Source organism: Tachypleus tridentatus, chromosome 5, assembly GCF_004210375.1.
Source record: "Tachypleus tridentatus isolate NWPU-2018 chromosome 5, ASM421037v1, whole genome shotgun sequence".
NCBI lineage: Eukaryota > Metazoa > Arthropoda > Merostomata > Xiphosura > Limulidae > Tachypleus > Tachypleus tridentatus.
Genome location: NC_134829.1, coordinates 45,229,860 through 45,355,740, shown reverse-complemented (window position 1 = coordinate 45,355,740; position 125,881 = coordinate 45,229,860). Strand labels below are relative to the sequence as shown.

The window sequence follows — 125,881 nt, the reverse complement described above, 5'->3', positions numbered from 1 at the left end:
GAACAAAAACTTTCAATACATCTCAGCTGTGTGTGAATTTCTTGTTCTTGCTGTATGTATTATTTGAAAAAAAAAATTATACGATCCTAGTTTTACATTTTGTATGTCATTAGGATGGTTCTTGTTACTGTTTTTAGTAATTCCTGGCCCGGCATGGCCAGGTGGGTTAAGGCGTTCGACTCGTAATTTGATGATCGCGGGTTCGAATCTCCGTCGCACCAAACATGCTTGCTCTTTCAGCGTTATAATGTGACGATCAATCCCACTATTCGTTGGTAAAAGAGTAGCTCAAGAGTTGGCGTTGGGTGGAGATGACTAGTTGCCTTCCCTCTAGTCTTACACTAAATTAGGGACGGCTACCATAGATAGCCCTCGAGAAGCTTTGTGGGAAATTAAAACAAACAAATTATTATCAATAAGTGTTAATACCCATACCAGCCGTTTTGAGATACATTTTTATTTCAAGTGGGTTTCTCGTCATCAAAAATTGATTCTAAACTTGAATTTTAATAATTATAGCCACAAACAGCAGTGTGTTGGACTTGTATTCGTATATGTAAATTCCTGATAAGAATTTATATATGCAACTTCAATAATATTGAACATAACGAGAGAGAGCGAAACGTCAGTATGGTTGTCAAAGTGATTTTTACCAATAAATGTAATCGAATATTGAAGACTGATAATATTAGAAATCGTCTTCGGTAAGTGGGCTAACATCTGTCAAATATTTAGTCAAGATTAAGTGTTTGAATTAATCCAAGTTTATGTTGATTATTTTGTTATAAGTAGGGAAAAAAACTGTGTTTCAGTATCGTGTTTCAGAAATTAACTGGGAAAAATCAGGCTAAGAAACTCGTCTGTTTGTCACAGAAGTTCCTAAGAATGACAACTAGATTGCAGGACTGAAGGCCTATGGTTACACAAGTGATGAGAGGCTGTTAGCTGCAATTGTAGATTATGTTAGGTTGCACGTGACATGGATCGTAAATTGGTATCGATCAACTTGACCGGTGGAATGGTCAGTTCGTATGTGTGTAATACGACCATCAAAGAGAGTCGTAAAAGAGCAAAACACAAGACAGAAACCTAAGTTAGACGGGAGACAAAGTTAGAAAAAAGTGGAATAAAAACATTATGAATGTGGAGAAATTTGAACAGTAAGAATATAGTGACGTCTTTATCAAGTGAATGGAAGATTTACAGAGACAAATGGATAAAGGACAAAAAGTCAGGAATAATACAGGGTGGCCCGTAACTCCCTACCCATCCATATGTTGTGTCTAAACAACGCTATAATACTAATCATAAATATATAAATGCACGCTAAGCAACTTTACAAAAAGTTCTTCGAAAGTTTCAGTTTTACATAAGTATTCACTGAAAGTATGTTAAAGTTATGAATGATAAATTATTTGAGGATCCATACTGAAATCCACACTCGTTAATTACCAACTTAGATATTTTAAAGTTACCTGTACTGTCCAGTTGTAAGACACTAACCGATTAGTTTTGCGGGTCAGTGAATGAAAGCAGCTCGTAGCTGAATATCCACGGTTGTAACGCCGGCATATCTTGTGTTTAGGATGTATAAACATTCAAGCCGAGGATCATCGAATTGCATCCTGTTTCCGCAAGAACACGCTCCCCAGCTTGGAATCGTGGGTGCTCTATACAAATGTCGGGTAAATCCCACTGTTCCATCAGACCAGAGTTGGGCAGTGGGTGTTCCTGACTACCCACCCTATCTTTAGTCTTATTTCAAAATTAGAGATGATCCTGGGCAGACAGTCCGTTGTATATCGTCCTCGGTAAGACAGCGGTAAGTCTTCAGACTTACAACGATCAAATTAGGAATTCTTTTCGTTTCGGAGAACACAATAGATAGTCCAATGTGCCGTAAGTGTGTGCGTGTGTTTTCAACATTATCGAACGCCTGATTTTAGCGTTGTAAATCCGTATACTTTACCATTGCACCAGCGTGGGACGGTATTATAAGAAAACACGCTTGCTATATCTTCGCGCCATTCGGTGTGGATTCTTGTACGTGGTGAGGGGAACTGATCGCCACGCACGGCAAACACGTGTGTGGATGTTTAGATCCCATAGAAGGTAACCAGACAGAACAGAACCTTCCCTGGGATCTAAACATCCATCCACGTGTTTGCCGTGCGTGGCGATCCGTGAAGGGGAGGAGAGAATCCTGGTGGTTGAAGGATCCAACCCTAACACACCACTTTGGCCTTGAATTTCTGTAGACGGGCGTCCTTTGGATGGCCCCCTTGGGTCAATCGGCTGGTCCACTTGGGCTAGAGTCAACCAAGTACCAGTGTTGGAAGTTCTCAACGGGTGTTGTGGACATTGTGCCTGATGCTGGTGTTTGGGTATAGTGCTCACGAAACCCTGGCGTTGCTACATTGTCCTTGCATGACATTGTAGTGCGTCCCCTTGTAGGGCTCCATGGTGGGTTGGGTCAGTGGGTACCGAAATTTTTCATTTTTCCTATGGATCCTCCAAAAAAATTAAATAAAATTGTGAAAAAACAGTCAATGGGTAAGCGACCACGTCTTGAATACTCAGAACAGCAATCTTCAACATCTGTAACACACGTACCTCATTTTCTTATATTACATTCTCTTTCAGAAAAACCTTTAGGGCAAATGTCCACCTTTTTTTATTCAGAAGGGACTAGAGAGTCTTGCTGGCTCTCCAAAGTCAGTAAAGAAACTTCGATCTGGAGACATATTAGTTGAAACATCCACAACCCAATACAGTGAACTCCTCTTGAATTCAACGTCAATTGGGGAAATACCTATTGAAGTTACACCTCATGCTACCTTGAATTCATCACGAGGAGTTATTGTTGAGAGGGATTTGAAGAACGTCCCCGAGTCAGAGATTCTCGCTGGTCTCTCCACTCAAGGAGTTTCTGCAGTGAGGCGCATCTCCGCTCGCAAAGATGGAGTTACACTGCCAACAAATACCCTCGTTTTGACATTTACATCATGTGCACCTGCCACCATCAAGGCAAATTATCTAATTTGCAGGGTACGGCCACACATTCTAAACCCTCTCCGATGTTTCCAATGTCAGAGGTTCGGCCACTCAAAGATATCATATCGTGGTTCCCTGACATGTGCTCGTTGTGGTGGCAAGCACCACGATGCCTATGAATGTGACATGGACTCGCATTGCGTCAATTGCAATGGTTCACACCCTTCCTACTTTCGTTCTTGCCCAAAATGGTTGGAGTAAAAAGAGTTGCAGCGTTTGAAAATGACTCATAACATAGTTATCCTGAGGCTCGGAAATTGCTGCCCGCTACTCCATCTCGGACAGTGGGAGTGCAGACAGATCTCTCTGTGCCTCCAAGAGAATCATTTTCAAAACAAATGAAAATCCTTTTGACTTCCATGGTTAAAAAGGTTGATGAATTGACTTCCACACCCATCTCTGTTCCTCCCATACATTCCAACAAACCTCAAGATCCACATCCTTCAGTTTCAAATACAGGCATTTCTTCTGATACATCTTTTTCTCCCACCCCAAGAGGCAAAACAATCATTCGTTTGCGTCCTCAGTCACTGGAATTCTCTTCCAATAACAAAGACCTGCCCAATCGACCCAGGGCAGGATCCATGGAGGTTGATAGACCTCCTCCGACTAAGGACAGTAAGTAAAAAAGACATGGTCGTAAACAGAAGGGTTCTCCAGCCACTTCACCTTCCCATCATTAAAAATGGCCACCTTGATACAATGAAACTGTCGAGGTTTGCGTTCTAATCTGGATGGTATCAAAACACTAATTGCTTCCTACCATCCTGTATGCCTTTCATTACAAGAAACAGTTCTAAAACATGGTGATACAGTCACGTTTCGGCAATTTTATTTTACAAAAATGAAAGGCTGTGGGGTGGACGAGTACATGGAGGAGTGGCACTATTGGTTGATCAGCATGTGCCCACTCTGTCTTTGTCACTCAACACACCCTTGGAGGCCGTAGCCATACGTGTTTCCTTGGGTCATACCATCACTGTTTGTTCTCTCTACCTGTCCCCTGGTGAGACATATGATCAATCAGACCTTGATGCTCTCGTTGAACAGTTTCTGTCTCCCTTTTTAATCCTGGGGAACTTTAATGGACATCATCTCCTCTGGGGAAGTGCTGTTATTGATGGGAGGGGTCGCTCTGTAGAGCGTATACTCTCTGATCACAGCTTTACTCTTTTCAATACTGGTTCTTCCACTTATTTTTATGTACCTAGTCAGTCCTTTACCGCTATTGATCTCTCAGTTTGCTCCCATTCATTATTCTCCCATTTTGCATGGAGGGTTGACAATAATCCACTAGGCAATGATCATTTTCCTATACTTGAGGGACTGGCCGTGATCAGTGCCACCCTACCCGTGTGTCCTGGTGGAAGCTGGATCAGGCAGACTGGTCCACTTTCACTGCTCTCGCAGAACTTGATCCTGCCATCGTGAATCAGCCATCATTAGACGACTGTGGGGCAGCTGTAACTGGTTGTATTATACAAGCAGCTGCTCAGTGTATTCCTAAAACCTCGACACGATATCCTCGTCCGTAGTGTAATCCTGCTTGTCACTCAGCACGGAAGGCTCAAAAGCGAGCCTGGGATACTTTTCGTAGATATCCCACACTTTCGAACCTCGTCGCTTTCCAACGGGCCTGAGCACATGCTAGTCGGGTAAGACGTCAAAGCCAGAAGGAATCTTGGATTAAGTTTACAACTAGCATATCTTCTACCACCAGTTCCAAGGTCATATGGGACAGGATTCGAAAGGTCAGTGGGCACTACAATTCTGTCCCCCTCTCGATCTTACTCTCTGATGGTCAGGATGTGGCTGATGTCTGGAGCATCGCTGACACTCTAGGTGAAAGCTTTTGCCGGGTATCTACAACTTCTGCTTGTTCCTCCACCTTCTTGGCCATTAAGACTCGGGCAGAGCATTCACCTCTTTCCTTTCGAACTGACTGTCTCTTTAACTATAATTGACCCTTTACCCTGGTGGAACTGAAAATGGCCCTTCATCGGTCTGCCAGTACGTCTGTTGGACCTGATGATATTCATTATGACATGCTGCACCATCTATCTCCTGCTTCTTTTGATGTCCTTCTGATTATTTTCAACCGGATCTGGCAGGAGAATGTTTTTCCTGATGCCTGATGCCAGGCTATTATTTTTACCTTTCTCTAAGCCAGGGAAAGATCCCAAGATTTCTTCAAACTACCGTCCAATTGCTTTGACGAGCTGTCTCTGTAAGACCTTAGAAAGGATGGTTAATGCTCGTCTTGTTTGGTTCCTTGAATCAAACAACCTCCTCTTGCCCACCCAGTGTGGGTTTCGTCGACAGCACTCCACCACAGACCACCTAATTCGTCTTGAAACATCTATCAGAGAAGCCTTTCTCAATCGCCAACATCTTGTATCAATATTCTTTGACATAGAGAAGGCTTACGACACAACATGGAGGTATGGCGTTTTGCGAGACCTCCATACATATGGTTTACGTGGCCATCTACCCATGTTTATTAAAAATATTTAATGGACAGGAGATTCCAAGTTCGTGTGGGTTCGACACTCTCCCGTTCTTTTGTACAGGAACTTGGAGTCCCTCAAGGCTGTGTATTGAGTGTCACACTTTTCAGTATAAAGATAAATGCCATCATTGAACAACTCCCTCTCACTATTGCGAATGGGCTGTATGTCGACGACTTTCACATCTCATGTCAGTCGTCAAACATGAGATATATTGAGCGGCAACTACAAACTGCCCTCAATCGTGTACGGAAGTGGACTCTGTCGAACAGCTTTAATTTCTCTCTCTCTAAAACCGTATGCATGCACTTTTGCCGTCGACGGGGTATTCACCCTGATCCTGAACTTCATATCCGTGAAGTTTTGCTGCCAGTGGTCCCGGAGACTAAGTTCTTGGGGCTTATCTTTGATCGTAAACTGACCTTTATACCACACTTAAAGCAACTTCGGGTCAAATGCACAAGAGCACTGAACATCCTCCGTGTCCTCTCTTCTACCAGTTTGGGGGCAGATCGCCGTTCAATGTTAAAGGTATATCGTGCTCTTATTCGATCGAAACTCGACTATGGATCAATGGTCTATGGCTCTGCCAGACCCTCGGCCTTAAAGATGCTGGACCCCATTCATCACCAAGGACTTCGACTCTGCACTGGGGCTTTCCGTACCTCTCCAGTTCAAAGTATATACATTGAATCTCATGAACCTTCTCTACACCTTCGCCGTTTGCAACTATCTTTACAATATACTTCGAAACTTCATTCCTTACCAAAGCATACCACCTGGAAATGTGTTTTCCTTCCTCGGTGGGCAGTACTTTTTCAGAACAGACGATCTGTCATTGCTCCGTTTGGCCTTCGCATCCGGGCGCAATTGGATGAATTGGGTCTGTCCTTGGATAACATTGCAGATTCCACAGGTCGGCCCATCCCACCATGGCTTATTACAGCCCCCAAATGTGACTTTTTTTTCAGTCACCTAAAAAAAAGGCAGATACTCCAGATTGGAAGTACCGTATTTTATTCAATGAATATCTTTCAAACAATCATTTTGTTCCCATTTGTACAGATGGTTCAAAATCGGGTAATTCAGTGGGCTATGGTTTGCTGTAGTTCAGTAGTTGCGCGCAGAATCCCTTCTACAGCTTCTGTGTTCACTGTTGAACTGTATGCCATATCTCTTGCCCTGGATCATATTGCAGCTGAGCAGTACTCCAACTGCACTATTTATACTGATTCGCTTAGTTCTATACTGGTCCTGGAATCGCTTCACGTTGGTTCACATCCTATTCTCGCTGATATTCAAAACCGACTGGCTCATTTCTCATTAATAGCTACTTCTATCCAGTTTTTTCTGGATACCAGGCCATGTTGGTATTCGTGGGAACGAGCTTGCAGACATTGCAGCTAAATCTGTCTGCTCCAGCACCATCACCCCTATGCCTATTCCGTACATGGACTATGGTCCTGTATTCAAGGCTTGTCTCCGTGCCAGCTGGCAGTCCACTTGGAGTGAGCAACGCGACAACAAACTTTTTCAAATAAAACCCTATATTGGACTTTGGCCATCTAGCTTCCGTAAAGTTTGGAAGGAGGGAGTCGTTCTAACTAGACTACACATTGGTCACAGTTTTTTAACTCATCGTTTTCTTTTATCTGTAACTGATGCACCAGTGTGTAGTCTGTGTGACACTCAGATCACAATAAGCCACATTTTACTTTCTTGTCATCGTTATGATTCACAATGACGGCACTATTTTAAACATATTCTGTCCTAAGGTTTGTCTGTCACATTGGACAGTGTTATTGGTGATGGTAACACTGCCAATCTTGATAAAGTTTTTAGTTTTTTAATGGCCATTCATCTTTTTAATCTCATGTTAGTGTTGGTTATTTATTCATTACACCTTTTTAATTGTGGTTCCCTTTTCAACATATCAATTTCTCCAGTTCAATTTTAAATTGGAAAATGGCCAGAACATTAAATAACTCTACACCAGGACTGGAAAGGCCAAATGTAGGTGACTAACGCTACTGTTTGAACTACCCGTTAGTCGTCCTGGCGAGTTGTTATTCCAATTTTGCTGCATGTCTTTTAAACTTTTATTTCTTTACCCTTTGGTACTGGCTAAAATGACACACAACCCGGAACCAGGACTGTAAAGACCAACTTCAGGTGACTGACGGTGGTTCTAGTACTTGCCTGTTAGCCTTCCTGGTAGGTTATGATCATTACCATTCTGTTACAGGAAGTCCTTTACAACTTTATAGACTGGATGTCAACATCGGTTTTATGCAATCTTATGTTTTTAATTGCTGTTTTGTTTTTATCTTCGTTTACTTTTACAAATTTTACTACATTTACTTTACTTTTACCTTTTTTACTGGACATTTGGCTACTCATTATGATTTTGCTATATGTCTTTTAAAACTTCTATTATTTTACATTTTGATGATGGCTGCTATGACACATAACCCGGAACCAGGACTGGAAAGGCCAACTTCAGGTGACTGACAGTGGTTCTTGTACTTACCTGTTAGACTTCCTGGTGGGTTATGATCATTACCATTATGCTAGAGAAAGTCCTCTACAACTTCTCTTACTCTGCTTTCTCTCTTAAGATTATAGACTAGGTGTCAACATTGGTTTTATGATTTTTCTGTTTTTCAATGATGTTTTGTTTTATCTTCATTTCCTTTTCTGTATTTTACTACATTTAATTTGCTTTTACCTTTTCACTGGACGTTTGGCCCAGATAGCCTAGCTGCTTTGTGCCATTAAACACTAAATCAATCAATCAATCAATATCTTCGCGTAAAAATTTGTGAAACAAGCAACTGTTATAAACTAATTTTATCCATGCGTTTATATTTTTTTTACGTAAACGGTAAAAAGGGATTTTGTCTCTCCTGTTGTCAAATATTATGTATCTTTTACCTTAATTAAACATTGAAAATAAAGACCTGTAATAAAACAATGCTAGAGAGACAAAGGTAATAAAAAGGAAATGACCCTGGAGGTAAATATTATTTTTCATTAAACAACTGTTTAATCTTTAATCGGAATTTTCTAGATGTCACGTACATACATTGGTTTGAAATGTTTATTCTGCAGGAAAGATGGTTAAATTTGTTTATATTTGTGAATCGTTCTTCGTACTTGTGTGGTTGTTCCTGGCATTCGTGGTCACAAATGTTTACATATTTTTTGCTCTTCATTCCCTAATAAAATAATTTCAAATTCGAAAGCCTCGCACCTTAGAATGATATGTAAATAGTAATTCAAGAACAAACAAGTTGTCAGAAACATAATAATAATAATATTTTATTTTTTAATAAACTGTTGAAATATTTGTGATGAAGAAGCTTTTTCACGATTTACTTTTTGTAAAACGGATCGAAGTAAATTAATGAAGACTAGCAGATATCTCCAACGTTGGTTGGGTTATATTAAGTTGATGAAGACTATCAGATATCTCTAACGTTGGTTGGGTTATGTTAAGTTGATGAAGACTATCAGATATCTCCAACGTTGTTTGGGTTATGTTAAGTTGATGAAGACTATCAGATATCTCCAACGTTGGTTGGGTTATATTAAGTTGATGAAGACTATCAGATATCTCCAACGTTGGTTGGGTTATATTAAGTTGATGAAGACTTTCAGATATCTCCAACGTTGGTTGGGTTATGTTAAGTTGATGAAGACTATCAGATATCTCCAACGTTGGTTGGGTTATGTTAAGTTGATAAAGACTATCAGATATCTCCAACGCTGGTTGGGTTATGTTAAGTTGATGAAGACTATCAGATATCTCCAACGTTGGTTGGTTTATATTAAGTTGATGAAGACTATCAGATATCTCCAACGTTGGTTGGGTTATATTAAGTTGATGAAGACTTTCAGATATCTCCAGCGTTGGCTGGGTTATATTCAGTGAATTTATGATTTCAGGTTTGAGCTTGAAACCATCATGATTTACCACCGTTCGCAGTTAGACCTTGTTCTTCAAAGTTTTGAAACAATTGAGTGACTACTCCTATAATTATATTAATGTATACTTATCTTTTGATCTGAACTTCATATGCGCATTTCTATACTGGTCTGAACTTTTTAATAACTATCTCTACTTTACGAGCATTGTATACACATCTGTACGTTAACATAAGTTTCGTATATACATTTATCCTTAGGTTTAAATCTCATATTATTATGTTTTTATTAGTCTGAGCATAGTACACTGGTCTCAGCTCTAAGCTCCTTAGTACATGTTGTTTTTTATACATGAACGCCATATTTAGGTTAAACTTGTTTCTTGAATATTATCTAACTGTATGTATTCTTATTCTATTTCACATTATTTGTTTGAGAACGCTTTAGTTTATTTTTAGCCGCGGCATAGCGGCTGATAGAGTGGCTCTCACTTTTTCAAGTCCCACCTTTCAGCTCATACCTACGTCATCTCTTGACCGTTTGAGATCTAATCACAGGTTTACACTCAAGAAGTCAAATCCTTTCGATGATGTATTTGACCATGCTCAAGGTCTCGTAGATTAACTTACCCTATTCCTGGCAAAGATAATTTCAATTTGAGGGTAGGCTAGAAGAGATGCTAATGTATAATAAAATCATATCAGGTATACGCGTGCCCCACGCTTAGCTATTATAAATAACTAAATGACTTGCTCAAACAAACAAAGAAAAAAGTATATACCATCAACTGGCCTGATGCATTTAACCAGATATTTGTTATCTGACAATCGTTAGGCCTAATGTCGAAATGACCAATGGTTGCATTGCAAAACGGTCTAATAACCCAATAGGGATGATAGTCTAAAATTACTTTCCAACCCGTCCCAGCTCCATAAAAAAAAAAATAACTGTAGCGCACATCCGTACAGTGCCTTAATATGGTGCACATAAAATAACTTTCCTCACATTGATAGAACAAATTAGGAGAACATTAGTCATAGATTAATTTTCTCCAAGCCTAAAAGAATTTCAAGTGCTGTTGGTATTAAAAATTTCCTCTTGTTTTATTTCAACTGAGGTCACGTGCACGTTACAGTTCAAGTATGACGTAGGATGATTTTGTTCTTCTTTCAATGTCACGTGTTTAAATTCTTTTATTTTCTTGTCTGAGACAGACAGACAGACAGGTAATGTTTTAGTTGATATTATTAGTTGTTTTGTTTTTTGGTTACACATTAACAAAATTTTGTAAGATACAACAAGTTGCCTTCATTTCCATCCACGACAGATTTGTTATTTGTTATAATTTTTACAGATTTTAAATATCGTTCTGAAAGTTAATGACGCTATTTGGAAAACATAATATGATGTTAGGTGCGTTCTGACATTCGATATATGTTTAAGTATTTTTTTTAGACAGTGTAATTGGAATGTTTAAAAACAGAATTGAGTTAAAGCTTTTAATGTAACGTGGTTGGTTGTTTTGATAATATTCATTGAGGCCAACGAAACGCAGCTGGACGTTTTGGTAACGGTATTCACTGACGCCAACGAAACGCAGCTGGACGTTTTGGTAACGGTATTCACTGACGCCAACGAAACGCAAGTGGACGTTTTGGTAACGGTATTCACTGACGCCAACGAAACGCAGCTGGACGTTTTGGTAACGGTATTCACTGACGCCAACGAAACGCAACTGGACGTTTTGGTAACGGTATTCACTGACGCCAACGAAACGCAAGTGGACGTTTTGGTAACGGTATTCACTGACGCCAACGAAACGCAGCTGGACGTTTTGGTAACGGTATTCACTGAGGCCAACGAAACGCAGCTGGACGTTTTGGTAACGGTATTCACTGAGGCCAACGAAACGCAGCTGGACGTTTTGGTAACGGTATTCACTGAGGCCAACGAAACGCAACTGGACGTTTTGGTAACGGTATTCATTGACGCCAACGAAACGCAACTGGACGTTTTGGTAACGGTATTCACTGACACCAACGAAACGCAGCTGGCCGTTTTGGTAACGGTATTCACTGACGTCAACGAAACGCAGCTGGCCGTTTTGGTAACGGTGTTTACTGAGGCTAACATTATATGTGCTGTATCTGAAGAACCATTCAGGAGGATTTTCATGTATTAGCAGATTTGGTTATACGCATGAGATCAGTGCTTTTCGAACTATGGTACACACAGCCCCTGAGGTAACATGGTAGTTACCCCCAGGGTATTTTCGAAGGAAAGGGGGAATAAAGGAAATCGAAGTAAGAAAAAAAATCAGAAGGGAAGTGAAAACACCTTCCTTATTATCTGTCAAAAAATAATTATTCAGATGAGAAACAAACAAACAAACATGGTGTACGTAAAGCTTGAAAAGGGACAAAAGTTGAAGCTAGTACATTAAATCATCTGTGAAATGAAATCGCGTATTTGTATGATGATTGCTTCAAGTTCTATATGAAATCCTTAAGGTAAACTTCATATGTTTTCATGTAGAAGGATAGCAGTTATCGATTTTGCCTTCATCATTGATCTACTGCTAGAAAAGAGTATTTAGTCCGAGTTGATATAAAGTATATATAATAACTGAGAGGAACCGCAGACTTCATGTGTTGTAATTAATCACGTTTTCTACTTCGGTTTCATGGAAACAGCTGAAGATAGTTCGGCGCATGAGTGAACCATCTGTATAATAGTGTTCACTTTTCTTCTTCATGGCACTTTTGTTGTTTTCAGGGGCGCGGACTTCATAATAAGGTATCGCTTTCTTTAGAAAAGGTCATCAGATGTTTGTGCAATAGTTATAGTTAATTCCCCATAAATGTGAAAAAATAAAGAAACAAAAGAGAATATAAAGGACATCAAATACACGTTTTGGAATTGAAGGTTTAAAGCACTGTAGAAAAAGTGTAAGAAACGTTTGAAACGTGATAAGCAAAACAATAAAACTTTTAAGAGTCAGTTCGAGTTGCAATAAAAGTAGAAAGAAACTCGGAGAGCAATAGAGTAAAGATAAACTATTTTATTAAAGATGATAAAAGTACATCGTGATAGGAAAATGAATGCATTGTGAGGACATTAATGTAAAGACGCGGAGACATGAGTACCCATTGAAATATTTTCAGGAAGGTGACTAAGATATTTTTTGTGCGGGGTCAATGAAGTAAAAGAATGTGTGGTTTGCTTGAACACAAATTTACAGTTGTAACAAAAATTACTAAAAATATTTAGTTTAACTGCGATGTTAAGTTTACATTATAATGCGTGTAACTGTTTGTGAAATGTGAGGGGTGAATGAGCTCCCTCTTTTCCCTTTCTGTGGGCTCCCATGCTCGGAGGAGAACACTGAAACCTCATCGATACACGTGTACGTATAAGATGAAAAACTGTAATGGCACCACTAACACAAATCTAGATAGATAAGGCATACACGATATGAACAATTAAACCGAATTAACTCGAATATAGGAGTGACAAAGTTCAACAGAGTAAGTGAGGGTAAAAATCATGCAGGACACTTTGGACGTGAGAAGAAAAGAACCAAAAAATTTCAGGGGACCATTACTCTAATCCTTATTAATGCGTTACTTCTATTGGTGAAACTAAATTTTCTACAAAACCGTTCGAGGCCTTGGTCAGTGCACTTGACTCCGAGTCTGCGGTTTGCGGATTCGAGTCCCCATCGTCAAACACGCTTGCCTTTTCAACCTTGGGAATGTTATAATGTGACGATCCATTCCACTCTTTTTGATAAACCTTAGTTCAATGGTTGACTTGTTTCCTTCCTTTAATTTATCTCTTCAAAATTAGAGACGGCTAGCGCATATAGCCTTCAAGTAGCTTTGCATAAAATTCAACAAGCAATTAAAACCATTCAAGTTAATTTATTATAATATGGTAAAATCAAAACATTTAGCAAAAAAGAAATAACAGCTTATTAGAAATCAGGGATAGTTTGAAACCCTTGTAAACTTGTATATAAGACGTTTTGAAGACATTCAAATACATAGGTGACAGAAAATTCTGTAATCCAATATATATATACAAGGAGTGTTTTAATAACTAACATTAAGTATCACAGACAACATTTGGTTGGTATAGTGGGTGGAAACGCAGTAAACAACAGAAGTTCTCCATTAAGGTGTATTAGTGCGTGTTCTGAAGTATAGAAATGCATCACAAAAGCTCCACTTAAGGTGTATTAGTGCATGTTGTGGAGTGTAGAAATGCATCAGGAAAGTTCCCCTTAAGGTGTATTAGTGCATGTTGTGAAGTGTAGAAATGCATCAGGAAAGTTCCCCTTAAGGTGTATTAGTGCGTGTTGTGAAGTGTAGAAATACATCAGAAAAGTTCCAATAAAACACGAGTTTTGGATGCAATCTTACCTTTCTCTCTATTTAGATATGGTACTTAAACTGCAACACTCAATTATTAATGCTCTATTTGCTTACTATCGATAATAACGTTTGCATTGTTATCACTTTCATAAGTATTACACGCGAGCAAAGTATCGTCATCTTGGAAATCAAACATGTTTAAATTTATCAGTTGACAAAAAATCAGTGTGAAACTGATGCTATATTCGTACGTGTCTTATAAACAAACACCGTAGTGTATCAACAACATGCCATTGTCTTGCATGTTTTGCTTTCTGTTCTGCTTTATATATCTACTCACTTAAGAAGAAAACCCTGAATTTATTCAACAACTAAACACATTTCAGTTTTATACCCACAGGCATCAAGAAATATGAGAACATGTTCTAAAAGTACATAATACGGATGAAATATGATTGTACGTTCTGGTTAACAAAGGGAATTATTTTAAAATTGTTGTAAATATAAAATCAGTTTCATATACTCAGTTCAACCTGTATTTCGGTACATAGAAGCAGGGTAAACATATCTTCTACTCATGAATTATCAAGAAAAATGTAGTGTTTGGCTTTAATAAGAAATAGTAGTTTTAGTCTTATTATAGAGGCTCAGTTCGTCACATTAAAATGATTTTAAATTTCACTGCTTATTACAGCATGTTACTCACTCAGCTGTCTGTTGGCCCTGGAATCATTCCATGATAGTCAACATCCTCTTCTCATCAATATCGAAAACAAACTGGCCCATCTGTCTCTCATCTGTCTCTGTCCAATTCTTTTGGATACCAGGTCATGTTGGTATTTGTGGGAATGAGCTGGCTGACAGAGCAGCGAAGTCTGTCTGTTCTGGATCTATCATCCCAGTACCCATTCCATACATGGACTATGGTCCAGTTATCAAATCCAGACTGTGCACCAGATGGTAGACAACCTGGAATGAGCAACACAGTAACAAGCTTTTTCAAATCAAACCTTCTCTAGGTCTTTGGTCCTCTTGCTTCTGTAAGGATAAAACAGAGGAGGTTATTTTGGCAAGGCTGCGCATTGGTTACAGTTTTTTTAATCCACCACTTCCTTTTATCTGGAACTGCTGCACCAATGTGTGGTTCATGTGGCACTCAGATCACAATCACCCACATTTTATTATCATGCCGTGGCTATAACCGAGAACGACGACACCATTTTAAAGATATTTGTAAGGGGGTTGGCCCTTGACTTTGACCTATGTTGTAGGTGATACTGCCCATCTTACTCACGTTTTTACATTTTTAAGAGCCATTGGTCTTTTACACTTAATTTAAGGTTTTTATCAGATTATATAGTGTTTTAGCATGATTTACACATTTTAATGTTTTAACACGATTTCTGTTACACATTTCAATTTTTATTTTGACTTGAACCCAGGACTGGAAAGGCCAACCTCAGGTGACTGACTGCAAATTCGATCTTGATGCTTCAGTCTTCCTGGCAAGTCTTAATTTTACACATTTTAGTTTTTATATTTATTTTGAACTAAACCTAGGACTGGAAAGGTAAACTTCAGGTTACTGACAGTAATGGTTTACTTCCTGCTTCAGTCTTCCTGGCAGTTCCTAATTTTACATATTTTACTTTTTACTTTAATTGCCCTATACCTATACTGTACCACATTTTGTCGGGCACATGTAGCCTTGTAGCTTTGTGCCAATAAACATTGAATACCTACCTACAGCATTTCATATTTCAGTCGTGCTCTATCTGACGACCGTGCATCTTAACAATAACCCTTAACGTAGTTTCTATTACAGTAAGCTTTGTGGTAAGGTTGTTATGTTCAAAACATATTATACCTTTCTGTTATTTTCTATAATCGTTCTAGCATACGATGACGATATCCCAGCACCCGTTTCAACAGTCTATTCACACAGAACTTCTTAGGCATTGCGTTAGACAACTTGACTGGTATGTCTTCGTATGTAAAAGCATTAATATCTGTTTTATTCTCCAACTATCTAAAGCATGCAATGGTTTAACAGGAGGTATGGACTGGAACCTTCAAATCGGTAAACCCATAATATGTTATCCAATTCATTACGCTGCGTATTGTTGTCTGGGGTACGTTTCCAGCTGTAGCCACTGACCTTGGTGTTAACAAGTTCTCAGTTTTTCACGGCAGCGCTTTGCTTTCCAAAGCTAGAGGTGTGACTTGTTGCAAGTTGGATGGTCCTGACCGTAGTTGATACATGTTACTTTGTTTTCAGCGACATTAAGCACAAGTGATATCTCCATATTGGAAATTCTAAAAATATATATCTTAACAGGTTTCCGGTTTGAATGTATGAATATTTTGCGTCTGAAATAGCTGTTATAATATACCCTTGCCAAAAGCGGTCTGCTTTGATGGCATCAAACTACCCTCAAAAAGTCAATGTCAAAATGTATTTGTAGGCGTTCTGTTTCATCGCAATTTTATATCAGCTAGAGTTGTTTTGATTTTAATAAAGTTTCCAAATCTGATGTGAGATAACGTTAATTTGTTTTGATTTTCTTTTGACAGCGTTAAACGTATATTTTCCCATCTTCTATAAACAGAAAACATTTCGTGGCTTGACCCTCCTGATGCGGACACAGTGCAGTTAGTCCAATGTATAGCTTTGTGTTTGAACAAACAACAAAATACACACTTAGAAATGATTGAAACTGATCGCATCGCAAATTATTAACAAAGCTGAAACATTTCCACGAAGTGAGTTAATGTGCGAAAGTATGCGTGTCGTTTATCAGGATGTTAGAATGCAGTATTTATTGAGTTTCAATAATATATTTCCATACAGGATCACCTTATCTCAAAGTCCTTCTCAGCACAGTGGCGCCGACTATTTTTCAACTCGTACAGAAGATAGAAAGCGGAGTCAAGTGCCCATAAGTGTGTGTGTCTAGAGGTTACAAGGCAGCCTCTGCAAAAGTTTCTGTAGCACCATTTCAACGTTCAGTAAAATTATTTGTTTATTTGGTTACGTATTCCCCTAATGAACCACAGCTCACTGACCAGGGTTTAATGGTTAGAAACTACTGATCTTTCTTTTACTGTTAGACTGTATTGTTGTTTTTAAACCCAAACGAAATTAAAATACCTTCTATTTATTATTGTTGGTTTTAACATGTTTCTAAACTTTGCGTAAGAATGTTCTAGTTCGTATCGTACATCTTGTATGGCGTCCTTAATTTTTTTAAATACTCGATCTCGTAAAATGACTCATTTACCTCTTAACTGTGTCTGGATACTGTTGGTCAATGTGCAGTGTTACGGTTATTAGGAAATTACATAACACCGTATATGCTGTCAGTTTCGAGGATCTTATATAAATTATCAGGTTTACTTAATGCTCGAGATTTTCGACGTACAGATAATAATATTGTTAACGTGTGTATTGTTAGTTGCTGAGTCTTGTGTCTAGGGGTGTACAGTGTCTTAAATGTGGTAGCACATCACTGAGTCTTGTATCTAGGGGTGTACAGTGTCTTAAATGTGGTAGCACATCACTGAGTCTTGTATCTAGGGATGTACAGTGTCTTAAATGTGGTAGCACATCATTGAGTCTTTTATCTAGGGATGTACAGAGTCTTAAATGTGGTAGCACATCACTGAGTCTTGTATCTAGGGTTGAATAGTGTCTTAAATGTGGTAGCACATCACTGAGTCTTGTATCTAGGGTTGTACAGTGTCTTAAATGTGGTAGCACATCACCGAGTCTTGTATCTAGGGTTGTATAGTGTTTCAATGTGGTAACACGTTATTGTATTTTGCCTAAAAGAGAAAACAGTTGAGCCTTGAGCTGTAAAATAAATAGTTAGTCATTAACTAAAATGTTGAAAATAAGTTGAAACCCAGAACTGGAATGGGGGGCTTTGTCATGATGAAATGTTTATTTTACATTGAAATATAAAGTTTTTATTACGATATCTATTATAAACATACATTGGTTTTATTGGATAATAGCAATTACCAGTTTAGATGAAACGGTTAAAACGAAGAAAAGTGATAAAAGTTGAAGATATACCCGACAGTATGGAAGTTAATATTATAAGATTTAACTATTACCGTCTCGCCCTTTCAGCTATGGTGGCGCTACAGTGTTTCGGTCAATCCCACTATTCGTTGGTAAAAGAGCAGTCCAATAGTAGACGGTCCCACTGCTAAATTAGGGACGGCTATCGTAGATGTACTTCGAGTACTTTTGTGCATAGTTCTAAAGAAACGAAACTATTTAACGAAGTGTTCATGACGTTTATATTCCATGCCAAAACCTGCGAAGTTAGTTTTATAAAACGGACTTCATACATTTAACATGACGTTCAGGAACTATATACTCTATAACTACACAGAAAGTAGCGACTAGTTTATTTGTGAAGATTAATATACAAAAATAATATTCCGGTAATTAAACACACACACATTAATCAGTGTTCAACACGATATTTGTGTTATTGAAGTACTGTAGACTAGTGTAGCATCTTAATATCCTGTAATAATTAACGTCCCTACAAATTTGAATTAAAAACTCTGCTGGAACAAGAGACAATCGTAATGATGGCTCTTAATTTGATGTAATGTAACAACAGTCCAGAAATTAATCACAATTTTTACCTTAATAGACCCTAAAACTCAATCTTCTGGTTTTATTCTTGTGGAAGATAAGGACATAGTTTGATGCCTGGGAGGATGGAGAGGAGATTGCTTCCCATTAAGAAATCCTTAATCGATTTTTGATTATATGTAGCGAGTAAATTTCTTGCTTGCTTGTTATTTCAACTGTTCGTTTGAATACATGTACCTCATTTTATGTTCATACTACCATTGTTCCAGAGCTCCATGAAGCTATTACGTTTCCAATTTATATCTAAAATTTAGAAGTATCGTGATATCTGAATATTCCACTATCTTTAGAGTGTTGTATGGATGTAATATATCAGTGTATAATGGGTAGCTAAACAATTTATAAGACAACAACTGCATTTACTGATAGTAAATTGTTACAAACATTAGCTAAAGAATGGCAGTAATCTTAATGTGAAGTTTCGAAATACGCTGAACGTTACATGATTCCAAGCCTAGGTTTTGTTACTTTCTTTAATTTAGCGACGCAATGATAATAAACTATGTATTGACGTTAAGCCTACTTTTTTTTTTTTTTTTATCAAGGTACCAGTAATTTATTTTCACCATTATGAAAAGTAATATATAAATACAGAGCCATCGGTATAAGCGGCTTACTTCGTCTGTCACCCGACATGGACAAGTGGTTAAAGCACTCGACTCGTCACCTGAGGGTCGCGGGTTCGAATCCTCGTCCAACTATACATGTTCGTCCTTTCAGCCGAGAAGCGTTATAATATTACGGTCAATCCTACTATTCGTTGGTAAGAGTAGCCCAATAGTTGGCGGTGGGTGTACTGATGACTAGCTGCCTTCCCTCTAGTCTTACACTGCTAAATTAGGGACGGCTAGCGAAGATAGCCCTCGTGTAGCTTTGCGAAAAATTCAAATCAAACCATACTTCATCTGTACAAATAATTCCGTCTTCTGGAGATATCTTCGGAACCCTTAGTGATTCTTATAAGTAATTATATAATCAACTATCAAGTGGGTTTGAATGCGTTCTACAGATATAGAGAAAGCAAAAAATAGTTATCCTAGAAAACTAATTCTTATTTCTAAATGTATTCACTTAACGCAAGTCTAGTGGTAAAATGTTCCCACTTTTGTTTTATATACGAAATGAAGTTTTGTTGATAAGGGCACGAGGTACTTGCTGTTTTAGAACGGAAATGCTTACATAATCGGTAAGTACATGTACTTACTTGTTACGCATTTCCAAAAATGTATAGAAAGACGGTCTCTCACATAGATGGAGACTCGTTTCACAAAAACATCGACTAACAAACCCTGTAACAGAAATTTCAGGTTATCTCTGCCCCCCTCGACTACTCGGAAGTAACTGTAAGATATTATAATGCTTAAATAGATGGTTCGATTCCTGCAATGGGCAAGAAACAGACAGGACATTGTCGAGGTTCATTTTTAATAAGGAACAAACGAATAACAACCGTGCGTACAGAGAAGGCGACGTTCGTTAAAGATCTGTAACTAAAACAATGGAACACGAGCTTAAAATATCCCCACAACCCACACGCGCGTCTGATTTTTGTGACGTAGAAATTACTTACAAAACAAATTGGTAAGACTGACAATGAAAGTTTATAACCCTAATGAACGTACTGAGGTAACTGAAACACGACCTGAACGGTGTGTGATGAAGGAAATATGATACGTTCACCACGAAGTTAGTTTTGTTTTAAAACAAATAACTACAGTTATCGAGCAATAAGAAACTATAGAAAACTGGGTGGGAAGGAAACTGGATAAAATGTGACATGATTTCTCAGAAGTGCTCGGTTTTTCCTGTAACACATTCCATTATTTCGTGTGATAATGTCTCTCCGTGTAATACTGTTATTTTCTTTTAAATTACACACCTCTGATTATACTTTGTAAATTTCTGTAGAGGGTTATATGTAAAACATTTTTTGAAAAAATGTGTATATGAAAACTGTGTATATGAAGCTAGGGATGTGACCGGGTGATTATCGAACCCGGCTGCGGATCAGAAAGCCCAATGGTTTCACTATGTTGCTACAGAACGACTTTCGCGCCTTTAGTTTTTCTTCGAGGTGGATCCCTGTACGTGGGGAATGGATCTCCAAGAGAAAGTTCTGCATTACCAGTTTACCTCCTCTGGGATCTAAACTACCACCCACGTGTTTGTCGTGCGTGACCACCACCCGTGGTGAGGAGAAAATGATCCTGGTGGTTGAGGGCTCTAACATACCACTTTAGTTTTGAATTCGTGAAGACGGGTGGCTTTGAGGTGCCCATCCGGGTAATTCGACTGGTCCACTTGAATTCGGGTCAACCCAGTACCAATGTTGGACGTTCTCAACGGATATTGTGGACATTGCTGCATTGTCCTTGTTTGGCATTGTAGTGTGTCCTCTCGTAGGGATCTATAGTGGGTTGGGTCATTGTGCACTGAAATGTATTGTCTTTATTATGGATACCTCCATTCATGAAAAATAAATAAAAACGAAAAAAATTGAAAAAAGAAATATCATCAGAAAACGACCATGCATGGTCGACTCTATTGTACAGTCACCATCAAAGTCAGAATATGTACCTCGATTTCTGATTGTGCATCCCTTATCCGAGAAATCCTTAGGGTAGATATCTCCTTTTTTATTTAAAAAGGATTCGAGGGGCTTGCTGGTTCCCCAAGTTAGTGAAGAAGTTATGCTCCATAGACATTTTGGTGGAAACATCTTAACCACAACTTACCGAACTCCTTTTGAAATCGAAGGACATTGGGATCTACCCTTCAAGGTTACTCCCTATGGAACTTTGAATTCTTCTTGAGAAGTTACAGTTAAGAGGAATTTAAAGAACATTCCCAAGTCGGAGATTCTCGTTGGTGTTTTGAGTCAAGGCGTTTCTGTTGTGCGCCGAATCTCCACATACAAAGACGGGATTATGGACTCGACTAATGTTCTGATATTGACGTTTATATCACCACGCCCTCCTGTCACAGTCAAAGCAGTTTATCTGAACTGTAAAGTACAGCCATACATTCCCAACCCTCTCGGATGTTTCCAGTGTCAGCAATTCAGTCATTCGAAAACATCATGTCATGGTCCTTTAATATGTGCTCATTATGGTGGTAAAGCCCACGACGCCTACAAGTGCAAACTGGAACCACACTGTGTTAACTGTAACGGTTCACACCCTCTTACCGTAAATGGATACAGGAGAAAGAGGTGCAACACTTGAAGACTATAAATATCTCCTATGCAGAGGCTTGGAATTTACCTTGGACATATGCTGCTTCACTCTATTCCACTGCCACAGTGAAAGTGTGGACGGATCTCTCCATGCCTCCAGCAGAGTTTCTTTCCCTTCATGTTTAAAAGAGTTGACCAGTCTTTTTCTTCTTCCGCCTGTGTTCCCGCCACTCCTTCTAATGACTTCCCAGGTCCACTTCCTTTGCCGTCGTGTTCAGGTGTTTCCTCGGGTCCATCCGCTTCTACAGCCCTAAGTTGGAAAACAATTACTCGGTCACGCCCCAGTCGCTAGAATCTTTGTCTACAGACAGAGACCTGCCTTCTCGACCCAGGATAGGATCCATGGAGGCCGATAGACCACCGTACAATAAAGAAAAGACATGGTCTAAAACAAAAGCGTTCCACGCCCTATTCTTCTTTACATAAATAGGAATGGACACTTTGATACAGTGGAGGTGTCAGGGTTTTCATTCGAATATAGATGGCATTAAGGATTTAAGTGATTCTTACCGTCCTTAAGCAGTTTTCTTTGTACAGAAAGAGTGCATGGAGTGGTGGCACTGCTGGTCGATCAGCATGCGCCCACCCTGTCTTTGCCACTCGATACACTCTTGGAGGCTGCAGCCTTCCGTGTTTCCTTGGGTCGTACCATCGCTTTTTGTTCTCTCTTCCTGGCTCCTGAAGAGACCTATGTTCAAGTTAAACCTTGGTACTCTCATTGAGCAGTTACCGTCTGCCTTTTTAATGCTGGTGGATTTTAATGGACGTAATTCCCTCTGGGATAGTGCTGATATTGATGGGAGGGGGCGTTCCATAAAGCATATATCATAACCTTTCTCTCCTAATACTGGTTCTCATACTTATTTTCATACACCTAGTCACTTTTTTACTGCTATTGATCTCTATCTGCTCCCATTAATTTTTCTCTTACTTTTCTTGGAGGGTTGATAGTAACCCACAGGGCAATGATAATTTTTTATAATTTTGAGAGAAATTGGCCGTGGTCGATGCCGCGTGCTCGATGGAACTTGGACCAGGCCAACCGGCCCTCTTTCATTGGTTTCTCGGAACATGATTCTTCCATTGTATGTAAGTCATGGATAGACGACTACGTGACAACGGTGACTGTATTGTCCAAGCAGCTGCTCAATGTATTCATGAAACCTCGATACGTTATACACGTTATCCTCGTTAGTGGTGGAATTCTGCCTGCCACGTGGCACGGAAGGCTTGAAAACGGGTCTGGTATACCTGTAGTATGTATCCTACACTTTTAAGGAACATTGATTTTCAGCGAGCCCGTGCACATGCTTGGCAGATAAGACGTCAAAGCCAAAAGGAATCTTGGATTAAATACACATCCAGTATCTCTTCTACTACCAGTTTCAAAGCAATATTCTAAAGGTCAGTGGACAATATTCTTCTGCCCACTTTAGATCTTGCTCTCCAATGGTCAGGAAGTTGGTTATCCCCAGAGCATCGCCGATATTCTCGGCGAAAGCTCTTCACGTGCATCTAGCACTTTTGCTTCATCCCCCACCTTTTTAGCCATCAAGACACTGGCAGAGCGATCCTTTCAGGCTGATGGTCTGTATGACCATAATTGACCCTTTATGCTGGTGTGACTCAAGCTTGTTCTTCATTGGTTTAGCAGTACATAAGTTGGACCTGAGGATGTTCATTACGAGATACTGTGCCATCCCTCTCTTGCTATTCTTTTGAATAGCAAATAGTGGGATTGAATATCACTTTATAACGCCTCTGCGGCTGAAAGGACGAGCATATTTGGTGTGACGGGGATTCGAACATGCGACCCTAAGATTACGAGTCGAGTACCTTAACCATTTGGGCATGCTGGGCCCCTTCTATTGGATTTTGACCATCTTGCTTCTGTAAGGATCGGAAGGAGGAAGTTGTCCTGGTTAGGCTTAGCAATGGTCACAATTTTTTAATTCATCGCTTTTTTTATGTGGGACTGATGCGTCAATGTGTCGTCTGTGTGACGCTCAAATCACAATAGCCCACATTTTACTGTCATGCAATCCTTACGACCGTGAGCGACGACACAATTTTAGACGTATTTTTACCATAGGTTCACCCTTGACCTTAGGCAGTCGCTGGCAATGGTGACTCTGCTCACCTCAATTGTGTTTTCTAACGGCCATTGACCTTTTTAACTCTAAATTCTTAATTCGAAAATTAGACTTTGTTTTGTTTTAACATAATTCCATTGTACCTATTTTAAAATTTTGACTTTTTACCGGTTGTTTGGCGCAGATGACCTAGTTGCTTTGCGCCAATAAAAACAAACCAACCAATCTTTGGTTTGGCGTGCATAATAAGAGTGCCAGTCAGTTCCACTATATTGCTCAAAGTTTTGTTGAGGTGTGAATTTCTGATGACTGCCTGTTTTCTATCTGGTCAGTGTTTTCAAATCTGATCACTTACATATGAATTTTAGGTGACCCTGACCTGGGCGTTTAGCCCATGTGTGCGTAAAGTGTTTTTCACGTTGCAAACGCCAATTCCATACCAACGAAATGTTGATTCATGTGTAAACTATTTATATTAAAATTTCACACCAAGTCGAGACAGACAACCTGAGCTTGAGAATTGGAGTCAACAGAAAACACATGCATGACCTTTTAGGGCCAGTGGGTGGTTTTACACGTGCGAAAGATGTCTTGTGCGGCATAAATGTATTGTAATTGATACTGTGGACGTATAAAGTTAACGTTTATGTATCGATAAACTGCATGAAATGTAACTTTTAGTCAGCTGTTAGTCATATTACACAAAGAACAAACACGCATAACAACAGCATGTAATGGAATCAAGTTTGAAACGTCGATCAATATTTCTTTCGTTCCAGCACTAGATATATTTTCTGACGAAATAACAAGTGATGAGGTGTGAGAATAAATAATAACAACTGGGTGGCTTACTAAAATAAACACGTGATGATGACGATTAATTTATTAAGGCAAATAACAGTTGGTGACGACTTACCAAAATAACACTAATATTGACGACAGTGGCTTACCAAAGAAAACAATACAACTGATTATTAGTGAGTGACGAAACAATGCAACTGAGTATAACTGAGTGGCTTACCAAAAGGTTTGTACAAGAAATAAATACAGTTTCTCATATAATAAGTTAATGACAGGTTTGTTTCAAATGTGATATTGTTTACACAAATTCACGGGTTACTGTTATGTCACTGTTGGATGTTTATATTTACGGGTTACTGTTACGTCAATGTTGGATGTTTATATTCACGGGTTACTGTCACGTCACTGTTGGATGTTTATATTCACGGGTTACTGTCACGTCACTGTTGGATGTTTATATTCACGGGTTACTGTCACGTCACTGTTGGATGTTTATATTCACGGGTTACTGTCACGTCACTGTTGGATGTTTATATTCACGGGTTACTGTCACGTCACTGTTGGATGTTTATATTCACGGGTTACTGTCACGTCACTGTTGGATGTTTATATTCACGGGTTACTGTCACGTCACTGTTGGATGTTTATATTCACGGGTTACTGTCACGTCACTGTTGGATGTTTATATTCACGGGTTACTGTTACGTCACTGTTGGATGTTTGTATTTACGGGTTACTGTTACGTCACTGTTGGATGTTTGTATTTACGGGTTACTGTTACGTCACTGTTGGATGTTTGTATTTACGGGTTACTGTTACGTCACTGTTGGATGTTTGTATTTACGGGTTACTGTTACGTCACTGTTATATGTTTATATTCACGGGTTACTGTTACGTCACTACCTGGACGTAACTTTTGTAACTACTGATAACTATGTATTATTTATCAAATTACTGTTTCGAGAGAATATTATTGTATGTGTTATAACGATTATGATGCAGTGTTTTACTTAGTCATGTTTACTACCTAAAAATAAATGTAATATTTTGTAAGTTTTGTTATTGTGTGAAACATGCATCAAATTTTAAAGTTAACTGGTTTAAGGATGAGTTAAATGTTTTCGTTTCTTTAGATTACTTTCTAATTTCTGAATATAATTTCTGTTCATGCGACTGATAAAGTAATCCGAAGCCACGTAGAATGCGATTCTTTGCGAGAATGGAATTTTGGAAATTAATCATTACACATAACTATATTTAGTAGTTTCTCTGGTGACTGAGAAAGTATGATACACTAGAAACACTCCGAAACAATAGTTTACATTTAATTAATATGAAAACAACCTATATTTTAAGATGCCTTTGTATTTTATGTTTAAATAAGAAACACTTAACTAAGCACCTCGACAATTTAACGTCGCAGTTGATGGAGTATATAGATTGTTTTGTGTTCGTGAAACTTCCATAAGTAAGTATCTCTGTTTTTCAATGTATTAATACTGTAAAACATCTAACAACCGCACCTGCTTATCAGATCAAAAGTTTTATAAATGATGATGGTATCATAATGATCTTATGTGATTGTTTTGCATAACTCACACGAATTCAATTGAAAGGTGTTCGGGACCTGTGGAACCTAGAATCTCAAATTTCTTGATGTTTTAATATACAAAAGAATATACTTTAGTACCGTATTTGAAAATGTTATTAGGACCCAGCAATAAGCCAGGATTACCACTGCTTTTACACCTTTTACATAACCACTAATGTAACTCATTGTTAGTTGTCACTTTTCAGCACTTTACAATAACGATTTTCTACGTGACAACGAATGTAACAACTCGCCAATTAACTAAACACGATATCGAACCAAATGGTAGACCGACACAGCTACTCTCTTAAACACAAGTGGAAATTGACCTGATGGTGGCAGTGGTTTGTTCCTTTGTTCGTTAAATGGTATTATTTCATAATAGCAAATAGCCTTTTCACTATTCAAATAAGTGTAAACTGGTAACTTTATAACAATAAATTCTTAAACCTTTGATAAGACATTAATCTGAAAACATATAACAATGTAATCTTCATTTTTCTGAAATGTAAGAGAATTGTTGTCCAGAAGCTATGGGAAAAAAAATGATAGAATGGTTTCCTTTTTGTATCCGATCTTGACTGAATGTTACTGTCGTGCCTTATGACCTGTAAAGATATAATCTCGTGTTTGTTAAGTTGAATCATTTTTTTATATATATAATTTCCTTGTTTGCTTGGATTGGTTGTTTTTTTTTTGCAAGCCAGTTGGACCAAACTACAATATGTACCAAACAATGTAGAAAACTTCGGTTTGATTTTCTTTTAACTTGTCTATCCCATCAATAAACTAGTATTGGCAACACAGTTATTTTTCGTATTTTAGTATTGGAGCGATAGTTTTGCATAATTTTTGGTCTGTTTTATATATAAAGCCAGCAACGTTTTATGAGTATAAAATGCATGTCCCGAATATAAAATGATTCAAAGGAACATATTTCGTTCACTGGATATCTTCGGCAGCAACCAACAGCCTATTGTGTTGCATGGTGGCGACTTATTGTTAGAATTGTCGAAATATACTGCGCTGTGTTTAGGTAGGTAGCCACCATGTGAAGGAAGATATGTTCTGTGATAGTATCATAATTTTTTTTTCTAGTTTTAGTATCTCAGGGACAGGTTAACATAATGAAATATTTGTTGCTATGCACATAGCTAACCTAAAGGTTATCTCTTCTGTACCCACTACGGATATCGAAACGCAATTTTTAGCGTCATAAACCTTCAGACTTACAACTGAGCAATGGGAGGGCTACTGAAATTGTAGGCTTGAAGTACATACCTACACAATGGGCTATACCTACACATGGGCTATCTGTGCTCTTTCCACCACGGTTATCGAAAGCCTCTTTTTTAGTATTTTGATGTATTACTACTCTACAACTTGAATTTCGATACCCGCAGTGGACACAGCACAGATAATCCACTCTATAGCTTTGTGGTCGCTACCAAGTAGATATAAACGTCTTTAAGAGGTGAAGCCACATTATAGAAGATATATAGTACAAGTTATTGTCATTAGTGCACAAACATTATTCAAACAAATTCAAATAACTGTAGTGCTACAACTCCAGTGGCCCGGTATGGCCAGGTGGCTAAAACACTCGACTCGTAACCTGAGGGTCGTGGGTTCGAATCCTCGTCATACCAAACATTCTCGCCCTTTTAGCCGTGGGGGCGTTATAATGCAACGGTCAATACCATTATTCTCTGGTGAAAGAGTTGGCAGTTGGTAGTGATGACTAGCTTCCTTCCCTCTAGTCTTAAATTGTTAAATTAGAGATAGATAGCGCAGATAGCCCTCGTGTTGCTTCGCGTAAAATTTAAAACAAATTTACTCCAGTAATTTTTAAATTCAAAATGATGTAGTATAAGAGAAAAAAAAATTGTCATTACACATGTAATAAAACAACGGTCCCTGTGATTTCAAAAGACACTTTTATCGTACACAGTTCGGTTTACTGCTTCACGATATTACTCGTTTCCTTTATATATGAAAACTTGAAATTATATCGAAAATTCATGTCCCGCTAGTACAGCGGTAAGTCTACAGATTTACACAAAATCACACACACGCACAATCGTTTTCAACACTTGTTAGATCTCTAGGCTAGTAATTTGGAGTGCTGTTAGAATCCTAAAGTTTCACTTTTGAGTTGTGATTAGTGATTTAATAAACGTGCTGTTAGAAACAGGAGATTTTAAGACTTGTTTCGATGAATGATTAGTAATTTACCGATCTGTTAAAAATTGGAATTTTCAGACGTACGAGTTGCGATGACCGATATAACGTTCCTTTAGAAACCGAAGGTTTCAGAAGACTTGTTGTAAGGTGTGATGATTACAATATTTTGTTATTTCATGTTGTTGTTTTCGGAGGATATTGCTAAACGTTTATCTTGCTCTTGATACTGGAGTCACTTTCATCAGTTATTCATTAAGTTGACTTTAAAATAAAGACGGATAACCTTTTCTTTCACTGGCTATTAAACTTTATGATGTCGTTGTTGGTAGTTCGTAGTAAACACTGAAATGTTCTTCAAGAAATACAAATAATGCTGATAATTCTATAACCTTCAAATAATTAGAAATTTCAGTTCGACGTCATGGGTTCCATTTAGCGTTCGTATGGTTGACATAATAAAATCTAAAAGGAATGTTTGATTTTTTGAACTACGCACAAACACTCACACAATATCGTTCCAGTTGTTAGAACATGGTACCAGCTTTGGGTTATATTCTATAAAGACAGGTATGTGAAACCTTTTGACGATTTGGGAGCTATAGATTTTTCTTCAAGCATATTAAAAACTAGAGCACCACCTGTAATTAGATGAAACTGAACCCAACACTTCTTAGTGTCAATTCCAACTGCAAATTGAACTTTGTGTATTTGTGCTGCCATCTGATGATAAACGTTATAACTACTTTAGCAAAATGTATGTACTGACAAAGTAACCGAGTTTCATATTGTTGTTTGAGCAATTTACTGCTTTACGTTTGTACAGTATGTTAAACTAACTGTACTGTAGTTTTTATATTTTAATATTGAGAGAGGTTTAAGAACAAAACACTTTGTCTGAGATTTTATGTATAAATCTCCCGTGGCTCAGCGTTGGTAAGTCCGAAGGCTTAGAATATACCCGTGATAGACGTTACACGTGTAATCCATTGTGCAACTTTGCTCTTAGGAAACAAACAAACAAAATCATTTATACAATTACTAAATTTGCATTGAGATGTGGATGTATATGTCAAGAAAAATAATTTTTTCCTTTGTAAATAATCATTGGCCGTGCGTTACAAGTAATACTTTTCCGGAGTTAACCCTTAATTGTAAACATGTCGTCGTGTTGTGGTAACCTGTATAACAAATAACAGATAAAGTGCGTGTACTGGAAGTTAATACTGGAATCTTAAGTTGCTTATTTTTATAGGCTTATAAAAACGAACTAGTTTCAGGAAACCTAAAATGTACAATACATTGTTTTGCGTAAGTGGTGCGTACGGCATGCATTACAATTTCAGTTATAAACGTAGTCTAAACAGTTTAAATAGTCAAGTCGTCTGTGTGCATTCCACAATTGAAGCATCAGGTTACAGGAGAGGTTATCTACTTTGTCACTTTACCAAAGGCGTGTAATTACACAAACAGCTAATAGTAATAGAGCTTGTATAATAAAATCAAAATGGTGCTTCACATATTAATTGTTATGCGGGTTCTCAAGGGCTTTCGCGTCATTTTTCCCTGAGTGAAATTATAAGTTTCTAATGTCAGTCTTAACGTATCCAAACTAACGTCGAATGATCTGTTTAAACGCATGAAGTACCACTGAAACTTAATTTTACATAACGTACGTATTGACTTTTTCGCAAGACGCAACGCTAGGCACTTAGTCATGCATTTTACGATAGTACTCTTGACACGTGATGCGTGAAACAGAAGTAGTTATTATTGTTTTACAGCTGTGGGGGACAAGAAAAAAAAAAAAGATTAAACTGAGTGTGCCCCCTCTTTCTCTCCCTTAATTAACTGAGCAGAACCTGGAACCCTAAAAGAAATTCGCCTCACTAAGTTGTGCCCAAGTCAGAAAGTTAGGCCTATCGGAAGTGGAACAGGTATAAATAAGAATGTAAAAGCTTATTTGTTTGTTTTCTAATTCAGTTTATATATATTTATATTTTTTAGAAAATTTCAATCTTGTCTTGCAATTCCATTGTTACATGGTGTGACTCAAGTGATCTGGCACAGTGAAGCTGTTGGAACAAAGTCGTGTCGACCGCGAGTAGGAAACCATGTGAAAAATAATCCAATTGCGCTGCGCTGAAGCCCTTTCGCTATTAGTTTGTTTGTTTGTTTTTTATTTTGTGCAAAGCTACACGAGGGTTATCCGCGCTAGCCGCCTCTAATATTGCAGTGTAAGACTAGAGGGAAAGCAACTAGTCATCACCACCCACCGCCAACTGTTAGGCTACTCTTTTACCAACGAATAGTGGGATTGACTGCCACATTATAATGCCCCCACAGCTGAAAGGATGAACATGTTCGATGCGAAGGGGATTCGAACCCGCGACCCTCGGATTACTTGTCGAGCGCCTTAACCACCTGGCCATGCCGGGCCTCCTTTCGCTATTGGAGTAACGTGTGTACGTCACAATATTTCAGGTCCACGTGAAATTAGCAAGGTAAAGAGATAAAAAAAAAAAACTGCAAAATGTGCTGTACACGTTTATAATTACTTAGTATAATACCTATAATAGTATAAATATAATTAGTATATATAGTATATATACTTGTATCCCAGCTTTCGTTTTTTATTCCTAACACTTAGGTAACTGTGGTTTAGCATGGAATTGCGCCAAAAATCTATTATCGTTTGTATTCATTAAAGATTTTTTTTGCCTCTTTTACGAAATGGTTTTCTCTAAAAGAAGATGATGGCGGATTTTAGTGATTTTTACATATTTGATGGTATAAAAAAAAGCACATAAAATCACAGAGACTTTTATAAAATGGCGGAACAGTAAACTTTAAACAACTAGAAGAGGTCCTATTACAAGCGACAGGAACAGAGTGAAGACTCTAGGAAAGCGACAACATAGACTTCATAAGACAGAATTGTTTGGTAATATCAATAATCCAGTGTGAAAAACGACCGAAAAAAAAAGTAAACGACGAATATCCAATCTCAGATGCTAGGAAAGAAATGAACGTTAGTAACGTGTGTAACAAATGTTCCATTAAACTGTGATAGTGACAACTGAAGCCGTCTTCTGTTAACAGTTGCGTTAACTCTCACCTAAGGAAAGGTGTACACCTAAGGAGAACATAAACAGCTGGTATTACACCCACTTTGGCCAAGCGTGTTAAGGCGTGCGACTCGTAATCCGAGGGTTGCGGGTTCGCATCCCCGTTGCGCCAAACATGCTCGCCCTTTCAGCCGTGGGGGCGTTATAATGTGACGATCAATCTCATTATTGGTTGGAAAAAGAGTAACCCAAGAGTTGGCGGTGGGTGGTGATGACTAGCTGCCTTCTTACACTAATAAATTAGAGACGGTTAGCGCAGATAGTCCTCGAGTAGCTTTGTGCGAAATTCAAAAACAAACAATACATCCACCTTTCTAAAACTGTTCCTTTCACTCGTGAAGTTGTAAAGGACTTAAATTGTAAAAATCAAATCCGCCAGACTTTCATATAACAACTTTTCATATAAAGTCACATCTAATTAGTGACGCGCATGAACTAAATTCCCACTGTCCCTATCTACTATCTAGCGAAACCACACTAATGACGTGTTTGATTATAAATAGGTCGAAGAAACGTCAGAAACGATTTTAGTACAAACCAAACGAAGTGTTGTAATTAGCAACTTAACATGCTGTTAGAAAACAGTGATAATGATTAGTGATTAGTATTTAAATATTCATGAACTTTCAAGAGATTTGTTACAATACCCAACTAGCAACGTACATAGCATTCTGTTAGGAACAGGAGTTTCCAACACTTGTTAGATCTCTAGGCTAGTAATTTGGAGTGCTGTTAGAATCCTAAAGTTTTACTTTTGAGTCGTGATTAGTGATTTAATAAACGTGCTGTTAGAAACAGGAGATTTCAAGACTTGTTTCGATGAATGATTAGTAATTTACCGATCTGTTAAAAATTGGAATTTTCAGACGTACGAGTTGCGATAACCGATATAACGTTCCTTTAGAAACCGAAGGTTTCAGTAGACTTGTTGTGAGGTGTGATGATTACAATATTTTGTTATTTCATGTTGTTGTTTTCGGAGGATATTGCTAAACGTTTATCTTGCTGTTCATACTGGAGTCACTTTCATCAGTTATTCATTGACTTTAAAATAAACACGGCTAACCTTTTCTTTCACTAGCTATTAAACTTTATGATGTCGTTGTTGGTAGTTCGTAGTAAACACTGAAATGTTCTTCAAGAAATACAAATAATGCTGATAATTCTATAACCTTCAAATAATTAGAAATTTCAGTTCGACGTCATGGGTTCCCTTTAGCGTTCGTATGGTTGACATATTAGAATCTGAAAGGATTGTTTGTTTGTTTTTTGAATTTTGCACAAAGCTACTCGAGGGCTATCTGCGCTAGCCGCTCCCTATTTAGCAGTGTAAGACTAGAGGGAAGGCAGCTAGTCATCACCACCCACCGCCTACTCTTGGACTGCTTTTTTATCAATTAATAGTGGGATTAATTGTAAGATTATAACGTCCCCACGACTGAAAAGGCGAGCATGTTTGGTGCGACCGGGATTTAAAAGGAAAAAAAAAGTTGTTACTGTATAATTTGTTTAACAGTTACACAGTTCAGTTATGATTGTTAATGAAATCAGTTTATGGAAGAAATATTTCAGAAGCAAGATTTCCATGCGAGTTTGTACTGGGAGTCGAAATCGCTACATAGTTAACATTTTCTGTTAAAACAAATCTGACAAATCTATTTTAATGAATTTAACATGCTTGAAAGGTATAGTTTTCACAGTGACGAGGCCCGGCATGGCCAGGTGGTTAAGGCACTTGACTCGCAGTCTGAGGTTCGTGGGTTCGAATTCCCGTCGCACCAAACATGCTTGCTTTTTCAGCCGGGGGGGCGTTATAATATTTCGATCAATCTCACCCAAATCCGTCGGTAAAAGAGTAGCTCAAGAGTTGGCGGTGGGTGGTGATGACTATCTGCCTTCTCTCTAGTATTACACTGCTAAATTAGGGACGGCTAGCACAGATAGCCTTCGTGCAGCTTTGCGTGAAATTAAAAAAAAAACAAGCAAACCGATTGTTAATGAATCTCGCATCGTTTGAAGATGTAATTTGCTCTGAGTCCTTCAGTGACAAAGCTATTCGTGAACTCCCGTTTTTCATTGATTGTTCGTACAATATGTTAAGATAGAAAACAGATCAAACAACTTGTACTTATGTGTTCCCAACATGTTAGTGAAGCATCTGCTGTCATATTGATGCGCTCACATTTTTTTTTTTCTCGTCAGACATCACGTATAACTGGACGAAACTGTGAAGCTAATTTATGTTGTCGCTTTTAATGTCACGTTGAGAAATGCAATATATATATATTTAGACGTCTTTAAATGCAATGCTTCCTTTAGAAGGGTTTTCAATCTACTTCAGGAAGACACTTTAATGCTGCACCAATTTAAGATTATTATGGTCACTTTTCAGGGTGACATTATGTTTATGAACTTTAGTAATGACAGATTAAGATGTAAATCTGTGTTAGAATTTCGAACTATATTACACTTTTTCTCTCCCGCGTAATCACGGACATTCGATAGATGTTTTGTTTCGGTTCAATAACATATAAAAGTAATACAATAAATAGTTACTCCCGTGTGTGTTTATGTCTCTATCAGATAGAATTTACGTTAGAATTGTATTCGCCAGGAAACCTCCCATTAACAACGTTTATTTATGTCTATGCGAGACAAAATTAACATCTAAATTAAAGTTGTAGCCCCTAGGGATTGTTTATTTATGTCTGCGTGAGTCAAAACGATCATTTAAATTAGAGTTGTAGCCACCAGGGAATTTTCATTAACAACGTTTATTACCTTATATTTGTGTGTGTGTGTATAATTTGTCCACATCAAGTGTGCATACAATCGGCACATATATAATTTACGTATTCGCTGGTTCTAAAGAAACAAACACCTGTGTCCATATACACACAAGTGTCCCCATACAGTGGACTATAAACAATCTCATCAGAGGTTCCTTTGGTTCAGACGCATCCGTTCCTAACGTTGAACTGCAGACCAAAGGGAAGACATCCTCCATCTGAAGCGATTACTCTTAAACAAAAAGTGGTTTTGATTGTCATATAATGCATTCGCAGCTTAATTCGAAGCACATTAGCACCATGTATGTAACCCGAGATTCTCGAATTCCCCAATCAGATACTTTAACCAATACACTACGTTGTGGCCGAATTTAGTGTCGTAAATATAGTAGTGTAAGAATGTTTAATAATTTTTCATTTTGAATAGAAAGTCAAACGTACGTTAAAAGTGATGTTGCTAATACTGTAATTGACTTGAAAGATACTGTATTTTAATTGCTAAGAGATAAATCACAGCTTAGATATTTAAAAAAAAAAAAGTGAAATATAGCACGTACAATCCATCATGTTTCTCATGAAGGAATGGTTCGAAGTACACCAACCGACGTAAATGAACTCTTACGTCGTGAAGTGAGTGTCGTTAGAATTAGAACCATTCGATAAATGCCGAAACACGACCATCTCTACATCTTGGTCCGGTGTTCCTAAGTGACAGAGCGTTTGGCTTGCAATCTGAGGGACGCGGGTTCGAATCCCCGTCCTATCAAACATGTTCGCCTTTTCAGCCGTGGAAGCATTATAATGTGACGATCAATCCCACTATTCGTTGATTAAAAAAAAAAGTAGCCCAAGAATTGGCGATTGATGGATATGCACTGATCTATCTTTAAACCATTATTTGACCAAAGTATGTGTCGAACCGCTGGACCGATTGTCACCTTTATATAAGAAGTTACAATTAGTAAGAATTTTGAGTAATTTGCTTAAATGTTTTCACATTTTCCTTCGTACAGGAAGAAGTCGTTGGAAAATGACCTAATAATTTATTCTAGTTTGTTTTTTTCTCCGTTAAGGCAACGAAAATTGTGGCTTGTGTCAGTAATCGTAAAAGCTTTATATTTTCACGACACATTCGTGGTTGAAAACTGTGTTCAGTCAAGGTCAAACTCGTCGACCTGAAGGGTTAGGAGGTATGCTTTTTTTCTTTTCTTTTTGCAATAAACTTGCTAAATATTTTAATAGAGACGATAGGACATATTGCTGGAAGCCCTTATTTAAACCTTCATTGCTCGTGATAACATAAAAGCAAGTTTAGCAAAAAATTATGTTTTTTGCTTGATAAATCACTAACAATAGTTGTTTGTTATCCAATAGAATTTATTGAATTTAATTATGTACCTCAGGAGGGCTGGTATGGGTATTAACACTTTCACTAATAGAATGGAGAACAACGTTTCGACCTTCTTAGGTCACCTTCAGGTTATTTTAAGCGAGTTTTTCTCGTCATCAGAAATTTTAATTTAATGAATGCATAGCATACATTAGTAAGATTAGTTGCCAGCAGATGACAGCACACTCGCTCACCTAATATGTTTACGAGTAATTGATTAAATAAATTTGCAGTTTTAAACTTTCAACTGCAGATGGCGTCATATGATGGAAGTATTATGCGTGCAAAGGTTTTAGTGGCCCGTTGCAAAAATTCTCGTACTTCTGCGCTTGGTGTGGCAGGCAGATTTATATTAGTTGTATCGGAAGGGTTAAAAGTCCTTATAATTGCACTCTGCAACGAGATATCAATCTTCTTGAGGTTGTAAGTTGTGCAGAGACTAATTGGCTGAACGAGTATTACCCTCAACACTGATAAGACCATTAAAACAACTTGGAAACAAAGACTTGTTTTAATCTTTTATCGTACACGTTTATACCGCTAGATCACGTATTTTCATTTTATAACAATCGAGTATCTTCAAGAGTCTATCAATCTCTGAACCTTCGAATTTGCCTCCCCCTTCAAGAAAAATAAATTTCGAGTAACTTTGCCGAATGTGTATTCTCCGCTTGTTTCAACTACAATGAAGTGTAAATACTGCAAAGATGGTCCCTACCTAGTATTATTTATATTTGAGGGTATCACGTGATCATAATCAGTATACTAAATCGCGTATTTTTGGGTTTAATCATGTGTATTTTTATCTGAAAACCACGCTCTCTCGAGATAACACAACTACCCCCGTCTTCTGTGACACTGCGGCAAATTTGCGGACTTATAACACTAGATATCGGGTTTCAGTGCCTGTGGAGGGTACGGTACAGTTACTCCTTTGTGTAGCTTTGTGCTTAACTACCACCGAACAAAATTGGAAAGCTTGGTTATTACTGTTAGTGGGATTTGGGTCTTTGTAGCTTGATATTGATTTCTGCTTTGTTTTGAATTTCGCCTAAAGTCTCATGATTGTTGTATAGCTGAAAATGTTTTATAGCAAAAGTATCGGTAACGACTACTAGATGGCACTACAACAGTCACTCCTAAACCTACAGTTGAAGGACACTGTAACACTTAACTTGACGTGTAAGGGAAAGGAACAACCATTGAGAAGTTCAAGAAACAGCAGAATATAGGATTTTCTTGTTTTGTATTGAAGTGGGGGAGAAGATGAAGCGTAATGGTTTGTGAAAATTGTGAAGCTAAGAACTATACGATATAATTATTTTTATGTGCATTTTTTATTTATTATTACAAAACGTAGCAGGATGGTTTGTTTTCAATTACGCACAAAGCTACACGAGTACTATCTACGCTAGTCGTCTAATTTAACAGTGTAAGACCAACGTGAAGGCAGCTATACAACACCACCTGTCGCCAACTTTTGGGCTAGTCTTTTACCAACAAATTCCGAAATTGGTCGTCACTTATATCACCTCCACGGTTCAAAGGACGAACATATTCGATGCTAAGATGATTCCAACCCGCAGATTGCAAATCGAGCTCCCCCAACCACCAGGCCAGGTGTTGATTTTGCCGGCTTCATGACAGTTGAACGAACTAGTTAAACAAGTCATGTGGTATAGGAGGCGCTGCTTGAATAAAGATACGTGTCACCCCACACACACCAAAACGTGGAGTAAACACAAAACAGTGTCCTCACCCTAGATGGAAAGACACACAACACCCACCCAAGACGTGGAGTAAACATAAAACAGTGTCGTCACCCCAACACCCCAAAACGTGGAGTGAAACAACAACAACAACAATTAAACACAAAACAGTGTCGTCACCCACACACTTCACCAAAACGTGGAGTAAACACAAAACAGTGTCCTCACCCCACACACCCCAAGACGTGGAGTAAACACAAAACAGTGTCGTCACCCCACACACCCCAAAACGTGGAGTAAACACAAAACAGTGTCGTCACCCACACACCCCAAAACGTGGAGTAAACACAAAACAGTGTGGTCACCCCACACACCCCAAAACGTGGAGTAAACACAAAACAGTGTCGTCACCCCACACACCCCAAAACGTGGAGTAAACACAAAACAGTGTCGTCACCCACACACATCAAAACGTGGAGTAAACACAAAACAGTGTGGTCACCCCACACACTCCAAAACGTGGAGTAAACACAAAACAGTGTGGTCACCCTACACACTCCGAAACGTGGAGTAAACACAAAACAGTGTGGTCACCCCACACACCCCAAAACGTGGAGGAAACACAAAACAGTGTTGTCACCCCACACACACCAAAACAAAACTCTATAGGAGGTCAAGTCATCTTCTCCTTTTTTTTTTTTCTTGTTCAAAACAAAGCTCCATTATACGTATTAGGGGTTTGATTTTATTATCACATATGTTTTTATACGGCTTTTGTGTTTACGTTTCTTCAGTTTAAGTTTCCCCTCACCCTGCCGTTTATTATGAAGTAAGTTTTATTCTGAACGTTTCATTTTAAAACCAAGATGAATAACAGTCACTGAAAAATACGTATTTTAATTCCGTTTCGTCTCAATTTGTTCCCTTTTCTATGAAACCAGAATCGCCGTGACCTCAAGTAAACAAAATATATAAATTCATTTATTCTTTGAACTATGTTGTTTTTGTTCTTAGTAAAGTTTCCTTCATGTGATGTGGTCGTGATGTTCTTAGTGAAGTTTCCTTCATGTGATGTGGTCGTGAAGAGTGTAAAGAGTGTATCCTCTTAAAATCATGAAACTAACAATAAATTAATAAGACTACAAAATAGACTTGTTGTTGTTTTCTCGTGTAAGAGCTTTCACCTTTAATCGCCCACTTCGTTGAAAATCTGTGTTTAAGATTGACATTTGTGCATGAAACTTTTGAGGTAATTTTTTATCGATTTCAGCTTTGAAAAAGTATATTTGCTGTTGTAATTGGTGTAAGTCAGAAGGAATTTCAACATCCAAAACACTAGTCAAAATAGCAGTTAGAACTTTAATCTTGCTACCAGCAATCTCTTGTGTTTCGTCCTCAATGAAAGTAGTGCAGGATAGTCAAAAGTGCTTCCAGAGATTCCGTTGGTTTTAAATAGTGCTTCATTAGAATTACAAATTTCAAAAGGAGAAATGAAAGAAACCAGTACATTGTAGTGTTCCTTCCACAGTCCCCTCGGTGTGGATTCCTGTACGTGGTGAGAGGACCTCCCAGGGAAGGTTCTGTTCTGTCTGGTTACCTTCTCTGGGATCTAAACATCCACCCACGTGTTTGCCGTGCGTGGCGACCCGTGAAGGGGAGGAGAGGATCCTGGTGGTTGAAGGATCCAACCCTAACACACCACTTTGGCCTTGAATTTCTGTAGACGGGCGGCCTTTGGATGGCCCCCCTTGGGTCAATCGGCTGGTCCACTTGGGCTGGAGTCAACCAAGTACCAGTGTTGGAAATTCTCAACGGGTGTTTTGGACATTGTGCCTGATGCTGGTGTTTGGGTATAGTGCTCACGAAACCCTGGCGTTGCTGCATTGTCCTTGCATGATTTTGTAGTGCGTCCCCTTGTAGGGCTCCATGGTGGGTTGGGTCAGTGGGTACCGAAATTTTTCCCTTTTCCTATGGATCCTCCAAAAAAATTAAATAAAATTGTGAAAAAACAGTCAATGGGTAAGCGACCACGTCTTGAAGACTCTGAACAGCAATCTTCAACATCAGTAACACACGTACCTCATTTTCTTATATTACATTCTCTTTCGGAAAAACCTTTATGGCAAATGTCCCCTTTTTATATTCAGAAGGGACTAGAGGGACTTGCTGGCTCTTCAAAATCAGTAAAGAAGCTTCGATCTGGTGACATATTGGTTGAAACATCCACATTCCAACACAGTGAACTCCTCTTGAATTCAAAGGCAATTGGGGATATACCTATTGAGGTTACACCTCATGCTACTTTGAATTCTTCACGAGGAGTTATTGTTGAAAGGGATTTGAAGAACGTTCCCGAGTCAGAGATTCTCGCTGGTCTCTCCACTCAAGGAATTTCTGCAGTGAGGTTCATCTCCACTCGCAAAGATGGAGTTACACTGCCAACAAATACCCTCGTTTTAACATTTACTTCACCACATGCACCTGCCACCATCAAGGCAGGTTATCTCATTTGCAGGGTTCGGCCATACATTCCAAACCTTCTTCGATGTTTCCAATGTCAGAGATTTGGCCACTCAAAGACATCTTGTCGTGGTTTCCTGACATGTGGTCGTTGTGGAGGCAAGGACCACGATGCCTATGACAGTGACATGGACCCACATTGTGTCAACTGCAATGGTTCTCACCCCTCTTACTTTCATTCTTGCCCAAAATGGTTGGAGGAAAAAAGAGGTGCAGCGTTTGAAAACGATACATAACATTAATTATCCTGAGGCTTGGAAATTGCTGTCCATCACTCCATCTTGGACATATGCTGCTGCACTTCATTCCACAACTACAGTGGGAGTGCAGACAGATCTCTCTGTGCCTCCAAGAGAATCGTTTTCAAAACAAATGAAAAGCCTTTTGACCTCCGTGGTTAAAAAGGTTGATGAATCGACTTCCACACCCATCTCTGTTCCTCCCACACCTTCCAACAAACCTCAAGATCCACATCCTTCAGTTTCAAATACAGATATTTCTTCTGATACATCTTTTTCTCCCACCACAAGAGACAAAACAATTATTTGTTCGCGTCCTCAGTCACTGGATTCCCCTTCCAATAACAAAAACCTGCCCACTCGACCCAGGGCAGGATCCATGGAGGTTGATAGACTTCCTCCGACTAAAGACAGTAAAGAAACAAGACGTGGTCGTAAACCGAAGGGTTCCCCAGCCACTTCACCTACCCATTCTTAAAAATGGCCACCTTGATACAATGGAACTGTCGAGGTTTACGTTCTAATCTGGATGATGTCAAAACGCTGATTGCTTCCTACCATCCTGTTTGTCTTTCTTTGCAAGAAACATTTCTCAAATCTGCTGATACAGTCTCCATTCGGCAGTTTTCTCTGTACAGAAATGACAGGTTGTGTGATGGTCGAGTACTTGGAGGGGTAGCACTGTTGGTTAATCAGCATGTGCCCACCCTGTCTTTGTCACTCAACACACCCTTGCAGGCCGTAGCCATCCGTGTTTCCTTGGGTCATACCATCACTGTTTGTTCTCTGTACCTGTCCCCTGGAGAGAGACGTGATCAATCAGACCTTGATGCTCTCTTGATGTTTGTACGAAATGCCGTCTCCATTTCTAATCCTGGGGGATTTTAATGGATTTCATCCCCTCTGGGGAAGTGCTTTTATTGATGGGAGGGGACGATTTGTAGAGCGGATGCTCTCTGATCACAACCTTTCTCTTTTCAATACTGGTTCTTCCACTTACTTTGATACACCTAGTCAGTCCTTTACCGCTATTGATCTCTAAGTTTGCTTCCCTTCATTATTCTCCCATTTTTCATGGAGGGTTGACAGTAATCCACTAGGCAGTGATCATTTTCCGATCCTTTTGAGAGAGACTGGCCGTGGTCGATGCCACCCTACCCGCGTGCCCCGGTGGAAGCTAAATCAGGCAGACTGGTCCACTTTCACTGCTCTCGCAGAACTTGATCTTGCCATCGTAAATCAGCCATCAATAGACGACTGTGGGGCAGCGGAAACTGGTTGTATTATACAAGCAGCTGCTCAGTGTATTCCTAAAACCTCGACACGATATCCTCGTCCGTGGTGGAATCCTGCTTGCCACTTAGCACGGAAGGCTCAAAAACGGGCCTGGGATACTTTTCGTAGATATCCCACACTTTCGAGCCGCGTCGCTTTCCAACGGGCCTGATCACATGCTAGGTGGGTAAGACGTCAAAGCCAGAAGGAATCTTGGATTAAGTTCACAACTAGCATATCTTCTACCACCAGTTCCAAGATCATATGGGACAGGATTCGAAAGATTAATGGGCACTACAATTCTGTCCCCCTCTTGATCTTACTCTCTGATGGTAAGGAGGTGACTGATGTCCGGAGCATCGCTGACACTCTAGGTGAAAGCTTTTGCCGGGTATCTAGCACTTCTGCTTGTTCCTCCACCTTCCTGGCTATCAAGACTCGGGCAGAGCGTTCACCTCTTTCCTTTCGAACTGATTGTCTCTTTGACTAAAATTGTCCCTTTACCCTGGTGGAACTGAAAATGGCCCTTCATCGGTCTGCCAGTACGTCTGTTGAACCTGATGATATTCATTATGACATGCTGCACCATCTATCTCCTGCTCCTCTTGATGTCCTTCTGATTGTCTTCAACCGGATCTGGCAGGAGAATGTTTTTCCTGATGCCTGGCGCCAGGCTATTATTTTACCTTTCTCTAAGCCAGGGAAAGATCCCAAGATTCCTTCAAACTACCGTCCAATTGCTTTGACGAGCTGTCTCTGTAAGACCTTAGAAAGGATGGTTAATGCTCGTCTTGTTTGGTTCCTTGAATCAATCAACCTCCTCTCGCACATCCAGTGTGGGTTCCGTCGACAGCATTCTACCACAGACCACCTAATTCGTCTTGAAACATCTATCAGAGAAGCCAAGTTCGTGTGGGTTCGACACTTTCCCGTTCTTTTGTACAGGAACTTGGAGTCCCTCAATGCTGTGCTTTTGAGTGTCACACTTTTCAGTATAAAGATAAATGCCATCATTGAACAACTCCGTCACTGTTGCGAATGGGCTGTATGTCGACGACTTTCACATCTCATGTCAGTCGTCATGAGCGGCAACTACAAACTGCCCTCAATCGTGTACGGAAGTGGACTCTGGCGAATGGCTTTAATTTCTCTCTCTCTAAAACCGTATGCATGCACTTTTGCCGTCGACGGGGTATTCACCCTGATCCTGAACTTCATATCGGTGAAGTTTTGCTGCCAGTAGTCCCGGAGACCAAGTTCTTGGGGCTTATCTTTGATCGTAAACTGACCTTTATACCACACTCAAAGCAACTTCGGGTCAAATGCACGAGAGCACTGAACATCCTCCGTGTCCTCTCTTCTACCAGTTGGGGGGCAGATCGCTGTTCAATGTTAAAGGTATATCGTGCTCTTATTCGATCGAAACTCGACTATGGATCAATGGTCTATGGCTCTGCCAGACCATCGGCCTTAAAAATGCTGGACTGTATTCATCACCAAGGACTTCGACTCTGCACTGGGGCTTTCCGTACCTCTCCAGTTCAAAGTATATACATTGAATCTCATGAACCTTCTCTACACCTTCGCCGTTTGCAACTATCTTTACAATATACTTCGAAACTTCATTCCTTACCAAAGCATCCCACCTGGAAATGTGTTTTCCTTCCTCGGTGGGCAGTACTTTTTCAGAACAGACGATCTGTCATTGCTCCGTTTGGCCTTCGCATCCGGGCGCAATTGGATGAATTGAATCTGTCCTTGGATAACATTGCAGATTCCACAGGTCGGCCCATCCCACCATGGCTTATTACAGTCCCCAAATGTGACCTTTCTTTCAGTCACCTAAAAAAAGGCAGATACTCCAGATTGGAAGTACCGTCTTTTATTCAATGAATATCTTTCAAACAATCATTTTGTTCCCATTTGTACAGATGGTTCAAAATCAGGTAATTCAGTGGGCTATGGTTTGCTGTTGTTCAGTAGTTGCGCGCAGAATCCCTTCTACAGCTTCCGCGTTCACCGCTGAACTGTACGCCATATCTCTTGCCCTGGATCATATTGCAGCTGAGCAGTACTCCAACTGCACTATTTATACTGATTCGCTTAGTTCTCTACTGGCCTTGGAATCGCTTCACGTTGCCTCATACCCTGTTCTCACTGATATTCAAAACTGTCTGGCCCATTTCTCATTAACAGTTACTTCAATCCAGTTTTTCTGGATACCAAGCCATGTTGGTATTCGCGGGAACGAGCTTGCAAACATGGCAGCTAAATCTGTCTGCTCCAGCACCATCACCCCTATGCCTATTCCGTACATGGACTATGGTCCTGTATTCAAGGCTCGGCTCCGTGCCAGCTGGCAGTCCACTTGGAGTTAGCAACGCGACAAGAAACTTTTTCAAATCAAACCCAAAATTGGACTTTGGCCATCTAGCTTCCGTAAAGTTCGGAAGGAGGAAGTTGTTCTCACTAGACTACTCATTGGCCACAGTTTTTTTAACTCATCATTTTGTTTTATCTGGAACTGATGCACCAATGTGTAGTTTGTGTAACACTCAAATCACTATCAGCCACGTTTTACTTTCTTGCCATCGATACAATTCTCAACGACGGCTATATTTTAAACATATTTTTTCCCAGGGTCAATCTGTAACATTCGACAGTGTTATTGGTGATGGTGACTCTGTCCACCTTGATAACGTTTTTAATTTTTTAATGGCCATTAATCTTTTTAATCTCATTTAAGTGTTGCATATTTATTCATTACACCTTTTTAATTGTGGTTCCTTTTTTACAGTTTTAATCTCTCTCATTCAATTTGACATTGCACAATGGACAGAACATTAAATAACTCGACACCAGGACTGGAAAGGCCAACTTCAGGTGACTAACGCTATTGTTTGAACTATCTGTTTGAACTACTCGTTAGTCATCCTGGCGAGTTGTTATTTTTCTTTTGCTGCATATCATTTCACACTTTTGCTACTTTACCTTTTAGTACTGGCCATATTGACTCATAACCCGGAACCAGGACTGGAATGACTAACTTCAGGTGACTGATGGTGGTTCTTGTACTTACCTGTTAGTTTTCCTGGCAGGTTATGATCATTACCATTTTGCTAGAGTAAATATTTTACAACTTCTCTTACTCTGCTTTCTCTCCTAACATTGTAGACTAGGTGTCAACATTGGTTTTATACTTTTTTGTTTTACCTTCATTTCCATTTATGTCTTTTACTACATTTACTTTATTTTTACATTTTTACCGGATGTTTGGCGCAGATAGCCTCGCTGCTTTGTGCCATAAAACACTAAATCAATCAATCAATCAATCCTTCCACAGAACCAGGTATTGTTGGCCTAGTACGCAGATACCTTACATTTTTCATCAGGGTTAGATAATCTTTGATAACGTTGTAAGCGTTAAGCTATACAAAGACCAAAGAGTAAAGTTGGGTTCAGTGCTCCAACAAGTTACAAATGAGACACGGTAGCTTCCTAAAATTTCTAAAGGCCTCGGTTAAAGTATGTTTAACATTCTAGAAGATACGAGAGGATTCGCGTCCTTGAACTGAAACGGTTTTTATACAATTACAATGTTTAGTACTACATTTTTACCTCGCATGGCCAAGTGGTTAGGGCGCCCGACTCACAATCTGAGGGTCGCGGGTTTGAATCCCCGTCACCCCAAACATGCTCGCTCTTTCAGCCGTGAGGACCTTATGTGACGGTCAATCCCACTATTCGTTGGTAAAAAGAGTAGCCCAAGAGTTGGTCGTGGGTGGTGGTGATTAGCTGCCTTCCCTCTAGTCTTAAACTGCTAAATCAGGAACGGTTAGCGCAGATATCCCTCGTGTAGCTTTGCGTGAAATTCAAAACCCACCGCAAACTCTTGAGCTACTATTTTACCATGGAATAGTGGGTTTAACCGTCACATTATAACGTCTCCACGGCTGAAAGGACGAGCATGTTCGGTGCAACGGGGATTCGAACCCGCAATCCTCAGATTACAAGTCGAGTGCCTCAACCACCTGTCCATGCCTGGCCCTTTATTGGTGAAAGTTACTAAATGTTTTTTTTAAAGAGTCACAAAGAACGTAAAATGGATTTTATGTAAAACATTACTAAGTGTACACACGCAGTGATCATGACTGAAAAAAGTGATGTTTGTATTATTGAATACGTTGTTAGTTAGGCAAGCTTGAGGATTTAAAACTCTAGCATTCCGCGTTCGGTCCCTGCCACAGATAACCCTTTAATTGTACAACTTCATATTACTAAATTGTCTTTTTTAGTGACCGATAAACCTCTCTATAAATGTATAAATACTTTAATGAGATGTACGTTATTTTTGTTGTTATTCTTGTTTTTTAGAAATGAATAATTAACATTATTATTTATAACGGGAAAAAAAACACACAAGTTTGAAAGGTTGGTAAATCTACGCTTTACAAGGATCGGCATGGCCAGGTGGTTAAGACACTCGACTCGTAATTCGAGGGTCGCGGGTTCGAATCCCCGTCACACCAAACATGCTTGCCCTTTCAGCCATGGGGGAGTTATATTGTGATGGTCAATCCCAATATTCGTTGATAAAAGAGTAGCCCAAGAGTTGGTGGTAGGTGGTGATGACTAGTTGCCTTCCGTCTAGTCTCACACTGCTAAATTAGGGACGGACAGCGTAGATAGCCCTTGTGTAGCTTTGCGCGAAATTCAAAAGAAAAACATTTTCCAAAATCACGAAAAAGGAGAACTTAAGTGGGTGCGAGGTTTGTCCTATTCAGATTAAATGAAAAAAAAAATGTTCAAATTACTTTTAATGTAATAAATAAGGACGATAAATACAGCGAATAAAATGTTTGTCTCGTGTATATATCTAGATTGTCTAACTTACACCAGAGCTGCAATAAAAACCACGATTTGGCCTTGAGGTTAAACTATTTATTATAAACTGGTCTGCTAATTATGTAAATTAAATTCTCAAAAAAAAAAAAACTTAAGCCGAAATTCTAGCATTTCATTCGTCTGAAAGTTCTTCAAGGTTTCTGATATACGACAACAAGGAAATATTGAAACTTCCAAACATTTTAAACGATTAGAAGCACGGCTTTGGCCTTGTAGTTACTAAGCAAGGAAAAAACTGAAAAGTTCGTATACACGAAAATTGGCCCGGCATGGCCAGGTGGTTAAGGCACTCGACTCGTTGTCTGATGATCGCGAATTCGTATTTCTGTCGTACCAAACGGAAAAAAAAAACGACTCGAAGTTATAATACATTATAGTAATAAATGTTCTAATATATTTCCACACGATGTTGTCTCATAATCCGAGGGTCGTGAGTTCGAATCCCCGTCGCACCAAACACGCTCGCCATTCCGGCCGTGTGGGCGTTATTTAGTAACGGTCAGTTCCACTATTCGTTGGTAAAATAGTAGCCCAAGAGTTGGCCGTGGGTGGTGATGATTAGTTGCCTTTCCTCTAGTTTTATGTTGCTAAATTAAGAACGGCTAGCACAGATAGCCCTCGTGTAGTTTTGCGCAAAATAAAAAAACAAACCAAACTACACAAAAACTAAGTACTGTAAAAACAAAAATGAAAGAATACTTGGCGAAACGTAATTAGGTTAAAAGTTACTTTACATGTGAAAAGGAAACGTATTTTCCTGGTATTTCCATCTCGTGTCTTTTGTCGAAAAATTTGTTTATTTTGAAATACTCGTTTTAGGCATTCAAGATAACCAATTAGATGCCTAGTAGTTCTTAAATACAATGTGATAGGTTTTAAAACAGATGGAATTACTTATCCATGAACACTTTAACAGTGAAAATCACTTGAGTGACACGAGTAAGGAAAGAAAACGTTTTTGTTCAGTTTCAGTTTTGGTTTCTTAAAACTTCGAACTTAACCAGAGGTTTCATTATATCCTAATTTGGACACCAGTACCACTGAACGGTCATTCGACACTTCGACTACGCAGGCCAACAATGGTTTTATTGTCTTGAAATTGTTTTATGTTCTGCAGTAGTTCTTGTACATTGAATCCGAAAATATCCTTTTTTTCTCCACCATTAAAGATTTTTGACAAAGTTTTTATGTACTTTTAAATAAATAAACAAGTTCTAAAACCCACGAGAAACGCACCGCTAGTATATAAATGTTTAACAGGCGCACGATGTATCATTTTTGTTTGCTAGTTGACTTTTACGTTATTTTTTTTTATTTTTAATATTATTCGTCGCTAGGGCCACAAGAGGTTGTACAGTGTAAATGAACGAAACATATTCTGTTATTCGTGGTAAATTTGTAAACTTCATCTACGTAAGACTAGTTTTTTTTCTCGATCTGTAAAAATACCTTTACATAATAGAAAGGAAAAAAACAACAAAATATTATCTTCGAAACCTTTGTAGCTCAATTATGGAAAATTTGTTATTTAAATCAAAACAACTTTTACCAAGTTTAAATTTATAGGCCTGATTATTAAAAACAAACGTCGCAATCGAAGTGATATGACTACTTAATATTAACATTTAAATTTGATTGGTACAATCCAGTCCGAGTACTGTTTGTGTGTTCACTAGCCGGAAAGTCGGAACTACTTCTTTCGTCGCTGTCTTATCTTCAAATAAAAAATATTTTTCTTCACGATGTCGAATTCTAAATTAAAATTAACAAGTGTTAAATAAACTCATCACGTTCGTCAGCTTTCATATATTTTTTTCGGTTATTTTTTACCTCACGGCAACATTAGCGGATCGAGTTAACTGGTTTCTTTGTTTGCTTTTGAGTTTCGCGCAAAGCTACACGAGGGCCATCTGCTCTGGCCGTCCCTAATTTAGCAGTGTAAGACTAGAGAGAAGGAAGCTAGTCATCACCACCCACCGCCAACTCTTGGGCTACTCTTTACGAATGGATTTTCGTGGGATTGACCGTCACTTTATAGTGCCCCTATAGCTGAAAGGGCGAGCATGTTTGGAGCGACGGAGATTCGAACCCGCGACCTCCAGGTTACGTTTTCTTTGGGTAAGATCTGTGAATACTTGCATCTCAGGCTTTTTTGAGATCTGCAGATTTCGGGACAACTTGAAGCTTGAAGAAATACGAACAGAGACATGTCTGGTTCGAAACATACCTCCCATAATAAACATCAAACGGCTGGTAAGTGTCGTTTGTTACAAACAAAGTAAGAATACTTTCTCAAGCACAACAGAGCAACAACTTTAATTCGTACTAACTAATACACACACACACACACACACACAAACAAGAAATTTGTCAGTAATAGACGATTAATAAATTAAATATATAATACACAGACGCGCATATTCACCCAAACAGTTTCGTAGTTATAACTCTTGTCGAAGAAATCAATTTTAAATTAAGAAGTTACAATTTTTTTATTTACAAATCATTGTTTTAATCTATTATGTATTGATTTAATGGATATCATTGTTTCACTCTACTATTATGTGTTGATTTAATGGATATCATTGTTTTACTCTACTATTTACCATTTACTCTACTACTATTCTCTCACGTATTAATTTAATATCAAACGGTTTATTATTCACTATTATTTCTGGTATGACGTTTCCTGTTGTTTCCGTGTGTTTGGTTTTTCGCCAATTGAATCTTAATCAGAACTACCAGATACGAATCGAAATACAAAACTGACAATCGCTCAGCACTAAATTCATGTTCTGTATGAACTAGTGTTAGTATCGTATTTAGAACGTGGTTCTTTACTTTTATTTGAAAATTTTCAAATCAATTCTACTGTGGTGTATAGATTATGTCTTCGCGTAGAAGCATATCTTAGAGGTGAAAGGTAGAATTGATTTTCCTGCCTTTAAGATGTGCTTCTGTCCGGAATCTATCACCATTTTTATCAACCACAAGGCACTATGGAACTTTAACATTACCTTAACTTTAAGGTCAATTTTACTCCGTGGAAACAGTCAAGGCTGTTTCTTAATGAGTCGTCACTAGGCCTACTATATTTCTGTATTTACGTTGTACTTCAATGGTCAGTTTCTTCACGTAGGTATCCAAACAGCTTAATCAGCACGGACAATTTATTGAAGCCGGTTCTAAAAGAGAAAAAAAATGATTGGTTATCAAATTTATTTGTGGATCTGAAGCTAGAAAAATGTTTTAAATGTTTACGAGTAGTTTTACCATGTATTGAAGTTCGTTAAATTAGTTTCTCTTTCAGCTGATACCTTTACTGTCGTCATTTTAGATTAAACATAGAAGTGCAACCACTAGCGTACGACCTTAGTTTTGTGCGACTTGTTACGTATTATAATTTATTTCGGATGAGTCACCGATTTATTATGTTACGTGCGTTACGAATTACTCTTCAGATAGCCGGAAATTGTAATTTGACCTAAGTAGTTTACATAAACTTAATACATATTAACATTTAATTATTTGCCAACAAGATTAATGCACTCAATTTCCTTTTATAACGCAAGTATATTTAAATATACAAATATAAAAATAATACAACTTAAATACTGTTATTACTAACAATGGTTTATATACAAGAGTTTTACAAACTGTACTGTCATGTATTCAAGCCCCCCGCTAATACAGCGGTATGTCTACGGATTTACAACGCTAAAATCAGGGGTTCGATTCCCCTCGGTGGGTTAAGCAGATAGCCCCATGTGGCTTTGCTATAAGAAAACACCCACACGTCTTGTATCCGCTCCACGACGAGCGAATTATTTCTGAGTTGGCATAACACACCTCGCTTAAGCTAGCTAGCTTGGTTGGCCTCACGCCGCTCATTAGTTCACTTCTTTACATTGAATATGGTTTGGTTTGGTTTTTGGCTATCTGTGCTAGCCGTCCCTAATTTAGTAGTGTAAGACTAGAGGGAAGGCAGCTAGTCATCACCACCCACCGCCAACTCTTGAGCTACTCTTTTACCAACGAAAAGTGGGATTGACCGTAACATTATAACGCCCCCACGGCTGGGAGGACGAGCATGTTTGGCGCGACGCGGGCGCGAACCCGCGACCCTCGGATTACGAGTCGCGCGCTTTACGCGCTTGGCCATGCCGGGCCCACATTGAAGATATTGAATGTCCTTGTAGATGTAATAATAACGTTCGCTGAAATTGAACGGTTTATAATATTCAATATATATATATATATAAACGTTCCTAGTCTATTTCTGTAGGTTTCCAATTAATAGGCGTCAATCACAATTATAGCTTCCTGAGCCTATAGAGTACTGTCTGTAGCTGTACAGTAATATTCTTGTTGTCTCTCGGCACATCGGTTTTTATATCTAAATTAGGCGATTTTCTCGAAGTTTCCACAATTTGCTAGCGCGTTTTTGTGAACAAATATTGTTGATTTTCACTTTAAAGAATGTTCTACAAACTTGGAGAACAGGCGGGACTTGCGCAATACACAGCCAACAATTACGTCACAGGCAAAAACTAAAACTAAAAAAAAAAAGCTATTTCTGTAGGTTTCCAATTAATAGGCGTCAATCACAATTATAGCTTCCTGAGCCTATAGAGTACTGTCTGTAGCTGTACAGTAATATTCTTGTTGTCTCTCGGCACATCGGTTTTTATATCTGAATTAGGCGATTTTCTCGAAGTTTCCACAATTTGCTAGCGCGTTTTTGTGAACAAATATTGTTGATTTTCACTTTAAAGAATGTTCTACAAACTTGGAGAACAGGCGGGACTTGCGCAATACACAGCCAACAATTACGTCACAGGCAAAAACTAAAACTAAAAAAGAAAAGCTTAGGCATTATAATAAACATATATAACAGTAAATCCGTTAAACTGTGCTTAAAATGAAGAATTTAACTAAGATTTTGTAGCGAGAAGCCAGTGATTAGACATCTTTCAGTTTTAAGTCCGCGATTTCTTCTATTATGTACGAAATGGTGTCACACTAACATTTATGTAACATATAAATATTCAAGATGGTATAAATAGGAAAAGTTTTGCCAGCGCACGCGTGTAGGCACACATACGCACGCACACAAATTGGATCACTTGGTAATGGATAATACAGAGGTTTGGTAGACTATTATTACAACGATTTTGAAGCCTCGCCACGTCGTTACAATTTCTACCATTACTTCCAGTCATGCCATGTATGTCGCCGTGCATTCTGACAATAATTCCGCACAGTAGTTCACTTAGCAAAGGACAGTCATAATAACACACTACTTCTCTGTGCATGCTTTCCATAATCCATCTAGTGTACGACGAGATTATTTCACTGTTCTATCACAGAAATCTGTAGGCGTAGCGTCTAACACCTTGAGCAATATATCTTTGTGTGGATTAGCATGAATACCTGTTTTATTCTCCATCTGCTTGAGGTATAAATGGGAATCTGACTGGAACTCGTATCTTGGTGAAACCATATCCCATTGGCCTCGTTTCTTGTTTATGTTGGGTACTGTTGTAATGGGAATATGGGCGTGTTTAGCTCCACTAAGGTATTTGTTCGAGAATTCTCGCACGTTACAAAACATCGCTCTTTGTAATCATGACTAGGATACGACTTGTGGCATGTCTCATTGTGAATGGTTCCGATACCTCAAATTCATTCATATTTCCTATGTTTTCCAATGCAATTAAGTACAAGGGATATCCCTTTCTTGAAAATTCTATATCTCTGATCTAACTACATGCGTATGACTGACTGTTTTTGTTTTTTTTTCTGTTGCATACTCTTTCCAAAATCGATCCATTTTTAGTGACACCGCACTACCTATATTTGTCAAATTGTAGTTCTGATACATTCAATTCCACCGTGCCTTTATTTTTTGTCTGGTTTTTCACGTGTCGTGCTAATTTTTATATTGAAAATTGTTTGCATTTTTTCAGCATAACTTACTCAGTTCTCTAATTAATCAGATGCTGATTACAGTTCAAGCTATGATTACATTTAGCAGTTCTTTTCTAACAAGTTTTTCAAGCGCAAGCACTTATTACAACGTTTACAGTTTTGTACAGAACTGTGACATATATTGTGTTCACCTCTCTTACATTTATTTTCAAAGTTCTAAAATGATCTCGCGTTATTTATTAGGTTATTTGTAGACATTCTGGAAGAAAATAATGAACACGTTATCCTTACACGTGCAAATAATGCTTTCAACTGCTTATTTATAGTCAGAAATCCGTACATTCACGTGTAGCAAGTCCCTAGCTTTGTGTCACTAACTAAAGAACAGTAAGCAGCACAGACATCCAAACATGACCAGGTGGTTAAGGCACTCGACTCGTAACCTGAGGGTCATGGGTTCGAATCACACCAAACATGTTTGCCGTTTCAACTATATGGGCGCTATAATGTTACGGTCAATCCCACTATTCGCTGGTAAAAGAGTAACCAAAGAGTTGTCTGTGGGTGGTGATGACTAGCGGCCTTCCCTCTGGTCTTACACTGCTACATTAGAGACGGCTAGCGAAGATAGCCCTCGTGTAGCTCTGCGCGAAATTCAAAAGCAAAACAAAGCAGCACATACCACAACAGTGCTTAGTCTAGTTCTTTGAAGCTAATAACGGGATTGACTATCAATTCTATAATAACGTGCGCAAACAGAGCAAACATTGAGTTCTGGTGGATTACATTTCGAAACTCCATCCGCAGCAGGTGCGCTAACCAACAAAAAACGCCCCGATAAGTTACAAAGAGCTAACATTCTCAAATGTTTTGATATAGAGGTTTCGTGTCAGTAAAAGTTATTCGTTTCTAACCAGCTTCACTTCTATCTTTTCAGTAGTCAAAACCAGATCTACAGGGTTTTATAGACTTTTATAGGCATATTAAGCTATTGGCTTAAAAAAAACTAGTTTAGATTTTCGTTTAGGCTTCTATATGTCGGACGACTGGTTCACCCAGTGTTAGCTGTTGTTGGTCGTTACGTCACAGCTAATTGTATTCCAAGGTTTTGGACTTTTGTTTTTCTTTCTTAGTTTTGGAAATTAAAATTTCATCTTTTTTTTTATTGATGAATTTTGTAGGCTTGCAAAGTGTATAAATGAATACGTTCACTAACACAAATGTGTTTCCAAGTAGAACGTGAAATACTATACCAAATTTAAAGCTTGATATTGTAAAATATACAGTTTCCTTTGTATAAAGTTTTCGCGAAAGTCGTGTTTGTTTCTGAATTTCGCGCAAAGCTACACAAGGGTTATCAGGTTATCAGTGCTAGCCGTCCATAACTTAGTAGTGTAAGACTAGAGGGAAGATAGCTAGTCATCATCACCCTCCGCTAACATTTGGGTTATTCTTTTACCAACGAATAGTGGGATTAACCGTCCCATTATAAGGCCCCCACGGCTGAAAGAGCGAGCATGTTTGGTGTGACAGGGATTCGAACCCGCGAAAGTCAATCGAATAAGTATTTTGATAGTTTACATTTAACGTTATTATAGCAAATATATAATTTCTTCTCACTTTCTAAACCAATAAGAATGTGCACGTGACAGTGCGCACACCTTTGTTTTTTATTTCTACAGGTATTTTTTTGTATATTTATAAAAGTTCGTTATTTTAGGTTGGTAGCTTCTTGTTATACAAGGAAATTATTTTCATAGAACGAGTCGCCGTTTCACGTCTGACGAAGCGTAAAATAAACCCAGTTCATTTAAAAATAAAAGCTGTCCTGAGTTCATGTGTAGGAAGGTGAAAGCAATAAACAGGAGCAATGGTGTTGGAAGGAGTTACACAAAGTGTGGGTGCTGCAGCAGTCACCAGTTTTTAGACTTGTGTGGCTACACAGTGTGGGTGCTACAGCAGTTACCAGTTTTTAGACTTGTGTGGCTACACAGTGTGGGTGCTACAGCAGTCACCAGTTTTTATACTTGTGTGGCTACACAAAGTGTGGGTGCTACAGCAGTCACCAGTTTTTAGACTTGTGTGGCTACACAGTGTGGGTGCTACAGCAGTCACCAGTTTTTATACTTGTGTGGCTACACAAAGTGTGGGTGCTGCAGCAGTCACCAGTTTTTATACTTGTGTGGCTACACAAAGTGTGGGTGCTACAGCAGTCACCAGTTTTTATACTTGTGTGGCTACACAAAGTGTGGGTGCTACAGCAGTCACCAGTTTTTAGACTTGTGTGGTTACACAAAGTGTGGGTGCTGCAGCAGTCACCAGTTTTTATACTTGTGTGGCTACACACAGTGTGGGTGCTGCAGCAGTCACCAGTTTTTATACTTGTGTGGTTACACAAAGTGTGGGTCCTGCAGCAGTCACCAGTTTTTATACTTGTGTGGCTACACAAAGTGTGGGTGCTGCAGCAGTCACCAGTTTTTATACTTGTGTGACTACACAAAGTGTGGGAGCTGCAGCAGTCACCAGTTTTTATACTTGTGTGGCTACACAGTGTGGGTGCTGCAGCAGTCACCAGTTTTTTTACTTGTGTGGCTACACAAAGTGTGGGTGCTGCTGCAGTCACCAGTTTTTTTACTTGTGTGGCTACACAAAGTGTGGGTGCTGCAGCAGTCACCAGTTTTTAGACTTGTGTGGTTACACAAAGTGTGGGTGCTGCAGCAGTCACCAGTTTTTAGACTTGTGTGGTTACACAAAGTGTGGGTGCTGCAGCAGTCACCAGTTTTTATACTTGTGTGACTACACAAAGTGTGGGAGCTGCAGCAGTCACCAGTTTTTATACTTGTGTGGCTACACAGTGTGGGTGCTGCAGCAGTCACCAGTTTTTTTACTTGTGTGGCTACACAAAGTGTGGGTGCTGCTGCAGTCACCAGTTTTTTTACTTGTGTGGCTACACAAATTGTGGGTGCTGCAGCAGTCACCAGTTTTTATACTTGTGTATGATGAATATAAAAATGCGTGTATGATTCTGTTTACGACATTTGTAAGAAAATTATATAATCGGTAACTACCAGGAATTTGATGTTTATCAGAGTTTATCTCGTATCAACACTTTCGTTCTGTTATTATTTTGTTGCTTCTGTCCATGTTTTCAATAGTTGGTGACTGAAAATTGCGTGACGTATTAAACCTTAAACAACGACGTGATAATTGCATCACGAACTTGTGGTTTGTTGTGGATGATTGCCACAATGAATGTTATCACTCAAACCGCAAGCACAGTCATCAAATACGTCATTAGCACAATTGGCGGGTAGATGAGGCTAAGTTGGTCCAACTGTTAGAGATGAAATCGCTGTTTGTAGTTTATAATACAACGTCTTGAAGCTTGTGGAAATGGTTTAGCAGTAAAATTATTCTGTCAAAAAGTGATACGAACAGTTTAAAGATTTGGGGAATTGTACGTAGTATTTTATTACATTTTATCAAACTAAAAGAAAGCTTTCCCTGGTTCATGTGTCATAATGTGAAAGCATTAAACAGGTTTGTGTTAAGGACAACGTCTACGGGTCAAAGTAGATTGATCCGAGGACGGATATTGAATTCAATAACTTCTGAGACACCCGATTTACGGTCTGGCTTGTTTTGAATTTCGAGCAAAGCTACACGAAGGCTATCTGCTCTAGCCGTCCCTAATTTAGTAGTATAAGACTAGAGCGAAAGCAACTAGTCATCACCACCCACCGCCAACTCTTGGGCAACTCTTTTTACCAAATAATAGTGGGATTGACCATCACAGTTATAACGCCCCCACAGCTGAAAGAGCGAGCATGTTTGGTGTGACGGGGATTCTAACCCGCGACCCTCGGATTACGGGTTGACTGACGCAACTACCTGGTTTCTGTGTTGCTTAACGTACTTTAGCCAATGATACAGATTATGGGCCCCTCTATATACAGATCAACACGTGGCTAGAAATCAAATATCGACTAACCGCGAAGACCATAAATGCAACACGTATAAGGGTAAATGGTGTAATAAAAACACTGCATGCGTGTATCTTTCAGTCACTACAAACTGTAAGTTGTTACCTGTTACTGTCTTATCTTGTGGATTAAGTTATAATACATTACCAAGTTTTCGTGTACCCTGTTTTACACGACCGATATTCAATAACATTATTATCCGTTTCGTTCATTTCACTGAATCGGTGTTTAGTTCGAATTACGCTCTGGTCATTTCTGTTCAACGCTGGTCTCCATTTGTTGTTCGTTTACGGTTTAAAACCCGCGACTGCGAAAAAGCAGGATATTTCACTAACAAATTGGCCAGAAAGTATAAAACACATAATCGAAGGCTCAACAGTAATTATTAATAAACATTATAGCTACATTACTTTAACTGATTTTTAACAAAAATTAGAGACTTTGAATCGGGTACCAGAAAGTCTGGAAACAGTGGTAACTAGCAGAGTATGTAATGAACACAGAAAACTAAACAAAGGTTCATGCCATGTTTGTAAAACATTAATTTAATGTACTGTACCCATGATGTATAATCTACAGCAGAGAACATAACAGTCGGTTGTCAAATCAGGAATAAAAAAAAAAAAAGACGTCCATGTCATAGCTGAGTTTTTCTTGGCGCTGGCGTCTTAATATTGGAATGAATAAAATCTTATGTGAAGATGAAAGTTGCATATGTTGAATAGATAGACAAAAGCATATGTATCTATAATATTATTGTTACGTTTATACCGACTGCGGCTAGAAAGGAATATTTCATTTCTTACAGAAGTGTGCTGTAAGTTTGTTTAATGAAGCCGTTTTAACGTGAAAGGTGTTCACCTTGTAATCAATCGCCTCTTCACTTAACCGTAACGTTTGACGATCGAACTGAAACGTATCTACAATTGACCTGCGGAAGTGCACGCGCGCCGAATCGCCGTTATACTTGATGTTTGACTCGAGGGTCATCCTTCATGCTTTCTTACTTGGGCTAAATAGAGCTTTAAAAAAAAAAAACAACAGCAGCAAAAGTACAGATTGCCGGGAATGTTTATAAAGCAGTCAGGTTGTTGGGTAAAACGAGGAAGTATTGGCCTTTCGAAAAACGTTTCTCCTTTTAATGGATATATCCAAGTAACAGTCAGATTGTAAGATAGTGTTTCGTCAGTATCCTGTTCGCGTGGTCTGCGTTAAAGTTAGAGAAAACTTAAAACTGATATCCTGCGATGCTTTGATTCTGAGCGTTCGTGAACTAATCGTAGGGAAAGGTGTCAAGTAGGTTACGTCTCTGTTTCGTATATATTTACAGTAAACGAATTAGTTGTTATAAATGGTGTAGGGGAAGGTGCTATCCTTACTTGTGCGTTAACCTAATGACTCTTGCTCTACGCGAGCACTAGTGGTCAACCGTTGATAAAGGGGCGCCAGTCTCAGAGAGCGACATCAACAAGGCTGCTCAGCCGAGTTAAAGTTCACGAAGTTTCTTCGAGTTTTGTTATTCAGAACTTCAGTTTGAAACATCGAGATTTGGGGAAATCGTCAAAGTTTTCACAGCAAAAATTTGTTTTTAAAAGAGAAATACATAAAACTGATTATTTTTTGTCCAGATTCTCCAGAGATACTGTTGTCAAAATGTTTTAGGTAGTTCTACGTTACTAGGTGACGTGAAACTGTTGTTTCTTTCTTTCTTTTACCAGATTCTCAAAGAATCAAAAGGCACGCGCCACCGGACCTGCGTTTTATTAAGGCGCATGTCGAGTATGTGACTGGTTTTGTAGAGAACTTATATGAGCCCATGGCTTGTCAGTGAACAACAACTTGGAAGCTACGAGGTATAGGAATTAGGCCCGAAGTAAGACGTCTTAGGTCCTACACTGAGTTATGACCTGTTTGTCATATAACTTAAAGCTTTTTGGTTCACGTGACGCGTGTACTTCAGTGGTCTTTTCGGTTACGTGTTTTCCGAATCAGTGGTAGACTATAAACGCAATATTTTGACATAATTTATTAGTTTTAATCAATGACAAAGGTCGATTTTCAATAAAGTAATTTTTGCAAAGCAAGCCAACGATGTTTTATGTGCCAGTAGTAATTTCGTGAAATTGTTCTGCTGAAATAGAATTAAAATATAATCGGAAGTTTTAAATTTAAACAACTGCTGAAATAAACACGAATGAGATTGTTGTGATGGAAAACTATCTATGTACACTTGAAAGTGTAGATTGGTTCCGAGATTACCGGAAAAGTAAAGCTTTCAGACCTCAGACGTCGCCAAAGTTAGGGACTGCTGATACTGTCCTTCAGACGAAACCTTCCCTAAATCCAGTGAAATCTCGTGAAAAATGTGATGTGGCTAATTTTGTTGAGGAAAGATTTTCGTTCATATCCATCAGTGAACAAGGTATAACTTCATTTTGTTCTTGCTCAGACTGTGGTCCATCCATAATCACAGAAGAGAAATCATTATTCCAGATTGATGGAGTGAAATTTGTTCGTAAGCCTAACGAACAACCCGCTAGCCCAATGCCCGATTATGAGGAAGTTGTATATGGTGGTAATGGAGATCAGTGCAGTTGCAACCTGTCAGAGGGTAAAGGTCAAGATAAGGTTAAAGCAGAAAAGGAATGGTGCAACAAATCACATCAACTATCCCCATGCGGACAAACAGAGAGTAATTTAAATCCAGTTAAGAGTTATCAGAGAATGTTATCTGATGATTCATGTCGTCCTACTTGGCGAGATCACTTGGTGGGTGTGTTGAAGGACAATGAGGTAGAAGTCTTAAGGAAATATAGTCCAAAGGATTTCAACCACCATTTGGCGACAGAGATGAGAATAAACCCTAAAGAGAGGGACTGCAACCAAGAATTGTCTAGTTCTACTCCACACTTTACACCGTGTCCTTTTCAACAAACCTCGTTTCTTGAGAGACAGTCTAGAGAAAGGACCCCCAGGACAAGATTCAAATCACCAGGGTTTAAGACTGAAGAAATGGTGGCCGTATCTCAAAAGCAACTGGTCAAAAAACCACGGGCTGTTTCTTTGGAGCGAGCTACCTTGTGCAGGAAAAATCGAATTCGAAACGGACACCACACTCCACCTCGCAAGTATCTGAAACAGTTTCAAGTTCGACGAAACGACTTAAGTTCCAGTAACAGAATGTAAGTTTATCTTACTCTTCGATGCATAATATGCGTGCGGTTTTTGTAAATGGTGTAAATCATATTACAAAAATTTTAATTTATCCAATTAGTAAGTAATCTGTAGTGTTTGGGATGTGTAGTTATGATAAATTGAAATGTGTCAGGAAATCAAACAACACTACAGCTGTTTTTTTAGTATAGTTATATGTGAAAAGAGTTTATAACACAGGCTCTCCTCCCTTAACTTAAGGAGTCCTGTCATAGCACGTTTGTTAGTGTGCAGACTGCACGAAGACAACTGGTGTACAGCAGTCGATTACTACTTATTTTTACATATGTTATTTAGTTTTTCATTAATCTATTTTTACTTTACTTAGTTACTTACAATGACCATTTTGTACATCAAGTCTTGAGTTTAACTGCAACTGAGATTGCGCTTTTAATATAAAGAAGTGGGAATAAGGGATATTATTCGCTGATCTGTATCACATCAACAGGCAAATGGACACAAAGTGCAGCCTAGCAACAACAACATGGTATATAATTGAAAAATGTACCTCAACACGTATAGACACTTAGCACAGAGAAACGTGTATGGATAGAAAACCAAATAGGAAGTGACCCCAGCTTGGGTAATTTTTCGTTACGCATTTTGATTATTCTTTCCTTTTCTGGAACCGTTTTAAACATTTCAACAGAACAACAGCACGGTTAGTTTGTTTTAATGTCACGATTTTTGCCGCGAAAGTCGATGATAAAACGCACTCAACGTGTGAGAGTGTATATTTCACCTTATAGATCGGCAAGTGCAGTTTCCTGGTAAATTGTAATTGCTCGTGTGTCATTTGTAATAATTCTACCTGCAAACTCGTGAACCTTCGGGTTACTGGAACGCGGAATCAAATATCTGTGAACGGGGAAATTTCGCGGGGAATCGTTTGTAATTATTCATTGCATTTCTTTTAACCTTTCGCGTTTTATTGTTGGCTAGTTTTATTAAAGAGCTTTTGGTCAGTGTTTGGTTTCGGGTAAGTACATAATAGTTATGAAGTATATAGCTAAATAGCTAAATGTTTGCTGTTGATCTGTGGTACAAAGGAAAAACGTTTGTTTGCAAGGTTTATCGGGAGGGATCAAATAAGAGTTAGAAACATATTTTGTTTGTAGTTTGAGTATATTTCTTTATTGTATACCCGTAACCAAGAAAATAAAGGCAGTCAATCAAAAGGTTCTTTTAACTCTCATTTATGTGTGTAACCAGAGCCGTAGCCAGAGTAGGACGGTAGGGATCGTAATCCGAGGGTTGGGGGTTCGAACTCCCTCACATTAAACATGTTCCCCCTTTCAGTCATGGAGAGGGAGTTATAATGTTACGATTAATCCCACTGTTCGTTGGTGAAAGAGTAACCCAAGAGTTGGCCGTGGGTGGTGATGACTAGCTGCCTTCCCTCTGGTTTTACACTGCTAAATTAGGGACAGCTAGCGCAAATAGCCTTCGTGTAGCTTTGCGTGAAATTCAAAAACAAACAAACTGATCATCCAAATTAAACATGATATATCTTGTTCTGTTCACTCCACAAGTTCCTGGTTCTTCAACTACATCGTTTCGTTTTTTTTTAAGTTGTAACAGATATCATGATTACTTTGATTATTACCAGTGTAGTAGTAATAATCTTCTCGTTTAGCTACTTGCTTCTTTCGTAATATCGACAGACATGTTTGTAGGAAAATAGAGCTCGAGAAATAATATATCCAGTGTTCCGGGCCCTAGTAAATTTCTAGTGGCTACTAAACATTACAGATAGGTATACTCACCAGGGCAATCGGGTTTTTACTGTATCTGTTATTGATGTAAGGTAAAGGAAAACAGATTTATTGCAATCAAACGTGGGGCATTGATTTGTTGGGTAATATATTTATGTTATACGTAGTGTATATTCCACACAAAAATACCGATGGTTATACGTAGTATATATTCTCCACAAAAATACCGATGGTTATACGTAGTATATATTCCACACAAAAATACCGATGGTTATACGTAGTATATATTCTCCACAAAAATACCGATGGTTATACGTAGTATATATTCTACACAAAAATACCGATGATTTTACGTAGTATATATTCTACCGATGATGGTTATACGTAGTGTATATTCTACACAAAAATACCGATGATTTTACGTAGTATATATTCTACACAAAAATACCGATGATTTTACGTAGTATATATTCTACACAAAAATACCGATGGTTATACGTAGTATATATTCTACACAAAAATTTTACAAAAAATACCGATGATTTTACGTAGTATATATTCCACACAAAATACCGATGGTTATACGTAGTATATATTCTACACAAAAATACCGATGGTTATACGTAGTATATATTCTACACAAAAATACCGATGGTTATACGTAGTATATATTCTACACAAAAATACCGATGGTTATACGTAGTGTATATTCTACACAAAAATACCGATGGTTATACGTAGTGTATATTCTACACAAAAATACCGATGGTTATACGTAGTGTATATTCTACATGGAAAGAAACAGCAGTGATGGCTATGAGTAGTACATACACTGGTGGCCAAAATCTTAAGGTCAATGAACATAAAGAAAAAAATATGCATTTTGCGTTGTTAGACTCAACCACTTATTTGAGTAGAGCTTCGAAAGATGAAAACAAGAAAAAACTGTTTCAGTATTTAATAGGGAAAATGTGAACACTATGAAATTAGCCTAAATACTAGCTGGTTAAAAGTTGAAAATTATACCAAAAAGAAGTCTTAAATAGGGAGGAAACGCCCAACAAGAAGTCTCAGTAGTGAGTTGCACGGCCGTCATTGCGAATAACTGCAAACATTCGCTTTGTTATGGTTGATATAAGCGTTTGCAGAAGGCTGGCTGGAATGTTATTCCAAGTGGTGAAGATGGCTTCACGAAGACCATGCACTGTTTGTAATTGACGACCATTTTTATAGACTTCCCTTGCCGTCCACCCACAAACATTTTCAATGGAGTTCACTTTGGGCTAACACGCTAGATAGTCCAAAAGAATCACGTTATTCGCCATTAAAAAGTCCTTTGTTCTGCGGGCATTGTGGATTGCAGCATTGTCCTGCTGAAAAATCCAATCATTTTCACAGAAGCGAAGATCTTCAGTCAATAAGGATGCTCTCTCTAACATGCCAATGTGGCCAGCTGCTGTTTGACGCCCCTGTATAACCTGAAGCTCCATTGTTCCATGGAAGGAGAAAGCACCCCAGATCATGATGGAACCTCCTCCATTGTGTTGTGTAGAAAATGTCTCTGGTGGGATATCCTTATTGTGCTAGTAACGCTGGAAGCCACCAGGACCATCCAGGTTAAATTTTTTCTCATCAGAGAACAAAACCTTCGTCCACTTTTCTACGTCCCATGTTTGGTACTTCTCAGCAAAGTTTAACTGAACTGTTTCGTGGTGTGGAAGGAGTCGTGGCCTTTGAAGATGTTTACGGTTTTTAAAGCCTTTCTCTCGTAGATGCCGTCTTATTGTTCTTGAGCTACATTCTGCATCCGTAATGGCCTTAATCTGGTTCGACGATCGGCTGGTGTCTTGCCGGGCAACCCGTCGAATCCTCTTACTCAACGCCGGCCAAATTTTCTTGAGCCGACCGCTTGAAATTCTCGTTCCGTAAGAAATTTGTTAAAAGAAATTTCTTTTAAGAAATTTGCAACAGCAGTTTTACTACGCTCAATGTTACCAGCACGTTTAGAGAGACCTCGCTATTGCAGCTCGACAATTCTGCCACGTTCAAACTCTGTCAACTTTTTAGCCTTTGCCATGTTTTCACCAAATGTAACACAGGAGATGTCAGTAGGAGATGTTGACAAGGCTAATGCTTGAACACAAATGACTAAATTTCTTTACGTGTTTCAATATGGTCTTGAACTTTTGACCAACTAGTATTTAGGCTAATTTCATAGTGTTCACATTTTTCGCATTAAATGCTAAAAAAAGTTTTTATTTTCCATTTTCTTATTTTCATCTTTCGAAGCTCTACTCAAATAAGTGTTTGAGTCTAGCGATGCAAAATGCATATTCTTTTTATGTTCATTGGCCTTACGATTTTGGCCAGCAGTGTATATGTATACAAAGACAAATCGACATTTAAAAACAGTAGAACTTGTACACCTATGAAATTCGCTTATCTTTTCCAGTTTAGTTTAATGAATTGTTTTACGCGTCTATATTATACTGACACGGAATCCTGCGTGTAATATCTATAATACATTAAGTTTTTCATATATTGGTTGCTTTAACAACTATTTTCATATAAAAACTGTGTTCGATTTTCAAACTTGTGTGATATAACATGTATTGTTGCATCAACTTGAATAATTTAGTTATATTCCACCTGTCTCTCATTGCTTCATTAATGGTGAAATGCGTCGTACCTTAAAATGCATCAAACCGAGAACACTAAGTGGCACATTGAATTGTAATTAGATTTTCCAAAAGAAACCAAAGTAGAAGTTGCTGCCATATTTTGCAACAGGTGAAAACCAAACAAACAAAAACAACAGTCCAGGATGCATATATTAAATTAGATAAACATGTTTTGATAGATATTATCACTATAATAATGTGTTTTATAATTAAAGTTCCGGGAAAAAACTAGGTGTGTGCAAGCTTAACTATGCTTACTGTTCTGCATCAGAAGACGTAACGAAACGTCAGTGTCTAGGTAACTTAACAGGATAGTAGGTGAATACAGTGCACATTTGACAGCCAAGAATATCAAAGTAATGGCTTCTCAGCCATTAGTGATACGTGTATATAACAGTTAACTATCACGTATGTAAATAGCTACATCTTCCAGATTGTTTGTTTGTTTTTCGAATTTCGCGCAGTTCCACACGAGGGCTATCTCCGCCAGCCGTCCCTAATTTAGCAGTGTAAGACTAGAGGGAAGGCAGCTAGTCACCACTACCCACCGCCAACTCTTGAGCTACTTTTTTTTACCAACGAATAGTGGGATTGACCGTGACATTATAACGCCCCCACGGCTGAAAGGGCGGGCATATTCGATGCGACAGGGATTCGAACCCGCGACTTTCAGATTACGAGTCGAACGCCTTAACAAACCTGGCCATGCTAGGGCCTTTTTTAGACAGAAGAAGAGATTTTGAGAGTCATCCCTATGAATAATAAGATGGCATGTTTCCCATAAAGATCAATGCAAGCGACTTCTGTCATAAGAGTTAAGATCTGATTTTAAGTAATGAAAAACGGATTTCTTTGTATCGTTTATCACGTTACAGTTTATATTCGAATGGTTGTGTAAAACATTTCATTTATTCATACGTTTCTGTTCTCACTTCAATCACATTATGCAATAACTTCATCCTTTCTGTTAATTAGGTACAGATTTATTTCTCCAGTTGTTATTGGCAATAAAGTCTTACTAATCAACTGTTATTGTTTGGATAACCAGAGTAAGAAGAAATCTTGTTCGACCAGCCATTAAACCCAAGTAGTCTTTTTTTATATATATTTTTATTGTGCCAGTTCACTTGAAGGGTCTTTCTGAGAAAAATCTGTTTTGGATGTAATTTCCTCTTTTTTAGTCTGTTTTTTTTATATTAACTTATTTACAGAAAGTTCCAAGTCACAGAAGTTCTAAGAAAGAGATATTAAAAATTAAATAATTAAATTTTAGTGCAACTTAACGAATTTTATAACCTTTTAAGGTAAGGTTTCATATTTAGGTGGTTAGTGACAGTAAAGGCCTATCTCAAATAGAGTACTGATCATTGAATACAAGACAACCCCTAAGGCCAGTGCACTTTGGGTAGTTTGAAGGCGTGTTTTCTGTTGCCGGACTGGTATGGCTCTGGTTTTGTCAGTCACTTTTAGTTCTAGGTAACAATCAACTAAGTAATGGTCGTCGCTGTTTCGTAGATGTAATGTATTTCTTATTCTGTTTTCTGCTCATATAATTATATTTCTTCTTCACTGTTACTAAGAAAATTGCCCGATAGCGCAGAAGTAATAAGAGTTTGTGTGTGTGTAAAGCTAAACAATGAACTCTCCTCTCTATGCCCACCATTATCTGTAATAGCCACAAAGCTACCCAATATGGGCTACTTGCATTTTGCCCACCATTATCTGTAATAACCAGAAAGCTACAAAATGGGCTGTCTCTTCTGTGCTCATCATTATTGGTAATAATCACAAATCTACATGATGGAGTATCTGCACTGTGTCAAATGTGGGAAATCGAACCTCGAATTTTATCGTTGTAAGTCCGCAATCTTAGCTCACTACGAGAAGGAACGATAAAAGGACACCTGACGAATTTCGGTCGTTCTGTGGCAGGTTATCCTCGTTCCATTGGTTTAAAAATGTTCTGACAAAGTAAGCTTATTGTTCACATACGTATATTTGTTTTAAATGTGTTAAGTGAATGTAATTATTAAAAGGCAAAAACATCGTCCTTACCTTGTGGAGCGAGAGGTTTGTTGTTTTTCATCGTAGCTATCCACTACTACATGATAAAACTCTAGATTTTGGCAAGATTCTCTCCACAGCTGTAAAGTGTAACTTTAGCCTAATATATTTTTTTGTATTCAAACGTATATGATGGTCGTTGAAAGAAGGTCAAAAGAGAAAGATAAACTTTACTAAAAAGAACTGAAGAGGTCGAGGCTTTAGCAATTATGACCTGTCCACACAGTGGCTTTTCTGTACTCCTTACGGTTCGTTTCATTTCAAGAACAGTGTAAAAAACAAGGTTCGATTTGTTCAGAGGGTGTCCCAGCTTTGTGCTCAATTCCAATCAAACAAACAAACAATCTTTTAGTGTGAACTAGGTTCGATTGGCATACGAACAGAACTGGGTCCACCAGAAGAGTTGGTCTTGGTTCGTGTTTTAAAAAAAAACAACAGACTTTGTTTCGCATGATAAACTTTGGTGTGAGCATTGAAAGATCTCGGTAAGGGCTAAGAAACTTGAAAGCGAATCATGAAAAGCAGCTTCTGTTCATTTTAAAACACGAACCAAGACCACCTCTTCTGGTGGGCCCAGTTCCGTTCGTATGCCAGTCTTTGGTGTGAGCATTGAAAGATCTCGGTAAGGGTTAAGAAACTTGAAAGCGAATCATGAAAAGCAGCTTCTGTTCATTTCCACCAAACTCTAACCCATTTGTACGCAAGACAAGTGTAAAACTCGCGCACATTCAGAACCAGTGCGAATAGCGAAGATTTTTAAACAATTCCTGTTGCCACCTAGTGTTTGGATGTTGATACAACATGTTCAGTTTGTTACAACTATATTGTAGAATCACAATTACTCAAAAGTGTTCAAAGACGTCACCAAGGTTTTATCGAAGGGGAGTTATTTTAGAAACCAGTAACAGATGTAGGCCTAATAAGTAAGCTGTGAATCAGTAATAGTTCTGTACGTGATATATATATATATGTCAGGTTAAAGAAACACGAAGATAAAGGTTAATAAACCAAAATTAAAACACCATTATCAGCAATTCTTGAATCACAAGATTTATTTTGATGGTTGATAAACATTTAACCGTTTAAGTATTGCCTGGTTGAGTGATCCAAAGGTCACGTGAATGTTCTATGTTTGAAAGAAATTTATTGTTTCATTTAAAACGTGTAACTTCTATTAAAAATAAAGTGTTATTATTCCAATTAAAACGTGTAACTTCTATTAAAAATCAATAGTGCTATTATTTTAGTAAAACAACTTTTTATTTTAAAGATAGGGGTGTAATAATTTGTGTAAAGTGATTTACAAATTTTTTATGGCACCTTGTTACATTTCAACATAGCAAGTCTTCTATCTTATGTTACTACAGAGTAACTTTTATTTTTTATTAAAATAGTTGTGTTGTAATCCTCAAGTGTTTTTGTGCAAACTAAGTTCCTTGCGTTTGATTAAGTTACTGAACTTAAAGTTTGACTGCTGTATTTAGTTTGTAGCATTGTTAGCTTAGGAATGTTAAAAGTTTCTAAATAATTGCTGTTCTTTTGGGGGGGGGGAATTTCTACAAAACCACAGCAAGAGCTATCAATATATACCCCTCATAATTTTTAACTGATACATTTCAGAGAAGGCATTTGTTCGACAAGGCCAGCCTTCAACTCTTTTCTAACGAACACAGTAACTTGAACATCATTCTTCTAACAAATCAATAATTCCGAAATGCGGAACACGATTATGCGGCAACAGCCTACAAACCACGAATCTTAAATCGTGTAACTAATTCATTATGCTTCCTAATCGCATGTTTATCACTTTTTATTTCCCATCCATATTTTAACACCTCAATTTGTAATGCTAGTCATCCACTCGCGTCGTCTTAAGTTTGACAGTTTCTATATCTTTATCTAAATGTTTTTGTGGTTTTTAGTATAGGATATTTTTTCAATGTAGGGGAGTTGGGCATATTTACAAAACTTTAGTTCATACGATATTCTTATTGGTCACGTGAATGGTCGCGTGACAAACGTTACAGTCGTTAGAAATGCTTGAAGGTCTATTGGATAAACGATTGAAAGACTATATTAGACTGTCAAAACTGTGCCTCTGAACACTGTTTGTTTGTTTGTTTTGGAATTTCGCACAAAGCTACTTGAGGGCTATCTGTGCTAGCCGTCCCTAATTTAGTAGTGTAAGACTAGAGGGAAAGCAGCTAGTCATCACCACCAACCGCCAACTTTTGGGCTACTCTTTTACCAACGAATAGTGGGATTGACCGTCACATTATAACGCCCCCACGGCTGGGAGGGCGAGCATGTTTTGGCGCGACTCGGGCGCGAACCCGCGACCCTCAGATTACGAAGTGCACGCCTTAACGCGCTAGGCCATGCCAGGCCCCTGAACACTGAAATTACTGATTGTTTTAAAGAACTTTTACTAATAATGGGATCGACATGTGTTGTATTCATACTCCTGTCTGTCTCAACACTCGGTATACATGCAAGCAATCAAAACTTTAAAAAATATATATTTGAAATCCACCATTTTTTTATGTAAAGTTTATGGGTAAACATATTAATTATGTAAAGTAATTATTTGTAATATTACTGATACCGTTTCTGTTTTTGTAAGTGTGATCGAAATGATATAAAGGACCTCGTAACCAAGAAAGTATTGGATCCTCAAACAACAGAACATAAATATTGCAGAAAAATATTTGAAAAGTCGATTGTGTCTCCCATCAACAGTTTTAGGGTTAGAGTTCTTATGTTTGTGAAAAGTCTAGTAAGCGATCTGTTCCTCGTCACTGATGCTAATGAAAAATTGTGATTTTTAAATGCTTCGGTGTGAAAATGATTACGTTTTTTTCATCTGTTAACAGAACATTGACACTGTTTTAAATTATTAAAAACTTTGCATTTGTTCCTAGTGTATGTGTGTGTGTGTGTGTGGTAACGATCATTTGTTTTAGATGACTAAAACATTTACGTAAATATTTCAAAAATTAAGAGATTTTTTTATTATCTGTAGTTTTCACCAAAACGTATATAGCCTTTAAAGAGGAAAACTGTTAGGACATTGGACTTGCAATCTGCTGGTTTGAATTTCGTCGCCACATATTCTCATCATTTGGAACTTGGGGAATTTTAACGTGTCAGTCGATCTCACTGTTCATTAGTTAAAAGTGTAGCACAAGCGTTAGTGGTGGGTAACGTTGACACGCTAACTTTCCCTCTAATCTATTACTTCATAATTAGGGATAGCTATCGCAGGTGGCGCTTTGGGCAAAATTCAGCAAATAAAGAGGAAGGAAAATGGGGATCAGTTTGACAGATGTTTGGGAAATGTCTTTTCCGATAATATAAATATTATGCTTTGGAATTTCTGTAGCTATAAGTGTTTTGTAAAATGAAAAATTCCGTATTATGGTATTGTGTGCACAAATTTTTTGGGTTTATAATGAGTAGGCCTAGATATGACACTGATAAGGGCAATTTCGGTTTCCAGCAAAATTAATGTTGAAAATATTACTTACATAAAACACATACCAAAGAAAAGTAAAGTGTAGCTTTCTGAAAATATTTATGAATAAATAATTTCTTATCTCATCAATGTATACTTATAAAAATATATTAGTACTGTCTGTGTGTCCATGTGACAATATCGCAGGGTGTGGATAAGTCTTTTCGAAATTACTATAGAGGTTTGTTAGTTCCATGCGAGGTTAGAAACAAATTTTACTTTTGTCGTTTGTATGAGCGTTTCATTTTTTATACCACTACTTCGCCCCCTGTTGGTGGATCTTCATCAAATTTGGTATGAAGGTTCATTTGGTTCATGGATATATAATATATATATGCACACACAAACAATATACACATACAAACTATTAGGTTTTCGTTTTTTCTGACCATTTTTCTACCATTATTTCTTCTCTTTGTTAATGGGCTTTAAAATTTAGCATAAATTTTTGTTTATGTAGAGACACATGCAAATTTGCTGTTTCCAATATTGTGCTTCGTAGTTTTTATGGGTTTTTTGTTTTACAATTTTGTGTAATGGAAGAAATGTTTCATGTCATAAGATAACCTTTCATAAATCACGAACTTTCATAACTTCTGTACAAGGGAGGGGTACTCCAGCTAGTAAATAAATATATAGACAAAAATAAAAATCTTGTGAGTGACCATAATCTTGGATACTTTCAAACAGTTGGCCACATCCGAAAGACTGAACTTTGCCTGACGTGAACTAGCAATAACGAAAAATATAATTGTAAGAGTTTAATTTAATGTCTGAAAACTTAAACTTTGTTAACAAACATTATGTCCAATTGTAACACTAGATGGCAGGACATATGTATTTGATGGGATATTCAATTTGTTCCAAGAATTTAAAATAATGATAATCTAAGTGTTCACCCAGAAATGGCGCTTTTTAAAACCTAATTTAGAGCTCTGTTCATGATATTATATATGCAGTATGAAAATATAGTTTAAACTCTGACAACAAATCACTACTGGCTGATGGTCATTCCTTTTAATCAGAATTTTAAAAAAATTAGGAATAGATATGTGAACTTTATGGGACTCATTATTTGGTCATTTAAGTCTACGAGCCGCTTTCTTACCAAATATCATTCTTATATGACATTCTTCGAAGGTCAGCTGTAAGTTACACTTCTTATTCTAAAATTCGCAGCTCGATTCTTCGCTTTGGACAGAGTGCAGGTAGCCCTAATTGCATAGTTCTTTGCAACATTCTAAAACAAACAAAAAATCTAGTTTTCACATACACATGTTAATTGTGATTTGTAGATTTAAAAAAAAATACCTTTCCGTGTGTAGTTCTTACTGTTTCGCGATTTTTGTTACGTATTGAACTAACTAGTCTGCCATTTTCCTTTTTTTTTTTTTTTTTAACTTGCCTACGTCTTTATATGTCCTGGAGAAGCAAGACCTCATCATAAGCTTAATTGAAACAAGACGGAAAATTACGATTTTTTTCAATTTTTTGCGTTTTATTTTTTAGAATCCATAAATTACTCACAAATTAATACATGATATGACCGCCTTTATTTTTCAGAAGATCATTAATCCGCTTTGGCATCGAGTCCACGAGTTGACTGCAATCTTTACTTATTTTTGGATTGCGGTGCCACACCTCAATTATGACCTCAATTAGCTTATCTTTCGTAGTACAGTCTTTTCCTCGAAGTCTTTCTTTACAAATCGCCCAAAGAGTTTCAATAGGATTTAAGTCCGGAGAGTTTCCAGGCCAGTCCAGCATCTTTATTCGCTTTATAGTCATAAAATTCTTCACAAGTTTGGATGTGTGGCACGAAGCCAGATCTTGCTGAAAAATGCCAGATCCATCTGGAAATCTCTTTTTCAATTCTGGAACGACTCTTCTCTGCAAAACTTCGATGTACTGTGGTCCTTGCATCATACCTTCTACGATATGTTAGCCTCCGACGCCATAGTAACTGAAAAAGTGCCAAAACATCCAAGGGATGTTTTACGAACTGATTGATGTGAGATTCTCGAAGTTTCTCACCTGGAGATCTGCGAACATGCAGACTTCTTTGATCCTATACGAAGAAATGAGTCTCGTCACTGAATAACACCTTCCTCCATTGTTCTTGCGTCCAGTTCTTGTATTTCAGACCCCATTGATACCGTTTTTTCTTCATTGAGTTGATAGGAAGTTGTTTTTGACTGGTCTCTTTGCCCTTTTAACGCAATTTCGAATGACGTAATATTCCTCAACATTTCGTCATATATCCCAAAAATAGATTGACCGTACTGCAAAACACAGCTAATGACAGCTGTGTGAGAAAATGACTATTAAAGGAAATCAGCGGGTCCAGCGAGCCTACACCGGCCGCCATGCTGAAAATATTCTAAAATGACCATTTGTTTCAATTAATTTGCACAAGGTTGTATATATATGTTTTACCCCCACCTGTCATGCCATTCTTTAATTAGTATGGATATTTTCAAAAATCGTGTCCCTTAGAGTTTCGTGAAGTGGTTTAGTCGGTTATTATTTGTTCCCTAATATTAAAGACAAATTTCACAAAGCTTTTTACGTCAACTAGTGCTCGATACATCTAGAGAACCAAGTTTTTACTCAATTAAAACTTGATTGGCATGTCGTAGTGGTTCTCATGGTGAAAGTAATGTTTTTTTATTGTTCGTAGAATGAAACTGAAATAGTGCAAGTGACATCCAGAACAAAACTTTGATTACTTGAAATTATACGCACACGTTTATCCATTTACAGTGTAACACACACGATATGTCATATAGATGTTTGTTTATAGTAATATGTAACGCAGCGCTCGCTCGTACTAAGACGTATCGACCCACATAAGCGGGTCAACGGAGTAGAAGACCACATGGACCACTTACCTGTTCTACCTTATCCGCTTTCTCTCGCACGCACACACACAGACAGAGAGAGAGAGAAACAGACAGGCAGAGAGAGAGAGAGAGAGAAACAGACAGGCAGAGAGAGAGAAACAGACAGGCAGAGAGAGAGAGAGAGACAGAGAGAGAGAGACAGAGAGAGAGAGAGACAGACAGACAGACAGAGAGAGAGAGAGAGAGAGAGAGAGAGAGAGAGAGAGAGAGACAGAGCAGAGAGAGAGAGAGAGAAACAGAGAGGCAGAGAGAGAGAGAGAGAAACAGACAGGCAGAGAGAGAGAGAGAGAAACAGACAGGCAGAGAGAGAGAGAGAGAGAGAGAGAAACAGACAGGCAGAGAGAGAGAGGCAGACTGAATGGTCACAGCTGTGACAATGTAGTCAGTGGCTTACATTGTGGACCAACCCATATACCTTGTGAACTATACAAATAAATTTCTTCTAATAGCGTTTGTATTTTCCTGTATAACTGTTAATGAAATATATTTTTTTTCACATCTTCTGTTAATACCTACCTATCTCGTCACTAACGTGTACTCATCAGAAATTACCGTTTTTAGAGAAATAAAATATTGTTCGAAATTACTGGCTGTGACATTTTTATTCTCAGTTCATAAGTTGTAGTTATTAATGTGGTATCTAACAACTAGTAAGCGCTGAAGGATGGGCCGATTGGTAAACTTTCTGAGCACTATTTAAACAGTACTAAGTTTCTAAGTAACGGATAACAGGACAACTATGGTTTAATGTTGCTAATTTCGATTCTGTATCATAACTGCCACTGCGTGAACGAATGCTTTGCCTCATAATTGTGTAGTAAAGTTGTGGTATGTTTTCAGACCATCATTTTCATGTATGATTGTGATGACACAGTTGACCAGTTCATCGAAATGGTTGGTGTGTTTCCAGCAGAAATTATAGTTTAAAATGTAACGTATTTAGTGGTTGGATCATGAGAATTGTATTTCGACTGTGTGTGGTTATGAACAATATTTTGAGCATGTGTGTTCATGTAGTATCATGAACAGTATATTTCTTCAGTGATATATTCATATGCTAAGGTATGCTGTTTTGGACTTCTAGTTATTTCTGTATGCATGATTAATCTTTTTTTCTCGTCTATAAACCAACGTACAAACACCAGTTGTTATGTATATGATACCAAGGTGTTCTTAACAGCTAACATGTCGAAGGTGAGATTTCGGGTTTGAGTCGTGGTAAAATCAGACGCACTTTCAGCTGTGGGTGTTTGATATTTATGACGGTAAATTTCACTATTCAGTTTGTGATAGGGCTCACAAAATGACGGTAAATTTCACTATTCAGTTTATGATAGGGCTCACAAAATGACGGTAAATTTCACTGTTAAGTTTATGATAGGGCTCCATTTTGTGCAAAAGGTATCTTCTGGTAACCAAACCAACGTGCTCTAAACTCCAAAACATCCAAGTTAACCGATTTCTTAAACTTCAAATTGCACAAAATATGTTTGTTTGTTTTGAATTAAGCACAAGGCTTACACAGTGGGCTATCTGTGCTCTGCCCATCACGGGTATCGAAACCCGGATTCCAGTATTTTAAGTCGGCAGACATACCGCTGAGCCACTGGGGGGCTGCACAAAATCTAACGGCGAGTATTCCAAAACAATTTAGTTTATAGATTGTTGTTTGTTTGTGTTGGATATTCGCGCAAAGTAACACCAGGAGTCTGAGTTAACTGTTTGTGGTTTTGAATTAACAGGTTAGGCAGCTAATAAACAATACTCGCCTCTTGGACTACTCGCATGTAATAGGAAGTGAGATTTGACTGTTATTCCTATATTTACTCACATCTCTAAAGTAGTAAACATAATTATTCGGCAGAGACACGATCCATAGACTCTCGGATTCACTGTCTTACTCAAATCATTATTTTAAACTACCAGTAATTCTTTAAAAAAAAAAGTAGTGTTAGAGAAAGACAGTAAATAAATTAATTAATTAATGGCGCATTTGTTTAATTTTTCTTTCTGTGACGACTTACCAGTTATCCGGCCTAATTTGTAGATTTTAACTGAAAAATCCCTGAGAGTATGTTTGTTGTTAGTTATTATTTTCTGTGGTAGCGTGACCGGAAACTTGTGGTGGCTGTTCGCATGTTTTAGTTTCGTGGTCTTCTAGTGAAAACGACCTTAGTGTTGTCCTTGTATATTTTCTGACCTCTGCATAGTTATTTGCTCTCTCGTGCCTTGAGCTAGTCGACACGACCTTATAGTATAAATAGATACAGTGTTTGTAAACTATAGTGGAAGTGAAGGTCACGCCCTCTTTATTTTGAATGTTTGCTTCAGTTAGATGTACTATTGGCGAGGCCACTAGTTATTTTAAACGTCTTCGGGGGTCTCTACATATTAAATTTAAAAGACTGAAGTTAGAGACATTTTAATTTTTTTAAGACTACTGAAACTACTCACGATATAAACCTATATTTTCCTACCATGATAATATTATGAAATTCCCTTAGAAATGTGGAATATTAAAGGATAACTTTTGATAGCTATTAAATTACATAATAACTTACGAGTAAATATACTCTAACTTATGATACAGTACCTCGCTGGGAACAGCGGTAAGTCTTCTGATTTGTAACGTTAAATTCAGTGGTTAGATCTTCCTCGGTGGACACAGCAGATAACCCGATGTACCTTTGCTAGGAGAAACATACACTGATGATAGTATATTAAACAGTGATAGACATTTTAATGGAAGGCTGGAGTTAGCTTATATAAAAAATTGACTGCATCGTGTTGGACTGGAGACATAAAAAATGGTAGTCGACAGATTACACCCCGCACTTGACTTTGATAGTCACAGGTTCGAATCCCCGTCACACCAAACATGCTCGCCCTTTCAGCCTTGGGGGCGTTATAATGTAACGGTCAATCCCCACTATTCGTTGGTAAAATATTAGCTCAAGAGTTGGCGGTTGGTGATGATGACTAGCTGCCTTCCCTCTAGTCTTACACTGCTAAATTAGAGACGGCTAGCGCAGACAGCCCTCGTGTAGCTTTTCGCGAAATTCAGAAACAAAACAAGAGATTACAATAAGGTGTCTTAAGGGTAGAAAATCTATCATAAGAGTTTTTTTTTATATCTCACCTTGTCAGACAAATGGCGCGCATAAGAACGTGTATAATGAGACGAGGTTTCTTACTAAACAAAATACTGATTGATAAATTATGGGAAACCTTGATTTTAAACAGATTTACTGAGATTTTATTTAATTACGTAGGGAAGATGAGAATTTCTTGAAGTATATCAGAACGGTTTTCCATATCAAATACTCAAACAGCCAACCGTAGAGAGAAGCCATTTTAAAATTATTGTTCCCGTGTTTGTTGTTTAAAAGTTGGGTAACAACCCCGAGAAAGAGTGTTGTCGGTGACGCCCCCAAGTCTGCTGGACTTGCAACGCTAAAATATGGGTTTCAATATCCATAGTAGGCAGAGCACAGATAGCTTATTGTGTAGCTTGATAACAAACAATCAGTCAATCAATATTCGTTACATGGTTATGTATGATGTTTTATTTTCAGCGTGTTGATATACGGAGAAAGTGAAATGAAGTTCCTGCTGACGCCGTAAGACAACGTTTATTGTCAGTTAGTTGGGACGAGTTCAAAGTTGATATGAGAAAGCCCTGAGAAACTTTTGAAAATAAAAAGTTGCCTTTATTTTTAGTTTCTAGGTTGTCGCACTCTTGTAGGAAGAAATGGGAAATAAACATTAAGAATATGACTTCACAGTTGGGACGGGAAACCACGTGATTTGATTTAAAAAATAGAAAGTCCATAGGGGGCTTTATAAGAAACAGCGGCATTATGATATTAGAACTAACAATATGTTTTCTTTTAAGTACGTTAACGTTGAGGAAATGTTAGAATGAAGGATGAACGTTTGGTTAATACTGATAGCAGGAGTTTTGATGAAGATTACGAGGTTGTTGAACATTGGAACGTTTGTTCTGTTTAACAGAGGAAAATGTCAGTAATGCTTATGACTCTGACCATTCTATTGGATACATCAGAGATTTACAAGAAATAAAACACCAGGAACGAGCTAGGTTCCTCAATTTCGAAGAGATAAATCACCAGGAACGAGCTCGGTTCCCCGATTTGAAAGAGATAAAGCACCAGGAACGAGCTAGGTTCCCCGATTTGGAAGAGATAAATCACCAGGAACGAGCTAGGTTCCCCGATTTGGAAGAGATAAATCACCAGGAACGAGCTTGGTTCCCCGATTTCGAAGAGATAAAGCACCAGGAACGAGCTAGGTTCCCCGATTTGGAAGAGATACATCACCAGGAACGAGCTAGGTTCCCCGATTTGGAAGAGATAAAGCACCAGGAACGAGCTCAGTTCCCCGATTTGAAAGAGATAAAGCACCAGGAACGAGCTCGGTTCCCCGATTTGGAAGAGATAAATCAGCAGGAACGAGCTCGGTTCCCCGATTTGAAAGAGATAAAGCACCAGGAACGAGCTCGGTTCCCCGATTTGAAAGAGATAAAGCACCAGGAACGAGCTCGGTTCCCCGATTTGAAAGAGATAAAGCACCAGGAACGAGCTCGGTTCCCCGATTTGAAAGAGATAAAGCACCAGGAACGAGCTCGGTTCCCCGATTTGGAAGAGATAAAGCACCAGGAACGAGCTCGGTTCCCCGATTTGAAAGAGATAAAGCACCAGGAACGAGCTCGGTTCCCCGATTTGAAAGAGATAAAGCACCAGGAACGAGCTCGGTTCCCCGATTTGAAAGAGATAAAGCACCAGGAACGAGCTCGGTTCCCCGATTTGAAAGAGATAAAGCACCAGGAACGAGCTCGGTTCCCCGATTTGAAAGAGATAAAGCACCAGGAACGAGCTCGGTTCCCCGATTTGAAAGAGATAAAGCACCAGGAACGAGCTCGGTTCCCCGATTTGAAAGAGATAAAGCACCAGGAACGAGCTCGGTTCCCCGATTTGAAAGAGATAAAGCACCAGGAACGAGCTCGGTTCCCCGATTTGAAAGAGATAAAGCACCAGGAACGAGCTCGGTTCCCCGATTTGAAAGAGATAAAGCACCAGGAACGAGCTCGGTTCCCCGATTTGAAAGAGATAAAGCACCAGGAACGAGCTCGGTTCCCCGATTTGAAAGAGATAAAGCACCAGGAACGAGCTCGGTTCCCCGATTTGAAAGAGATAAAGCACCAGGAACGAGCTAGGTTCCCCGATTTGAAAGAGATAAAGCACCAGGAACGAGCTAGGTTCCCCGATTTGGAAGAGATACATCACCAGGAACGAGCTAGGTTCCCCGATTTGGAAGAGATACATCACCAGGAACGAGCTAGTTTCCCCGATTTGGAAGAGATAAAGCACCAGGAACGAGCTTGGTTCCCCGATTTGAAAGAGATAAAGCACCAGGAACGAGCTCGGTTCCCCGATTTGAAAGAGATAAAGCACCAGGAACGAGCTAGGTTCCCCGATTTGAAAGAGATAAAGCACCAGGAACGAGCTCGGTTTCCCGATGTGAAAGAGATAAATCAGCAGGAACGAGCTAGGTTCCACGATTTGAAAGAGATAAATCACCAGGAACGAGCTCGGTTCCACGATTTGGAAGAGATAAATCACCAGGAACGAGCTTGGTTTCCCGATGTGAAAGAGATAAATCACCAGGAACGAGCTCGGTTCCCCGATTTGAAAGAGATAAATCACCAGGAACGAGCTCGGTTCCACGATTTGGAAGAGATAAATCACCAGGAACGAGCTTGGTTTCCCGATGTGAAAGAGATAAATCACCAGGAACGAGCTCGGTTCCACGATTTGGAAGAGATAAATCACCAGGAACGAGCTAGGTTCCCCGATTTGGAAGAGATAAAGCACCAGGAACGAGCTCGGTTCCCCGATTTGAAAGAGATAAAGCACCAGGAACGAGCTCGGTTCCCCGATTTGAAAGAGATAAAGCACCAGGAACGAGCTCGGTTCCCCGATTTGAAAGAGATAAAGCACCAGGAACGAGCTCGGTTTCCCGATGTGAAAGAGATAAAGCACCAGGAACGAGCTCGGTTCCCCGATTTGAAAGAGATAAATCACCAGGAACGAGCTCGGTTCCACGATTTGGAAGAGATAAATCACCAGGAACGAGCTTGGTTTCCCGATGTGAAAGAGATAAAGCACCAGGAACGAGCTCGGTTCCCCGATTTGGAAGAGATAAGTTAGAGGTTATACTGACACTCTTGACGAGACTTGAAAAATGGTTATTTAAGTATAATAGATTTAAAATCGAAGGAGAATTGAAACTGAAATCGAATAAAAGTAAATGAAACCAAATAATATTTCGACCTTAGTGTTAGATTATGTTAACCTTACAATAAAGTGGATACCTATAAATTGTCATATACATGTATTATAAACAGAACGCATGGCTTGGTAACATTGTCGTCTGTAACACTTTCGGCGGTAAATCTATAAACACCTCAAGGTAAGCTCGGCTAGGCCTTACATTGCATGCTTCTTAAGGAGCTCGACTCGTAATATGCAGATCACAAGATCGAAACCCGTGACCGAACAAATAAGTTAGCACTTCCAGTTGTGTGAGCGCTATAATGTGACGTTTAATCCCACTTTTTGTTCGTGAAAAAGTAGCCCAACAGCTGCTGTGAGGTATGTTTACTGGCTGACTTCTCTAGTTTGTAACTTCAAAATTAGAGACGTCTAGCACATAATAGCCCTTGAATAGTTTTACGCGAAGTTCAACAAACGAACTAGTAATGTCGAGAAAACTCACTTGTAGAGAAAAATATTTTTTCAACCCAAACGAGTCGTTTTTACATATATCAACAAACAAACCGTTCAGTGAACTAATTTAACTTATTTGAAGCGAACAGTAATAGATATTCACTTTACAAACAATAGGTCTTAAAATAGTTACTTTATAAACAGCGGAATGGCACTAATCTAGTTACCATAACAAGTACTTTGTATTTACTTACGATTAGTTTAGTGTGTGGTAACAACAAAGTTCTCTTGCTTGTCTTTTAGAATTGTGCGTCACTTATGTTTATTATTTTAATGCTTTTATTGAGGTAAATATAAATCTATAATAAATAAATTTATAAGAGCGGATTTTCTTAAGAAATACTTTACAAGCAAAAGTACCTCCCCAGGGACAGCAAAAGTTTATCTCTCAATTTAAATTATTTCGTGGAAGTTAATAATGCTGTATTGTTTGTTTCAGTCAATGTTCTGAACTACCTATACTACCTACTGTGAAAAGTAATTGTTGAACAGTTCAGTCATGTGTTACGACTCACTTAGCAATAATATACCTATCTACATCTTTATTATTTAAATTACGTCACGTTTTATAACGTTAATAATAGTATGGTTAATCCCTAACAGTTTAGTGTGGAATATCCTGTTTGAGAAATAGAATTTGGTATCAACATTATTCATGTCTGTTCTACTGTCATTTAAAATGTTAATGTTGAGTTTTGCCTGCGTGCACAGCTTTTCAAACTGAAGACAGATGAACTCTTGAACAGACACCACAGTTCGCGATATATATAAAAGATCTAGGGGCAAATCGAACCAAAGGAACGTGTGCATAACTATTACGTAATTCTACACGTTTGATCACTGTTAACGTAATTTATTTAACTACCTTTCACCCCAACCCTTGTCACATTTTGAGGTTGAAGTGGTTGAGCCTACAAATCTCGTATGCTACATATCTATGTTTAATAGATCTTTGAGACATGTGTAATCCAAATACGCCACCCTATGGAATATCCACCAATTAATGTTAACTGTTTACTGTGTTTGTCTTGTTTCTTATTATTAACTGACGTTCTCGTTCAGTACATGGGGGAGATAAGAGGTCCCTGAAGTTGTATGCTATATTTGGTGAAAATCAGCCCAGTAGTTCACCAATTATAAACGGACTCTTACACGTGGACTTACGTCAAATAATTGTTTATTATCGTATTGGACGCAGTATCTATTACTCTGGGACTCGGGAATGATTATCGTGATTTGATTTTTGTTTCAGGGACGATTCTGCCAATAGAGGACGCCTTAACTTAGATATACCACTTAACTTATTTCCATCTATCAAGACCGTTAGTAATAATTTGTCATCATTAACACATAGTGTTAAAACTACGTCACCCGTATTTCAGAATGAATTAATACGACAAACATATGCAATCGCGTATATCATGTAACAACGAGTTTAAGATGATATATCCAGGTCAATTTCTTTTAATTTTATATGTACGAGTAGTTACTTCTGAACTGCCATCTGTCGTGTTAATTTGGAACTTGATCAGCCTTGGCCAAATGACATTTCCTTGTGAATTGTGTAAGTCGTTTTTTGTTTAAAGTAGTATTAATTATGTTTGTATAAGTCAAATGATTATCGCTGTCAAACGCTAAAGACTATTCGGTTTGTTTTCTTTGTTTTTATTGTAAGTGAATTAGAATTCGAAGACATTGTTTTTTTTCGTTTGAACATCGTGTAATCTTTTATGTAATACTGTCATGATAATGAAGAATGAAAGCTCATTCAACCATATCGAAAGTGTCTAGTTATTTTACCTTGCATTTTATTGGTTGAACTAAACTACGATGTTAATGGTGATTGGTCGCTTTTTTATAGACTCGTAGAGATGAGTTTTATGAGATGACTGTTTTATATCAACTGATTCCATATAAATTCTTAATCGGGCCAGATGGTTTAAAGTAATACTAAACTTAAATGTAATTACATTGATTCATATGAACTAATCTTGATCAGAAAGTGGGCCCGTTAACGGGACCCATCGTGTAAAGGATATCCGAAACTAAAAATTGCTTTGCTCAAACATCAAAATTCCGTTTTCTCCGCTACTATGATCGTCTGTGTATCCGGATTCGTTTCCAGGTGGGTCTGACATATTATGTTTAATTGCTTTGAGAAAAATTAGTCATTTGATTTCACCAAAATAAATGTTATTCTTGGAAGACAGAATAGTTGTTTGCTATTTATATGATTGATATAAAAGTCACGAGGTACCCAAAACGAAAATAATTCAGACGTGGTTTAGAGAGTTACCACATGCTTTCACGTGCCATAACTTCTGAAGTTCCATTCAACTTAGCTTAATTTCAATGTGAACATTAAATACGACCTCTTAACGAAAACCTTTTTAAATAATAGGTGGTACGCATGAAAACTCGATTTCGTTTCAGAAGATGAGAATTTCTACACAACTTTAAGTGTTTTTAAACAGTTAAGGAGTTAGCAGCCCCAAAAAGTTTTCGTGAGGGGGAAAATAACACAAAATGTTTACTTGTAACATTAATACCTTGGATGCGCATGCATAACGTAGGCTACGTACAGTTACGTAGTTGTATATTTTTGTGTAAAAACAACTCGTGCTATAAGAGTAGACATCATAGTGTAGTTCAGTTGTTTCTCGATACGTGTGAACAATTGTATTCATTGAGGACAAGTTGATTTAAGACATGATGATTCATAAAGTGTCTGGCCAACTGATCACCAGTAACGTGTATTGTGTCTGGCCGACTGATCACCAGCAACGTGTATTGTGTCTGGCCGACTGATCACCAGCAACGTGTATTGTGTCTGGCCGACTGATCACCAGCAACGTGTATTGTGTCTGGCCGACTGATCACCAGCAACGTGTATTGTGTCTGGCCGGCTGATCACCAGCAACGTGTATTGTGTCTGGCCGACTGATCACCAGCAACGTGTATTGTGTCTGGCCGACTGATCACCAGCAACGTGTATTGTGTCTGGCCGACTGATCACCAGCAACGTGTATTGTGTCTGGCCGACTGATCACCAGCAACGTGTATTGGGTTCCGACTTCGCTACTTTCTACTCAGATCACAGTACCATCAAGTCACTGAGACGTTGCCATGGTTTTACAGAGCTATCTCTTCACAAGGATTAGGACTGGCCAGAATAAAGTTCACTGAAACGACTGTGAATGAATAACGACTTTTGTCATCTGATGTGATTTGAGTTTCAGAAGGTGGATTAACGGACATGAACTCTGTCTAGTGCATGGGTGGGGTCAAAATGCTAGTTAACATAGTATTACGTATTTCATGTTAGAGGCGTCAGCTATTCGTGTTTACTCATTATTGCTAATTTAGTGAGTGTTTGTGGTAGAAAAGAATGAACACCTGACACACTATACTGGAATACTGAAACCAACTGTAGATGTGCATTTCAGAAGTTCGAGAAGTAATGTAAATATAATATGCAAACTATAGGAAAAAAGTATTCAGATGGACCACGAGAGACTTGAAGACTTTAGATGGGGCACGACAGACTTTAACGAAGACTTTAGATGGAGCACGACAGACTTCAACGAAGACTTTAGATGGAGCACGACAGACTTCAACGAAGACTTTAGATGGAGCACGACAGACTTCAACGAAGACTTCAGATAGAGCACGACAGACTTCAACGAAGACTTCAGATAGAGCACGACAGACTTCAACGAAGACTTCAAGTGGGCCGCGACAGACTTTAACGAAGACTTCAAGTGGGCCGCGACAGACTTTAACGAAGACTTCAAGTGGGCCGCGACAGACTTTAACGAAGACTTCAAGTGGGCCGCGACAGGCTTTAACGAAGACTTCAAGTGGGCCGCGACAGGCTTTAACGAAGACTTCAAGTGGGCCGCGACAGGCTTTAACGAAGACTTCAAGTGGGTCGCGACAGGCTTTACTGCATAGAAACGTATTCTGATCAATGAATCCACAATGATATTTCCTTTGGGTTGCAGTTGTAGGCCCTTGCAAAGACTGTCGCTTTGTGATGTCTTTTGTAAATATAAATAAAGATTTCATACATTGTGCATGTATCCACTACCCTTGTAGTTAAGCAGTGCGCACTATGTATTTCTAGATAAATCGCTCACACTTGACAGGTGGTACGTTGATTTTCTGTTGTACTGCTGATAAGGTGAAAGCAACAAGCAACCTTGGAAGGTGTTCAGAAGGAACGAGACCCCTGCGAAGTAAAGTACTGTACAGTGTAGCTGGGTAAAAACGAACAAAAGATGAAGCATTAGTAGGACAGTAACAAAGAAACGTGGGTAAGGTTTCACACCCTAAAGTAAGAAGAGGTTTTTATGACTTAAATCATACAGTCACAATGAATGTTTGCTGTATTTCTCGAGGTAATTTGATAATTTTAACTTTTGTTATACGGGTCTTGGTTTTAGGCTTTACTCTAAACCGATATTTTATTACTATTTGCCTGATGAGTCTGGTGTAATAAACATCGCATGAGAAAGTACTTTGTCTTAAGTTAAAAGAATAATAAAATTAGAAAGTCTGTTTTCAGTGCAATATTTTAAAACCGCAGACATTACGTAAGGTGTCTTCCTATGCATGGATCAGTAGCTGGACAGACACTGACAACTGGGCCAAGTTAATGTTTGTTTTTGAATTTCGCACAAAGCTATTCGAGGACTATCTGTGCTAGCCATCCCTAATTTAGTAGTGTAAGACTAGAGGAAAGGCAACTAGTCATCACCACCCACCGCCAACTTTTGGGCTACTCTTTTACCAACGAATAGTGGGATTGACCGTCACATTATAACGCCCCCACGGCTGAAAGGGCGAGCATGTTTGGCACGACTGGGATGCGAACCCGCGACCCTCAGATTACGAGTCGCACGCCTTAACGCTCTTGGCCATGCTGGGCCTCTGTCCAAGTTAATGTACTTTGCTGTTGAAATTCTTTCCGCCTTTGTTTTGATTTTCCTTTGTTCTACCTTTCTTTTGTACTATGGAAAAACTACATCCAGGAAAACAGGATAATCCGATAGAAAAAAATCGATTTTGATATGTGTTTCTCTTACAAAGTTAATAGCGTAACGATAATAAAATTTTATTTCTTTCTGTGTTAAAATACAAAATAAATGTGTGTTTTTTCCCGATATTTAAACCGTATTTAATTTATCGGCGAAATAATTGATTTCTTGTGGTATATGTTTTCTAAGAATCTGTAGCTAAGAACAAACGAGGATGTGTTATAAGATGCTAACCACATTTTCTCTGCCGTATCTAGTGCGGAAGAGACGTTTCGTGAAGTGCCAGGCTGGCTGAGACACGACATACGGAGTAGAATAGTAGTCAAGACGATATAAACATATCAGTTTTCATCAACAACACTGTAAATTATATGAACGAAATTAATTAAATGAATTGTAATTATTATGAACTTTAAGTTATTTACGAGTCATATTTTCGGGTATTTATTTAATGACACAAAATCATTTATATGTGTATGAAAGTAATTTTACGATTAGTTGGTGGGAGACTTTAAGTATATACTTACTCAATTTTTAACACTGTAAGCGTACAGTTTTACCTCTGAACCGCTCGTGGATTTTATAATTGAAATTAATGTGTACTTGCGGTGTATATTACTCTATATTGAGATAAACAAGAAATTTGCGCAGCTGTACTGTTTATTACTAATTCGTTCGGTCAGCTCTATATTTCTTGGCACGGCATGGCCAAGCGTGTTAAGGCGTGCGACTCGTGATCTGAGGGTCGCGGGTTCGCACCCCGGTCGCGCCAAACATGCTGGCCCTTTCAGCCGTGGGGGCGTTATAATCACGGTCAATCCCACTATTCGTTGGTAAAAGAGTAGCCCAAGAGTTGGCGGTGGGTGGTGATGACTAGCTACCTTCCCTCTAGACTTACACTGCTAAATTAGGGACGGCTAGCGCAGATAGCCCTCGTGTAGCTATGCGCGAAATTCAAAAAACAAACAAACAATTATGATATATAATTACTGCATTTATAGCATTGTCGCATTGATCTGAAGTGTCACTAACACTAACATAATTATGGGTCTGGGAAGATTAAGTTTCTGGTTCTCTCGCATTAAGCCGAGAAGCAGATTAATGTGATAATTGATAATTACTAATCGGCATGATGTCGAACGGTTAATAATCAAAGTAAAATTAATTACAAGAGAAACGGAGTCATGGCTAGGGTAGGGCGAAAGGAACAATTTCCAGGGGGTGCAATCCGAGCACTAAACCTGTTATTCAATAATTTATGCAGCCTGTAAATTTGCCCTAGGATCAAAACTGACTAGCTACGCCTCTGGTGACACTGAAAGGGTGAACTTAAAGGTGTTGTCTTTTAAGTATGTGCAGAAGATAACTGTTATCAATAATGCTAGAAAAACTAATGGATTGCAAACAAATATTTGTGTGAAAAACCTGAGAACTACTTAGCAGTTCTGCCATGTTTTATCTTCGTGATTTCGCGCTTTTTTGTTTGTCAGATAATAAAGACTTCATATGTTTTTCATTTTGTCTTTTAGCGTCGCTGTTACCACTTTATTCCATGAATTTAATTCTGTTTTGTTTCGGGCGTCAACTAGCAACTGAGTTATGGAATTATAAATCTAAGGGTCCACGGTTTACGTCCCGTTGCCGAAAATTCACATACTATATTTTGGGGCAGTGAATAATTTATGGGGATAACAGTGAAATGCAGTTATTCTATTAAAGCCCTCCCAGAGTTGACGATGGATGTTAGTGCCCAACTGCCTAGTCTATCAAATTAAAATTGAAATGGCCTGCGCTAATAATCCCTGTGTAGATTTGCGCAAAGGGCCGTGATGAAGAGGAGCTCCACACGATGTCATGTCCATCAGGTTGAAGTTCAATGAGTCGTGTATAGCACGTGTTGACATCTAACATAACACGAGCGTTTGTAAATAAAATTTGATCGTGTTATTTACCTTAAATGACAATCGAACAAATCAACAGTTACTTGTATCGGTTAAGCTGATAAGTCCATTTAAGTAATCCTGTATTAAAGAGTAAGATTTGTATGCTGTCGTACATTTAGTAAAGCAACACTATCACAGGAAATGACGTGTATATTTTCAGTAAATTCACTGACTATTGTACAACTTGCGATATCTGGTACGTCACGAAAGCATCAGTCCACTTTCTTCCTTTGCATGATGCATGTCACGAGGCCATTAAGGTAGAGCGAGTGAACAACTGAAACACATATCGAAACACCAAACAAAACATTAAAATCAGTTAATAGCTTCGAGAGCCACGAGCTGATTAGCGAGCCACGTGACGCTAACGTCATCAAGATTTTCAAATTAGGTTGAGCTCTTCAATCCATTTATTGTTTAATAAATGTTCATCAGATGTTCTTACCCCAGTGGTTTATAATTATTGCAGTATTGTATACACGTAACTCGTGCAATAAATCATTTTGTTCACATTTTATCTCGTAATAAGAGTTGTTAAAACTACACACTCCATGTGAAACAAGGTACGTTTTTAAATGACAGTTTTAACTGTAATGTGTGTTTTATTTGGCAATTGAAGTTTGTACTTGTGTCAGTTTTGTAAATGGTAGTTTTAATCGCTGTATATGTTTCATTTTTAAGTCCAGGATTTAGCTGTTGCACATCTTTCATTTTTAAGTCCAGGGCTTAGCTGTTGCACATCTTTCATTTTTAAGTCCAGGATTTAGCTGTTGCACATCTTTCATTTTTAAGTCCAGGGTTTAGCTGTTGCACATCTTTCATTTTTAAGTCCAGGATTTAGCTGTTGCACATCTTTCATTTTTAAGTCCAGGGTTTAGCTGTTGCACATCTTTCATTTTTAAGTCCAGGGCTTAGCTGTTGCACATCTTTCATTTTTAAGTCCAGGGTTTAGCTGTTGCACATGCTTCATTTTAAGTCCTGGGTTTAGCTGTTGCACATCTTTCATTTTTAAGTCCAGGGTTTAGCTGTTGCACATCTTTCATTTTTAAGTCCAGGGTTTAGCTGTTGCACATCTTTCATTTTTAAGTCCAGGATTTAGCTGTTGCACATCTTTCATTTTTAAGTCCAGGGTTTAGCTGTTGCACATCTTTCATTTTTAAGTCCAGGATTTAGCTGTTGCACATCTTTCATTTTTAAGTCCAGGGTTTAGCTGTTGCACATCTTTCATTTTTAAGTCCAGGATTTAGCTGTTGCACATCTTTCATTTTTAAGTCCAGGGTTTAGCTGTTGCACATCTTTCATTTTTAAGTCCAGGGCTTAGCTGTTGCACATCTTTCATTTTTAAGTCCAGGGTTTAGCTGTTGCACATGCTTCATTTTTAAGTCCTGGGTTTAGCTGTTGCACATCTTTCATTTTTAAGTCCAGGGTTTAGCTGTTGCACATCTTTCATTTTTAAGTCCAGGGTTTAGCTGTTGCACATCTTTCATTTTTAAGTCCAGGGTTTAGCTGTTGCACATCTTTCATTTTTAAGTCCAGGGTTTAGCTGTTTCACATGCTTCATTTTTAAGTCCAGGGTTTAGCTGTTGCACATCTTTCATTTTTAAGTCCAGGGTTTAGCTGTTGCACATCTTTCATTTTTAAGTCCAGGGTTTAGCTGTTGCACATCTTTCATTTTTAAGTCCAGGGTTTAGCTGTTTCACATCTTTCATTTTTAAGTCCAGGGTTTAGCTGTTGCACATCTTTCATTTTTAAGTCCAGGGTTTAGCTGTTGCACATCTTTCATTTTTAAGTCCAGGGCTTAGCTGTTGCACATCTTTCATTTTTAAGTCCAGGGTTTAGCTGTTGCACATGCTTCATTTTAAGTCCTGGGTTTAGCTGTTGCACATCTTTCATTTTTAAGTCCAGGGTTTAGCTGTTGCACATCTTTCATTTTTAAGTCCAGGGTTTAGCTGTTGCACATCTTTCATTTTTAAGTCCAGGGTTTAGCTGTTTCACATCTTTCATTTTTAAGTCCAGGGTTTAGCTGTTTCACATCTTTCATTTTTAAGTCCAGGGTTTAGCTGTTTCACATCTTTCATTTTTAAGTCCAGGGTTTAGCTGTTGCACATCTTTCATTTTTAAGTCCCGGGTTTAGCTGTTTCACATGCTTCATTTTTAAGTCCAGGGTTTAGCTGTTGCACATCTTTCATTTATAAGTCCAGGGTTTAGCTGTTGCACATCTTTCATTTATAAGTCCAGGGTTTAGCTGTTGCACATCTTTCATTTTTAAGTCCAGGGTTTAGCTGTTGCACATCTTTCATTTTTAAGTCCAGGGCTTAGCTGTTGCACATCTTTCATTTTTAAGTCCAGGGTTTAGCTGTTGCACATGCTTCATTTTTAAGTCCTGGGTTTAGCTGTTGCACATCTTTCATTTTTAAGTCCTGGGTTTAGCTGTTGCACATCTTTCATTTTTAAGTCCAGGGTTTAGCTGTTGCACATCTTTCATTTTTAAGTCCAGGGTTTAGCTGTTGCACATCTTTCATTTTTAAGTCCAGGGTTTAGCTGTTGCACATCTTTCATTTTTAAGTCCAGGGTTTAGCTGTTTCACATGCTTCATTTTTAAGTCCAGGGTTTAGCTGTTTCACATGCTTCATTTTTAAGTCCAGGGTTTAGCTGTTTCACATGCTTCATTTTTAAGTCCAGGGTTTAGCTGTTGCACATCTTTCATTTTTATGTCCAGGGTTTAGCTGTTGCACATCTTTCATTTTTAAGTCCAGGGTTTAGCTGTTTCACATGCTTCATTTTTAAGTCCAGGGTTTAGCTGTTTCACATGCTTCATTTTTAAGTCCAGGGTTTAGCTGTTGCACATCTTTCATTTTTAAGTCCAGGGTTTAGCTGTTGCACATCTTTCATTTTTAAGTCCAGGGTTTAGCTGTTGCACATCTTTCATTTATAAGTCCAGGGTTTAGCTGTTGCACATCTTTCATTTTTAAGTCCAGGGTTTAGCTGTTGCACATCTTTCATTTTTAAGTCCAGGGTTTAGCTGTTGCACATCTTTCATTTTTAAGTCCAGGGTTTAGCTGTTGCACATGCTTCATTTTTAAGTCCAGGGTTTAGCTGTTGCACATCTTTCATTTTTAAGTCCAGGGTTTAGCTGTTGCACATCTTTCATTTTTAAGTCCAGGGTTTAGCTGTTGCACATCTTTCATTTTTAAGTCCAGGGTTTAGCTGTTGCACATCTTTCATTTTTAAGTCCAGGGTTTAGCTGTTGCACATCTTTCATTTTTAAGTCCAGGGTTTAGCTGTTGCACATCTTTCATTTATAAGTCCAGGGTTTAGCTGTTGCACATCTTTCATTTTTAAGTCCAGGGTTTAGCTGTTGCACATCTTTCATTTTTAAGTCCAGGGTTTAGCTGTTGCACATCTTTCATTTTTAAGTCCAGGGCTTAGCTGTTGCACATCTTTCATTTTTAAGTCCAGGGTTTAGCTGTTGCACATGCTTCATTTTTAAGTCCTGGGTTTAGCTGTTGCACATCTTTCATTTTTAAGTCCTGGGTTTAGCTGTTGCACATCTTTCATTTTTAAGTCCAGGGTTTAGCTGTTGCACATCTTTCATTTTTAAGTCCAGGGTTTAGCTGTTGCACATCTTTCATTTTTAAGTCCAGGGTTTAGCTGTTGCACATCTTTCATTTTTAAGTCCAGGGTTTAGCTGTTTCACATGCTTCATTTTTAAGTCCAGGGTTTAGCTGTTTCACATGCTTCATTTTTAAGTCCAGGGTTTAGCTGTTTCACATGCTTCATTTTTAAGTCCAGGGTTTAGCTGTTGCACATCTTTCATTTTATGTCCAGGGTTTAGCTGTTGCACATCTTTCATTTTAAGTCCAGGGTTTAGCTGTTTCACATGCTTCATTTTTAAGTCCAGGGTTTAGCTGTTTCACATGCTTCATTTTTAAGTCCAGGGTTTAGCTGTTGCACATCTTTCATTTTTAAGTCCAGGGTTTAGCTGTTGCACATCTTTCATTTTTAAGTCCAGGGTTTAGCTGTTGCACATCTTTCATTTATAAGTCCAGGGTTTAGCTGTTGCACATCTTTCATTTTTAAGTCCAGGGTTTAGCTGTTGCACATCTTTCATTTTTAAGTCCAGGGTTTAGCTGTTGCACATCTTTCATTTTTAAGTCCAGGGTTTAGCTGTTGCACATGCTTCATTTTTAAGTCCAGGGTTTAGCTGTTGCACATCTTTCATTTTTAAGTCCAGGGTTTAGCTGTTGCACATCTTTCATTTTTAAGTCCAGGGTTTAGCTGTTGCACATCTTTCATTTTAAGTCCAGGGTTTAGCTGTTGCACATCTTTCATTTTTAAGTCCAGGGTTTAGCTGTTGCACATCTTTCATTTTTAAGTCCAGGGTTTAGCTGTTGCACATCTTTCATTTTTAAGTCCAGGGTTTAGCTGTTTCACATCTTTCATTTGTTAAATCGCAGTTTCAGTCGTATGATTTTGTTGTTGGTTTTTTTTTGTTGAATTTTCCATCACATGTTCACTGACGGACCCAGAATCCATCGGCTTTTTAAAACTCGCTTTTCTAAGCTATTGATGCATCAGTTTATAAAACAGATGTAAAAAAAAATATCGTTAACATTACTATTAATTCGATTTATTACTCTGAAATTTCGTGTACTTTCCACAAAATAAGAAGGAATTTCACTATTTTTTTAATTGTTTATACAGAGTAAGTACACAAAACATAAAAAATAACTTAATTGCGCAATCTTCTACCATTTTGTTAAGAAAATTAATTTTTTGTTAAGTAGAGGGCCTGTCTTTGTTACTGCTGTTGTTTTTACAGCATGAATGTCGTGTGTGTAAGATGAATATTTATTCGTTTCTTAAAGTTGTGTGGTGAATTCTTAACTATTTTCCACGAAATATAGTTTTACAAATTAGTCATAGGCGTAATTTTCAGATAAAATAAATTTTTGACCGAATATCCTCACGTGTATCCAAGCTGCAAAAACTGCTACCCCCTCCTTTTAAAGTTTCGCTAATGCAAACGGTCAACGTTTTAATACATAGCAGAGAGAGAGAGTGATTTTAAATTTTTTTTAACAGACCTGATTTTCAGTAGCAAGATATAAGCTGGGTTTGAGTATCAACAAAGAAACAAAATTCTCCCTTGATAACTGGTAATGCCATATACTTTTGTTCTTGTATAAAATATTTAATATATTTTCCATCGAAAAACACGTGTTAATTTTCAAAAAGGAAAAACCAGTTGGGAAGCTCGAGCACTTCAAGCATTTGAAGCGAGAGTTGTTATGGATATTCTGTAATCACAGAGGAAGTTCGAATGTCAGTCCATATATAAAGCAAAAGTGCAATAAAATCACTGCATTCCATGTAGTACAGCCCTGCATGGTCAGGTGATAAGGGCACTTAATCGCGGATTCGAATCCCTGTTGCACCAAACATGACCCTTTCAGCCGTGGGATCGTTATAAAGTTTGGTCGATCCCACTATTCGTTCGTAAAGAGTTAGCGGTAGGGGTGATGACTAACTGCTTTTCCTCAATTTTTCACAACTAAGCTAGAGACGACGCCCCCTAGTAGCTTTGTGCAAAATGCAAAACAAAATTTCTAGTGCATTGCTTTCCAAAATGGGTGTTTGCGATCCCTTGAGGTACCTAGTCTTACCCCGATGTGTGTCGCGATGTTTCGGAAATTACAGAAAGTATTTTAAGTTTCTTAAATAAAATGCAATGATTTAAAATTATTTTTTTAATCTGCTGACATATGTGGCACACCGAAAATTATTTGCTGTGTTTTATATATCTTTTTGGGCACCTGAGACGGAGCACAGCCTTGTGTCATGGTAGGTAACGTTGGGAGCGCCATTATACACTCCTCTCTGTGGTTTTGAATCACTTTTGGTACGTACACAGTGTGTCCCCATCAGAAAAGTTTGAAAAGCACTGTTTGTTTGTTTTTGAATTTCGCGCAAAGCTACACGAGGGCTATCTGCGCTAGCCGTTCCTAATTTAGCAGTTTAAGATTAGAGTTAAGGCAGCTAGTCATCATCACCCACCACCAAATCTTGGGCTACTCTTTTGCCAGCAAATAGTGGGATCGATCGTCACATTATAACGCCCCCACAGCTAAAAGGGCGAGTATGTTTGGTTGATTTGTTTGTTTCTGGATTTCGCGCAAAGCCACACGAGGGATATCTGCGCTAGCGGTTCCTCATTTAGCAGTGTAAGACTAAAGGGAAGTCAGCTAGTCATCACCACCCACCGCCAACTCTTGGGCTACTCTTTTACCAGCGAATAGTGGGATTGACAGTCACATTATGACGCCCCCACGGCTGAAAGGGCGAGCATGTTCTGATGTGAGGGGAATTCGAACCCGCCACCCTCAGATTACGTGTCGAAGACCTTAACCACGTGGCCATGCTGGTGCTTTGCAAAGTACTGCTGTAGTGTATTCACTAAGAATCAGAAACGGTTGTGTGGAAACAGCTGTTTGTTTTGTTCTCTGCTACACACTGAAAACAACAAACACTGTGCCCTACTTTTTAACCTTGCAACATTACTTCAACAAAACGTGATAGAAGAAACATCTTTCTGTCGATATGTTTAGCTACGAAGTCAACTTTCTCCTGTGGGTGAATTTTTATAGAATTTTATGACATATTTCACGAACGAATATTAATTGTACTCATTTTAATTTCAGTAGCTTGGGCAAAAAAACAGTTGATACCCCGCTATGCGATCCAGGATCAGCCGTCAAGCAAGCGAGGTCGTGTTCTGTTACAACTAGCCTCGATTTCAACTCCAAAATTCTTGTCCGCCAGAGATCTTGCAGCGGAAAGTTAGGAGATGACAAAGCGTCATCTAGGAGAATAGATGAAGAGACGTTAAAACGAACTCGTATCAATAGCGTTCAGTAAGTTTAGTTTGTTAATTATTGATAAAAATACGTAATAATGTACTACAAATTAGGGTTTATAAAGATATTTCTGTTAGCTAGCTATGTTCCTGCTACAAATGAGTAAATTAACAAATTAGACTATATCAAAACATGTACTATTTTACAAGCACTAAGCCTAATAATAAAAACATTTTTTTCTTCCTATTTATAATATCCGTCCTTATATATTATGTTACAATTATTCACACACGTGAAAACCATCGAAAAAATTCTGAATATGCCTATATAATCATATTAATAAACAGAATGTGTGACAGAAGTTGAAACATATGTTTGTACGTCACTTTGTTATTCATTAAACTTATTTTGAGATGCATGTTTTAAAAACATCCCATCGTTTTATTTCTAGTATATTTCTACTCTTTCCGTGTAGCTGTTTCTTCACTTATGCCTAATTCCATAGATTCAGGTTTGGAGTCTCTCAAACCACTACAAAAATAATGGTTCTGTACTTCTAGTTTATCCTCAGATTCATGTTTTCGAACTTTCTTGTTAAAATACAATAAATAAATACAATTTTCGACCACGTTTAGAAGAACAAATTAATGTTGAAGAGCACCGTAACAAAAGTACATTCTCGAAATCACACAATGCTCCAGGCAATGCCATTTTATTACAATACGATGTTAAACATGGATGGAAAAATCGTGTTATATCAATAGCTTTTATTATGCGACAATTGTGACTTTGCCACCAATTTGGTTAACGTGCTACTAGAGAGAGCGTAGTGCACGTGCTACTGAAATAGACAATAAAAAAAAAAATCATATATAGGTAGTGCTACATGTATAATATAGGGAAAGACGATAAGAGATAGTGTCGGGCAATAACCTCAAAATTTTGTGAATGAAATATTCGTATTCGAATAAATATGATCTGTAATTCTTTGATTCGTGTAATTAATTAATTAACCCTGTTGATCAAACTAACTAAGCATCAATTAAACACAATTATGCTTTCAAAACCGTGATTTCCCTTCACACGTAGTTATAGTGAATGGAAAATAAACCGCTTATAGATAAGTCTAGCATCCACTAAAACGTTTCTTTTGTACATATTTAGGTACGAGCTTTCCCAGGACTTGCAAGATAAACAAGTGGAAATGTTAGAACAGAAATATGGAGGTATTAGCGCCCGGAAAGCTGCCTTGACTATCCAGCGTGCTTTTCGAAAACACTGTATGAATAAACGGTTTCAGCAGCTTACGTATTCTGTGAAAAGAGAGAGACGGCTTTCTCGACGATTCTTTGTTCCAGTCTCTGAAGACAAAGTTTGTCTGTTCAGTGTACCCGATGGTGACACGTTTTATGGAAAAAACAGCAGTTTATCAAACGATCTTCATTTTTGTCATTCCACTGACTACATCGACACTGTGGTAAAGTCCAATATTTCTACTTTGTTTCGTGATTTTGGTGATAGCAAGTTTTCTCCATCTGATTGCCAGTTGAGACATCCTGTTACTAAAGGCCAAGGAGCTTGCGCACATAGTTACTTAACGAAGTCCGATTTTTCGAACAGAACTGTAATGTTTAATTCACCTAGTTGTTTAGAGAATGCTACACCCTCTGGTAACGCATTAAATTCTGTAACTCTTTACGATCCTGATTTCACTTCTGTTCCCGTAACGGGAGATGATGATGTGTGTTGTATGTCCACAGTGAATGCGAGACCTCGTCAACCAACATGGATGGCAGTGCCATCTAGTGGAAGAAAACGATTTATTAACACAAATAAAGGACCAGTTCTGTTTCTTAGCCCTAGTCAGTTAAATGTATCGGATGAAAATTATGCACCTAGGTATTCGCTTGCCTTAGAAGAAACCGCCATGAGCCTCGTGAGTTGTTTATGTGTTTGGTTTGGTAACATGTGAAACCAAGATATTGTTTGATAAGGATTGGTTTGGTTTGGTTTTTGGAATTTCGCACAAAGCTACTCGAGGGCTATCTGTGCTAGCTGTCCCTAATTTAGCAGTGTAAGACTAGAGGGAAGGCAGCTAGTCATCACCACTCACCGCCAACTCTTGGGCTACTGTTTTACCAACGAATAGTGGGATTGACCGTCACATTATAACGCCCCCACTGCTGGGAGGGCGAGCATGTTTGGCGCGACTCGGGCGCGAACCCGCGACCCTCAGATTACGAAGCGCACGCCTTAACGCGCTAGGCCATGCCAGGCCCTTTTGATAAGGAGAGACAAAAATCGTACAGGTTTACACTTAGGGGGCCCAAAAGTTAGTTGTCCCAGAATAGTATGTATTATTGTTCATCTGTTGCAAGTGTTTGTTTTAGCGCAAAGCTACAAAATGGGTTATCTGTGCTCTATCTACCTCTGGGTATTGAATCTTGAACTTTATCGTTGTAAGTCAGTAAACTTAATGTTAACCCACCCAGGTACTTGTTGGACACGGACGTACGAATGTTTGTGAACAGAGATACAGCATGGCACACGGAATACAGTTAAGTGTTAAAACTACTAACCTTTGGACCACCTTTTGTTTCAAAGTGACGCCATAAAAACGTGACATTCCATATCTATTTCAACCCACCAAGTTTATATCAAATTAACAATTCTCTTGTTCAGTAAATCATTGTTGCATTTATAGAGATATTTACAATAATAAAGCTACATTTTTTGTGCTATAAACATACATATTAAAAATATCTATATAAAAAGAATCACACTGTATGTGTCTTTGAGGGGGGAACACATGACTCCTAAATCGCTGGTCGTATCGGCTTTTTAGTAGTACTAAACGAATCGTTTCGGCCGCAAGGTTTGTATAAAGGTAAAACTTTTCACAGAAATCCTCTAAAATACTTCGAGTGCATTCCCCAAAAGCAGACCCCAAATTTGTCATTGATTTACATTACAGTGCCCAAAATAAATAGGTGTACTAATTACCGTTCGTACCTTTGGAAAAGAAACTAAATTTTCACTATAGCGGTCCTGTAAATGTAGACAATGGTCCACTAGTTCACAGTTTAAAAAATATATATATAATGACGTAATTTCATTTGAAAACTGGGGTTTATAATGTTTTTTTCTTAAATTTTACGACTGAAGGTAGAACAATATTTTATTTCCAAGTTAAAACCAGGTATTTTGTAAGTAGTTATTGAATTTGGTTTTGTTTCTTTTGTGGTAAAAAAAATATCCAATAATCACACAGTAACACACTTCGCAGTTTTCTGCCTGTAATGTAACCTGCATCGTTTTACACCACGTTTATTTACTGTTAAACACAAATCTACACAATGGGCTATGTGTGCTGTGCCTACCGTGAGTACCAAAATCCGACATTTAACGTTATAAGCCCTCATATTTACCACTGAGCCACTGGGGGTGAGCGCTGTTTTTGAATCACAATAAACTCTTATTAATAACTTTGAATCTCTGCCAGTTCTAGTATTACTAACGTAATTTTCTACTGTAAATCATAGCCAGTATTACTAACGTAATTTTCTACTGTAAATCACAGCCAGTATTACTAACGTAATTTTCTACTGTAAATCACAGCCAGTATTACTAACGTAATTTTCTACTGTAAATCACAGCCAGTATTACTAACGTAATTTTCTACTGTAAATCACAGCCAGTATTACTAACGTAATTTTCTACTGTAAATCACAGCCAGTATTACTAACGTAATTTTCTACTGTAAATCACAGCCAGTATTACTAACGTAATTTTCTACTGTAACTCACAGCCAGTATTACTAACGTAATTTTCTACTGTAACTCATAGCCAGTATTACTAACGTAATTTTCCACTGTAAATCATAGCCAGTATTACTAACGTAATTTTCCACTGTAAATCATAGCCAGTATTACTAACGTAATTTTCCACTGTAAATCACAGCCAGTATTACTAACGTAATTTTCTACTGTAAATCATAGCCAGTATTACTAACGTAATTTTCTACTGTAAATCATAGCCAGTATTACTAACGTAATTTTCTACTGTAAATCACAGCCAGTATTACTAACGTAATTTTCTACTGTAAATCACAGCCAGTATTACTAACGTAATTTTCTACTGTAAATCATAGCCAGTATTACTAACGTAATTTTCTACTGTAAATCATAGCCAGTATTACTAACGTAATTTTCTACTGTAAATCACAGCCAGTATTACTAACGTAATTTTCTACTGTAAATCACAGCCAGTATTACTAACGTAATTTTCTACTGTAAATCACAGCCAGTATTACTAACGTAATTTTCTACTGTAAATCACAGCCAGTATTACTAAAGTAATTTTCTACTGTAAATCACAGCCAGTATTACTAACGTAATTTTCTACTGTAAATTATAGCCAGTATTACTAACGTAATTTTCTACTGTAAATCATAGCCAGTATTACTAACGTAATTTTCTACTGTAAATCATAGCCAGTATTACTAACGTAATTTTCTACTGTAAATCATAGCCAGTATTACTAACGTAATTTTCTACTGTAAATCATAGCCAGTATTACTAACGTAATTTTCTACTGTAAATCATAGCCAGTATTACTAACGTAATTTTCTACTGTAAATCATAGCCAGTATTACTAACGTAATTTTCTACTGTAAATCATAGCCAGTATTACTAACGTAATTTTCTACTGTAAATCATAGCCAGTATTACTAACGTAATTTTCTACTGTAAATCATAGCCAGTATTACTAACGTAATTTTCCACTGTAAATCATAGCCAGTATTACTAACGTAATTTTCCACTGTAAATCATAGCCAGTATTACTAACGTAATTTTCCACTGTAAATCATAGCCAGTATTACTAACGTAATTTTCCACTGTAAATCATAGCCAGTATTACTAACGTAATTTTCCACTGTAAATCATAGCCAGTATTACTAACGTAATTTTCCACTGTAAATCATAGCCAGTATTACTAACGTAATTTTCCACTGTAAATCATAGCCAGTATTACTAACGTAATTTTCCACTGTAAATCATAGCCAGTATTACTAACGTAATTTTCTACTGTAAATCACAGCCAGTATTACTAACGTAATTTTCTACTGTAAATCACAGCCAGTATTACTAACGTAATTTTCTACTGTAAATCACAGCCAGTATTACTAACGTAATTTTCTACTGTAAATCACAGCCAGTATTACTAACGTAATTTTCTACTGTAAATCACAGCCAGTATTACTAACGTAATTTTCTACTGTAAATCACAGCCAGTATTACTAACGTAATTTTCTACTGTAAATCACAGCCAGTATTACTAACGTAATTTTCTACTGTAAATCACAGCCAGTATTACTAACGTAATTTTCTACTGTAAATCACAGCCAGTATTACTAACGTAATTTTCTACTGTAAATCACAGCCAGTATTACTAACGTAATTTTCTACTGTAAATCACAGCCAGTATTACTAACGTAATTTTCTACTGTAAATCACAGCCAGTATTACTAACGTAATTTTCTACTGTAAATCACAGCCAGTATTACTAACGTAATTTTCTACTGTAAATCACAGCCAGTATTACTAACGTAATTTTCTACTGTAAATCACAGCCAGTATTACTAACGTAATTTTCTACTGTAAATCACAGCCAGTATTACTAACGTAATTTTCTACTGTAAATCACAGCCAGTATTACTAACGTAATTTTCTACTGTAAATCACAGCCAGTATTACTAACGTAATTTTCTACTGTAAATCACAGCCAGTATTACTAACGTAATTTTCTACTGTAAATCACAGCCAGTATTACTAACGTAATTTTCTACTGTAAATCACAGCCAGTATTACTAACGTAATTTTCTACTGTAAATCACAGCCAGTATTACTAACGTAATTTTCTACTGTAAATCACAGCCAGTATTACTAACGTAATTTTCTACTGTAAATCACAGCCAGTATTACTAACGTAATTTTCTACTGTAAATCACAGCCAGTATTACTAACGTAATTTTCTACTGTAAATCACAGCCAGTATTACTAACGTAATTTTCTACTGTAAATCACAGCCAGTATTACTAACGTAATTTTCTACTGTAAATCACAGCCAGTATTACTAACGTAATTTTCTACTGTAAATCACAGCCAGTATTACTAACGTAATTTTCTACTGTAAATCACAGCCAGTATTACTAACGTAATTTTCTACTGTAAATCACAGCCAGTATTACTAACGTAATTTTCTACTGTAAATCACAGCCAGTATTACTAACGTAATTTTCTACTGTAAATCACAGCCAGTATTACTAACGTAATTTTCTACTGTAAATCACAGCCAGTATTACTAACGTAATTTTCTACTGTAAATCACAGCCAGTATTACTAACGTAATTTTCTACTGTAAATCACAGCCAGTATTACTAACGTAATTTTCTACTGTAAATCACAGCCAGTATTACTAACGTAATTTTCTACTGTAAATCACAGCCAGTATTACTAACGTAATTTTCTACTGTAAATCACAGCCAGTATTACTAACGTAATTTTCTACTGTAAATCACAGCCAGTATTACTAACGTAATTTTCTACTGTAAATCACAGCCAGTATTACTAACGTAATTTTCTACTGTAAATCACAGCCAGTATTACTAACGTAATTTTCTACTGTAAATCACAGCCAGTATTACTAACGTAATTTTCTACTGTAAATTATAGCCAGTATTACTAACGTAATTTTCTACTGTAAATCATAGCCAGTATTACTAACGTAATTTTCTACTGTAAATCATAGCCAGTATTACTAACGTAATTTTCCACTGTAAATCATAGCCAGTATTACTAACGTAATTTTCCACTGTAAATCATAGCCAGTATTACTAACGTAATTTTCCACTGTAAATCATAGCCAGTATTACTAACGTAATTTTCCACTGTAAATCATAGCCATTATTACTAACGTAATTTTCCACTGTAAATCATAGCCATTATTACTAACGTAATTTTCCACTGTAAATCACAGCCAGTATTACTAACGTAATTTTCTACTGTAAATCACAGCCAGTATTACTAACGTAATTTTCTACTGTAAATCACAGCCAGTATTACTAACGTAATTTTCTACTGTAAATCACAGCCAGTATTACTAACGTAATTTTCTACTGTAAATTATAGCCAGTATTACTAACGTAATTTTCTACTGTAAATCATAGCCAGTATTACTAACGTAATTTTCTACTGTAAATCATAGCCAGTATTACTAACGTAATTTTCTACTGTAAATCATAGCCAGTATTACTAACGTAATTTTCTACTGTAAATCATAGCCAGTATTACTAACGTAATTTTCTACTGTAAATCACAGCCAGTATTAGTAACGTAGTTTTCTACTGTAAATCACAGCCAGTATTACTAACGTAATTTTCCACTGTAAATCACAGCCAGTATTAGTAACGTAGTTTTCTACTGTAAATCACAGCCAGTATTAGTAACGTAGTTTTCTACTGTAAATCACAGCCAGTATTACTAACGTAATTTTCTACTGTAAATCACAGCCAGTATTACTAACGTAGTTTTCTACTGTAAATCACAGCCAGTATTACTAACGTAGTTTTCTACTGTAAATCACAGCCAGTATTACTAACGTAGTTTTCTACTGTAAATCACAGCCAGTATTACTAACGTAGTTTTCTACTGTAAATCACAGCCAGTATTAGTAACGTAATTTTCTACTGTAAATCACAGCCAGTATTACTAACGTAGTTTTCTACTGTAAATCACAGCCAGTATTACTAACGTAGTTTTCTACTGTAAATCACAGCCAGTCTCCAACAGATTTGAAACTTTTTGCCTATAATTTCACCAATACCACTTTAATTCATAATCATAAATATTCTCCAAGTTTCTTTGTTAATATCACTAAATCTAAAAATCTTGGAAACTGACCTTGGTGTATTATTTTGTTTTTCTGATGTGTGACCTCCAGCTTTCGTACTATAACATTTAATCATTAGATACAAAACTTTTGATCATATTTGAAATATTAGCACTTCATCACAGTTTTCTTAACTGTTTCTACTTGTGCATGCAACAGGAGTAACATGCTGAAATAGAAACAGTAAGTTATCTAGGTCAAGAATATTTAATTTTGAAGTATGTTTATTTAACTAATTAAATATTTATTTTTGTTATCTTGAAGAGTGGACAAAGAAACTCAAGTGTGGATTTTTTATCTGAAGAACAACAAAACATTTGCCAAACATCTTCAGTCAGACAGACTGTTAGTAACCCCGTGACCTGTACATCTCAACCAGATCACTGCAAACTTTGGTGGACGACAGTTAAAGTTGGCGATGATCAAAGGAAGTCCATAACAATTTGTGTGGAGCAGAATAAACTCTCAAATGAAGACCTAAAAATGACTTCCTCCATCCAAGTGAAATCTCGTAAGAAGCTTCCTGAAATGTCCCACCAAGTTCCATCGTTCAGTCGCAAAGCAATAAGTCTGGGAGTTGATAGTAAGTTACCAACGGGATTGGACAGTAATTCGGAACATGCTGAGAAAACTAAACAATCTCTTATAAAGGGCAGTTTGGAAACTTCCCCAGCATTTCAAACAAAAGTTTTTCTTGTGGCTGATCGAGCAACATCTGGTGGACAGCTAGATGACAAAAGATTCAGTAACATCTCGGAAAATAGTGAAGATAGTCTGGAAAGTGGAAGCTACTCAACAACTCCTCCTAATGCTCCCTCAGGACATAACTGCTCAGACTGTTGTAGAATTCATAATATGACCTCAGCATCATCACTACGTATAGTATGGTTGACATTCTTCGTTGTATATTTTCACACAAGTTTAAAGAAATCAATATTGTATTTAATCGATTTATCCACGTTATAAAATTTCAGATGAACTCAAATAAAACGTTTTTACTCTTTATAAACCCAATACATTAGTAAGATTGTCATCATAGAGCTTTCTCGGTTATTCTTTAGAACTGGTTCAAATCTGGTTTAAAAAAAACAATTTACAGTGGAATTAAAATCATCTTTTATCCATTTTCTTCACCTGTTGCTAACATAACAAAAACTAAAAGTTCTCTTTTCTTTTTCAATTTAGTTTTTCAATAATTTGGAAATTTTCTATAGTTCCAAACGTCAGAAGTACAAAGAAAACGCCAGTACAGAATAGGTTTGAACATGTTTAACAAAAAACCTGAAAAGGGAATTAATTACCTCATCCAGAAAGGTTTCTTGGAGGCAACTCCTAAGGCTGTTGCACGGTTCCTAATCTCAAGGAAAGGTCTCAGTAGGCAAAATATTGGAGAATACTTGGGAAATCTTCAAAATCACTTTATCTCGGCAGTATTGAAGTGAGTATATCCTTTCTCGCTTAGGGAATTTATAACAAAATTATCTTTATTAAAGAGTTTAATCTTCTGTCTTGTTCGACATCATGTGTTTTGAAAGTCATATCGGGTAATGTGTTCACTTCAGCATCTACCCTGCTAGCTAGAGATTCCAACTCGCTCACAAACTTAAAATAATCTTCGAATACAAGACACGAATTAATACTGATTTTTGTTATTATTTTTAAAGATATAAACATTTAATTAAGCAATTTTTTTATGGCAGCTTATAAGCAGTATTAAGATTGCTTCGGACAGCAAGCCAAGGGCATGGGATTTAGTGTTGTTTAATGTAATAGGTGCTGCGCATGCGTGCTTCTTATAATATACAGAGGTTTTGGTTTTGTTCAATGGTTTTCAGTACCTCCATTATAAAAGCATCAGTGATAGCAGAATGAATAAACCTGTAATATAAGTACAGTCAAACATCGATATAAGGCGCTAGTTGGGGTCCAAAAATTCGACCGCGTTGTATCTGATTGCGCCTTATACCGATTTGATTATATATTTTTTTGACCCTCGGGGTGAGCGATAATGCAAAATTTACGCGTTTTGTAGTGAAATAAAGAAAAACAAACAAAACTACTTACACCAATGATATAGCATTTTTTTATTTATTTTTATTTATTAAACTCAATTTTAAGACTGAAATTAAATGTAAAAAGCAGAATTCTAAAGAAATTTATCGAATTCATTACTTTGATGGGGGCTGATATTCTAAAAGTAGTTCCGTCAGAGCAATCATGTGATCGTTTTTACGATTAGACGCTGATTAAAATTAGTTCAATTTTAAAAGTTAATACATATAGTAATTAATTTTGATAATTTATTAACTAATTATTAAAATCTAAGTACAAACTGAAGTCAAATAATTACCAGATAAAAAAAATGTCATGGCAAAGTTTAAAATACGAATTCAGTACTGAAACAAACGGGCCGGGGTTTGATCACAATATGCGGCGTGAAAACCATACAAAAAGATTGAAGTGGATTTGGTTTTTGATTTTTGATCACATTAATCGGCTGATTACATTAAGCAGTGGTAATATTAAGCGGCGGCCTCTGTAGAAACCCCAAAAAATTTGGGGCCTAAGACCCCATCGCGCCCAATTGATTATCGCGCTTTATCGATGCGTTTTATATCGATGTTTACCTGTATGTATGATATATTGTTGACTTTTGTTTCTGTTATAATACCCGTTCCAATTCTCTTGTAGAATTATCAGAACTACACCATTAATCACTACACGTGCTCTGACGTAAGCTTTTTCACTACGGATGGGCCATAGTATAGAACACAAAATTATACCTTCCTAATCTAATCCTTTAATGTTTGATAACTTTTAATACGTGTAGAACAAAAAAACACACACACCGGTGATATATTAAAAAACTGAGTGAACAACATTGATTATAACACGTACATATAATATTATTTTAAAGTATAAATATATAAGAGAAATTAATATGATTTTTGAATATGAAATATGTTCTATCTTGTATCTCTTTTTAATTTGTCAAAGTAAGAAACCTGGAAGAAAGTTTTGATTCGGTTTCAATTTTATCATAAAAAATATCGTGACAAAATTTATTAGTTATCATATTTTTCGTACACTTACAAAGATATTTACAGTTGTTTTATTAAACACTTTCATTGGAATACAATCTCAAGTATTGTTTTACAGATATTATGTGGAAGATATAGATCTCGCTGGAATGCAAGTTGATGTCGCTCTTCGAAAATACCAGACCTTTTTCAGGATGCCAGTAAGTTTCGTATTTGTAAACTGTCGTGTTACGGAAATACCAGACCTTTTTCAGGACGCCAGTAAGTTTCGTATTTGTAAACTGTCGTGTTACGGAAATACCAGACCTTTTTCAGGACGCCAGTAAGTTTCGTATTTGTAAACTGTCGTGTTACGGAAATACCAGACCTTTTCAGGACGCCAGTAAGTTTCGTATTTGTAAACTGTCGTGTTACGGAAATACCAGACCTTTTCAGGACGCCAGTAAGTTTCGTATTTGTAAACTGTCGTGTTACGGAAATACCAGACCTTTTCAGGACGCCAGTAAGTTTCGTATTTGTAAACTGTCGTGTTACGGAAATACCAGACCTTTTCAGGACGCCAGTAAGTTTCGTATTTGTAAACTGTCGTGTTACGGAAATACCAGACCTTTTCAGGACGCCAGTAAGTTTCGTATTTGTAAACTGTCGTGTTACGGAAATACCAGACCTTTTCAGGACGCCAGTAAGTTTCGTATTTGTAAACTGTCGTGTTACGGAAATACCAGACCTTTTCAGGACGCCAGTAAGTTTCGTATTTGTAAACTGTCGTGTTACGGAAATACCAGACCTTTTTCAGGACGCCAGTAAGTTTCGTATTTGTAAACTGTCGTGTTACGGAAATACCGGACCTTTTCAGGACGCCAGTAAGTTTCGTATTTGTAAACTGTCGTGTTACGGAAATACCGGACCTTTTCAGGACGCCAGTAAGTTTCGTATTTGTAAACTGTCGTGTTACGGAAATACCGGACCTTTTTCAGGACGCCAGTAAGTTTCGTATTTGTAAACTGTCGTGTTACGGAAATACCGGACCTTTTTCAGGACGCCAGTAAGTTTCGTATTTGTAAACTGTCGTGTTACGGAAATACCAGACCTTTTTCAGGACGCCAGTAAGTTTCGTATTTGTAAACTGTCGTGTTACGGAAATACCAGACCTTTTTCAGGACGCCAGTAAGTTTCGTATTTGTAAACTGTCGTGTTACGGAAATACCAGACCTTTTTCAGGACGCCAGTAAGTTTCGTATTTGTAAACTGTCGTGTTTCCTCATGCCAGAAAGTTGCGTATTGTTTTAGAGATTTTGGTTTCAGACACCAGTAAGTTGCGTGTTTGTAAATTGTCGAATTAAGTTTCCCCTACAGATAGTAAGTGCTAAAGTGTGGTTATTTTTCAAATTCTCTTGTACATATATGTGTGCAAGTCGTTCGTGTTTTGTTTTTGTTTTTTAATATCACTCTTTTGTTAAAGAAGAAACAAGTATTGGGTAAAAATTAGCCTAATTTGTAAGATAGTCAAGTGTTACAGTTAGGTGAAAGAATTATTAGTGTAGAATATTCCATAAAATGTACGGGGTACCAACAAATTATGTGACTTACGACAAACTGAAACCACAAAAAGGCACAATCAGTTATGTAACGAACTTGTGGTTGGAATATTACATTTTTATTAAACTATAGCTGCTTCATCACCAGTGAGGATGTTACTGTAGTGCACTCTTTTCTAAACTGTGTGTCATGAAAATATTACATACGGCTCCATAGATATCTCACGAATCAAAGTTGATTTGGGTGTCGTAACTTAGAAACCACGTTGAGAAATTTACTGTAGTGAGTGTAACTGATTATATGATAACATTTGTTAATTTCAAACCTAGTATTCAGGAACCATTTCTTTCGTAAGCCATAAAGAGAGCGGCATTTTCTTAAATGTTTGTTTTAAGTATTATATTTTACTTTTTAAACGTGAGGTGTTACAAACGTTTAGAACAACGTCTGGCTAACATATCTGTCAATTTGTGCGTCGTTGTAACAGTGCAAAATAAACAAATACGTATTAAAAACTCGGTATATTTTATACCTGTAATAAAAACTCAAGACGGTTAATAAAAGCATCATTAAACCAGCTGTTTACAATATACATTATTGTAGCGTTGTTGTGTAACATGCTACCTGGTGGCACACAAATGTCTGCGGACTTTTAACACTAAAAACCAGGTTCGATACTCATGGAGGATACAGTTTCATGTTCTGTTACAAACTAACACATAAGTTGTATAATAATAAAAAAAAAAGTTTCAAAGTGACAAACTACGCTATTTGTATTATTGAATTCAACAGCAGAATAAAAGATATTTATATTCTTTTGTAAACAAACCAATAAGCGAAAGCAAAGGATAATGTTTTATAATACTACAACCATATCACGTCTATTTATTTAGGACAGACGATTTGTTTGTTTTTGAATTTCGCGCAAAGCTACTCGAGGGCTATCTGCGCTAGCCATCCCTAATTTTGCAGTGTAAGATTAGAGGGAAGGCAGCTAGTCATCACTACCCACTGCCAACTCTTGGGCGTCTGTTACCAACGAATAGTGGGATTGACCGTAACTTTATAACGCCCACACGGCGGAAAAAGCGAGCATGTTTGGTGGGACAATGGAGATGCGAACCCGCGACCCTCAGATTACGAGTTGCACGCCTTAACCCACCTGGCCATGCCGTGCTAATTAGTATCGATGAGGCCTTTCTCTCAGTGCAGGGCTTGTTTAAGGCCGCCTAGGATACGACACACAGTTTGTTTACTTTGGTAGGAATTTCAATTTCTAATCACTCGACCTTAAACTCAAAAAGAAATCAGGGCCAAATATAATCGATATGTTCAGAAAAAATAATTTATTTGCGCTTCGCTCGTGATGTAGTAAGAGCTGATTAGCTAATATTTTAATCCACTCTTATGGGGTGAAAGATTAGCAATGGCTGCTGCATTAAAAGAAAAAGAAAAATTCAAGCAAAATGCATACGTTTGGGTGGGGGTCGATAGTCTCAATTACCCTTAATTTTAACATGGGAGGAAAACGGAAGTGCCCGCACTAAAACCACTTTCACCATTCGTACGCCGTACGCATACAGCAGTCTAGACGCTAATTACAGTGGAGCGCCATTAAGCTGCGGACCAGTAAACCGCGAAATCGCTTAAGCCGCTGTAGCAAGTCTTGTCCCAAAATTTTTGATGTATTAAATCTACTACTTGGCTTTTTAAAGTTTCTCACACTCTCCTTGTCTTTATAACTTCAAGGGGATATTTTAAAAGGAATTGCTTTAATTTGGGAAATAAATAAAATATATTACAATAGAAATCGACCGTTAATCTATCCGCTCTCTACGTCAGCTTTATGGAGGCCGCCATTGTTACCGAATCACACCTCTCCATACATTAAAGTTAATCCGCGGTAAATCCGTGAAAAAAGTGAACAATAATTAAAGTATTATTTTTAATTCGATAATCCGATATTTTTATGGAATTGTATAAATATTGGCCACAAACCCAATAGAAATCACTTCAGTTTCTGAATTAATAGTGAGCATATCATATTGAGATGGCGACCCGCATGTAACACGGGAAGACGAAATTTTACAGGGAAAAGCGAACCATCGCAATGCATTGGTCGTTTGTGTTAAAACGGCACTTGTCAATTGTATCTGAATAGTCTGTACATTAATATTATAATGATCACGCAATGGCCCGGATGAGGCTCCTCGGCGGAGCTGTTGGCGACTTCGGCTTTTCAGTCACAACCGCGAAGTTGTTTATAAAATACGAAATAATAGCATAGTTTTATTTATTAGTTTTAGTTTAACGTTGATTGTCTATTTATTTAACTATTTTATCTGAATTAACTTTACTACCATTTACGTAAGAAAGTAAACAAGTTCGTCCGTAATATAATAGTTGAAAATGATAAGCTAGCTTTTTAGAATGATATTAACCAGTATATAAAGATGGTAATCTGGTAATGGTAATGGTATAATTTGTTCTTTATATCGTAGTGTGATTGATTAGTTATGTTCGTAAAGAAAGACAAAAGTGAAATATATCAACTATCAAACAAGAGAAGCCTCGTCTCTGGTACATGTATGGAATAAAATATAAGTTTAAACAAACTTGAAACTAATCCAGAATGAACAGGTTGCTCATAGTTTCTTCTATTATTATTTCTGTTTCTTCCTTTCCTCGTGGAAATTATAGTATTTCTCCATTTTGGATTAGTTTGATGTAGTCGAAATGTTGATGCTCAGTTTCTCGGAGAAACCTTTTCTAATTTCTAAGCCTCATTTAACCCTCACTGTTGTGACGTACTTGCTTTTCTTATTTTCTTTTGCACGTGTTAACAATCTGTTTTGGTAATCCTGAGAAAATTTATTGTTTATATGCCATCTTTTCCTTCTGATGTTTATGAGCTCAATCTACGTGACAGCTAATATTTGCATTTGTTTTTAAATGTACTGTTTGCCACTTGAAGTTAAGCGTGGTCTGTTTACTACGTGTTTTGTTCAGGGTGAAGCTCAGAAAATTGAGAGATTAGTGGAAGTGTTCAGCCAGAGGTATTCACATTGCAATCGGGATATTGTGTCCAAATTTCACAGTCCAGATACAGTCTTTGTTCTGGCTTTTGCTATCATAATGTTAAATACAGATCTACATACACCCAACCTGAAAGCTGACAAGAGGATGAAACTGGACGATTTTATAAAAAATTTAAAAGGTAAGATGGGGTGTTTTATCCTTTTACTTTCCGGAGCCATTTGTTTCAAGGAAGTTTTACTAGTTGTTTAGTTGGTAATGTTTTGTGTAATTTACTTTGCTGCTATTTTAGCTCCTTAATGAGTATATTTTTTATAAGGTTCAAAAACAATGACTTAAAATAATACGTTTATTAAATTGACCTAAAGTTATGCATTCCTGATAGTTTTGTCTACGAACTGAAGATGGCCATGGCCTAAAGTACCATTTTATTAAAGTGACCAACAGTTATAAATTCTTGATACTATTAACTATAAATTAACGATGTCTAGGTTATAGAATACTACTTGAATAAAGTGTCCAACAGTCATACGTTCCTAATTATCTTAACTAGGAATTGATGATGGCCATGACCTCGATAGAGATATGCTATCGGGAATCTACGAAAGAATCAAAACCAGTGAATTTAAAACTGGATCTGACCACGTGACACAAGTAATGAAGGTTCAACAGACAATTGTTGGGAAGAAACCAGTGAGTAAATTTATCTAAATTAATATACGTTACTGCTTTCTGAAGTTCAGAATTCAATGTTTCTCATAACTCTTGTTTTACATTCAGCCTACAGCATTATGATCGGTTGTTTGGTCGCTCACTATTTAAATGTACAGTAAATGTTATTGAATTACTCATCTATGACGTCCAGTAAAAGCGTATTAAATAACTTTTCCAGAACCTAGCACATCCTCACAGAAGGTTGGTCTGTTATTGCCGGCTTTATGAAGTGTATGACATAACCAAGAAAGAAAGACCCGGAATCCATCAGCGTGAAGTGTTCCTGTTTAATGATACACTCCTAGTAAGGATTATTAAAGTTGTTTGAGGTTAACTGAAGTTATTCTTGGATCTAAAATTCTAGGTTGAAGTAACAATTGATTTTTGTGTCAGCGACGTCCTTTCTAAAGTACGTTTATAAATATTTTTAGAACCATCTAAGTTGCACATTTCCTTTCTAGTTAGTTTCGTGGAGATTTTCTAACCAGCAATTAAGTAATTCTTGCTTTCTCATAAACAGGTTTCTAAAATCTTCAGTAAGAAGAAAACTGGTATTACTTACACGTTCCGTCAATCTTTTCCACTGTGTGGAGTTAACGTCTTACTTTTCGAAGCACCACGTAAGTTTTGAACCACTATTAATTATCACCACTCAAGATGTTCATTTTTAATTTTTTGTTTTGTTCTTCGTCAAGTGTGGTTTGCAGGGATACCGTGCTTTACTTACCCTCTTGGTAAGTAGGCACATACCGTACGTTTCTTATCCCCCTAGTTAATATAAAAATATTTTTGTGTGTATTGAGCAAGTATTGTTAACATTAGAAAGTCAGTCAAAGGAGCCACTGCGTTTTCTCTTGTCCTAGTTACTCAGGAATGTTTCCCATGAGACACCATAACTGGGAGGTAGAATATGCTGTGGAAATAGACAATAATATTTTCCATTAAAACTGTGGAGATGTCCCAAGGATACGACACGATTTCTTTTGAAATGGGGAATTGCCATCATGTCGCGTAGGTAGTGCCTACACTCTGAGAAGAAACATTATGGTTATAAGCATATAATGGCATGTTTACACGGTCTGAAACAGAAAACGATAAGATACTGACTTCCTTTAAACTGGGCACAGCATGGCCAGGTGGGCCAAGGCGTTCAACTCGTAATCCGAAGGTTGCGAGTTCGAATCCCCGTCGCACCAAACATTCTCGTCTTTTCAGCCGTGGAAGCGATATAATGTGACGGTCAATCCCACTAAAATTTACTAAATTCGTAAAAGAGTAGCCCAAGAGTTAGCGGTGGGTGGTGATGACCAGCTGCCTTCCCTCTGGTTTAACACTGCTAACTTAGTGACGGCTAGCGCAGATAGCCCTCGAATAGCTTTGCGCGAAATTCAAAAACAAACAATCCTTTAAACTGAGGGTTCTTAACAGATGGTTCAAAGACCCATAGGAATTCCGCAGAAGGACTTAAGTGGGTTCTTGAGCTGGGGGGCAAAAAATTGATTTTTTCCTCCATGAATTTGTGTGTATGTGTTTACGTATCTGTTTATGTGCATTTTTCTGAAGAGTGAGATCTCTAGCTTTCGAACTAGATTCTAAAAGGTGTGCGTGAAACACTTCTTTAAATACGCTGAGAGTTCTGCAGTGAATATGCCAAAAATGCACTTTTCTTTAAGTGTAATTATGACTGTATTGAAATAAAATATTGTTTCACTGTATTATAGATTGTACCTAGACTCTTTGAATCAAATTCATTCAAAGTTATGAAAATCCTTGCGAGACTTCTGTTATTGTGTGGATCCCACCTAAGTACTGGAAATGAGATCAGTAAACTTAAAAAATATTACATAAATATAATTTGTTACGTATCATAATTTATCTCGGACAAGAGTCTGCGATTTATTATGTTACGTACAACGGTTCAAATAACCGGAAACTTAAATTCTAATTTAGAAGCTAATTAAATTTTAATATGTATTAACTTTATGATGTTTATAATATACTGAATGTAGCTAACCAAACCAATAATACGTCAGTTTATATATTTAAAACGAGTTTCTCGAAGGCTCAACAATGTTTTAAAACACACTTACGTTTTTGTAACACAAATATTGTTGATTCTTATTCTCAAGAATATTTTACAAATTTCGAGAACAGGCGGGAATTGCGCAATATACATCCAACAATATACGTCACATGCATCAAACATGTAGATGTATAACACACGTAGATATTAGAATAAACATATAAAAGATAATCCGTTACAAAGTGTAAAAACATTGAAATGTTTAAGTTCAGGCAGAAGTTCAGGAAGTGGAGATTCCAGTGTTCTATATTATACAAAATGAAACATAAGGATGAATACATTGTTTTCTAACTCTTCCATAAACTCTGTTCAGTATCTTAGACAGACGCAAGGCTGAGTAAATTATTGTTTCTGTAAAGTCATTATTTTGCTATCATTAGCCCTTCAGTAGATGAACATCAGATTTTTTAACAGGTTGTGCCTGTAAGTACATCCTCTTGTTATGTTACATATATATATTATACTGATTAACTGTGGTAAACTTTCATATTCATCCAAGTTCTCAAAAAATGAAAATGTTAATTGTTGTGAAATACGTTGAATATTTTAATAGTTTCACTAACTGCAGAAATGTTACGTTTTTCTACAGATTATTCTTACGGAATTAGGCTTACACGCAGGGTGGACAACAAGGTTTTAATTACTTTCAATGCTAGAAACATGCACGACCGCACTAAATTTGTAGATGATTTGAGAGAATCCATTCTAGAGGTGAGGTCTTTCAAAGTTGAATTGTTAATTTTATAAACACTTTGTAAAGAAAATGTGATTTTATCAAATAAAGGTAATAATGAAAGATTCATTTTCTTCTGTCTGTGTAGTTTTTGCTCATTGGACAAATTATTCTATTTTTTAATCACTTTTAACAGCATCTTCAGCTTCTGTTAGTAAACCCTTTCATTAAAATAAAATCCACATCACGTTCATAACTAGCTCTCATTGGTTCATAACTTGTTTAATTCTTGCACGAGATTTTTATCGTTTCGCCCCTGCCAGTACAGCGGTATGTCTTCGGATTTACAACGCCAAAATCAGGGGTTCGATTCCCCTCGGTGGGCTCATCAGATAGCCTGATATGGCTTTGTTATAAGAAAAACACACAGTTCTATCGTTTCACATTTTCCTTATAAAAGGGTTATTGTAAAATATAATTTTTTTTCACTCCACACATTCTATTGTAGTTTTTATTTATTCAAGTGTTGTACACATTAATGTTAAATATCGCAGGAAGGATTAGTTTTGCAATCTATTCTGAAAACTGTACAACATATTTTGAACTTAATGATGTATGTATGTTACATTGTGGAAAGCATCACAAATGTTTTATTTTTCAAATTTTTTTAATGTTAGATTCCATTTTCTTTGGCAATTTAGTTTAAATGTCTCCCTTTAGTTACAACTGTTAAGAATATTCTCTACAAAAAAATTTTTTTTTTGTTTTCTTTCCCAGATGGATGAGATGGAGAATCTTCGTATAGAAGCAGAGCTAGAAAAACAGAAATCTCTGAGAACCAGAGCAACAGAGAACAGAGACTCTGGTGTCACAGATATAGAGGTTCATCCCTCTACTAGTCAAGAAAGAAAGAGACTCTGCCCTGATGGACAATCTTCAAACCGAAAACGTTCCTCCCTGTCCAACTCTCTCCTTGACCTTTATGATCATCGTAAGTTGCTAAGTTCTCAGATGATAGTAGAGGATAAATGTGTTATGTTTTCTTGTTGCTCCTTTTAAATACATTTAAGTGTGTTATTACCTTCTGATTATTGATTTTTGTATCTTACCTTCTACTAATTGCATTTAGGAATGAATGCAAAACTGGCGTAATCTGGAAAACCTCTATTTAAAGAATCCATCTGAAGATATTGGCCAATGCAGCAGTAGTAATGAGTTTAATAAAGTTTTCCATTTATTCGCGTGTACGTTTACCTTCAACCTGTGATTACTAGTAATTGGGAGATTTAACACTGATAATTGGTCAACGTTTATTGCAACCTCTGTCGAGGTGGATTTATTTACGTGATGGGGGACAACCCAGAGAAGGTTCTGTATTTTCAGTTTAAATTCTCAGGAGTTTGAACATCCATGTTTTTTCCGGTCATGGCGACCCGTGAAGAGGAAGAGAAGACCTTGGTAGTTGAGTGGTGTCTAGGGTATTTCAGTACACCTCTTTGGTTTTGAATACATGTGAACGGGTGTTCTTTGGGTGCCCCCAAGATCAATTTGCTGAGCCTGTTGTGCTAGGGTCAACTGAGTACCAGTGTAAGGGCGTTCTCAACGGGTGTTTTGGACATTGCATCTCTCGACCCAGAGTTCCCTGACCATATCTCCTTCACCTAAAACAAAATGGCCACTTTGATACAGCGGAACTGTCAAAGTTTTCGTTCTAATTTAGATGACGGCCTTAGTTAGTTCCTATCATCCTATGTTTCTCTCCATACAAGAATCTTTTTTGAAACTTGCTGATTCTCTCCCCTTTCGGCAGTTTTCTTTGTCTAAATGACAGTTTATATGATGTACGAGTTCGGGGTGGGGTGGCGCTACTAGTCGATTAGTACATGCCCATCTTGTCTGTGCGACTCGATGCACCCTCGGAGGCCATAGCCATCCGTATCTCCTTGGGTCATACCATCATTCTCTCTACCTGTTTCCTGGAGAACTTTGTACTCTCGCGAACAGCTGTTGTCACCCTTCTTCATCTTTGGAGACCTTAATCGACACAATCATCTCTAAGGTGATGCTTATATTTATGGAAGGGGTCATTCCGTGGAACATATCCTAGATCACGACCTTTCTCTCTTCAATACTGTTTTTTAACATATTTTCATATATACAGTCAATATTTTGTTGCTATTGACCTCTATTAGATCCCCTTCTCTTTTTCTCGTGTCTATACTAATCCACTGGACAGTTCTTTTCCTATAGTGTTGAGGGAGCTTGGCCTTAGTTGATGTCACCTGACCTGAGTGCCATAGTGGAAGTTGGGTCTAGGTGACTGTCTCTCTCGGAACTCAATCCTATTGTTATTGTCTTCCATATATTAACGACTGCTTGGAGACAGTAACTGATTTCATCATTCTTACAGCTGCTTGTTCTATACCTGAAACCTCGATATGTTTCCCACAGTATCCACGTATATGGAGTTTCCAGCCTGCTAGCAGGCACAGAAACAGGACTGGGATATCCTTTACAGGTACTCCTCTGTCTGGATTCCTGTATGTAGTGATGGGACCTCCCAAGATAGGTTCTGTTCTGTCAATTTACCTCTTCTGGGATCTAAACATCCACTCACGCGTTTGCAATGCGTAGTGACCTGTGAAGGAGAGGATCCTGGTGGCTAAGGGGTTCAACCCTAACACACCACTTTGGCCTTGAATTCCTGTAGACGGGCGGCCTTGAAGTGGCCCCCTTGGGTCAACCGGTTGGTTTACTTGGGCTAGGGTCAACCAAGTAACAGTGTTGGATGTTCTCAACAGGTGTTGTGGACATTGTATCTGGTGGTGGTGTTTGAGTATAGTGCTCACACAACCCTGGGGTTGCTGCAGTGTCCTTGTTTGACATTGTAGTACGTCCCCTCGTAGGGTTTCATGGTGGGTAGGGTCAGTGGGCACTGAAATATTCCTTTTTTTATTAGGGATCCTCCAAATAAAAACCTAAATAATGAAAAAACAGTCTATAAGTAAACGACCACTTCTTGAAGATTCTGAGCAGCAATCTTCAACATTTGTTGTACCTCATTTTTTTTATATAACATTATCTTTCAGACAAGCCTTTAGGTCAAATGTCTTCCTTTTTGATTCAGAAGGGACGAGAGGGACTTGCTGGTTCTCCAAAGTCAATAACGAAGCTTCGATCTGGTGACATATTGATGGAAACATCCACATCTCAACACAGTGAACTCCTCTTGCAATTCAAAGGCAATTGGTGATATACGTATTGAGGTTACACCTCGTGTTACTTTGAATTCATCACGAGGAGTTATTGTTGAGAGGGATTTGAAGAACATTCCCGAGTTGGAGATTCTCGCTCGTTTCTGCACCGAAGGAGTTTCTGCAGTGAGGCGTATCTCCACTCACAAAGATGAAATTGCGTTGCCTCAGATGTTTCCAGTGTCAGCGGTTAGGTCACTCGAAGACGTAATTTCGTGGTTTCTTGACGTGTGATCGTTGTGGTGGCAAAGACTACGATGCTTATGAGTGTGAAACAGACTCTCATTGCATCAATTGCAATGGCTCTCACCCGTCCTGCTTTCATTCTTGCCCTAAATGGTTGGAATAAAAAGAAGTACCATTTGAAAATGATTCATAACATTTCTTATCCTGATGCTCGAAAATTGCTGTCCACCACTTCAGACATATGCTGGTGCACTTCGTTTCACTACCACAGTGGGAGTGCAGACGGATCTCTCTGTGCCTCCAAAAGAATCGTTCTTAAACCAAATGAAAAGTATTTTGACCTCTGTGGTTAAAAATGTTAATGAATGAACTTCAACATCTGTGTCCCTTACAGACATTCCAGGAAATTCCAAGATCCACTTCCTTTGGTTCCGGGTACAGGCATTTCCTCAGATTCATCTTCTACCCCAAGATGCAAAACAATCATTCGTTCATGTCCTCAGTCGATGGAATCCTCTTTCAACAGCAAAGATCTGCCAAATTGACCCAGGGCAGGATTCATGGAGGTCGATAGACCTCCCTCGAATAAAGACAGTAAAGAAAAAAGACGTCGTCGTAAACAGAAGGGTTCTCCATTCAATTCGTCTACACGTAAATAAAAATGCCCACCTTAATACAATAGAACTGTTGAAGTTTACATTCTAACCTTGATGACATCAAAACACTAATTGCTTCCTACCATCCTGTATGTCTTTCCTTACAGGAAACATTTCTGAAACCTAGTGATACAGTCACTTTTCGGCAATTTTCTTTGTCCAGAAATGATAGGCTGTGTGATGGACGAGTGTATGGAGGGGTGGCGCTGTTGGTTGATCAACATTTGCCCACCCTATCTTTGCCACTCGACACACCCTTGGAGGTCATAGCCATCTGTGTTTAATTTGGTCGTACCATCACTGTTTGTTCTGTCTACATGTCACCTGGAGAGACATATGATCAATCAGACCTTGATGCTCTCATTGAACAGTTGCCATCTCCCTTTTTAATCCTGGGGAACTTTAATGGACATCATCCCTCTGGGGAAGTGCTGATATTGATATGAGGGGTCGCTCCGTAAAACATATGCCCTCTAATCACAACCTTTCTTTTTTCAACACTGGTTCTTCTGTTTATTTCCATTCACCTAGTCAGTCCTTTACTGTTATCGATCTCTCAGTTTGCTTCACTTCACTATTCTTCCATTTTTCTACGAGGGTTGACAATACTCCACGAGGCAGTGATCATTTTTCTATAATTTTGAAAGAGACTGGGCGTGGCCGATGCCACCCGACCCGCATGCCCCAGTGGAAGCTGGATCAAGAAAACTAACCCTTTTTCACTGCTCTCGCAGAACTTGATCCTGCCGTCGTCTGTAAGCCATCAATAGACGACTGTATGGCAGCAGTAATTGACTGTATTATACAAACAATGTATAATGTATTCCTAAAACCTCAACACGTTTTCTACGATATCCTCGTCCGTGGTGGAATCCTGTTTGCCACATGGCACGGAAGGCTTAAAAACGGGCCTAGGATAATTTTCGTAGGTATCCCACACTCTCGCACTGCATTGCTTTCCAGCAGGTCCTTGCACATGCTCAGTGGGTAAAACATCAAAGCCAGAAGGAATCTTGGATTAAGGTCACAACCAGCATATCTTCTACCATCAGTTCCAAAGTTATATGGGACAAGATTTGAAAGGTCAGTGGTCAATATAATTCTGCCCCTCTCTTGATCTTATTCTCTGGTGGCCAGGAAGTCTCTGATACCTGTAGCATTGCCGATACTCTAGGTGAAAGCTGATTGTCTCTGTGACTACAATCGTCCCTTTACTCTGGTGGAACTCAAACTGGTCCTTCATCGGTCTGTCAGTACATCGGTTGGACCTGATGACGTACACCATGAAATGCTGCTCCATCTATCTCCTGCTTATCTAGCTATTCTTCTGATTGTTTTTAAATTGATCTGGCAGAAGAATGTGTTTCCTGATGCCTGGCGTCAGGCTATTGTCTTCCCTTTCTCTAAGTCTGGAAAGAATCCCAAGATTCCTTCAGCTACCGTCTAATTGCTTTGACGAACTGTCTCTGTAAGACCTTAGAAAGGATGGTTAATGCTCGTCTTGTTTGGTTCCTTGAATCAAACAACCTCTTCTCGCCCACCCAGTGTGGGTTCCGACGACAGCACTCCACCATGGATCACCTGATTTGACTTGAAACATCAATCAGAGAAGCCTTTCTCAAACAGCATCTTTTATCAATATTCTTTGACATTGAGAAGGTTTATGATATAACATGGAGGTATGGCATTTTGCGAGACCTCCATATATATATGGGTTATGTGGTCATTTGCCCATTTTTTTTTTTTTTTTTTTAGTAACGATCAGTGAAACCAGAATTAATGTGTGTGTAGCACTTTCGAGCAGTGTTACTGTGGAAGGTTCCGATCGTGAAGCCAACAAACAAGACAGAGTCAATTTATTGCAATAATTATTCACAAATTTATTAAATCACAATAATAATAATTTTACAGTGACGTTACTTACAGTTATTAATCTGATAATATTTACATAATTATGAAGTGATTTGGACACAATCGGAAAAATAGTAAAAATCAACTGAGAGTGTGTATCTGGAAGATCTTAATACAATTCGATTCACTCGTATGTCATAAGAACAAAGAAGATTTTAATACAATATACCATAAGAACAAATCCAATATCACGGTCATATACAGTTACAGCTTATTGTTTCAACCGTCACACGTAATTCTGAGTTCTCGAGAAGATCGATTGTGGTGTGACTTTCAACGGTCAGTTAGGTCTCTGTAGAATGTACTGTCTTCTCACCAGCCTTCGCAACATTTATACACTGTCATAGAACTCTAGAAACTTCTAGACTGTAAAAACTTCCGCACGTGAATGTCTTCATACCCTCTCTGGAAAGTTCGCTGACCTTCAATCTGTATTTTATAAAGTTTTGGCACTTGATCAGTGCCTAAGTCACGAACGTTCCAGGATATTTAGTAACTTGGGTTTAACAATCTTCGATGAGAAGCAGTCATATTAATTATGCTAAGGATTCTGACCAGGCATTAAGTTCGGAAGTAAAAACAGTAAAGTTTACATCTAACCATCAGAGTATTATTACAACAGTTTCCTTAAACATTATGACTATTAGTGTTAACTGTAAGATTGTAGCTGAAACGTTTAACTACACTTAGTTTAAAAGTTGTCTTATTCCAGCAATAAAACAAATATTTAACAAGTAAAACTTACTGTTCAAGTTGTATTATCGTTGGTTAACAAGTAAATATTAGTCTTCAAGTTGTATTATCATATGCACAATATAATAGAGAACATATCTGATACTTTTTATGTATACAAAATTATCATATTTTAATAATGTTTGCACAATATTAAACAAAATGAGAAACTCCAGTTTTCTGAAACAGCCTCGCCATCTAGTGAAAAAAAAAGACATTTTTCTTTAATGGGATAACTACTGACGTGTAACGTACGTTTAATTGGATTTTAAATCTGTTTTCAACTCCGAGTACAAAGAGTTTAGGCTACTAAACGGTTTAAGCAATTGCTATATAAATAATAAATGAAGTATTTACGTGAGTGAAAGATAAGTAATTTTATTCATGACTAATGAGCTTTTTTGTTTATTGATTCACGTTTAGAAATGAACAAGCCTGTTCGAAGAGGTAGTGCAGGCTCTTTAGATAGCGGAATGGTGAGTTTTGTTTCTTTTACGAAACCAAATGTAACATTCCTACTAGTGCATATCTAAGGTACGCGTCTCCCAGCAAAATGTTCCAGTAACTTTTATATGTGATCGTTCAAACATTTCGTTAACATATTTAATTCATTCTATGTTAATAGTTTTCTTTTGGTCGGTAAGGACTTTTGAGTTGTTTTTCTCTATAATTGATTTTACATGTTACAAATTTTACCGTTTTTTTTTTTCCATATCACTCAGTTTCTTAGGTAAAAGGCAGTTTAAGCCTGCTTCATAACAGTTAATATGTTAACCCTTTGTTTCATGGGTAGAACACGGGCCCGGTTTGAATCCCCGTCGCTCCAATCATGCTCGCTCTTTCAGCCGTGGGAGCTTTATAATATGACAGTTAATTCTACTATTCGTTGGTAAAAGAGTAGATAAAGAGTTGACGGTGGGTGGTGATTACTAGTTGCCTTCCCTCTAGTCTTACGCTGCTAAATTATGGATGGCTAGCGCAGATAGTTCTCGTGTAACTTTGCGCGAAATTCAAAAACAAACAAACATAGGTAGAAGATATTTAAGCCTACTACATAACTGCTAATCCTTTATTTCAAAGTATAAGACAATTTAAGCATACTATATAACTGCTAATGTGGTAACTCTTTGCTTCATTGGTAGAAAGAAGTTAAGCCTACTTCATAACGACTAACGTGGTAAATCTTCGTTTCCAATAAGTATGTATACTACATTATCCACAAATGATTTAAGAAGTCTAACTTTTACTGGTATCATTATTCACTATTAATATTTTTCTAATGATTCAATAGATTTTTTAAAAACAAAATCGAGATTTCAAATCTAACGTCTTCCTGTTTCTCAACTTTCATCTGCTCTTCTAAGTCATGAGACATAACTTAAAATGTTTACATTCGACTCTCGTGGAAACCATTTCATCATCACAGGATGATGAACTGTCCAATAAACGCTAGTGACTATTATGTTGACTTTCACCCGACCAATCAACACGTGCACAAGTCAGGGATAACCATAACCAAGTGAATAACTTACTTTTCGTTCGTTCCAGTTCTGTATACGACCAAATTTTTTTGGTATTTTTTATGGATTCTGGTTTTGCTAACCAATGGGAAGTTGGTGTAAACAAAACTAAAGTTATTTTGATACAAGATCTTGAAAGGTGAATGTACAGCTGTTAAAAAAATTGAAATAAAACACAATGTGAGAAATGTCTGTTATTTTAAATTCTGTGTAATAGTTGTTGAAGAATAAACAGTTATCATTGTAATGCATCCATTTTGTATATTTTACTTTATTAATTTCAAATTGGCGAAGAATCAATACTATAGTACTAGTTATAACCACAGAATTAAAATATTTAATATAATTATTTTTCTGAGAAAATAAATAGCCTATGAATAAACGCCTAATTTAGAAATTTGTTTTTCTAATTATTAAAAACACTAACTTTTAGACAAACTATAAAACTCGATGGTAAGCCTGAAGGCTTATAACTTTAGATTATTATAACCATGGTTGGCACAGCGGGACGGCCTATTGTGCAACTTTGCTCTTAGCAACAAACAAACAAGCTTTTAACAGTAACAGGTAAAACTCGTGCAAGTTATTTGTTTTTCTGAGAATCAGTATATTTCACTTAATCTCGTCCACAAGTGGCACAGCCATATACAAGTCTGCGGACTTGCATCCCTATAAACCGGATTTCGATACCCGTAGTAAACAGAGAACAGATGGCTCATTGTGTAGTTTTCTGTTTAATTACAAACAAATACTGTACCTGTGTGATGTCGTTTATGACTTGGTAAGTTGGTGAGATCTGACTTAGCTTCAACCTGATTCTGATTGGTCGGTTCAAACATCAGAAATTAGTCGCTAGTTAAAATACATCATCATACGATAAGCTAAGATGAGCTTATCTAATAACGACGACAGTATTTAGTCGCCAGCCAAAATATTTCACCGTCAAACGGTCAGTTAACTAGTAAATACAGCAGTGTTTCTGCTTGTTTTCTTATAGTTTTAGTCTTAACAATATTTAGATCTGAAATACTGAGCAAACATTTTGAAGCTTCTTAAACCATGAAGTATTTAAATCTGAAATGTATAAATAATTATCTATTGAACCTGTATTCTAAATGTGATAAAGAGATAATTCAAACACAAATTAGCCATCACTATAAAGTAAATTAGATATATCTGTTAATCAGAACATAATAAAACTTTGTGATTAGAAGTCTGCTCTACTGATAAGAAAAGTAAAACAAATTTATTTATGAAAAGTATGAATACGTAATTTTCATTTATTTGTGTTGTACGAAAATAATGTTCTTATTCAAACATATTGTTAATGCAATTTTTAAAATATTTACTCTCCCGTAAAATATAACCTAACCACCCTTTGTTTTCTCCAGTCGGTGTCCTTTCAGTCGTCGGCCACGAGCACCGAAAGTCAGGATTCATCATCTCAAGGGGTGTCTTGTAGCGGAACGTGTGAGATTAGGAACATTTCGGAGACCATTGTTGCACAAGTCACACAGGGTGAGAAGTCTACCAATCAGCAGAGCTTTCTAGGTGGATTATTTGGAAAGAAAAATAAGACGCATAGCAAGGGCAACATAGCAAAAGTTTCCGAGAGCACTGATGTGTAGAAGTTGGTTACGACGTACGAAACGAACGAAGGAACATCAAACCTACTTGTTACTGAAACTGAGCTGGCTCCAAGCGTAGACATGAGAACTATTCCAAACAAATAGTATTTATTTTGTCTTGACTATTATTTATAACAACAGATACCTAATTGGAACTTTTGTTTTTCAGTTGTGTTTTGTGGACTAGTTCCTCACAATCTCCTGCTAAGTACACAGCTTTATTAGTTGGCTTTGTGAATTTAATAACCCTGTTGTTAACTCCGGCGCTGTAAGCTTGTATTGTAATCAAATGTTTCCCATCATTCCAAAACGGAAAGCAAGAATAAAACATCTTCAAATAAAAATAAATCTACAAAAGAACAATCCGAAAAAAAATTTCACTGAATATTTTATAAACAACAGAAACTACTAACTAGCGAGAGCAGAAATTCGTTACGAAACCGTTTAGATTCGACTTGGATAATACAGTGTAATGCATGTAGAGATTGGACGTGTTACGTGAAACCGATTTTGTAGCTTTACCTTGTATAAAATTGAAACCTATACCGTCACATCCGGTGATACTTGATCTAACGAAAGTGTATCTTTTATATGGTCCTGTCATGTACAAAGCGAACCTTTCCTGAGTTATCCATAATCCATCTAATTATGTACGAAGACGACGCTTTTAAGGTACCGAGGTTGTGGGATCGAATTACCATTACTGAACATGCTCGTCCTTTCAGCCATAGGAGTGTTATTATTTGATGTTTGGCCTCACTATTCGTTGGTAAAAGAGAATCCAAGAAATGCCGATGGATGGTGTTGACTAACTGTCTTCCCTTTGATCTATCACTGGTAATTTATAGACGGCTAACGTAAAATAGCCTTCGCGTAGCTTTGCACAAAATTGAAAACAAATTTACAAAATCTGTTACAACAGTTCGATTACGTAGAAATCCCTAGGCCTTACGTTTGACAACTTTGCTTTTATGTCTTGAAATGGAATAGCATGAATACCCCTTTGATTCTCCAGCTACTTGAGGTATGCAATGGTTTAACTGGTATGTCATGGACCTCTGTAATTTTTTTTTTTTCCAAATAGGAAACCTTCTTGGTTGTGTACTTTGTCCTGGGATATGTAAAGGGTATTATCTCTGACTTTTGTGTTCATCTATTCTCACCTGATATAAGACGCTGCACTTTGCTTACCACAGTTGCAATATAACATGTTTGAGGGATCTTTCTGGATAGGCCAGGGTTTCAAAGTTAATCCATGCTCTTTTGTTTTTCAATTACATTAGTAAATAGTATGTTCCATCTATGAAATTCTAAGGCCCTGAACATGATTTTATTATCTTATCTTTTCGACCAAAAATATATATATAGTCAAACATTATGTTATGTACCATTCCCAAATGCGATCAATTTTCGGTGACATCAAACTGTCACGCAATGCTAAACAATGTCAAATGTAGTCCTGGTACAACTGTTCTACCGTGGCTATATCTGCTGTGTAATATAACATGTTAAAGATTAATATAACTGTTTAAAGCATTTGTCTGTATAATATGAAGTCAAACTTCAACGTTTGTTTTTGTACCAGTTAAAAGTTTTCGAATTGTAGCTAACCAGCACCAACGAGCTGGTTAATCCCTTAACTTTGTTGGTACTGGACCCACATGGCCCAGAAGATACAAAATTGGGATTACTAAGGAAAACTTGTTGCCCAACGTTTGGAGGTCAGAATCTCTTAAAATAAGACCCTAAGATTGGCTCTGTTTGTGAAAGTGTAATAATATGGTAGGTAATTCTAAAAAAAAACATGAGAGAAATCGACATCTACCATATCTAATACCGACGAGGCCTTTTGTGTAACACCAGGGCTCGTCAGGCCGGCTGTGATACGACAGACATAACAATGGTATAGGCGATATGTCATCAGTTTTCACAACTGTTGAGGTATGAACCAAATTGAGCAAGATATTATTAATTATCAGTTTTATATTTAAATTATTTAAAACTGCCTTACTAGCCAGTACTAGTAAGTTTGTATAAAACTAGTTTGTATTGTAAGCGGTTTCGAGTTCAAATCCTTTTTTGCGAGAGACAAAAACTGAATTTGCACTCTGTGAAAGTTAAACAAGAAACGTCAGTAAAGATTAAAAAAAACGCGCGATTGAACCATACCGTAAAAAAAATTATACAGCCAAAAATAAGCACATTGCACCAAATAAGGTTAGAACCTAGACAACTGTTTACATGTACTGACAGTGGTACTCTAAGAAGGAAAGAAATTCTTCATTTATGTATTTAATCAAATTAAATATATTAAGCATTGATTGTGTGAAATAAGCAATTATTATATGATAATCCGGTTCGCTAATTAGAAGCTTTGAATATTTCATACAATGTTTTATTAAACTAGTGAAATCCGACTGCAACTTGTAGACCTATTGTTCACATGGTATGTGGTGTTTCTTCGATTTTTCGAAATATTTAGCACTGGCAGATACAGTAAGGTTGAGATATTGTCCACTCCCTTCTGATGGGCTTCAAACAAAAAGAAATCCTTAACTCTAATAAAACGAATTATTTCCAAGATTTCATGACATTCACCAAATGTCCCAGATACCATCATGTGTAGGTAATGGTATACCGTTTGGTATCCGTGTCTTGTTATCTTCCGTGAGGATTTATAGTAATTTTAATGTAGAAGTAAATATGACTGATAATATAGCTTGTATGTTACATTTAAGTCGATTTTGAACAGCAAAGTTAAGTAAATGTAACTAAGTTCGTTACCCTGGTATTTTGCAATGAAAATTGTGTTTGTGCTAATACCGATATATTCTGTTAGGCACTTCGCTGCCCCCTTTTGCTTACCATGCTTACTAAAATGACAAATTTATAACTTTCATAAAGTCATTTTTATTTAGGTTTAATTTCTTACCACAAGACGGTACCTAAGTATTGATATGTATTGTTAGGAGAGTCGTTCGCTTTTCTCTTAAATAAAAAAACATATTAATATTTTCTTAAAGGTCGTGCGTTTATTTAGGTTTAGCTAGTTACCACGAGGTGGCGAGGTAGCCATAACCAAATATCGTGTTCTTCTACTGAAAAGTCGAACAACAGTCTGTTCTTAATTAACACCGAAATTAAAATTATGTACCCTCATCGTGGTCGGAAAAAATGAACATTATTAATTTTGTAGTAACGCGGGATACTGAACCAGCTAACACTTCCAAAGAACAAAACTGAGTAAGTGTTACGTCTTGGAATGGGAAATTTTCAAATAGCTGAGGAAATTATCGGTTCGTTTTTGTTCCTTACTAAGAACTCTTTAAGTTATCGACTAGTTTCTTTTATGTTCACTTCTGGTGGAGCTCATGTTTATGTATACATCATATGATATTAAGGAAAACTTTACGTAAAGAAATGGCCGAACAAAATTTAGTGAAATCAGTCTTATTTGTGTGTGTTTAAAGTATATATGGAAACTCAAGAGTAGTAAATAGGATATTGCATTATTAATGTTATTTTTTGTGTTGTGACTAAAGTCCCCATACCGAAGCAAGTCGTGGACCCACAGGGAACTTGGAGCAAAAATAATTTATATGAATGAGTTTCAAACGTTTATGATGTCTGAATATGAGCAATTGTTTTTTGTGAGTCAAGTGCTAACTAATAAACTGAAAATTAGAACAAAATATTTTTGACGGAGAGACGTAGCATTATTGTTGTTTTTAATGTCATAGAAGCCTGCATTATCCTGACTGTAAGTGACTGATCTGTAGAGGGGTGGGGGTTCGCCGTTAAAGTGAAAAAAAAGTGCATTCGTAGCTTAGTTGTTTCATCAGAAATACAACTTTAACAGGTTTATGGGTTATTCATAAAGCCCGTATGGTGTGTTATTCATTTACCTGAGA

At 37.6% G+C, this 125,881-nt stretch overlaps 1 protein-coding gene across 3 annotated transcripts; it reads left to right on the top strand.

Annotated features, from left to right (window-relative positions):
* The first annotated feature begins 57,976 nt into the window (after positions 1–57,976).
* Positions 57,977–125,102, top strand: LOC143251067 (IQ motif and SEC7 domain-containing protein 1-like). Of its 3 annotated transcripts, none has more exons than XM_076502420.1 (14): positions 57,977–59,491; positions 92,892–93,104; positions 94,212–94,983; positions 101,262–101,879; positions 102,212–102,435; positions 104,157–104,238; positions 108,587–108,794; positions 109,167–109,306; positions 109,506–109,631; positions 109,848–109,947; positions 112,000–112,121; positions 112,861–113,074; positions 119,246–119,298; positions 121,734–125,102. In XM_076502420.1, exons 1-14 carry the CDS (start codon positions 58,518–58,520, stop codon positions 121,968–121,970), a joined length of 4,083 nt encoding a protein of 1,360 aa, XP_076358535.1. In that variant the 5' UTR covers positions 57,977–58,517; the 3' UTR covers positions 121,971–125,102. The 3 variants fall into 3 exon arrangements, with proteins under 3 accessions (XP_076358535.1, XP_076358537.1, XP_076358536.1); XM_076502422.1 differs by lacking the exon at positions 57,977–59,491 and adding an exon at positions 81,133–81,333 and having other exon boundaries at positions 92,895–93,104; XM_076502421.1 differs by lacking the exon at positions 57,977–59,491 and adding an exon at positions 81,133–81,333.
* The last annotated feature ends 779 nt before the right edge of the window (positions 125,103–125,881 follow it).

What these genes read in the sequence shown, in the direction of transcription:
- LOC143251067 (XM_076502420.1), top strand. Translation starts at nt 58,518, where the DNA reads ATGGAAAACTATCTATGTACACTTGAAAGTGTAGATTGGTTCCGAGAT. An exon ending in TTTATCTCGGCAGTATTGAA is followed by an intron (nt 102,436 to 104,156) that starts GTGAGTATATCC and finishes ATTGTTTTACAG; the next exon opens with ATATTATGTGGAAGATATAG. An exon ending in TGAGAGAATCCATTCTAGAG is followed by an intron (nt 112,122 to 112,860) that starts GTGAGGTCTTTC and finishes TTTCTTTCCCAG; the next exon opens with ATGGATGAGATGGAGAATCT.